The 144,179-nt window shown below is 44.4% G+C and overlaps 1 long non-coding RNA gene across 1 annotated transcript; it reads right to left on the bottom strand.

The window, feature by feature from the left end:
• Positions 1-8,316: 8,316 nt before the first annotated feature.
• Positions 8,317-77,289, bottom strand: LOC126213375 (uncharacterized). Its single transcript, XR_007541154.1, has 6 exons — positions 76,791-77,289; positions 50,149-50,487; positions 45,398-45,466; positions 27,950-28,018; positions 19,693-19,749; positions 8,317-8,429 (listed from the first exon to the last, which is right to left on the bottom strand). It is a non-coding gene; the product is annotated as an uncharacterized LOC126213375 (long non-coding RNA).
• Positions 77,290-144,179: the final 66,890 nt, after the last annotated feature.

Consider the following 144,179-nt stretch of genomic DNA (forward strand, 5'->3'; position numbering starts at 1 on the left):
TTCCTATAATAACCCCGATAGCCATGGAGGGCGGGGGTTCGCATTGCTGGAAACCAAGTTTCCTCAGAGCAATGCAAAGGAAAGGATGAAGGCTGATAAGTTGGCGGAGCTCAGCTAGATGGTGGAAGAAACCGCTGCAGTTCCACTGGAGGATGGTATTGGCCATGGATGGGAAAGGCGTGAAGGGACTGGGGAGGCAGATTACGCCTCTGGGGCCCCTGCTGCTACTGAGTCACCACCTGTACAACAGCCATCCATTGCGTCCGAGGGACTGGCGAGATACAGGTCCTCTGCGGACGCCAGAATCTCCACCTCATCTACGGACGCAGATTGAGAAGGTTGCGGTGGGACAGGTGCCACCGCAATGTCAGTATGCTTGGGAGCCTTTTTCTTGGTCTGCTTTGCGCGCTGTGCCTTAGGTGGTTCTGGCTGGGAGGGCCGCACCGGGTCAGTCTCAGGGACTGAAGACGACCGCGACACCCTACGACCAGCGACCGGTGGTTGTTTCAGATACTTGCGGGTGTCTACTGTGCCGCTGGTCGGAACTTGTGTATGGAGGTCCCCAAGGGACCCCTTCCTTGCGAGAGTAGCCGAAGAAGTCTTACGCTTCTCTGGCTGGGAAGGGGGAACTGATGTCCCCGATGGTTGGGGGGGTGTTGCTCCTGAAGTAGATGGAGCAGGAGCAACAGTGGGTTTAGTGCCCCCCACCATCAAGGGGGCAGGTGTGGGACTGCGACTCTGAGAGCTGACTGGAGCGGATGGAACTGTAGCAGGAGTGACAGTTGCGGCATAAGAAGCTGTCATGCGCACTGGATGAAGCCGATCATATTTCCGCTTCGCCTCAGTGTACGTCAGGCGGTCGAGAGTCTTGATTTCCATGATCTTCCGCTCCTTCTGCAGAATCGGACAGTCTGGCGAGCAAGGCGGATGGTGCGCACCACAGTTCACACAGATTGGAGGCGGGGCACAGGGATGATCAGGATGGGATGGCCGACCGCAATCGCGACAGACGAGGTCGGAAGCACAGCGGGAAGACATATGGCTGAACTTCCATCACTTGAAGCACCGCATCGGGGGAGGGATATATGGCTTGACAACACAACGGTACACCATCACCTTGACCTTCTCAGGTAACGTGTCACCCTCGAAGGCCAAGATGAAGGCACCGGTGGCAACTTGACGATCCCTCGGACCCCGGTGGACGCGCCGGACGAAATGGACACCCCGGCACTCCATGTTGGCGCGCAGCTCGTCATCGGACTGTAAAAGGAGATCCCTGTGGAAGATAATGCCCTGGACCATATTCAGACTTTTATGGGGCGTGATAATGACGGAGACATACCCCAGCTTAGTACAAGCGAGCAAGGCCCGTGACTGGGCGGAAGATGCCGTTTTTATCAACACCGATCCAGACCGCATCTTGGACAAGCCCTCCACCTCCCCAAACTTGTCCTCTAAATGCTCTGCAAAGAACTGAGACTTCACAGATATATAAGATTCCCCATCAGCTCTGGTGCAGACAAGATATCTGGGCGAATACGTCTCACTTTCATTCAATGCCTTTCGTTCCTCCCATAGTTTGGCGAGGGAGGGGAACGATTTGGGGTCATAAACGTTACCTTTAAAATGGGACCTCGAACGCTTAGAGACTGCTGGTGGCTGGCCACCAGCAAGAGAAGATGTGCCACGCTTCATTGCGTGTCATCCACCCTGATGCCACCTACTCCGACCAAGGGCCCTCCCCACGAGCGCCACCCAGCCGCAGCAATAGCCACCTGGCAGGACGGCCATTGCCGGGAGTCCCGATGCCCCAGGGAGATGGGCATCTACTCCTTGGCATACGTGGGGAGTTAACGGCGCAGGCATCAGTAGAGCGATCCCTGTGTTGTCAGGGGGCTACAACCAAGAGGGTACATGGCGGCCCCACCACAATGGACTGGCTACCGTGCTGGATCTTAGGTGCAAAAATGTCCAAGGTCGTCGTCGCAGTTAAAAGCAACACTGCAGAGTGCAGCGTGGTAATCGCACCCAGGGACGTATCCTCGCCCAAGAGATGGAAAACGAGCGGGACACCATTGCAACGGCGAAAAAGCCGGCTAAAGGTCTCAATGCGTGACGGATACAGTGCACCATGTAAGGCACCCTTCCCCAATTGGCTCGCTCTTCGGAATAATTTAGAAAGATGGAGATCAAACCCGAGAGGGGACCATCATATAAGGCCGAAACATTTGAGACTCCTTTTAGTCGCCTCTTACGACAGGCAGGAATACCGCGGGCCTATTCTAACCCCCGAACCCGCAGGAGGATGGGCAGACTGTGGCGGAATGAACATCGGAATTTAATGCTGGGCTGTGTGTGTGTGTGTGTGTGTGTGTGTGTGTGTGTGTGTGTGTGTGTGTGTGTGTGTGTTTGTGTGTGAACACACAGTGCACAGAACACTTCTAATGATGGGATGCAGCAGCTGACAATCCGGGCATATGCCAATCTTGACACCACGACATTGGCAAGTGTGACTGCAATGGGCGCGAATCTGTTGTCCTCCAGGGTAACAGCTCTTCGATACCTGTACTGCAGAATCCAACAAGTTGGCTGCACCTCCATTATGCTATGGGCATCCACAGGTACAGTGGAGCTCGTGCGAGGCACCACGATGGCCGAGGTGTGTCGTACACTGGTTGCACATGTACACTCCTTCAGGACAATCGTGCAGAGTGTAATGGTACTTGAATTATGTAACCATTACGGCAGCTCACCTGAACCTCTCGATACCAGCATTATTCTACTGTGTTTCTGTAAAGTAGTTAACATATTTCTGAGACAACATTCAGATTCGATTTCATTAATGTAGAGGTACTTTGATACATTGATATGTTTATGTTGCAATGATATTATTCTTATGTGTATTCTTTCTTTTGCACTATGATCTTTGACGTACTTGTAACTCTTGATTTTTGGGCGCGTAAGCGATTATCAGTCAGTTAGAGTCGGACCTTGAGAAAGTCAAATCTTGGACGTCATGTTGAAAAGACGTATATTGTAGTCAGCTTATAAAATGTGAACAGTGAGGAAGATGTTTTCAAGTATGTTTTGTATTGCGAAGTGATGTTTTGTGTGTTAGAGATATTGCAACAAAAGCAATAAAAAGGAAGTGTAACTTAAATTCAGAGTGCTGATTATTTTTTACATCATCATTGTGCTAACTTTCAAAGGTTTAATCTTCAAAGAATGGTTTGTGAAACACATCTATAAAACTTTTGAATATAGCAGAATAAAACCTAGGCCTCTTTGCATCCGAGCTTGGAATCACCACCACCTAGATTTTCGACAATTGAGCCACGATTTTACAATGAGACCAGCGTGGGAAATACGAAAAGATAAGTGCCTAGTTTATTCATTATTACATGAAATGACTTTATTAACTGTGCTCCAATGACACCTGCCACATAATAACTTTGTTGTTGCCCGAAAATGCAGTATTTAGCAGGGTGAGCAACACCACAATCATTATTAAATTTTGACCTTTGTTGTGGTAGGGTTGTTAGAAGAGCCATATTTCAACAAGATAATGTGCCATGTTACAACACCAGGAGTGTGATGGTGTGGTTCAAGGAACACAGTGGCGAGTTCCAATTGGCATGCTGGCTCCCTAAATAGCCAAACATGAACTCGACTGAACACATCTGGGAAGTGATTGGAAGTGGCATCAGAGCTCATTGCACTTCTCCCCAGAATTTACAGGAATTAGTGACCTGTGTGTCCATATGGGTTGTCAGCTCCCTTCATAGACCTACCAATGCCGCACTGCTTCCGTGCCGTGATGCGTCACTGCTGTTATCCGTGCCCGAGCTGATCCTACAGGGTATTTGGTAGGTGGCTATAACGTTCTGGCTGATCAGTGTACAAATTTATAACAGTTAATATCCCAGCTTTAGGGTATTGAACACAGCACGAGTCTCTTAGTTCTGCACCACAAATTATTCTTACAGCCTTCTACTCCAACTTTAAAAGCTTATGAAGATTTGCTCGTGTTTGGCATCCCACACTTCTAATCGATACTTTATACTAGAATACATTGACATATGATAAGCAGACAATACGTGGGTATTGTTTCGGTATTTGCTCTACATATTTATCGCAAATACATTTTAAGCCAGTTTACTTCCCAGTGAGTGAACATATGTATCCCAGTGTTGTTACTCCCATGATTTTGATATATATTGCTTTGATGGCAATATCAGTTCCACAGCACAGCTGAATTTCAAAATATGTCTTGTGGGATTAAAATCCATTACTGCTGTTATCTTGTGTTGACAATGAGAGTACTTTCATTTAAATACTGAACTATATAATTTGTAATACAGTTTCATAGTGATCTTTATGCCTGCACACAATGGATGTAGCATCAGTATACAGAACTAGTTTTGAATTTGGGCAGCAGTATTTTGTCATTTACATTAAAAAAAATCAACAAATGAAGGCAGCAAAGTACAAAGCCGAGGGTACCCTGTATTACATATCAGTGCAGACAGATCTGTGTGTGCCACTCATCATTCTTAAGAGTGAAAACTGATTTTTGTGAGATCAGATTTTCTAAGACTAAAAAGAAGATATAAGATGTAGACTGGCAATGGCAAGGAAAGCGTTTCTGAAGAAGAGAAATTTGTTAACATCCAGTATAGATTTAAATGTCAGGAAGTCGTTTCTGAAAGTATTTGTATGGAGTGTAGCCATGTATGGAAGTGAAACGTGGACGATAAATAGTTTGGACAAGAAGAGATAGAAGCTTTCGAAATGTGGTGCTACAGAAGAATGCTGAAGATTAGGTGGGTAGATCACATAACTAATGAGGAGGTATCAAATAGAATTGGAGAGAAGAGAAATTTGTGGCACAACTTGACTAGGAGAAGGGATCAGTTGGTAGGACACATTCTGAGGCATCAAGGGATCATCAATTTAGTATTGGAGGGCAGCATGGAGCGTAAAAATTGTAGAGGGAGACCAAGAGATGAATGCACTAAACAGATTCAGAAGGATGAAGGTTGCAGTAGGTACTGGGAGGCGATGAAGATAGCACAGGATAGAGTAGCATGGAGAGCTGCATCAAACAATTCTCAAGACTGAAGACCACAACAACAACAACAACAACAACAAGACTGAACAATTATCAACATAATTACCCAGCAATTTTCCCTGAGTGTTTACTATCTCTCTCTATAAGCAACTGATGGAGATTAGCTAAAACATTATCTGTACTTGCAGATGGAGGTCTGTCTATATCCAAAATTGTGTGTCCTTTGACAACTACAGTTAACTGCAGAAAGTTCAGTGTCACCTTCAACACTTAAAGAACTTACGTCTTTGGGGCCCTAATTTTTGCCACTTTTGCAACATCACCTTAGGGCTTGATCTCCCTGCTAAATGATGAGCAGAAATGCTTTGTTAATGGGTGCATAATAAGGTTCTTTTTTGGTATACCTGTGCTCTGTAATACCTGAAACATCTGGCTTATTAACACATGCTATGATGTCCAAATCTTTGTGCTTACTTCCTCAGCTTGTAAAGTTTTGGAGGATAATCTGGAAAGTGTATTTGGATTGGTGGATCATATCTGCAGATTTAATTCCAACTTGTGTGTTATCTAAATTTGCATAGTCACCACATTTTTTAATTTTTAATTTTTTGTTTGTAGCCGTAAATATCCTCATTAAGCTTATCAGATGTACATGTCAAACTGGGAAGAGGACACAAAACGGCCACACACAATAATAATAAAAAGAAAGATTTCAAAGGAGTTCCTGACAGCTAAATGTAAAAGTCGTTGGTTTTTGGATATATTACATCCAAAAGCTTAAGAAGGCTGTTAGTTTAGTATCTTCAAGGCATAATGCTGCTCCACTGAGCATCACAACAAACAGCCTGAGATAGTAGAGTACTGTGATACTACCTAAGAAGAAATTTATGCACCTGGATGTGAAGTGCACAATTTACTCCACACAGCAGGTGCTCCAGAGGATGGACTCTCACTGTTCTGTGCCATCATGTACATTTCTCTGGTAAATACATAAGTGGTATATTCTACACTGACAGAAAATTGAATAATCACATTTTTGCTTAAAGTTCCTTAAATGGCAATTGATGAGACCATATCTGAAAAGACAGCTATCAACCCCACTTTCCACAGGAGGTAGGAGTACAAATTACCAAAATTCTGAAATGTGAAACTTGTAAACCTGGAGTTGATCTAGCAAAACAAGTAAGGTCTGACACGTGTCCCAGATCAGACGAGAAAACAAAAGGTTACTGTCTTAGCTATAGCACACAAATATGCAGTGACTAAGAAGTGGGTGTGATGACTATGTACATTTGTTTAACTCCAGGTTTAAGTAATTTACATCATTTCATTGCTGTGGTTCTTACTGTTATCCATTAATATCAGAATGTCAACAACTACTTTGTTACTTTAAAATCTTCAATATGTTAGCTGTGGCCGGCACTTATAAATGTCAACATAAACCACTAACCCTGTGCTTGTAAGTGTCAGCTGCACTTAATGTGCAAAACAAGAAAATTTTTGCAATTTATTTGAAAGTTCTAATTAAGCTTCCATTTTCTTGCATGTTTATTTTTAAATATTAAAACTGATGAGAGTTTCATTTCTAGGCCCCTAATTTTCAAAGCTGGATGGCATCATCCTTGCAGTGCAACTAAAAGTGCACCATGCACGACAGGTTCAATGTAATCTCTCCTGTCCACAAATTTGCACCTCACACGTTGCTATCACAGGAAACTGCACCAAATATGTCAATATAATACTACAGTTAATTTTCCATATATCTAAGCAAAACCAATTCATGCCCATCCAAGTGTATCTCATCTGTGCACTGCATATTTCCCTTAACTTTAGTGTGCTTTACAATAAAATTCATACAGTAAGTTTTCTGAGTAAATTACCCATTCCATACCTACAGCTAATGCTTGTGTAACCCAGTGTGTTTACTTGTGTGTCAATACAAATATCAGGTTTGGTTCTAAAGTGTGTCTTGAAATACATACCCCACATCAATTTTTAAGTACTTAGTCTCAGTTGCAAAATATGTTATGCACTATCAGTGCCATTTCACTGCAAAAATTTTAAATCATGCTGGGGATATATGGATAACAAAGTTTCCACATTTCTCAGAAATTTAATTTTAGTTGCTTCAGCCAATGAGAACTAGGTAACAAAGTCTAACACTGCCCTGTTTTGTGTGCAGTGGTCTCAAGGCAATAACCAGATAGCAGCATTTTTACACTTTATTCTTACTGAGCAAAAATACTTACTTGTATCTGATATTCCTTACCATTTCCAGGCGATTTTTGGGTTGGTTGGTTGGTTGGTTGGTTTGGAGAAGGAGACCAGACAGCGTGGTCATCGGTCTCATCGGATTAGGGAAGGATTGGGAAGGAAGTCGGCCGTGCCCTTTCAGAGGAACCATCCCGGCATTTGCCTGGAGTGATTTAAGGAAATCACGGAAAACCTAAATCAGGATGGCCGGACGCGGGATTGAACCATCGTCCTCCCGAATGCGAGTCCAGTGTCTAGATTTTTGGGTCTGCAGTATTTTTATTTCAATTTCTACAAAGCCAAACGATTAAATGACTAGAAAGTTGTTTACGAATTCAGTTTTAATACATATTTAGCATAAGATATTAACTGTCTAAAGGATAATTGCTCAAACAGTAATTAGCATTCTAGCTATATCTTTTTAGCCAAGACTATTATAGATGCATATACTTTACTTTCAATGTTCCTAAGTCCCCCCTTAACACATTTACTACCATGCTGCTGCCACCAGCGAGAACAGCACAGCATGCTTAATGCTGTATACTTTACCTGGTGGTGAAACGTGTCATTAACCATATCAGTAAACTTGTTAAATATAGAAAAACCACACCCAAGAAAGGCAGCAAGATAAACTCTCAGAGAATACTATAATCTAAAAATGTAAAATTACAACTAAATAAGCAATTTCCAATTATGTGTACCAAGCAAATTATGCTTTGAGTCAGTGATTTCTTTTGCCACAATTGATTAAGAAACATGCAAACTGAAGGACTAGTGAATAATCATACTTTACCTGTGAAAAGCAGCAAAGCCATTAGAGACAGCTATGTGCATAGTCCAATTTATGTTGAAATTATTAACTTGGTATTTCAATTAAATTTTGTGAACTATAGGCAACACGATAAAGGAATCAAACGAAGAAAACACAAAATTAATTTCTTTATTAACAATGCTCGGATTTCCACATCACCATAGAGGTACCAAGCTTGATGCGTTACTCATTTTTTTTACATGGCAAGTTTCCCCAGTAGGTCTATAAACCATGAAAAACACAAATAGCTACTTCTTGCTGTCTTCCCTTCTTTGGACTTTCACTTCAGAAACTCTGAAACATCCATTACAAAAATAGGTAACACCACTCACAAATCTGGATTCTGTCACTGCAATTCATAGCAATTTTACTGTAAAAATACTGACTATGGTCACTGATGTCATTTTGAACATTCAGGAATTTTCAAGTGTGAAGGAACATGTTACTGAAACAAAATATTAGAGTGATACTGAAGTTAGAATACAGTTACTACACAAATTATCACCAACAAAAGTTACAAAGATTGCAACTTAAATACCGAAGCCATTTCTTATGATAATATGCTGTTACCACAAATAATCCTCATAGTTGTACTGAAAGAAACTTTACAGGGTAACACAATGCATCAGAATACTATAGGCACAAAGAAGGAAATTCTGTAGATTTACCAGACACTTTACTTTTCTTGCACATCATAAAATTATTATACGAAGTTACTTACCATCCATTGTCTGGAATATAAACTTTCCTTTCTCCTCTGCAAGCATGTGCTTTTGCAGCATGTGTTCTCAAATTTGCCAAGGAGTTAAAAAAATTGCAGTCATCCTGCAGGTACTTCACAGTAACTTCCATATTTGGCTCTATATGCATACACAAGGAAAATGAAGGATACAAAGTTTTCCATAATTGAAATGCTTTATCGCACATGCAACACAAAATCTGGCATTGTACATACACCCACACGGCATCACAAAGAATGGCTTGGCTCAAAGAATATCTGGGGTTCAAAAACTACCAGCGATACTGGCTAGCGTGAGAGATGACCTCATGTCATGATATAACGTCATGATTCCTGAGGGCCTGCGAGCTGCTTCTGCAAAGGATGGCTAGGTTCAAAGAAATCCGTGGTTTGAAAACTGCCAGCGATATTGACTAGCGGGAGAGATGACGTCATGATCCTAGGATTACAGAAGTGTCAGATTCCAGCCGTCTGCTTTGACCCATGACATCATCAATATGGCAGAAATGGCTAGTCTAAGCATCTCCAATATGGCACCTGTGATGTTACTACATACACATGGCAACAAACATGAAAATATGTATAAATAAGACAATAACATCTCCATCCAAAACTTCCATCAAATTAATGAGACAACTGCGGGAAATTGTGGGTTTTAGGGAGAGGTCAAGCTAAATATAAGAGGTTTTTTTAAAAAACCAAACAAACAAACACACACACACGGGAGGGCACCATGAAACAGAACAAGACAACATCTACAAACACAACCAACTCATAAACACCGTGGCGTAATGACATCACCCATGACAACACCCATACGTCAATGCAGACAGGTGGAATCGGACGCTTCTGTTGACCCCATGATTCCTCAGGGCTTGCGAGCCGCTTGTCATTACACTTTCTACAGCCACAAGGCATTATACATAGCTATTTCAACTGGCACCGATGTCTCATTGGTTGGCCGTAAGAGCCAGTTAGTTGTAGCTACCGGTATGTAGATCTTTGAACGCTTCGTTATTATGATTTTCCCAGGAGCTATCTTGGTGTGTGTGTATGTGTTGTGCTTTTCTTAATTTCTCGCCGTACGTTCACCATGGCTGATGTTGCACAGACTGGTGGTGTAGCAGGCTTGTGTGACGTATGTGGGTGAAGCATCGCAAGAATATACAAGTAGAGCCTAGGAAAGAAATATTACATATTTATGATAAGCTGGTGACAGATGTAAACAAACACATGAAGAGACACAGTTCTGCTTCTGGAAAGGTAGGAGAAGTGTTGGTTACCTCTCAGTCACCATTTAAATGCTGCGTGAACCTTAATGCAATAATGTAACACAACTGCCGTAACCAGATGGCTGGTTTATAGTCAAGTGTGCTATATTAGCAAAAATGTTATGGAGATATCACCAGTGTGAACGTCTGTCGTAGCCTCTCTGCATTGCAGACTGAGCAGAAGCGTTCACGTATCACAAAAAGCCCACAAATGGGTCCAAGCTAAGGCTATAAAAGAAAGGGTTGAGAGGGTTAATTACTAGGCAAGTCATGGGAGGCGAATGCCAGAACTGCTGTAAAACTCTTTGACAATTGACAGGTAACTAGTACACTTAAGCAAAGTAAAGTGTCACTTGTGGTGTAGGCCCTCTGGATAGATCGTTTACGAAGAGTTGGAGGTGCGGCCTTTCCCCTGAATTTTTAAAGTAGTTTCATGAAGCACAAATAACTTATTTTAGATATTTAAGTAATGCAGGCCCTAGTTTCTCACTGCACCTTCACTGTGTTGTTCCACATCCCTGAAGACTCTGCTTCATAATTGGCAGCATTAAACATGATGGATGAATAAGTGCATTAATTCTGTTTACACGTTCTTTTTCCATCACAGTATGATATTAAGATATTAAGCAAAAACCCATTTTCTTTGTTATTTAGATGACATGTACTGAGTACAATACGTTTTGATGCTCTCAGAGGGAAGAACTGATATACCACTTGGAGAGTGTTCACAACAAAAAATGGAGTTCAAAGAAATGACATTTAATTCTGTGGAAGGTGACGAAACTAAAGTGTACTGTATTGTATGTGCATATTTGCCAGATAACTAATGTTGTACATTGTTTGTATGTGTAGGTCTTTCCAATGAGTTAATGATATGGTGCAGTAATCGTTATCAGGAGAAAGAAAACTGGCATTCTACGGATCAGAGCATAGAATGTCTGATCCCTTAATCGGGCAGGTAGGTTAGAAAATTTAAAAAGAGAAATGGATAGGTTAAAGTTAGATATAGTGGGAATTAGTGAAGTTCAGTGGCAGGAGGAACAAGACTTCTGGTCAGGTGAATACAGGGTTATAAATACAAAATCAAACAGGGGTAATGCAGGAGTAGGTTTAATAATGAATAAAAAAATAGGCGTGCAGGTAAGCTACTACAAACAGCATAGTGAACATATTATAGTGGCCAAGATAGACACGAAGCCCATGCCTAATAAAGTAGCACAAGTTTATATGCCAACTAGCTCTGCAGATGACGAAGAAATTGAAGAAATGTATGATGAGATAAAAGAAATTATCCAGGTAGTGAAGGGAGACGAAAATTTAATAGTCATGGGTGACTGGAATTTGACAGTAGGAAAAGGGAGAGAAGGAAACATAGTAGGTGAATACGGATTGGGGCTAAGAAATGAAAGAGGAAGCCGTCTGGTAGAATTTTGTGCAGAGCATAACTTAATCATAGCTAACACTAAGTTCAAGAATCATACAAGAAGGTTGCATACATGGAATAATCCTGGAGATACTAAAAGGTATCAGATAGATTATATAATGGTAAGACAGAGATTTAGGAACCAGGTTTTAAATTGTAAGACATTTCCAGGGGCAGATGTGGACTCTGACCACAATCTATTGGTTATGAACTGTAGATTAAAACTGAAGAAATTGCAAAAAGGTGGGAATTTAAGGAGATGGATAAACTGACTAAACCAGAGGTTGTACAGAGTTACAGGGACAGCATAAGGGAACAAGTGACAGGAATGGGGGAAAGAAATACAGTAGAAGACGAATGGGTAGCTTTGAGAGATGAAGTAGTGAAGGCAGCAAAGGATCAAGTAGGTAAAAAGATGAGGGCTAGTAGAAACCATTGGGTAACAGAAGAAATATTGAATTTAATTGATGAAAGGAGAAAATACAAAAATGCAGTAAATGAAGCAGGCAAAAAGGAATACAAACGTCTCAAAAATGAGATCGACAGGAAGTGCAAAATGGCTAAGCAGGGATGGCTAGAGGACAAATGTAATGATGTAGAGGCTTATCTCACTAGGGGTAAGATAGATACTGCATACAGGAGAATTAAAGAGACCTCTGGAGAAAAGAGAGCCACTTGTATGAATATCAAGAGCTCAGATGGAAACCCACTTCTAAGCAAAGAAAGGAAAGCAGAAAGGTAGAAAGAGTATTTAGAGGGCCTATACAAGGGCGATGTACTTGAGGACAATATTATGGAAATTGAAGAGGATGAAGATGAAATGGGAGATACGATACTGGGTGAAGAGTTTGACAGAGCACTGAAAGACCTGAGTCGAAACAAGGCCCCGGGAATAGACAACATTCCATTAGAACTACTGACGGCCTTGGGAGAGCCAGTCCTGACAAAACTCTACCATCTGGTGAGCAAGATGTACGAGACAGGCGAAATACCCTCAGACTTCAAGAAGAATATAATAATTCTAATCCCAAAGAAAGCAGGTGTTGAGAGATGTGAAAATTACCAAACGATCAGTTTAATAAGCCACAGCTGCAAAATACTAATGCGGATTATTTACAGACGAATGGAAAAACTGGTAGAAGCCGACCTCGGGGAACATCAGTTTGGATTCTGTAGAAATGTTGGAACACGTGAGGCAATACTGACCTTACGACTTATCTTAGAAGAAAGATTAAGGAAAGGCAAACCTACGTTTCTAGCATTTGTAGACTTAGAGAAAGCTTTTTACAATGTTGACTGGAATACTCTCTTTCAAATTCTAAAGGTGGAAGGGGTAAAATACAGGGAGCGACTGGCTATATACAATTTGTACAGAAACCAGGTGGCAGTTATAAGAGTCGAGGGGCATGAAAGGGAATCAGTGGTTGGGAAGGGAGTGAGACAGGGTTGTAGCCTCTCCCCGATGTTATTCAATCTGTATATTGAGCAAGCAGTAAAGGAAACGAAATAAAAATTTGGAGTTGGTATTAAAATCCAGGGAGAAGAAATAAAAACTTTGAGGTTCGCCGATGATATTGTAATTCTCTGAGACAGCAAAGGACTTGGAAGAACAGTTGAACAGAATCGACAGTGTCTTGAAAGGAGGCTATAAGATGAACATCAACAAAATTAAAACGAGGATAATGGAATGTAGTCGAATTAAGTCGGGTGATGTTGAGGGAATTAGATTAGGAAATGAGTCACTTAAAGTAGTAAAGGAGTTTTGCTATTTGGGGAGCAAAATAACTGATGATGGTCGAAGTAGAGAGGATATAAAATGTAGACTGGCAATGGCAAGGAAAGCGTTTCTGAAGAAGAGAAATTTGTTAACATCGAGTATAGATTTAAGTGTGAGGAAGTCGTTTCTGAGAGTATTTGTATGGAGTTAAACATGGACAATATATAGTTTGGACAAGAAGAGAATAGAAGCTTTCGAAATGTGGTGCTACAGAAGAATGTTGAAGATTAGATGGGTATATCACGTAACTAATGAGGAGTTATTGAATAGGATTGGGGAGAAGAGAAGTTCGTGGCACAACTTGACTAGAAGGAGGGATCGGTTGGTAGGACATGTCCTGAGGCATCAAGGGATCACAAATTTAGCATTGGAGGGCAGCGTGGAGGGTAAAAATCGTAGAGGGAGACCAAGAGATGAATACACTAAGCAGATTCAGAAGAATGTAGGTTGCAGTAGGTACTGGGAGATGAAGGGGCTTGCACAGGATAGATTAGCATGGAGAGCTGCATTCAAACTAGTCTCAGGACTGAAGACCACAACAACAACAACAACAACAGTAATCATTAGTGTTTATGTTGAGTATTATTAATCTAAATACAGATAAGAAAGTATTTAGGGTAATCCATGACTGGCAATATATTTTCAGGATATAACTTTAAACAACTCTACAGTGTCAAATAGACTTATTAAATTGTTAATCTGGATTTGCCCCAGCATGCTACATGTTTCTAAATTTCGTTGTGGTGACAGGCTGATCTGTGGTATAGCCCTAGGCTTAGGTTAGGTTAGGTTGGAAGTATGGCATAAAGCATTCTGACATGGATTGTATTTACATACCACAACCATTTTTAGATTATACAACACATGAATGGGGCATACTGTCTCCATTACCACAATTTCTCCTGCACCTTGCTTATAATAATTATTAGAGAGCGGGTAATACTTAATCAGTGTTATCTTGTGTGTGTTGTTGTGGTCTTCAGTCCTGAGACTGGTTTGATGCAGCTCTCCATGCTACTCTATCCTGTGCAAGCTTCTTCATCTCCCAGTACCTACTGCAACCTATATCCTTCTGAATCAGTTTAGTGCATTCATCTCTTGGTCTCCCTCTACGATTTTTACCCTCCACGCTGCCCTCTAATACTAAATTGGTGATCCCTTGATGCCTCAGAACGTGTCCTACCAACCGATTCCATCTTCTAGTCAAGTTGTGCCACAAACTTCTCCCCAATCCTATTCAATACCTCCTCATTAGTTACGTGATATACCCATCTAATCTTCAACATTCTTCTGTAGAACCACATTTCGAAAGCTTCTATTCTCTTCTTGTCTAAACTATATATTGTCCATGTTTCACTCCATACAAATACTCTCAGAAACGACTTCCTCACACTAAATCTATACTCGATGTTAACAAATTTCTCTTCTTCAGAAACGCTTTCCTTGCCATTGCCAGTCTACATTTTATATCCTTTCTACTTCGACCATCATCAGTTATTTTGCTCCCCAAATAGCAAAACTCCTTTACTACTTTAAGTGACTCATTTCCTAATCTAATTCCCTCAGCATCACCCGACTTAATTCAACTACATTCCATTATCCTCGTTTTAATTTTGTTGATGTTCATCTTATAGCCTCCTTTCAAGACACTGTCCATTCTGTTCAACTGTTCTTCCAAGTCCTTTGCTGTCTCAGAGAATTACAATATCATCGGCGAACCTCAAAGTTTTTATTTCTTCTCCCTGGATTTTAATACCAACTCCAAATTTTTATTTCGTTTCCTTTACTGCTTGCTCAATATACAGATTGAATAACATCGGGGAGAGGCTACAACCCTGTCTCACTCCCTTCCCAACCACTGCTTCCCTTTCATGTCCCTCAACTCTTGTAACTGCCACCTGGTTTCTGTACAAATTGTAAATAGCCTGTCGCTCCCTGTATTTTACCCCTTCCACCTTTAGAATTTGAAAGAGAGTATTCCAGTCAACATTGTCAAAAGCTTTCCCTAAGTCTACAAATGCTAGAAACATAGCTTTGCCTTTCCTTAATCTTTCTTCTAAGATAAGTCATAAGGTCAGTATTGCCTCATGTGTTCCAACATTTCTACGGAATCCAAACTGATCTTCCCCGAGGTCCGCTTCTACCAGTTTTTCCATTCGTCTGTAAATAGTTCGCATTAGTATTTTGCAGCTGTGGCTTATTAAACTGATAGTTCAGTAATTTTTACATCTGTCAACATCTGCTTTCTTTGGGATTAGAATTATTATATTCTTCTTGAAGTCTGAGGGTATTTCGCCTGTCTCATACATCTTGCTCACCAGATGGTAGAGTTTTGTCAGGACTGGCTCTCCCAAGGCCGTCAGTAGTTCTAATGGAATGTTTTCTACTCCCGGGGTCTTGTTTCGACTCAGGTCTTTCAGTGCTCTGTCAAACTCTTCACGCAGTATCGTATCTCCCATTTCATCTTCATCTACATCCTCTTCCATTTCCATAATATTGTCCTCAAGTACATCGCCCTTGTATAGACCCTCTATATACTCCTTCCACCTTTCTGCTTTCCTTTCTTTGCTTAGAACTGGGTTTCCATCTGAGCTCTTGATATTCATACAAGTGGTTCTCTTTTCTCCAGAGGTCTCTTTAATTTTCCTGTAGGCAGCCTATCTATCTTAACCCTAGTGAGATAAGCCTCTACATCCTTACATTTGACCTCTAGCCATCCCTGCTTAGCCATTTTGCACTTCCTGTCGATCTCATTTTTGAGACGTTTGTATTCCTTTTTGCCTGCTTCATTTACTGCATTTTTGTATTTTCTCCTTTCATCAATTAAATTCAATATTTCTTCTGTTACCCAAGGATTTCTACTAGCCCTCGTCTTTTTACCTACTAGATCCTCTCCTGCCTTCACTACTTCATCTCTCAAAGCTACCCATTCTTTTTCTAATGTAGTTCTTTCCTCCATTCCTGTCAATTATTCCCTTATGCTCTTCCTGAAACTCTGTACAACCTCTGGTTTAGTCAGTTTATCCAGGTCCCATCTCCTTAAATTCCCACTTTTTTGCAGTTTCAGTTTTAATCTACAGTTCATAACCAATAGATTGTGGTCAGAGTCCACATCTGCCCCTGGAAATGTCTTACAATTTAAAACCTGGTTCCTAAATCTCTGTCTTACCATTATATAATCTATCTGAAACTTGTCAGTATCTCCAGGCTTCTTCCATGTATACAACCTTCTTTTATGATTCTTGAACCAAGTGTTAGCTATGATTAAGTTGTGCTCTGTGCAAAATTCTATCAGGCAGCTTCCTCTTTCATTTCTTAGCCCCAATCCATATTCACCTACTACGTTATCTTATGTATTTCAACTAAATTATTTTCTCAGAATAACACATAAATGCTGCACTTATGTTTGCGCTACTTATGCAGTGTAATTTTATTTTCGGAGTTCTTTCTGTGGAAGGAACAGATAGAAGCTGAAGAGAGCTTTCATTCTTAAGACCAAGGGAAAAACAGAAATGTGATTACCTCTGAAGATCTCATAGAGTTAATTGCAAATGAAACAAATTACTGTTGGCTTCAGCAAGATAATAGTAACAAACAATTCAGAAGGAACTGGAGTAGCCAAACTATGTTTTTTTGCCATATCATTTTGAATGACGTGGAACAAGAAATTATATTTAGTAGAGTACCGGAGTAAAAACAAACTTCTGCGAAGCAATATTTTTGGAGAAGTAATGGCTAGAGACCACTATTCCAAATTACTATGAATGCTGCATTTCAACCATGATGTCGGTTCTACCAATGATTGTTATACAAAATACAGAACATCATCACTGATTTATTACAAAAAAAATTTTGTCAGTCATTTCAGCCATTCCAAAAGCTGTGCATAGACGAAAGTTTACTTTTTTTTTTTTAAGGGTGGCTGTCTTTCAAACAATACATCCCGTCAAAAAGAAACATATTTGGAATAAAATCTTTTTTTCTCTGTGACTGTGAGACAGGATTTGTACAAGATTTAATTGTTTACATGGGATCATCTGCCCTGGTGGATACCAAAAATAAGGATACTGGAAAGTCAGGAGCGATAGTTGAAGCACTTGTAAAGCCCTATTTAGGAAAGGGCCATACCGTTCACATAGGTAATTGGTATTTCAGTGCAGCTTTATTTAGAAAGCTACACAATAATTGCACAAATGTGTGCGGGACCATAAGAAAGAGAAGGAAAGGAATGCCTAAAACTGGTGAACGATTAAAATGAGGACAGGCAACCTGCCAATCGTGCAAAAATTTAATATTCAAAAAGTGGATGGATAAAAAAGAAGTCTATAAGCTTTCTACCATGCATTCAGATGAATTTGATACAGTAAAAGTTATCCAAAAACCTGTATGAATATTGGATTATAATAATTCAATGGGTGCAGTTGATAAAGCTGACACGGTTATAAGCACTGTGGAATCAACACTCAAATCTCTGCAATGGCATCGCAAACATTTCTTTCACTTGCTGGACATTTGTGTGTGGAATGCCTATTGTCTTTATAAACACAAAAGGAAAGAACTGGTATCCATGGCAAAACTTCAATTGCAGTTAATTAGGGAGATACTGGAAGAGTATCATCGAAGCATAAAATATCAACACTGAACAGGCAATAATCATCCACTGAGCTTAACAGAAAGACACTTTTCTTCGGTTTACAAACCAGTAGGAAAAAACTGAAATAGAAGGTGTGTTGTTTGAAGTGCAAATGACAGAAAATGAGAATCTAAGAACAAGTGTAAAAATTGTAATGTGGGTTTGTGCGTTGAACCTTGTTTTCAAATTTATCATACTGAATTACATTATTAAGAATCTTTCAAATGATCCTAAATGGCTTTTCTTATAATACTTATAAAATCTCCAAATATATTGTTAAGTAACACTTAAATACAGTAACCTGCACATCATCTTACTGACGTGCAACGTGCACAATTCGCGGCACGCTGCACCGATCAGTGGCACCAGCTCAGCGAAGCAGACTGCTGTAACAAAAGGGTTAATCGAACAACATGTAACAACCCAAATTATGCTATTGTGAGTTAGCGCTTTCTTCCACCAGTCCCTTCAATTAGAAGTGATGCTGGCCCAGATGGAACCACACTCAGTTTTTCTTATAACATGGAAATTAATGAAGCTAAAAAAAAGATCTTTGTGGTGAGTAAGAAAAAAATCACTGCTCAAAGCTCAGTGAGCAACTGTAAACCACCGAGTCCTTCACCTACTGATGGAGTAAAATTACATCAAATGGAAGATCAAAGAAGAATATTGCAAGCCAAATCTATCACACAAAGACTGATTTTAACAAGAGAAGAAACTTTCTAATATTGTCCATTTTAAACACCAAAGGTAGCTATTTTTAAGGCAATCTTTATACATATTTTAGCATACAACCACTAATTTTAGGAACATAATCCACAGCAACATGTTTTTGGGGTCAAGCTGCCATCATCCGGCTTCAAAATTAATCTTACATAAAATGCACTTCAAAAACATTCAAAGTAAAAATAGAAAAACAAATAAAATTACTAAGCTACGAAGTCCTTGTCTTACTTGAAAAGTGGTAGCATCAGATTCCCTGCTTCCTTATCCATGTTAACACACATCCTTCGAAGTGCTGCTTTTAAGGCACCACTTATTTATAAACAGGTGTGCAGCTCTGATGTGCACTGAGAGGCAGCTGGTGTGACTGATGTTTACTGCCTTACATAAACAATGTTTTGAAGAATATGCAGATAAGGATGCAGGGAATCTGGTGCTTCCAGTTTTAAAGTAAGATGATAGTCTCCATGTCTGAATAATCTTATATTTTGACCTCCAGTGCTTCTGAAGTGCATTTTATGTAGGGTTAACTTAGACAGCCTGATGATGAGAGCTCGACTCTCGAAACACATTGCTCTGGACTTGTTCCTAATATTAGTGACTGTATGCTAAAATATTTATAAACTGCGGAACCTTTTCACACCCAGCTGCATAGACAGACATTTCAGGAAAGACCTCATAAAGGCATTTGTTTGGAGTGTTTCACTGTACAGAATGAGATAAGAACACAAGCGGCAGACCGAGACTGGAATACTTTGCCTAGATCATGGACAGTAACCACATACCACTCTTAAGATGAAGGCCCAAGAAAGAAAAGCTTTGTGCACTGCCGACAACCAACCTGACGATTGAAGAACTAAGAAGAAGGAGACAAACAACAGAACCACAATTTCATTGAGAAAATGAGTTGCAGTCAGGCCTTCTTACTGAGCTTATTGCAACTTGTATTCTAGTCGTAAGTACTGAAATATTATAAAACTCAGTGACTCACCAGATTTATTAGCAATGGGTGACTGCCAACTTCAAAGTCCTCCGGCGATTCATCAAGCTGAAAAAATTTACAACAGATGTCAGATTTATAATGTTTTCGTGGTGTATGAAATTTACATGATGGAAATTATGTTTAAAAGGTTTAATTCTCTGTTTCCTTGTGGTACATTACTGAATACTTTTGACACTTCACTTTTCACTTCAAGTAATCATAACAAGGGCCCACATTTTTATGACAAGTCATATTTTTTCCTGAACTTCATGGTGAATTTAACAACAATTTTTGCATAAATTCAGGTGTTATAGTATAGATAAATGTACTTCTATTATGCATCCAAAGTCATATTTACATCTTTTTTTTCAGTAACAGGTTATATTTCCGCCAACGTTTGCAAAACTTTATATATTTGTTGTATCTTATATGGACACACGAATAAAAACATGAAAATGTTGCTCACATGACAATGTTTCAGATTATAATGCCACAAATAAACACAACAATTACTACAAAGCTTTATTTATCACGACTTTAGTAGACTGGTAGAAGCCGACCTTGGGGAGAATCAGTTTGGATTCTGTAGAAATGTTGGAACATGTGAGGCATACTGACCTACGACTTACGACTTATCTTAACATAGATTAAGGAAAGGTAAACTTATGTTTCTAGCATCTGTAGACTTAGAGAAGGCTTCTGACAATGTTGACTGGAATAGTCTCTTTCAAATTCTGAAGGTGCCAGGGGCCAAATGGCTATTTACAATTTTTACAGAAACCAGACGGCAGTTATATGAGTCAAGGAACATGAAAGAGAAGCAGTGGTTGGAAAGGGAGTGAGACAGGGTTGTAGCCTATCCTCAATGTTATTCAGTCTGTATACTGAGCAAGCACTAAAGGAAACAAAAGAAAGATTTGGAGAAGGAATTAAAATCCACAGAGAAGAAATAAAAACTTTGAGGTTTACCGATGACATACCAGTTCTGTCAGAGACAGCAAAGGACCTGGAAGAGAAGTTGAATTGAATAAACAGTGTCTTGAAAGGGGGATGTAAGATGAACATCGACAAAAGCAAAACAAGAGGATAATGGAATGTAGTCGAATTAAATCAGGTGATGCTGAGGGAATTAGATTAGGAAATGAGACACTTAAAGTAGTAAAGGAGTTTAACTATTTGGGGATAAAAATAACTGATGATGGTCGGGGCTATAAAATGTAGACTGGCAATGGTAAGGAAAGTGTTTCTGAAGCAGAGAACTTTGTTAACATTAAGTATAAGTTTAAGGGTCAGAAAGTCTTTTCTGAAAGTATTCGTATGGAGTGTAGCCACGTGTGGAAGTGAAACAAGTACGATAATTAGTTTAGACAAGAAGAGAATAGAAGCTTTTGAAATGTGGTGCTACAGAAGAATGCTGAAGATCAGATGGGTAAATCATGTAACTAATGAGGAGGTACTGAGTAGAATTGAGGAGAAGAGGAATTTGTGGCACAACTTGACAAGAAGAAGGGATCGGTTGGTAGGACATGTTCTGAGGCATCAACGGATCACCAATTTAATATTGGAGGGCAGTGTGGAGGGTAAAAATCGTAGAGGGAGACCAAGAGATGAATACACTAAGCAGATTCAGAAGGATTTAAGTTGCAGTAGTTACTTGGAGATGAAGAAGCTTGCGCAGGATGGAGTAGCATGGAGGGCTGCGTCAAACCAGTCTCTGTACCGAAGATCACAACAACAGTAGACAAGTAGCATTACACACTAGTCAGTTTGCTGATGTAAGACACTGTTGGGTGGGGCTAACAAAACATTCTCAAAACTAACAAATGCACCTCCCGACATGATAAACATCGCACACGTGGTCACACTATTCAGTCAGAATATAAACGCAAGTGGTTCAACAAAAGCCATCCATCAGCATGGAGTTGCAAGGTTTCGTTTGTGAGTTTGATGATAAGTTCTTCAGCACTGGTGGGGAAATGTTATTTTGTTAATTAAGTGAAGTCAAAGTTAGTGCAGAACAGCACTTTAATGTGCAACAGCACTGTAATACCACCAAATACAGCAGCTGTCTGAAGAGAAATGCTGAAAATGGCAGCAGACAAATGCTGTTAGTTGAGCAGACAGGTTCATCTTCAATTGTACAAACATTTAAAGACAGGTGAAATGATGGTGTCTTGCAACATCCCATCTGAGAAGCTGAAGAATCCACATTTCAGACAGTTCTTGAGAAGTACACAAAACATCCTGTTCCAGGTTAATCTATATTGAGAAAGAACTATTTATCAGTGTGCTATGAAGAGAAGCTCAAAAAAAAATCAATAAATAAATAAATAAAATAAAATAAAAAAAAATTGTGTTGCTGAACTAAAGATCAACGTCCCTACACAAAGGTACCAATGTGGGTGGACATTATGTTGCAGATGTTATGGGGTGTTCTGAAAGTTGACAGGCCTGGAAAAATGTTCCTCCTAATGCGTGAAGCTCTTGAGAAAGAGTACAAACAGTTGCCATTTTGTTTCACAACTCTGTGAAGCTACTGTGACAAGATGTTGTGAGCAGAGAAAATGTTTTGCTTCTAGCAACAGATGGTGCTTCATACACGGCTAAAGCAGCTGAGGGCTTCAAATTCTCTACCGCAGTATGGTTTATGTCATTTGACTCGTGCATGCGTTACGCAGAGTTGCAGAAGAGGTGGGATCAAATTGCTCCGATGTAGGAAAATTAATTACTTGTGGCACAACAATTAATGTGAACGTCCCGCTACAGGTGCAGAAATCCAAGGAACGAGCACCTTCACTGCCCCTCCTTCCCCCACCTTGTGCTTAGATGATTGGATTCCTGGCTTAATGCTGCTGAATATTACTGGATGATCCACACTAAAAGAAAGGTAACTATCACCTTACTTAAAGAGGAGTTTAACAATGGTGTATTTCAGTTTCTTTGGAAAAATGTCTTGACTCAGTTGATGCATTACATATTTCCAATAATACGAGGCTTATTTTATGAGAATAAATCTTTAGTACTCTACTGGAACACCATCAAAACCAGATAAGTTTTTATTGATGAATAAGTTCAAAATGGAATGAAATTTTAATCACGAAATAACTGTTACATGATAAACATCACCGTGAAGGTTGACAAGTATCAGACTGGTGCTTCACGATATGACACTTGTTGTTTCTGTGAGTGCATTTAGTTGATTACACTGTCAGTTTTAAAAGAAAACAGCTGCAGATCCTAAGAACAAAATCTGTAACTGTGTGCTACCGGCCGTTCTGCGAAGTTGTCAGTTACATTTTATGCACAATATTTCGACATCTCACAGCCGTCTTCCACGGATGCTACGAGTTTTGCTGTTACTCACTTCCCAGACTCCAACCAGACTGTGTGGAGTGGAGTCCACCCAGCAAGTGCACAAAACAGTAAAACTCACAGCACCTAAAGAAGAAGGCTCGTCCAGTTGTTGAAATATTGTGCACGAGATGGAAACGACAACTCAGCAAAACACCAGAGTGTACACCTATGATCAGTCACCCTGAGATAACCAGAGAGGTCACAACAGTGCTGTTTAAAACACAAAATTGTTTGTCATGCAACATTCCATACTCCTAGATTTCTGTAAAGCATCTGACACGGCACCACACTGCCGACTGTTAATGAAGGTACGAGCATACGGAATAGGTCCCCAGATTTTGTGAGTGGTTCACAGACTTCTTGAGTAACAGAACCCAGTACATTGTGCCTGATGATGTGTGTTCATCAGAGACAGGAGTGTCCCGGGAAAGTGTGACAGGAAAGTTGTTGTTTTCCTACATATGTAAATGATTTGGTGGACAGTAGTCTGCGGTTGTTAGCTAATGTTGCTGTAGTGTACAGTAAGGTGCCATCGTTGAGTGACTGTAGGAGGATAGTTGATGACTCAGACAAAATTTCGAGTTGGTGTGGTGAATGGCTGCTACCTCTAAATGTAGAAAAATGTAAGTTAATGCAGATGAGTAGGAAAAACAAACCCACAGTTTACAAATAATGAGATGCTTGACACACTCATGTCAGTTAAATATCTAGGCGTAATGCAAAGCGATATGAAATTGAATGAGCATATAAGGACTGCAGTGGGGAAGGCGAATGGTCCACTTTGGTTTATTTTAGGAAAGTGAGGTTCATCTGTAAAGGAGACTACATGTAGGACACTAGTGCAACCTCTTCTCGAGCTCTGCTCGAATGTTTGGGATCCGCAATAGGTCGGACTAAACGAAGACATCGATGCAATTCAGAAGCAGGCTGCTAGATTTGTTACTAATATGTTTCAACAATAATCAAGTATTATGGAGATGCATCAAGAACTCAAATGGAATCACCGGAGGGAAGACAGCATTCTTTTTTAGGAGCACTATCCAGAAAATTTAGAGAGCCACCATTTGTGGCTGACTGCAGAGCGATTCTACTGCCGCCAATGTACAGTTCTTGTAAGATAAGCTCAGAGAGATTAGGGGCCACATGGAGCCATATAGACAGTTGTTTTTCCCTCGCTCTATTTGCAGCTAGAACAGGAAAGGAAATGACTAGTAGTAGTAGAGCATGCCTTCCAACATGCACCATACAGTGGCTTGCGGAATCTGGATGTAGATGTAGATTCCTATGAACATTGTTATTTGTCATGTAGCTAATATGAATTTTCAATTCTTAAATCTACAGATTCAGATAATTTTAGAAGGAATGGCCAACAAGGAATGTTTTCCATTTTCTTATCAACTGCCAAATGTTCCTGCCCAAATATCTTTGCTTTCTGTTTGTAGTATATGTTGAAATCCTTTGCACCAGAGTACGTAACTTAACTCCGAATACTAGACCCAAAGGAACCTGTGCAAATCACTTTTCAGTTGAAGGAAATTTTTATTATAAGCAACAAAAATTGTTGTGACATAAATGTACCAAGAAGTGAGTGTAAGAATTTCGAGATCCGTAAAGCAGCCTCTGCAAGGGGCACCACCATCTCTCTACTTTACATAATATTCTTGCTGCTCATTTCTCCTGAATAAAAACATTATTTATTTTAACAATATTGTGAAAAGCCATACAGAGGACTAGAGGATGGACGGACGGACTGACTCTCTCTCTCTCTCTCTCTCTCTCTCTCTCTCTCTCTCTCTCTCTCTCTCTCCCTCACTCTCTCTCTCTCTGCCACCTGTGGCCACTGTGGCTGAGCTGAGTCGTATATGCGCCGGACAGGAGCAGCTATCCAGTTGTGATGGTAAGGAGGCGACATGGGGTGCAGAGTGGGGTGGGGGAAGGTGTCGTGCTGCTTGTGGGAGCTTGCAAGGGGGCAGTGGGGATAGGGTAGGGCATTTAGGTTTGGGAGGTTTGTGTGTGTGGGGAGTGGGGGGGGGGAGGATGGGAGGGGAGGCGATTGGGAAAGGAGGAGAGAAGAAGAGATGGGGAAAAAGACTAGTGACTAATGGGTGTGTTAGTCGAATAGAAGACCGTGTATTGCTGGAGTGAGAGCAGGGAAGGGGATAGGTAAGTGGAGGACAGGGACTAATGAAGGCTGAGGCCAGGGGGGTTACGGTAATAGGATTGATTGCAGGCAGAGTTCCCACCTGCACAGTTCAGAAAAACTGCTTCCACAGGTAGTCCTACCTCTGATGGGGTAGAAGATGTCTGACCGGAGTATGTGGTTGGGAGAATGTACGAGATAGGTCTTACCTCCAGGTCTATTTCAGGGCACACTGAGAGGTAGTGAAAACCGTTACTCCAGTCGTACGTGGTGCCGAGGCACGAGATGAATGCTGCTCTGTAGCCAGATGGTGAGTAAGTAGGAGGTGGTAGATGGCTGGAGAGACAAGGTATGCGAGATCTGCTTCTGTAAAAGGTTGGGACGGTAATTTCGGTCTGCGAAGGTCTCGGTGGGATACTCGGTGTATTTGCTCTGGCACTGCTCGTCTCTGCAGATGGGATGACCACGGGTGGTTAGTCTGTACGCAGGCCATTTCTCGGTACGGAATGGGTGGCAGCTGTCAAAGTGGAGGTACTGTCAGTGTTTGGAAGGTTTGGTATGGACAGAGGTACTGATGAAGCTATCCTTGAGGTGGAGGTTAGCATTGAGGAAGGTGTTGAGGTTTTGGGGGAATGTGGCTAGGGTGACCTCACCCTCAGTCCAGATCATGAGGGTGTCACCAATGAATCTGAAATGGTGAGCGGTTGGACTCTGGGCAGTTAGAAAATATTGCTCTAGATGGCCCATGAATAGTTTGGCATAGAATGACCCCATGTGGGTGCCCATAGCTATTTATTTTACGTGCTTTCTCCCAGAGGACAACTCCTTATGAACACTATTGGGGGGGGGGGGGGGGGGGGGGTAAGCCAACATCAAACAATGTAAAATTCAGAACGAATGATATATTACAAATAAGTGTGGCTTCAGCTGCCAAAGTCCGCAGTCGTGTGTGTGTGTGTGTGTGTTTCTGACAAAGGCCTTGTAGGTCAAAAGCTTATTTGTGACAGTCTTTTTGTTGTGCCTACCTTCGACTCAGCATCTCCGCTATATGGTGAGTAGCAACTATCATTTTCATAAAACAAGCCAACAGTTTGTTTTACATTTACACAGTGGAAGATGCTACAAACAGTGTTACCTTTACTGTGTGACCATTAATGTGTACTTCTGTTGCCACCATGTTTGAGTGCAGTACCCATTTCCAGCATTAAGTGCGGCACTATATACCGTATGGCCTAAACACTTCTTGAAACAGTTCACACATTCTAAGCAGCCACTAATTACAGTATAGCTTGGAACATTATGGCGAACTCACTCAATTTGACCTTTCATACAAAATTACGGTTTCAACACTGCTGTGGTCTTCAGCACAAAGACTGGTTTGAGGCAGCTCTCCGTGAAGTCTATCTTTGGCAAGCCTCTTTCCTGATCACAGTATAGGTACAACAACCTGCATCCACTTCAGTTTGCTTAGTGTATTCAAACCTTGTTCTTCCTCTACAATTTTAACCCTATCCCCTCCATCACCAAACTGACAATCCCTTGATGCCCCAGCATACATCATCTTTTAGCCAAGATGTGACAAATTTCTTTTCTTTCTAATTTGATCCAGAACTACTTCACTAATTATCCACTACCACTTATCTTCAGCAGCCTTCTGTAGTATGACATTTCAAAAGCTCTTCTCCTCTTGCCTGAAATGATGACCGTCCAAATTTCTCTTCCATACAAGGCTATACTTCATATAAAGACGTTCACAAAAGACTCCCAAAGATTTAAATTAATATTCAATATTAAAAATTTCTGTTTTTCAGAAACAATTTGCTCGCAACTGTGGCAACACATTTGATATGCCAAGCTGGCGGAGACCGTTCCTAGGGCGTGCGACATCTCAGTTGCGAGTGGCAGTGGACGGCAAACTGAACGGCAGCGGCTGTGGTGAATTCGACAGTTCCGGACTGGCAATGTCACTGCCTTCTGCTACCATAGCACGAACTTAAATCTTCAGTGTGCAGAGTACTACAGCTTTTCGACTGGCTGCCCGGCCGGGTCACAGAAGCGGAACACAGCCTCAATCGCCTAACGCCAATGCTAACAGCGTGCAGCAAGTGTCGTTTTGGTGCGGCCACTGGCAATGCCCTCTTAACACAATCTACTTGCCGACTTCTCGGTCCTGCCGTGGTTTGTGCAGCTGGCAGACACTGGGCTGCCAGCAGTCCGTGATAGGTGCGCTGCAGCAATTTGACTCTTACAGCTGCAGTCTTGTTTCTGTACAAGACATTTCTTTTCGCTCCCTGTATTTTATGCGTGACAACTTAAGAATTCCAAATAGTGCATTCCGAGCAGTGGCAGCAGGAGAAAAATATAAACGTATTAAAATCCGCAGGCTTTTGGAATCAGTGTCTTCTCCTCTCTGGTGCCTAAAGCTCACCAGACCTTTTCCTTCACCCCTTTTTCCATCCCCTTCAACTCTTCTGTCAGAAGAATGAGCCACTGGCTCTGAAAGCTTGCAGATTTCAATATCTTTGTACATGTTTCCTCCTGCAGCCACTTGGTGAGTAGATTTTTTACCTATTCAATTACATTATATTTTCAAAAATTGATTAATTTTTTTGATATATTAAATAGTGTATTCCAGTCCACAGTGTCAGAGATTTAACACATCTATCTAAAATGTATGCTTCAATCTATCTTCTAAGATACATCATGGGTCATTATTGTCTCCACTTAAGCCAATTCATTACCAAATGCAAATGTCTTAATAACAAAACTTACCACATGTTCTTCTTTGAGAAGCACTGGTACGAGTGAGACCAGCACAGGCTCTTCTGCCTTACAATACGCCTGAAAAAAGAATTAAACCTGTATCTCTGTACACTAGATATTAAAAGTGACTAGTTAACATTAACTTTAATCAAAACAAAAGGGAGCTCAATCACAACTAAAATAAAAAATGCAAAGTTAGGCAACATACGCAACTACACATTGAGCAACACCCTCAGTCCTACCTATGAACAATTGGTACTAACTGTACACAATTTTGACAGGAGAGTGTGTGACCGTGCTGCTAAGCAGACCCCATTTGTGGTTTGGCAACCAGTCCAAGTCCACAACAGAGTCATATGAACTTACCCTACATTATGTCTTGTAGCATTACAATGGCTGTCTGTAACAGAATTACTTTCTCTGTGTCAACCAGCTCTGATTCCAGAAGGATCAGCAGTGCAGAACCCAACTTTCATTCTTCTCTTATGACATTGTGAGAGCCACAGATTGGGCCAAACAGCTGAACAGATTATTTCTAAACTTTCAAAAAGCATTTGAGTTGGTATGATGGCAATGCTTATGGACAACAGTACAACTGTATGTGATATCAAACAATATTTATGACTTCATTATCCACAATAGGCAGCACGCAAATACGGGCTGTACCTATAAGTATGACACATTCTCCTGGTGAAAAGCAAATATCGAATGTAGCCTGCATTACAAAATTTTTGGGAAAGTTCAATTAGACAGTACTTTTAGTTCTATATCTCTCTCTTCCCTTCTTCAAATCCCACATAACTAAGGGTGACCCCCCCCTCCCCCCGTCCCTCCCAATTTCTCTCTCTCTCTCTCTCTCTCTCTCTCTCTCTCTCACTCACACACACACACAAACTCACTACTCACACACTTAACTGCACCTATTGATAGTTGTGTTTGATTCTAGTAATCGAGCAGTTTACAATTTACATTACATCATTTGTCAGTCCTTGAACGATGTGCAAATCATCTTCAAGACTCACTACATTTAACAATAATTTCCTAACAATATGAAATCCCTGTACACAATGGCAACATTTGCAAAGAGCTTCACAGAGCTAGCAAGCTAGCCTACTTGTACACTTATGCGCAGTAGGTTGGTTGGTTGTTTCGGGGAAGGAGACCTTTGAAAGGAACCATCCCGGCATTTGCCTGGAGTGATTTAGGGAAATCACGGAAAATGTAAATCAGGATGGCCGGATGCGGGATTGAACTGTCGTGCTCCCGAATGCGAGTCCAGTGTCTAACCACTGCACCACCGCGCTCGGTTGTTGCACAGTACAATTTTGACTCAATACAATGTGTATTTTCCAATTCACTCACTATCAACTGTAGTAGATAAGAAATTGCATCCACACGCTTTCTCTGCTACAGCTAAAGCACATTCAATTAATAGGTATCTCATTGGTTCAGTCAACAGGGGGGGGGGGGGGGGTAGAAATCAGTCAATAATCTGCCACTGATTAGAAAACAGATTAGAACACCGTGGTCTAATGAAAGAAAGAGACTTCATTCTGAAACAAATTTGGGCACAAAGAAAGGCCAACCATCAAACGTGACCTTGATGGATTGTACCTCGCGTGGTCCTACTGGGCCCATACGTGAATAATAATTATTATAACTTCATCAATTTCAACTGCATGTTGCTGTGGTCTTCATTCAAAAGACTTTTGTTTTACGCTGCACCCCAATGGTACTGAGTATGTTACACCATGAGTGGTCAAATGTCTGGTATTTTTACCACAACGCATTTATCAAGTGCTATAAAACAAGGAAACCCACCAATAAATTACAACACTCTACCTACTGACCTATACTGAAATATTTATGTTGGCCCACAGTGTAATGTACCTCAAAGCTCTTGTGCCATTAGGCGTCCTCATCAATAGCAAAAGGCAACAGCAAACACGCACTGTCAAACATAAAACTCTTCCTCGAACATCTCATGTTAGTATGTTATACTCTCAAGGCACAGTTGTTAAACTAAAGCTGCTGCTGTCACCTACCAAAAATAGCACTCGACTGCAAAGCATATGTCAGAGCCCTCAACAATGTTACTTTCTACTGTAAAATTTATGAAAATCAAAAGTTCTAAAACTTCTAAAAACAATTACTACACCTGTGTTTCACTGTGTGCATCCATATGGAAGACAACTGAAAACATTAAACCTAATGCCGCTAATTCGAATAAATCTGTTGCTGTTCCCTGAGGAGATATCGCTAAAGTGACACTAGTGTCGTCCAACTTAACACGCAAACTGTGCCTCGAGAGTGTAACGTGCCAATATGAGATGTTCTGAGAAGAGTTTTATGTATGACAATGCACATTTGCTGCTGGATTTTACTGCTGATGATGCCTAATGGCACAGAAGCTTTATGGTATGTTACATTAAAGGGAGATACAAATATTTTTATATGGGTCAGTATGTGTAGTATTGTGATTTCTTCACTGGTTTCTTTATTTTATAGCACTCAATAATGAGGTAACATAGTCCCAAACATGTTGTGGTAAAAGTATCACCCATCTGACAACTGCTGGCATAACATCCCCAGTACCGATTCACATGCCTGCTGTACAATGGCTCTGCAACAGATAAGCAGCTTCCCACATCGGTGTATCCCGATCAGACCTCTTCTTCACGCACAACTACCACAATCTATATCTTTTGGGACCTGCTTCCCGTAGTTACACCTACGTTTCCCTCTACAATTCTTACCCTCCACACTTACTTACCGAGTGGAACAACACGGCACTGAAAACGGGCTACTTCTGTTCTCAGAGAGCTGGCAATGACGTACCACATTTTCCTCTGACACGGTCCACTGCGTGGAGCACTAGAACCCCCTTCTGAGGCTCAAATCCATTCCCAGGACACAACACTAGCACACTCACTCTCCACATTAAAGGGGTAGACACAGCACTGTCCACGTCCTGGTGCAAGCCAGCCTACCTCAATGCAGGCTACCACTAGACACAGAGCTCCTGCCACATTGCAGCCCTCAACATTGCAAGTCTTCCAAAACAGTGCGGCCCTCGTGCAAACTGATGAGCCACCACACTCCCAGATGCGGCAGTCATTTAGCGGCACCACTCGACCCACCGTCATCCGGCCACGACAGAAACACACACACCGAATGAGGTGGCGCAGTGGTTAGGACACTGGACTGGCATTCGGGAGGACGACGGTTCGATCCCATGTCCGGCCGTCCCGGTTTAGGTTTTCCGTGATTTCTCTAAATCGTTCCAGGCAAATGCCAGGACGGTTCCTCTGAAAGCCGACTTCCTTCCCTAATCCGATGAGACCGATGACTTCACTGTTTGGTCTCCTCCCTTAAAACAACAGAAACACATTACAGAAGGAAACTGTGTTTCCATTTCGACCCAGCAGGTATTAATAGCTCAAGTCAGTAAAAACTTTTTTACTGTCTAGATCCCGTGCACTATAAAACATTAAAATGTGAAGACTAATTTCAGTTGACCACACAATCATCTTCAGATCACTCATAGTGAAATATGTATCAGCAGATAACATATTGAAAACCCTGTCATCTAGAGTATTTACATAATTATAAGACGAGGTTTCTTTCCAAATGTTCCATTCAAAAGCTACAGGGTTGTCTTAAATTGGCTGATTGAACTACTTTTCTGAGGTCACCATTATCACATTGTTTAGTAATGTGCACAGTAGTAGGATTACATTTACAGTGGTCATCATCAAGTGGTCATGCAATTTTATTTTAAATAATTCTGAAGGGCAGGGCTCGGCAAATGATACATTCCGACAAGCTCGAGAGTTCCCGATACACCGAAGTGCTCGGTACAGTATCGACGTTACTCGAACGATCACGTGACACTGACTACTGCAAGAGATACACGAGAAATAATGAACTAGCCACAACGTCTATTGCACTGATTGACATTTGACAGTTTGGTGAAACACTGGAGGAAATAGAATTAAAGTCTATCAACTTACAAGCTTTTGTTGTATTTTAACAGGTTTCCAATAAACATTCTCATACATGTATAAATATTCTATACAAACATTAATGCAATTTTTTAAGTAAAGGTAACATTCAAATATAGAAATTTTTGTCCTTCAAAGAACATTAGTTGATTCAGAAACCAGATCAAAATTTTATTTGGTTATGAGACACTGTAATGATTTACTACGTAGATTGCAAATGAGAAATTTGACCACTGTTCATGTATTACAATACCATGTAAAAACATTACCTGATTTTACTCAGCTGTATACCACGTTGGTGAAATTCAGTTGAAACAAGAAGGAAAATTAATATAGAATGACGTGGCTAACAAAGGAAGTAGATCATATTAAACAGACTGTAATTGTCAAAGCAAAAATAAATTACAGTCGCAAGACCCGTTGTGGAGATAGACGTCAGTAGATCGCGGGATGAGCAAAACTTCGAGAGTGGAACGGAATCTTAAATGCAATCTTTTATTTACATGTTAGTTGGTGTTGTTACATATGACCTGCATACTAGCAGATATTGCAGTCTGTTTTTGACAGTTACTCAAGCTTGGAAGGAGAACAGTGACACCAGCTTGGCTGAGAGCTATAATGATTGCATGGAGGGAAGCACTGAGCCCACAGCAAATTTCATCATGTTGTTATGCGTGGTAATCTATACCAACTACTTTTGCTTTCTACACTCAAGAGCCAAAGAAACTGGTACACCTGCCGAATATTACGTAGGGCCCCTGCGAGCACGCAGAAGTGCCGCAACACGACGTGGCATGGACTCTACTAATGCCTGAAGTAATGCTGGAGGGAACTGACAACAGGAATCCTGAAGGCCTGTCCACAAATCCCTAAGAGTGTGAGGAGATGGAACTCTTGAGAATAGCACGTTGCAAGGCATCCCAGATACGTTCAATAATGATCGGGAGTTTGGTGGCCAGCAAAAGTGTTTAAACTCAGAATAGTGTTCCTGGAGCAACTCTGTAGCAATTCTGGGTGTGTGGGGTGTCGCATTGTCCTGCTGTAATTGCCCCGTATTGTCCTACTGGAATTGCCCAAGTCTGTCGGAATGCACAATGAACATGAATGGATGCAGGTGATCAGACAGCATGCTTACGTATGTGTCACCAGTCAGAGTCATATCTAGACTTATCAGGGGTCCCATATCACTCAAACTGCACATGCCCCACACCATTAAGAGCCTCCACCAGCTTGAACAGTCAACTGCTGGCATCCAGGGTCCATGGATTCATGAGGTTGTCTCCATAACTGTATATAATTTGAAACAAAACTCGTCCGACCAGGCAAATGTTTCCAGTGATCATAAGTCCAATGTTGGTGTTGACCGGGCCCAGGCAAGGCCTAAAGCTTTGTGTCATGCTGTCATCAAGGGTACACGAGTGGGTTTTCGGTTCCGAAATCCTGTATCGGTGATGTTTCGTTGAATGGTTCACACACTGACACTTGTTGATAACCCAGTATTGAAATCTGCAGCAATTTGCATAAGGGTTGCAGTTCTGTCACATTGAACAATTGTCTTCAGTTGTCGTCGCTCCCGTTCTCGCAGGACTGTTTTCCAGCCATTGTGATGTCTCAGATTTGCTGTTTTACCAGATCCCTGATAGTCACAGTACACTCATGAATTGGTCGTACAGGAAAATCTGCATTTCATTGCTAGCTCAGGGATGCTGTGTCCCATCACTCATGCACTGGCTGTAACACCACATTCAAACTCATTTAAATCTTGGGAACCTACCATTGTAGCAGCAGTAACTGATCTAAGAACTGCCCCAGACATTTGTTGTCTTGTAAAGGCAATGCCGACCGCAGCGCCGTATTCTGCCTGTTTACAAATCTCTGTGTTATAATAAACATGCTTATACCAGTTTCTTCAGCACTTCAGTGTATGAACATCTACTGTGTTTAAACTGCAGTTTGCCCGAATGCATTTGTAGTCGGAATTGAACTGACTTTAAAATTGGACAAATACTCAACAATAGTATTCATAACTGCACAAGACAATAAAAGCCTAGATCTAGGCAAGTGATGTACTTCTGTGTTTCTTGCTGCAATGTTGTCAACACTCTCCGTGACGTATGACAAGAATGAAAGGGGGTATATCAGGTGGTTCTACACAGAGTGGGGGGAGGTGACATGTTTGGAAGTGAGATTATAACATACTCATCTCAGCATAGAGGTGAAATCTGGTATGTATACAGGAAAAAATAGGTGTGTTCTCAAATTCCAACATAACAACCACCCCAGAAATAGCCACATATTCTGAAGAAACAGCCATATGTTTGTGACAATGAAGGTATAAATTTCACGGCTGTGCCATTAGGTTGATGATGGTGATGACCCAAGATAGTGGTAGCACACACTACATGGATTGCAAGCATAAAAGGCAGAAAAGAAAACAGTCCAAAAATTCATGTGAACAATTTCTTGTTGTTTATTTTATTTCTCCAAGTGTTATCAAAATTTAGACAATCAATAAATGGCAAAAGTTTAGAATAGTTATAAGGTTACCTTTTTGGCAGATACTTTATGTGTATAAAACAGTTTGTAATTCTAGTAAATCAGAATCTGTTAAAAATAAATTTCTCTCAAGGAGCCTCTCATTAAAAAAATGAATAAATAAAAAAATTTTTAAAATTGGGCCATTTTATATTCAGGGGCGTCTTACACTCAAGTAAATACAGTATGAAGCTGGCAGCGTGCCAGTATGAGTAACACCTTTGCAGCTAATCAAACACTACACTTTGAGATAATAATGTTTTATTAGTCAGCACAATAATAAGACAAGCAACTGATAACACACGTAATATCATAATCCCGCTTGCTACTTTAAGTAACACACATCCATTATCTGCACACACACACTGATGCTCGCGCCATGGCAGGTAGCGAGGTACTGACTGGAGCACACCATCTTTCCACCGTCGGTCGTTCACGACATCGCTGACAGACAGGTGAAGAGTGGTGTACGAGCTGAGGTAGCTACACGTTTTTATTTGTCGTTAATCACTTCCTTAACCTCCTGATGGATCTGTTATTGTGAAAAACGGCAAGTTCCACCACAGTTTGGAGTTGACAAACTGTACATGAATGAGTTCAAAGGTCAGAGGAGGGAAATGGTGTATGGCCTTGAGTAGGACTGTCCCTAGTAGAGCACTGTGCTGCTCAAAACCACCTTCAGGTTGATGAAAGCTTACAATTTTTTCAAAACTGCTCTAAAATGCTATTCTTGTGGGTGTGTCATCACTGGATTATATGCATCATAAAAATCTTAAAATATGCATGAAAAATGCTTAAAATGCACAAAAAGTGCAGAAATCTACAAGATTAAATAATAAAAAAAACATAGGAGTTACTGCGTGCATCACATCTCAAAGTCGAACCTGTGCATATCAATTACGAGGAAGAGTGCCAGCCATGCTAAAGATCGGTTCATTTAGAATGTTGATGTCACTTTCTGAATAATTTCTGGTAGAGCTTAGGAAGGGGGGGGGGGGGAGGCTTTCTGGGATTATTTTCTAAAAATTTGCAAAATGGGGACTCATACTGTATTTCAAGAGTTGTTCCTTCTTCACTATTGTTGTCGGTAACAAACAGACGCGATGTGAGTTGAGTCACGACAAAACAATCGATACGTACAGGACCAACTTCGAGATATACTGCATGCAGGGGGGGCACACTCAAAAACCCAGTAATATTTTATTTAAAAAACAACACACAATCATGAAATTTTTAACATCATTAACTTTTAATTAATACTATTGGACCAAAGCATCATTTACAATTTATTTTAGATTTTTCTACTATTGTAAATACATACAAACAAGTACTGTTCCAAAAGTTTGACGGTAAGATTGTGTCTTCGATCACTCAAAACATTGTTATAAGTAGAAAAGGACCGTTCTACATCAACTGAGGTGACTGGGCAGTATTTGAATTTGGGTGCTATGTTGGCACTTACCGTTTCTGGTAAAAGTTCACCCATCCCATTAATAAAACTATCAATATGGTACAAGGGTTCAAAGCCTGGGTTATTTTATAAAATGTTTTCAAACTTTTCTATAAGTTTTCTCGGGAATACCTCCGAAAATGAGCAGCTAACTAGAATAATTTCATTCATTAACTGAATAGATTCATTCAATGCCAAACCTTGAGTTTCAAGCTTTTTAATACTTGCAGGCATATGGGAAAAGTAGTGCTAATCACAGCAATGTCTTTTTTAATACCGGAATAATTAAAAGCTTCCTTGGATTGGCAAACTGCCAAAGCCTCTGCACTATTAAAGTCATTTACTACCCCTCTAATGGCCTTGAAATTTTCATTGTAAAATGACACAGCTTCAACCTATGTACCCCAATGAGTTACGACTGGAATAATTCAATGATTATTAAGAATCTACCTCAATTGCAAATAGAAACCAGATGTTGACCAAGGTTTCGGCGCGGATAACCGTGCCTTCTTCGGAACACACTAAAACTACTAACTGTATTAATGCTGGGCGATGCCTATTTACGCAGTTTGTAGTTTTAGTGTGTTCCGAAGAAGGCGTGGTTATCTGCACCGAATCCTAGGCGAACATCCGGTTTCTATTTGCAATCGAGGCGGACTCTTTATAATCATTGCACATTTGGTAGTTTTTCTTTGTAGGTCTTGATGCGAGCAGGAGCCTTTAGAAACACTTTCTATGTGGGTGATATCAGTTTACTTACATTCAGCAAGGTGATGTGCTCAGTGAACAAAGCACATCACACGAATCAAATTACGATAAAATACTCTGAGGGCTTTTCCTGCTTTGATCATATAGGGAGCAGCATCTCAAACACAAACACACTTTCATCTGCAGAAGATTCTGGATATATTTTTCTAATACCCTCAATCACAAATCTAGTGGTCGTAGAATGATTTACTTTTTAAGTTCTTTGCATAACACTAAATAGGAAGAAGAAGGCTCTTCTTTTAAAACACCAACAATTAAATTTGCAAAGTACAGGTCACAACTGTCTGCAGTTTCATCAACTGAAATCCAGATCATGTTGCCCTCGAGTTCATTGCGTATTTCATCCAGAACATTTACGCACATTGTCGGTATGTAACTTTTACACAATGTCGATTCATCTGGTATATTTTGATTTAAGCAATATTTCTGCAGGAAGCCTTAGAGGATAGAGTTTATAAGATTGTGAGGAGGAATATTGCTTGCAATGAATGCTCTGCACAGATCCATGTTAAACAGACTTTTTTGGTTACCTCTGGACAAGTGCCTGCTACTGCAACTTGCTGTTATCAGAAATTTTTGTCATCACCTTTTCTTCTGCATTCCTGTGATAGGAAGATTTGTCTCGGCATGCTGATCTACTTGAAACTTTTTTTTTTTGCACAAAACATTTTTTTTCACAGACTTGAAAACATAAAATAATTCCGTCATATGTAAATGTTCAACTGTGTACAAGTAAGCAGAAAGCTAAACTGAAACAGCGGATGTGCGACTAAAAGCTCGCGTAATTTAATTTGTGAAATCTTCTCGGGTGATCAGCCGAGTAAAGGCGTCGTCTTCTCGCAACGTTTCGAAGGGTTTTGTACCCATCATCTTCAAGCGAAGTGTCGAGATGCTGTGTTGCGCGGTCCTATAAAGGCTCCTGGACCAGTGACTGATTCCGGGCGCCGACCAATCAGGTACCTGCGGAATCGGCCGCCGCGCCAGTGGTGGGGGGTTCGCGGCGTGGACCGGGCGTCGAGTCCCTGCTGGTTCCTACTACGTCTGTGACCGCTACCGTCTTCGTGCCAGAGCGTTCTCTTCTAATTTTAGTTATTGCGGGATTCCAAGCTGTACTAAGTTGGAAACCAGTGTCTCGATTGATCAGGTTGCTGTTCAACCGAATTTCTACAGCCTCTTTGAAAACTGAATCCCAAAATCCTTTAGCGTCACACAGCTTCTTCGTACCCTCAAAGAGGAAGGTGTGTCCTTCGTTAAGGCTATGTTCCGCTACCGCCGATTTTTCTGTCTGACCAAGGCATACATGTCTAATGTGTTCCGAGCGCCTCTGCGTGATGCAGCGCTGCGTTTGTCCGATGTATTTCGTACCACATTCACATTCAATACTGTATACGCCCGGAGTCTGCAGTCCTAGGTGGTCTTTGACTGAGCCAAGTATGTCCTTAATTTTACTTGGGGCATGAAAAATTGTCTTGATGTTGTGTTTCTCCAGAATGCGGGCAATCTTGGCTGTTGGCGGTCCCGCGTATGGTAGAAATGCCAGGCATCTGGTCTCATCTTCTTCTTCTGGTGTGTCTACCTTCCTGCTCTTGTGTAGGGCGCGCGAGATTTGCGTCTCATTATAACCGTTGCTGCGGAAGGTCTTCCTTAGGTGTTGTATCTCTGCAGGTAGGCTGTCATCATCACAGATAGACTTGGCCCTGTGCACAAGTGTGTTAAGCACTGAGTTGCGTTGTGCTGGGTGGTGGCAACTCTGTGCATGAAGGTATAAATCCGTATGTGTCTTCTTCCTATACACAGCGTGACCCAAGGTGCCATCAGGGTGCCTCTTGATTAGAATGTCAAGGAAGGGCAAGCTTCCGTTTTCTTCCACCTCCATGGTGAATTGTATGTTGCTGTGTATGCTGTTGAGATGTCGCAGGAAGTCTTGCTGGTTCTCTCTGCCATGTGGCCACACGACAAGTGTGTCATCCACATATCTGTAGAAGGCTTTAGGTTTTTTAGGTTTTTTTAGGTTTCAAAGAGGCTGTAGAAATTCGATTGAACAGCAACCTGATCAATCGAGACACTGGTTTCCAACTTAGTACAGCTTGGAATCCCGCAATAACTAAAATTAGAAGAGAACGCTCCGGCACGAAGACGGTAGCGGTCACAGACGTAGTAGGAACCGGCAGGGACTCGACGCCCGGTCCGCGCCGCGAACCCCCCACCACTGGCGCGGCGGCCGATTCCGCAGGTACCTGATTGGTCGGCGCCCGGAATCAGTCACTGGTCCAGGAGCCTTTATAGGACCGCACAACACAGCATCTCGACACTTCGCTTGAAGATGATGGGTACGAAACCCTTCGAAACGTTGCGAGAAGACGACGCCTTTACTCGGCTGATCACCCGAGAAGATTTCACGAATGGAATACGCCGAGAAAGTCTCAAATCACATTTGTAATTTAATTTATTTGTTGCGAACGCATACGGCGGGACAGTGGGGGGGATTAACCGGGGGGCACAGGCGCAGGAGCACTGACTCTGTACGCCTCTTCCTGTTCCTATTCTGTAATGATTTCGCCATGCAGTGGGCTTTCGGTTAGCTATTACACGCAGTTTTAGGTGCGGTGAATGTGTGAGACATTAAAACTAGATAGAGCTAGAGACTACCCGTCTCAATTTTTAAAATATTGTAAACAGAGTGAAATATGTATCGTCACCAGTTTTCATTAAAATATGCAATAACTGGTGAAAATGAGCGAAATATGCAAATGGATATGCAGCATGCAAATGCGTATAATACGGTCCCTAGTCTTCACCAAACATCCCTCGGTTGGGATCGCGCCACAGCTTCAGCGTACGGTCTATAGAGACTCGCGCATAATCCTCGAGGATGACATCGTTTTGAAATTTTGTCAACATTTAACTCGTAACAAGTATTAAGTTTGACGTCTGTACTTCCTACAAAAAGTACATAAAAATTCTCTAAGTTCACTGCGATGTAGACCTCCGTAGTGCTGTTAATTGTCATTAGGGCCAGGGTTACATTTTTTCTTCATTTAGACAACATTTTCGCATTAAAATACATTTGCTACTTGAGTACCAGCAAGAACAATGATTTGCATAGTGGAACTGCCAACAGGGTTGGAGCCTGCAAAACCAGCACAGGTCCCATTCGTGTATTGCTGGAGGGAGCTGTCAACTGACAACTAATTTATATACAATAGTATAATGTTGTGAAAAAGTTCGCATATTACAAATATGCACCAACGAGAGGCTAAAATGATAATATAACACTATTCTCTCCCTGCACGAGAATCGCAAATTGTGTGGGCATACGGGATAAGACTACACGATGTATAGAAGTCTGGATCAGTCCCGGGGGAACATTCAGATCGCTGAAGCAGTTAAGGTGAACACTCGTAACGAGTGGAAAATTTGAGTTCGAGTCTCGGTCCGGCACAAACTTTCGTGTGTAACAAAATGCTGACATCGATGCAGATATGAAATAAGTAGATTTACACTCCTGGAAATTGAAATAAGAACACCGTGAATTCATTGTCCCAGGAAGGGGAAACTTTATTGACACATTCCTGGGGTCAGATACATCACATGATCACACTGACAGAACCACAGGCACATAGACACAGGCAACAGAGCATGCACAATGTCGGCACTAGTACAGTGTATATCCACCTTTCGCAGCAATGCAGGCTGCTATTCTCCCATGGAGACGATCGTAGAGATGCTGGATGTAGTCCTGTGGAACGGCTTGCCATGCCATTTCCACCTGGCGCCTCAGTTGGACCAGCGTTCGTGCTGGACGTGCAGACCGCGTGAGACGACGCTTCATCCAGTCCCAAACATGCTCGATGGGGGACAGATCCGGAGATCTTGCTGGCCAGGGTAGTTGACTTACACCTTCTAGAGCACGTTGGGTGGCACGGGATACATGCGGACGTGCATTGTTCTGTTGGAACACCCCGTTCCCTTGCCGGTCTAGGAATGGTAGAACGATGGGTTCGATGACAGTTTGGATGTACCGTGCACTATTCAGTGTCCCCTCGACGATCACCAGTGGTGTACGGCCAGTGTAGGAGATCGCTCCCCACACCATGATGCCGGGTGTTGGCCCTGTGTGCCTCGGTCGTATGCAGTCCTGATTGTGGCGCTCACCTGCACGGCGCCAAACACGCATACGACCATCATTGGCAGCAAGGCAGAAGCGACTCTCATCGCTGAAGACGACACATCTCCATTCGTCCCTCCATTCATGCCTGTCGCGACACCACTGGAGGCGGGCTGCACGATGTTGGGGCGTGAGTGGAAGACGGCCTAACGGTGTGCGGGACCGTAGCCCAGCTTCATGGAGACGGTTGCGAATGGTCCTCGCCGATACCCCAGGAGCAACAGTGTCCCTAATTTGCTGGGAAGTGGCGGTGCGGTCCCCTACGGCACTGCGTAGGATCCTACGGTCTTGCCGTGCATCCGTGCGTCGCTGCGGTCCGGTCCCAGGTCGACGGGCACGTGCACCTTCCGCCGACCACTGGCGACAACATCGATGTACTGTGGAGACCTCACGCCCCACGTGTTGAGCAATTCGGCGGTACGTCCACCCGGCCTCCCGCATGCCCACTATACGCCCTCACTCAAAGTCCGTCAACTGCACATACGGTTCACGTCCACACTGTCGCGGCATGCTACCAGTGTTAAAGACTGCGATGGAGCTCCGTATGCCACGGCAAACTGGCTGACACTGACGGCGGCGGTGCACAAATGCTGCGCAGCTAGCGCCATTCGACGGCCAACACCGCGGTTCCTGGTGTGTCCGCTGTGCCGTGCGTGTGATCATTGCTTGTACAGCCCTCTCGCAGTGTCCGGAGCAAGTATGGTGGGTCTGACACACCGGTGTCAATGTGTTCTTTTTTCCATTTCCAGGAGTGTATTTCATAATGTTCATCCACAGCTTTTAGGCATGCGTGTCTGAAGAGCATTATATTGTGACGATGCAGACACTGTATAAACACAGACATTTTATGATATTGCAGGGCCTGTGTTGTTAAAAGTATGATGCAATGTTCCTTTGGACATACATGCATGCCCAAAAGAACAAGCACTGTGCTGACCACAGCCCACATGGAATACACAAAACGTATTTGCAGTTGCAAATACGGACAACCATCAGCTGTATAATGGAATGAAAACAACTAAAATTTGTGCCATACTGGAACTCTAACCTAGGATTCCCGCTTTACACGAGCGGTCACCTTAACTGTTTCAGCTGTCTGTGCACAACTCTTTGCCAGGCCCAAACTTCTATATGTACCCCACGTACTGGAATCTCTCTCTCTCTCTCTCTCTCTCTCTCTCTCTCTCTCTCTCTCTGTCTCTCTCTCTCTTTGGCAAAATTTGCATCTATTTTTGTTGAGATTCATATTTCTTTTAATGATTAGATGCACCTGCCTCAAAGGTAGTAACATGAGTGAAAATAAACAAAGCCTTATTTCTTTGAAACTGACTGCTAAAGAAAGGTGCTGATTGGGAACTTTGTGACAGTAATGTTTGCTTTTGCAAAAACTTCCAAAACCTTTTTCTTCCAAAGTGTTAGTCCCACAGGTTTTGAATGAGAAGTTTGGAAGAAAGGAGATATACTGGCAGAGGTAAAGCTCTGAGAATGGCAAAGATCTCTGGTTTGAGCCCTGGTGCAGCACACAGTTTTGATCTGCCAGGAAGTTTCATGAGTTATTAAACTGATAGTCTGTCTGTCTCATATATCTTGCACAGCACATGCAATAATTATATAATGGTTGGCGCTCTCAAACATATCAGTAATACTGGGCCAATGTTGTCTCAAGGTATATACGCTGACAAGGAAGGAGGCGGGGAGGGGGGGGGGGGGCATGGATTTTTTCCCAAATTTCCCAGTTAAAAATAAACTTTCCCTGTGTTAAGTGACAATATACTTTTCCTTGGCGCTGCCGAACTGACAAATCCTTTGAATTGTAAAGGTATTGTATACAAGCGTAGAAATTCCCGGTACTTCAGCAAAAAATAACTTGTTTTGGAAAAATATTTGATGCGGAGCATCATGTACAGCGCATATTTTCAAATTACAAAAGTATAAATACGAATTCCACCAATTAAAGCACGGTATCTTTCGAAGCACCGAAAACGAGATTGCGATGAGCCATTGCCACCAATCATAGCTCAACTTACAGTACTCCCCAACCAATGACAGCAGATATTCAGAGCACAGGACTTGTGTTGTAGTCGGCCGATAGCAACATCACTGTTAAGTAGAGCGAATATGCAAATAGGAAAAGTTAATGGTTTAAATTAATATACATTCAGTATAGCTACATGAAAAGATACGCTATCACCTACAATATACCAGTCATCGAAAGCTTTTTGCCTTTTTTTTAGGATACGATGGATCCTTTGACAAGCACTCCAACTTTTCCATAGAAAAGCCAGTTACATGGAAAATTGCTCAAGATTTCACCTCGAACTGCTTTTGAAGGATAATTTTACTTTTTGCCACCATTATTGCATAATTTGTAATCTATGACAGAAATAAAACAGATATGAAAAACTAAGCTTGTCCTTTTTTAGTGTGTTACCTTTCAAGATATATCAAACACAAATACGCTGATTGGTTGGTTGGTTGGCTGGTTAGGGGGAAGGGACCAAACAACGAGATCATCAGGCCCATCGGATAGGTGAAGGGTGGGGAAGTCGGCCATCCCCTTTTATAAGGAACCATCCCAGCATCTGCCTGAAGCGATTTAGGGAAATCATGGGAAACCTAGCCGATGGCCTGGCTGCTGTCGTTAACACCGGTTACTGTCAGGTCACCGAAGTTAAGCACTTTCGGGCTTGGCTAGTACTCGGATGGGTGACCATCTGGTCTGCCAAGCCCTGTGGGCAAGCGAGGCGCACTCAGCCCTTGTGAGGCAAACTGAGGAGCTACTCGTAAACTGATATACGGCCGGCAGAGCGAAGTGCTGACCATGTGCCCCTCCATATCCGCATCCAGTGACGCCTGTGGGCTGAGGATGGCACGGCGGCCGTTCGGTACCGTTGAGCCTTCTGAGGCCTGTTCGGAGAGTTTTTTTATGGAAAACCTAAATCAGAATGGCCAGACGCAGGCCTGAACTGTCGTCCTGCCGATTGGGAGACCAGTGTGCTAACCACTGTAAGGTGTTACTCAGTCTAATATGCTGGAAATATTTAAATAATGGCATAAATGGCTGGTCTTCTAGATTCAAAATTTTTCTACACGGCTCTCCCTCAAAGTGTTAAGTTTTGAGTGACAGTCAAACGTTCTGTGATTTAAGAAATTAATCACAGATTCTCACATGCGACGTAAGTCATCTTGCATAATAGGAAATTTACTTCGTAAATAATGCTTCTCAAACCACCATCCTCAATATTTTCCCATGACCTGTTATAAAAGTAAACTTTTGTGACATCATACTCATTGAAAGCAGTTTGTTGTTACAAAATATAACACAGTCTTCATCCTAAAGCCTTCAACACATTTTGCTGTTGGCAGACACTTGTGTGTGCACTTTGTTTTGTAGTAAATGGCACACTTTCTTTGCAACTAAAATTTCATTTTGGTGTTATTCTCTCATTTATGTTTTTTTTTCTGCAATATTATCCTGCTGTAGTGGGCCAAAGTAAAATTTTTGTTACGAATATCAGTTCTTACTCGTCAAAATTACAAAAATTTAACTGGAAACTAAAACAATGAAAAATTATCAGAAATCTTAAAGATTCCTGTGTTCTCCCCAGATTTCCCAGTTAGCCTGGGGTATATACACCCTGTGTCTATCCAGCAGCCTTGTTTCAACTTCAGTCTTTCACTGTAGCAGACATGATATGAAACTACATCCATACAGCTTCTCTGTGATAGCTATAAGGAACAGAAGTAATATTTATTCCTTGAGAAAAACTTTCAATACCCAATATTGCATAAATTAGTCTTTATTGTGGACAACCGGTTTTGACAGTTCTAACTGTCATCCTCTGGTCTTCAAAAAATGTTTGTTATGAAACATGTTCCACTGTTGCTTGTACCTTATGCCACACTGTCACTGCACTGCTTAAAATGCTGGACATTATACATAATTTAGTCAAAAATAAAACCATTTACAGTTAAAAAGCACCTTGTGCACACGAGCACGTTTGCATAAGTAGTGCTCGCGGAGGCTTGTTAATTCTTGAAGCACATGATATACAGCAAAATGCACATCTGTTTATGTTTGCAGAAATGTTCCACACATTGTGGATCCACACCTCAGCCAAAGTATGTGGTGCAACTACAGTTTAATGTATATTGTACATTTTAAGACATAACGAGCCTCTGCGAGTGCTATGTATGTGAACATGCTCGTGTGCACAAGCTGCTTTTTTAACTGTAAATGGTTTTGTTTTTGAAAAACCTATGTATAATGTGTTGGGTTTTATCCATAAGCTACAAATTCACAATGGCACGTGTTTCATCACAGAAATTTCTTAAGACCAGAAAACGACAGCTCCAACTGTTGAAATCGACTGTCAACAATACAGACTAACTTCTGTCATCTTTGCGAATGAAACCTTTTTCTCCCTCACGAAACACAGACTGTGTCATCCAAGTTCTCAACATGACAGAATTCAGTCAATATTCACATTACTGCAGTGAATACTCGACAGTCAATGTTTCAGAATACTTACAAATTGCACTTCTTTGACAAATGTCTGGACTGATGGAAGTGGTACAACTTCATCTCATTTGCCAGGTATCTGAAAGCGGAAAAAAAAGGTCAATCAATTATCTGTCCTCTTTTCTTTATTTCCTCTTTTTTTTTCTTTAAATTGGTTTTATTCGTACAGCCATCTTACAAACGGTTTTGTTGTTCTTTTTTTCCCCCTTTCTTTTTTTTAAAAAAAAAAAATCAACATTACACAATATTATAAGGGCATTTAGATATGAAGTTACAAATTCTCATACACAGTGTTCAATGGGTACAGTGGATAAGAATGACTGTTGTTATTGTCAAAAGTATGATCATATGGTGTATAAAGTGAAACTTGAGACTGGATTGAGGACTTTTTGTTAGGGAGAACATAGCGTATGATCTCGGATGGAGAGTCATCGTCAGATGTAAAGTAACTTCGGGTATGCCCCAGGGAAGTTTGTAGGGACCCTTGCTATATGTGTTGTACATTAATGACCTTTTAGACAATATTAATATAACAATGGAAATAATCAATTATTGATAATACAATGTAATGCCACTGGCTCTGAAAGCTTGCAAAAGTCAAATCCTTTTGTGCGTGTGTTCCCCTGCCACCGCTTGGTGAGTAGGCAATATTAATAGTAACATCAGACTTTTTGCAGATGCTGCAGTTACCTATGTTGGAGTACTGTCTGAAAGAAGCTGCATAAATATTCAGTGAGATCTTGACGAGATTTCAAAGAGGTGCAAAGATTGGAAACTTGCTTTAAAGGTTCAGAAGTGTAAAATTTTACACTTCACAAAATGAAAAAAAAATGTAGAATCCTACGACTATAACATCAGTGATTCACTGTTGGGAATCAGCCAGCTCATACAAATACCTGGGTGCAACACTTTGTACGGATATGAAATGGAATGATCACAAAGGTTCTGTCACAGCTAAAGCAGATGGCAGGATCCTGTGGAAGTTAATCAGTCTACAAAGGAGATTGCTTGCAAATCACTCGTGCAACTGGTTCTAGAATATTGATCAAGTGTGTGGGGCCCGTACCAGAAAGGACTAATGAGGGATAATGAATGTGTACAGAGAAGGGCAGCAGAAATGGTCACAGATTTGTTTGATCTATGGGAGTGTGTCACAGGAACTGAAATGGCAGACTCTTGAGGATATACATAAACTATCCCAAGAAAATCTATTAAGAATGCTTCAAGAACCAGCTTTAAATGATAACTCTAGGGATATACTACAACCCGCTATGTATTGCTCACACAGGGATCGTGAGGATAAGATTAGAATAATTACTGCGTGCACAGAGGCATTCAAACAGCCATTCTTCCCATGCTACTTATGTGAATGGAACAGGAAGAAGCCCCAATAACTGATACAATGGGACATGCCCTCTGTCATGCACCTCACAGTGGTATGCGGAGTGTAGATGTTGATGTAGATGTCGATGACAAATACGACACCCAGTAGTCTGATTGGCAGCATTTAATTGTTGAAATATTCTTCTTATATTGCATAGGTTTCTTCCATCTCATTTTACACTAAAAATCCTGAACTTACACGACTGAATATTTTAGTTGCTCTGATAAAGGCACTGGCATATCTAAGGCAAGGCTTATCATTCTCATAACAAGCCAGCTGATTACTCACCACTGCACAGTTATTTATTTATGCAAGTCCTCTATTGAACAAATTTTGAAATGTACAAGTACTGTCTACCAATTATAAAGCAACATATTTTACACGCTCAATGCACTGTAACATAAAACTTGACTATAAACAATATTTTTAGCTTCCTCTGTGGGAGAAGAATACATAAATTTTTGGGCAAATTTAATTTTACAGAAGCAACACGTTGCTGTCGGGGTCATCAATCTCGACACTGGTCTGATGGACATCTCCATGCTACTTTATCCTGTGCAAGCCTCTTCATCTCATACTAACTACTGCAGCCTACATCTTTCTGAACCTGCTTACTGTATTCCTCTCTTGGTCTCCCTCTACGATTTTTACCCACCACACTTTAGTGATCCCTTGATGTATCAGAATGAGTCCCCTCAACTGATCCCTTCTTTCAGTCAAATTGTGCCTTTCAGTCAAGTTGTGCCGCAAACTTCTTTTCTCCCCAACTCTGTCCAGTACCTCCTCATTAGTTACGCATCTAATCTTAAGCATTCATGTGTAGCACCACATTTCAAAAACTTCTATTCTTGTCTAAACTTTTTACAGTTCATTTTTCACTGCCCTACATGGCTACACTTGAGACAAATATTTTCAGAAAATATTTCCTAACACTTAAATCTGTATTCGATGTTAACAAATTTCTCTTTTTCAGAAAATGCAACAATGGAAAATCCAGGATGGAATGTAACAATATTATGAAAAGCAAAGTTGCTACTCACCATATATTAGATTTTTTTTTTTTTTTTTTTTTTTTTTTTTTTGCCTATTTGTGGCTCAGCATTTCCACTGTGTGGTGAGTAGCAACTTTCCTTTTCATAATCTTCTACAGAAAAGCTTTTCTTGCCATTGCCAGCCAACATTTTATATCCCCTCTACTATGACAGTCTTCAGTCATTTTTCTGCCCAAATAGCAAAACTTATCTACTACTTTCAGTGTCCTGCTTCCTAATCTAATTTTCTCACCATCACCTGATTTAATTTGACTACATTTAATTTCCTCACAATTGCCTGGTTTAATTTGATCATATTCCACTATCCTTGTTTTGCTTTTGTTGCTGTTCATTGTATATTCCACTCATTTCATTAAACTCCTCTTCCAAGTACTTTCCTGTTTCTGACAGAATTGCAATCTCATTGACAAAGTTCAAGGTCTTTACTTCTTCTCCTTGGACTTTAATTCCTACTCCTAATTTTTCTATGGTTTTCTTTACTGCTTGTTCAACGTACGGACTAAATAACATCAGGGGTAGGCTACAACATTGTCTCACTCCCTTCCCAACTACTCCTTCCCTTTGATGCCCCTAGACTTTTATAATTGCTCTCTGGTTTTCTGTACAAGTTGTAAATAGCCCTTTGCTCCCTGTATTTTATCACCACTACCTTCAGAATTTCAAAGGGAGTATTCCAGTCAACACTGTCTAAGTCTACAAATGCTATAAATGTATGTCTGACTTTCCTTAACCTATCTTCTAAGATAAGTTATAGGCCTCGTGTGTGCCTACATTTCTCCGAAATCCAAACTGATCCTCCGCGACGTTGGCTTCTGCCAGTTTCCCCATTCTACTGCAAATAATTCCTGTTAGTATTTTACAACTATTACTTATTAAATGATATTTTGATAATTTTCGCTCCTGTCAGCAGCTACATTCTTTGGAACTGCAATTATTACATTCTAATTGGAGTCTGAGGTTATTTCGCCTGTTGCATACATCTTGCACTCCAGATAGAGTTTTGTCAGGTGTGGCTCCCCCAAGGCTACCAGTAGTTGGATCTAATCTACTCCCAGGACCTTGTTTCGAATTAGGTCTTTCAGTGCTCTCGAATTTGGCTCCCCCAAGGCTACCAGTAGTTGGATCTCATCTACTCCCAGGACCTTGTTTCGAATTAGGTCTTTCAGTGCTCTGTCGAATTCTTCTCATAGTATAGTATCTCCCATCTCATCTGATCTACGTCATTTTCTATTTCTGTAATATTGCCTTCAAGTTCACCTCTCTTGTAGAGACCTTATACATACTCCTCCACCTTTCAGCTTTCCCTTCTTTGCTTACGACTGGTTTTCCATCTGAGGACACACCATATAGTTTTTCAAATAAACCAACTTCCCCACTTGATTATAGTTTCTTGTTTAACACAGACCCTGTATCAACTAGATGCAGTATAAATGTAGGTTTACCTGTGCCTCTTTGTGTTTAGGAAGATGAACAATTTCTCAGAAAATACCACAATAGAAAAAAAGAAAGAAAGAAAAAAGCTTCTACATTTCAACACTTCTAGAACATTCTCCATAACTGTAACTAAAAGTGCAATACATCAGCCCCCAAATACTAACAGACAATAATCAGGGTTGCCACAAATTTCCAAGATATTTCCCTGATTTCCGGACAAGTTTTAGCACTTTTCCATGACAAATTTTGAGATCTCAAAGGTAAGTTAAGACGTAAGTTGACAATCTGTCTTTGCAGCTGTGGTACAATAGTGCAAATGAGGAAATATTTTAAAAAGCTAGCAATCAGATGGGGTTTCCTGACGTGAGCAAAAATCTTAAGTACTAACATCAAACTCTTTTGTAATGAACTGTTTTTAGATGGAGAAACCAAGCCAAATGGTATGTGTGTTTCATTCAGACCACTGATATTATTTTACTTCAATAAAATGAAACACATATTGTGATAAAAATGCATATTTCCTTGGAGTTGCAAGACAGATTTAAAATACCTTCACTGATTTCAGAAATAACCTCAGGAAAAAGCTGGCCTCTTGAAAGAAGTGTGTAAGGTGGGAAAGAATTGTGTAAAGCAACACTGCAGGGGACCCCCAATGAAATATCGGTTCTACAATGTTCGTTATTGTCGGTTATTACCCACTGTGCTATATCTATTATTTTACAGGTATTCAGGGATTTTTCTTTCGAGAAATATACAAGCACAAACCGCCAGCAACTGGCATAATCTTTTTCTTCTTATTTTCCACGCTTTCTAACATATACAGTACTTTTAAGTGCCAAAATGAACTATAACAAATAAAATGTCTATAAAATGCCACACTGTACAACATACTTATGACGAGACAGTTGTAATTCCTGAAGTCCATCGCCCACGGCCTCTGGCCTGCCGGGGAACACCAGTCCTGGGCCCACGGATAAACCGTGAAAATCTGCTGCATTACGTCACACACAAACAGACCCTGCCTGCGGGCAGGTCGGTGAGACTAGATCCGACAGGCAGGGCCTGCACCTCAGTGGGAACCAAATGGCTTTAGGTCGGCAGGCCCGATCCACTACAGATACCCACAGGAGCAGCCTGCACTTTTGGCCCACCTCGGAAATCCCGCGCACGGCCAGCTCTTCACGAGCAACAGACAGCTAGTTGAAGAAACGAGACCCTGGTGATCAATCCCTGCAACAGGTAACTTGCTCAAATACTCTGATAATCAATAATAATGAGGATAGGTAGTACGGTAACTCACCATAAAGATGATTGCTGAGGCTCAGACAGACATGTAGAAAAAACAATCACACTCTCACAACTAAATGTTCATCCTAAGTATTTGTCACAAAATGAGAGTGCGCGCGCGCACGCACACACACACACACACACACCAACACACACACACACACACACACACACACAATCTCTCTCTCTCTCTCTCTCTCTCTCTCTCTCTCTCTCTCTCTCTCTCTCTCCCCCCACTCAGACACAACTCAGTCACACATAACCTCTGTCTCCGGCTACTGCATCTACAGTTTCTGAGAATCAGGCCCAAATAAACTATTACTCTTGCCTCCCTGGCTCTCATTGGCAGCTGCTAGGCTAGGGGCAAGAAGTGGTGGCAGCACTGACTGCAAGCTGAGGGGAGTGGTAGGAAGGGAAGAAGCAGTGGGAATGAGGAAGTAAGGAAGCGGCGCACACACTCGGCTGCTCCCAGCCGCGATGATGCACGACACCTCAGTAAACACCAACCATTCCATTTTCTGAGACAAAAACCAAATATTTCCAGTGTTTTTTTTTTTTTTCAGATTTCCCTCATGTGTTTGAAATTCCCTGATATTCCCTGATTTCCATAATCTGTGTCAACCCTGATAATATCGGAATTTTCAATGATGTTTACCCAGCCCCCCATTTGCGATCCTCCTAGTGATGGTCATAGTAGCCTCTACACCCATTCACAAACTCACAGCCTGTGAGTTCCCTCCGTGCTCTTAAAGCTCACTGAAAATCGAGTGCTGTTTGTCACATCCTTTTTAAAAACTTCAGAGAACACAGATAGCATAGGAATGGGTCTAAAATTCCCTACATTATCCTTTTCTCATAGAGCAGTTCACACAACTGGCCATTCGCAAAGCAAAAATTACAAATGTGGCTAATTACTGGGCTAACATATGTGCCACATCATTTACATATTCTGCTACACATCCCATTATAATCCACGAGAATCCTCAGTCTTCGGCAATTTAATTAGTGACTCGATCTCCCCATTGTCAGTACCACAGAGCTGTAATTCGTGTAGCAGTCATGGAAAGTCATTTTCTAAGAGTTGAATTACTCCCTACAGAAACTAAGTTTTAATTTAATTCAATAGCTGTTTTCAGAAAGTTACTCTGTAAGTGTAACAAAATAGCGAAGCTATCATAGTTGTGGCACTGCTGTCCACTGACCCTGTGTAATGTGTGTGAATTTTACTGAGAATTTTCCGAGAAGAGAAGAGGAAACTGATTTCGAAATTTAAGTGCCGAGACAAGTCATCCACCAAGAAACAGTTGCGGTTCTGCATTAATCCTGACAAGATTTGACTGTATGTTTATTGAACAAAAATTTGGAAATTGGTATGATAAAGATAAAGATAATATTTGAATAACACAGTTTGGAAATGGTAGGAGTAAACTTAGTAAAGACTTCTAGAAATTTTTGAGAACAATTCTCATGGAGAAACATCAGACTGGCTAACAGTACTTCAAGAATGGATAAAAAACTGTCTCAACCACAATAAAACATTTATTTAAAAGTGTTACCGGTTTCAGCCAGATTGTGACCATCTTCAGACCATTTATATGACGACGGTAGGCGGGGGTGCAGTGCTAAACGGGACAGGTGTTATGACTCCACAAAGTGAGTTTTTGACATTCATGGCGTAATAACACCAGCTCCATTCACTGCCACTACCTAGCATCGTGGTATAAATCTTTTGAAGATGGTCACATTGCAACCGAAACTGATAAACATTGTAAACAAATGTTTTATTGCAGTCGAAACTGTTTTTAATTCATTTTTAAAGTAAGAGTTTTGTATACTGTGTGTATTCCAGTGAAGTAATGATATAAAAAAATAAGAGAGTTTTATAACAATTAAGCATGAAATGAAAGGATGTTTCAATATTTGTAATTAATAATTTTCAATAGTCTATAATTTAAATGTTAAGCATAAATGACTTTTTGCAACCAAATGTGGTTGACCACAGTGGACTTCTGACTAGGGCAGTTTGCTCAGGTGACTTGCTGAGCCGAGAGCATGTGAGGTGTTTTGGGGTCTCTTGTCAGTGGACGCCAATCTGGTAATGTTGTTTAGGCAGCAAAATGCTACTCGTGCATGAGTGTTGAGTAAAGAATTTTGGAAGTTAATGTTTTAATGTTCAAACTGAAACATATCAGTGTTTCGTTCAGTGGTTCTGAGGTATCAGTAGATGGCATCCTTTTGTGCACGACTTAAATTTTTTTTTAGATTCACATATATAGTTTATCCAAAGACTGTAAGTCATTTGGCCTATTTCATTTGTTCTTGTTATAATATTGAACAAGTTCCAGCATCTTGATATCGTAAGATCTCATCTTTCATTTTATATTTGGTGTCAACGAATCCTGTGTCGAGGTGTTAGAGCTCGAAATCTGAAACATTGTAAATAAATCAAGTGTTTCAAAAGTCTTGTTTACATTCATCAGAATTGCCCTGATTCCAGCTGTTTAAATATATCACTCAATGTATTTTTTAAAAATTCACTGACTTCATTTCATTGGCTACTTGTTTAAAATTAAAATGTGCACTTAAGGACGTAACTGCAATGGTGGACAACCACTCCCCTCCGTAGATTAACTGTCTGCTACTCATTAGGTTGTTCAGTCACCCATTTGGTGGGGAAGTAAAGTTGGATCATTTGGTATGCACATGGGGTACTTATTAGTGCATGCTACTACTGCTTATGTTGCAACTTAAGCACTGTACATATACCTGACTTAACAGTAACAAAATCAGCAGATATGTAGATGGCACATTCATAACATATAATCAAATTGAAGAGCAAATAGAAATGTTGTTATGTAGATTCAACAGCTTTCATAAGAACAGCCATTTCACACAGAGAGAACACCAAAAAAATAACAATATAAACTTATTTCACATGACAATAACAAATACAAAGCAGACACTGAACATCAATGTGCACAGAAACCCACACAAACAATCACTGTCACTGCAAATCCCCCCACCACACACACACACACACACACACACACACACCAACACATGCAAAACAATCTGCATTCACTGCTTTCTTAAACAGAATACAGAAATTCCCAATTCGTGCTGGCGACAATGACCCACAAACACACACAATCAAATAGATTTCACAAAACAATGGCTATGATGAATATGAACTAGGTGCGCTATCACAACACATACCAGAAAACAAACTGACAGGGCCATCAGCCAACATACAAAAACCCAACTGTATAACTATACCACAATTCAGAGCCATTTTATACAAAACAGCCAACCTGTTCGAAAGCAGAGGTATCAGGATCACTTCTGCCAACAACAACTTAACTGGTTCATGACATCTCACAATCAACAGAAGAACTGAGCAAATTACAAACTTACAGAGCTATATGCAGTCATTGCAACTACTGTAATACTACAGTGATCAAATGGGCAGAAATTTTAAAACCCATTTTAAAGAACTTGTTGACTGTTTCAGACTTGATGAACCTAAGAAGTCAGCCACAGCAAAACACATGGACAAAACAGGCCACAGTGTTTGTTGCAACAGCATAATTTCTAAAAGAGCTGGAAAATGGCCATCTCGGAGGAAATGGATGAGTCATCCACATTAAAAGTTGAAAAACAAGATCGTAAATGAAACAGTGGAGTTTAAGAACCCACATTTCTTGACCAACTTCAATTCAATAGAAAACATATACACATTAAGATCATATACAAACCTAGGTCCCAGCAACATCTTTGAAATTCTTTAAAATAAAATTTTATAGTGTCATTTCTAAACTAAAATTGTCACAGTCTCCCATTCTGTAATATATGTTGTCGAGCAATATCAGTGATGTGACAGTATAATATGTAGAATGCATCGCAAGTGACTGCCAACAGCCAGGTAGACATACTGATAGGTAGATCAAAACACAGTTTGTTCTGACTGCCATGTTGGTTTGCTCCACAGTCAAGTTCTTTTGCGATATCGTGTTTCAAGTTACCTTCAGGAATTTGTCAACGATGGCTAACAAATTCATAGAAATGGAGGTTGCTGAACACATCGTAAGAAGACAGCCACTTCAGATGAACAAAGTGAGTTGTTATTTAAAATTTTTCCATGTGAACAGCAGACCAACAAACAAAGAGGCATCGCCTCTTATTAAGCTATCCTTCTGTTTCTCTGCAGGATGCCCACAGCAGCTGCCAAGACTACACACATAAACTTTTAACATCTACGCACCCTTGCGCTAAATATTTTTCTACTGCCACTGCAGCTCAATGATGATGCCCAACTTCAAAGTATGTTGCTAATTAAATAATTTCAGTAGTCAACACATTTTGTGACTGGTAGCAGTATTCCAAAAACCTTCTCATATTTAAGAAACACACAGTAGCAAAAAGCCTTGTTGCACATCATTTCCTGGCCACATACATGTCCTTGTCGTGTTCGCCATTGTGGGTGCTACACTAGGTTTCTGGTATTCTGGCGATGGGGGATACGGTTCTGCAGGGAGAGGGCTGAGATATCCATAACACTTCTACATGTACAAGCAGAGCGAGGGAAAAATGACTGTCCACATGCCTCCTTAAGGGTCCTAATTTCTCTTATCTTCGTGGTCCTTACATGAAATGTACATTTGTGGCAGTAGGATCAATCTGCAATCAGCTTCAGATGCTGGTCCTCTAAATATTCTCAACAGTGTTCCTCGAAAAGCGTGTCACCTTCCCTCCAGGGATTCCCATTTGAGTTCGAGTTCCCGAAACATCTCCATAATACTTGCAGGCTGATCGAACCTACTAGTAACAAATCTAGCAGCCCACACCTGCATTGCTCCAATGTATTCATTTAATTCTCCCTGGTGCACATCCCTGGCACTCTAGAATAGGTTACTCAAGAACAGGTCGCACTAGCACCCTATATGCTGTCGCCTTTACAGATGAACCACACTTCCCCAAAATTCTCTATATAAACTCGAGTCAAGCATTTGCCTTTCCTACTACAATCCTTACATGCTCATTCTATTTCAGATCACTTTGCAATGTTACACCTCGATATTTAAACAACATGACTGTCAAGCAATGCACTACTAATGCTATAATCAAACATTACAGGTTTGTTTTTCTTGCTCATTTACATTAACTCATATATTTCTACTTTTAGAGGTAGCTGCTTTTCATCACACCAACTAGAAATATAGTCTAAGTCATACTGTATCCTCCTACAGTCACTCAGTGATGATACTATCCCATACACTACAGCATCATCTGCTAACAGCCACAGATTGCTGCTCACCCTATCTCCCAGATCATTTTTGTATACAGAAAATAACATAGCTCCTATTACACTTCCCTGGGTCACTCCCGATGACACGCTCACCATCGAGAACAACATACTGTGTTCCGTTACTTATGAGCCTCTCATGAGAACCTATTCCATATGCTCGTATCTCCATTAACAGTCTGTAGTGAGGCACTGTGTCAAATGTTTTTTTAGAAATCTAGGAATATGGAATCTACACCCTGCCCTTCATCCACAGTTCAAAGAATATCATATGGGAAAAGGAAAAGCCAAGTTTCACATGACATATGAGTGATGCTTTCTAAAACTGTGCTGACCGAAGGACAGAAGCATTTCAGTATTCAAGAAATTTATTACATTTGAATTGAAAATACATTCAGGAACTCTGTAGCAAATCAATGTTAAAGATATTAGTATGTAATTTTGTGGATCGGTTCTTCAACCTTTCTTACATACAGGAGCCACTTACGCTTTTTTCCACTCACTTTAGACTTTGAGTTGGGCAGGAGATTCACGATAAATGCAAGCTAAGTACAGGACCAATGCCGTAGAGTACTCTTTGAAACCAACCTGTTGACACTTGTTTTCAGCTGTTTCCCTTGTTTCTCTATGCCAGACGTACACTACCGCTCATTTTCGAGACATCCTGCTATTTCATATTTACAACACAAATCGAACATTATTTCTCACAAAATATTATTATATTAACTTCCACATACATAATACAATCGCAATCATTATATTTTACTTTCATTAAAGTACCATCCTTTGGATTTAATGAATGTCTCACAAAGTTGAAGCATGTGGTCAATCAGATTTTGTAGGTATCGTGGATCTATATGATTCCACACATCCTTGACAATACTTCAGAGATATCCTTTGCTGGATATATTAACTTCCATGATATATCTGTACACTTCATCCCAGACTATTTCAATGGGATTACAATCAGGGCTTTGAGACAGCCATACCATATCATTCAGTACTTTCTGTTCTTCCTTTGATGAAATGCAGTTCTACAGTATGCTGACCAATGTTTTGGGTCATTATCCTGTTTTACAGTGAACCCCTTCCCTATTAAGTGCAATCCACTTCATATTGCCCGATACTGAAGTATGCGGTGGTACTGCTTCTGATCCATACACCCCTCCATTTTCACTATGTCACCAACTCTATCCCCAGTAAAACATCCCCAAACCATAATAGAACCTCCACCGTGTTTAACTGTAGGTAGAACACACTTCTGGGCTACCGTTTGCCCTACAAATTGGCGAACAAATATTATCCTTCTGGTTCCAAAAATCTCTAACTCTGATTCATCGGTGAATAACACCTTCATCCACTCTTCCAGTGTCCAACTATGGTGTTTTCTAGCCCATTCAAATCTCTTCTGTTTATCTATGGGCCTTAGAAGGGGTTTCCTTACTGTGACATATCCTTTCAACCCGATTTCAGTCAGTCTCCTTTTTACTATTGCAACAGATATTGTTGTCGTGTTCACTTCTACCAATTCTGCACGAATTTGGGGCGCTGTTTTGAATCTGTTTCTCTTACTGGTAATTCTGATATATTTATCTCACTTTTGGTTGTTTTATGAGGTCGTCCTGGTCATGGTATGTCCTTATTGCTACCTATTGTCTCCTGGCAGTGAAAGGTGTATTGCACTCCCCCTACAGACACACTACACTGTTTCACAATTTGGCGAATAGAGAAACCTGCTTGGCTAAGTGCTACAATACCAGCCAGTTTTTCTACGGACATCTCCACTCGTGAAGCCATACTAGCATACTTCAATGTCACGAAGGAACTGAAATGCAGGAACCACAGGTTACGTATCTTAGCCCCGCTTGTCATTCACTGCGGACATCACATCACTACAGGGAAAATGCAGGTCCACTAAATGCGGCGTTTGCCGCCAAATAGGTAAACAAACATATCAGATAGGTACATAATATTTATGTATACAACATTGTTTGTTGGATACTGTTGTATCTCTATGACCACAAACAAAAGTCATGACACGTGTACAACTGTTGTACTATTCCTTTGCTTAGTCAACCGTACCCACGGTATTAGACCTTATCTACAGAATCCAGATGTCATATATTGGGTGTACTGAAATTAATTAACAGTACTGTATCTGTTATTGTATCTTCCATATGAGGGTCCGTGCAGTGGTCAAACTATCTTCAGATGACTCTAAAACTGTCCTTATACAGGACCAGACAACTTCACCATCACACTCTAATTAAAACTCAATAGAGAAAATATTCTTATCAATGTCTCTTCGATATATACGTCCCACGAATTACTGAGCAGTACGTGTTGTTAGTAGGTGTCAATAACAGGCAATGGAAATGCCTGAATTCTGTTGCTTAAATCGATCGGGTGAAAGCAGTTCGGAATTCTTGAAACCGAGGAGTCGGCCAATAGCATTTGTAGGGTTTGCAGGAGGAGGCTAGTGCTGTCTGGGGTGGAGCTGGTGTTCCAAAGTATTCACCATCAACAGTTACCTTCAAATCCTGGAAAGACTACAACAATAGGAGGTGTATTTCTGAGTGTGGGTGTGAATTCTGTCCTGTCATTTTGCGAACACACATACACTACATATGCGCATGCCTTATATCACATAGCAGATCCATAAATTCCAACTGTTTTCATGGAAACTGAGTGTGGTATTTTTGTGCAACTTTTTCCTTTGTGACTCTAAACTGTTCACCATTTTTGTCTTTGTGTATATTTTTGACACAAGTTGGTATGAACCAGCTGGAGTTGGAGTCATAAGTGTATGCTATGTACACAATCCAGTCCCACTGTTGAATCTCAGATTTATTCCCGACTGTAGTTAGATATGGGGCTTTCTGGAGACTTCTCACATTGTTGGGAGGTGAAGGCTATTTTAAAATGAAGACTGAAAAAGCCATTATTCAACTGAGATTCAATCCCACACCTCTTGGTTTTTAGGCATGCACTTTACCATTAAACCACCAGGTCCAACATGTACTTGCATAGTTCACCTACAGATAGCATATATATATATATATATATATATATATATATATATATATATATATATATAACAGAGGGAAACATTCCACGTGGAAAAATATATCTAAAAAGAAAGATGATGAGACTTACCAAACAAAAGCACTGGCAGGTCGATAGACACACAAACAAACACAAATATACACACAAAATTCAAGCTTTCGCAACAAACTGTTGCCTCATCAGGAAAGAGGGAAGGAGAGGGAAAGACGAAAGGATGTGGGTTTTAAGGGAGAGGGTAAGGAGTCATTCCAATCCTGGGAGCGGAAAGACTTACCTTAGGGGGAAAAAAGGACAGGTATACAGTGTATACCTGTATACAGTGTATACCTGTCCTTTTTTCCCCCTAAGGTAAGTCTTTCCGCTCCCAGGATTGGAATGACTCCTTACCCTCTCCCTTAAAACCCACATCCTTTCGTCTTTCCCTCTCCTTCCCTCTTTCCTGATGAGGCAACAGTTTGTTGCGAAAGCTTGAATTTTGTGTGTATATTTGTGTTTGTTTGTGTGTCTATCGACCTGCCAGCGCTTTTGTTTGGTAAGTCTCATCATCTTTCTTTATATATATATATATATATATATATAAATGTGTCATATATGGTGATATCTTTTGATTGCAATTAATTAGAAACTTAAATTATTTACACAGTCAAGGAACCATAGAGCTTAGTACTTGACATAACTTTCATTGTCATACCTATACCTGCTCCTGAGGAAAAGGTGTCTTGACAGGCAGGCGAACAGCATACTGAGGCCAATAAATAGCAAAAAAATATTGCTTTATGTGACATAGTAAGAACTCAACAGTTTCTGGATTTTATTCCTTTACTTGTACTGTGAAACCGTGCTTCTTGCCAAATTTTACTATTGTACGTCAATGTAAAGCACGCTATAGGATTTGACGAGTGGATTTGTGGGTGTCAAATATGCGAAATAAGTGGCCATACTGCACTGACTTCGAGAAGCTTAAATATTTTACATTGCCAAGGAACCATAGTAGCTGACAAAAAATTTCAACTTGGCACACTTGATACCTGTACCCATTCCCGGAAAAAAGGAGTCTCAACAGATGGACCAATGTTGGGGCCACTCCTGTTCCTTATTTATATAAATGATATGCCCTCTAGTATTACGGGTAACTGGAATTGTAAACCCTGACCTTGGTCAGACACTTAATCATTGATCAGATAATCAAACAAATATAAGGAGTCTTCTATTAAAAGAATCCACTGGTTTGGACAGTCACGTAGAGATTATCCAGGCGAAGACACCATTCGGATATGGTGGGGTGTCACGTTGAGTACAAAGGCAAGTCTGAGCACCTAGCGATGCACTGAATGAACAAACAAGCAACATATTCCACATAAGAAGGTGCTAAAATTAATTCTTTAAGGAAAGTTGGTAAATTGAAACATTTAACAGATGTCTTAGATCAACAGAACATAGTTATCACGGCCCTTCAAGAGTTAACCGGGACACTATTGAATCAGGGGGATATCGAATTTATAAGGGACCACCAGGAGAAAGGGTAATAGAAAATCTTCCCCAATTTGGTGTGGGTTTCTTGGTACACAATAGAATATTTGATTCCATTGACGATCTTTCATCCAATTCCTCAAGAATGGCATTATTAAGGTGGAAAACAAAAGATACACACTGATAAATATTCATGCTCCAACTAATGTTGAAAATAGAACTGACAAGGATGGAACAGAAAAATTCTGGGATGAACTTGATCAACTAGTAAGGACCATACTAGAAACTAACATTAAAATTCTGCTTGGAGACTGTAATGCGAAGACAAGACGAGAGAAGGAATTTCGAGGTGTGGTGGGGCGATGGCCAGCTCATAAACTTATGAACAGGAATGAGGAACGGTTAATTGAATTTTATACTACAAATGGATTGCTGTTTAAGACAACAAGGTTTAAGAGAAGATCACATAAGTTAATGACATGGAAATGTCCTAACGTCAAGCTAGTAGAGTTCCAGATAGATGTGGCCATGGATCAGAAATACCATAAGGAAGTCTATTATAAGTGCTGCGTGGCGTTGATGTTTATTCAGACCACCACATTTCTAAAATTAAAATCTAACTGAAACCTAAAAGAAAAAGCAAACCTCAAAAGTTAGATACAATGAGAACATATGATCCTAGTTATAATATTAATAATCAAATATATTACGAGAGATCAAGAATACCTTTAAGTGACAATCTAGAAGCCACTGTCAATTGATTAAAAGCCTTAGCTGAAGAAGTAGCTCCTGTATGGAAACGCAAGAAACATGCTTGGTGGAATGAGGAATGCGATGTAGTGATTCAATGTAAACATAAGACCTGGTTAAATTACCAACAAAAGAGAACTGAAAGCTCCAGGGAGGAATTATTAAATGCTAGATGATCAACTGCCAAAGAAATCAGTTGGGTCAAAAGGCAATTCCATAAGGAATCGCTAAAAATCTATTGAGGATGCTTTCAATCACCACAAAACCAGACATTACTAACAGACATTCAAACAGTACCAGTCGAAATACACTCCACCTACTCTTATGATGAAGGATACAAACAGAAAGGTAGCACACAACAATAATGACAATTCAATGATATTGGCTAAATATTTCAAACAGTTACTAAATAGTGTGGAACCTGAACATCATTTTGAATCTGACCCCTATCCAAGAAACAAAACACATTTAGAAAGACTTATACCACCACTTTCAGATGAAGTACAAGCAGCGATTAACTCACTTCGGAATTATAAAGCAGCAGGTGAGAACCAACTAGTGGCAGAACTTTGGAAATATGCAAATGAACAAATTATTCTGAACTTACACAAATGTCTTTCTGACATTTGGAATACTGAGAATTTACCAGAGGAATGGAATGTTGCGATAATCCATTCACTACACAAAAAAGGAGATAGATTGGATCCAAATAATTATAGGGGTATATCCCGGCTGGATATTACTTATAAAATTTCTTCCAAGGTTCGGTATTTCAGAATTCATGAACAGCTTGATGGTGAACTAGGCGAATATCAAGGAGGCTTTCGTCCAGGACGAAGCTGTCCTGATCAAATTATTAGTCTCATATGGATAATGAAACATCGAAGGGTCAGGGACAAGAAACTAGTGATCACATTTGTCGATTTTAAAAAGGCCTACGATAGTATCCATCGTGAATCTCTACTGTCAATTCTTAAAGAATTTGGTTTACATCAGAAACGTGTCAACCTCGTTGCAGTCACCCTTCAAAATACTAAAGCTAGAGTAAGGTTCAGAAATGAATTCTCTAAACCTTTTGAGATCAATACTGGCCTATGAAAAGGCAATGGATTGTCTCCATTATTGTTCTATTGGGTGCTGGAGAAAATCATGTGTAAATGGAACAAGATGTGCCCACCACCTGTTAAGACTGGATGAAAGATTCGACTTACTGCCTTGCATTTGCATATGATTTGGCGCTATTAGCAAACAATATTAATGAAGCAAAGGTTCAGACAGAACAAATAGAACGACTAGCGGCAAAGATCGGATTACAAATTTCATTTGAGAAAACAGAAATGATGCCCAGCTTTCTCGGTTGACACATCCCATATCATGCTCCATAATGATCAAAAAATTAAAATAAAGTTTAATAACTTGGTGAGATTATTACCTGGAATGTTAATGAAAGAGCATCAGTAGATAGTAGAACATAAGAACTTCAGTGAGTGCAGAGAACAATGTGGCCAACCTACAAAAAAAAAAATCTCTCTCAATAAATGCTATATTTCGACGTTACTCCTCCGTCGTTAAACTGGAAGCGACATATGCAAGTGAAACACTATTCCAACTAAATACTCAAGCAACAACTGACAAATTGCAGAAAGTTGAGATAAGAATACTCCTAATAATTATCAGTAAGAAACATCAAGTTAATGGGCAGAGGAGACTTTTGCCAAATTCAGTAGTGTATAAAGAAAGTGAATCCATTTTTTATAAAATGCAGAAAATAAGGATTGCATTTTTCGGCCACATATCTCACCTTCCAAATACTAGAATCCTGAAGCAACTTTTAGACTACTTCTGGAACAGTAAAACCAAAATCATCTGGTTTAAAGAAGTACAAAGTGATCTGGATGAACTGAACATCACCACACACCAAATTCAACAAAGTGAAGAGAAACTGCTTCTGGAGAACAAATACACACGGCTGAGATTCAAACCATCAGTATGGAAGAAATATGTCATATCTGCAGAAGAACGAGCAGACAGATCACTGCGAATGAAGAAGTTTTGGAAAACGAAGAAATTGCTGACTGCTAAGACCTAAATTTAATCATTGTAGACTCTGTTGTATTATGTTTGATTTTAGTGCTGCAATGTGGGCATAAACTATGTAAATAAATAAATAATTACGGGTAACTCTAAAATATTTCTGTTCCTGATAACACTAGCTTGGTAGTGAAGGATGTTGCGCACAACACTGGCTTGGTTTCAAATAGTGCAGTTCACGACATAAGTTCGTCGCCTGTAGCAAATAAACTAACGCTAAATCACAGTAAGACTCAGTTTTAACAGTTTCTAACACAATTCCACAAAACCTGACATTTTAGTTTCACAGAATAGGTGTATGATTAGTGAAACTGAACAGTTCAGATTTCTAGGTGTTCAGATAGATAGTAAACTGTTGATGTAAAGCGCACGCTCAGGATCTTGTTCGAAGACTTAATGTTGCCATTTTTACGATTCGAATGCAATCTGAATTGAGTGATCGCCCGGCATGAAAATTAGTCTACTCTGCTTATTTTTATTCACTTATGTCATTTGGTATTATGTTTTTGGGGTAACTATTCCCATTCTAAAAGGATAGTTTTGGCCCAGAAACAGGTGGTTCGGGCAATAAGTCGTGTAAGTTAACCTCTTGTAGACCCTTGTTCACAGGTCTGGGTATTTTGACATTAGCCTCTCAATATATATATTCCTTACTGTCATTTCTTGTTAACAATATTAGCTTATTTTCAAGAATAAGCAGCTTTCACTCAGTTAATACTCGGCAGAAATCAAACCCGCATTTGGATTGGACTCCGTTAACTCTTGTGCACAAAGGTGTGAAGTATACTGCTGCAACCATTTTCAAGAAGTTACCACTAGAATTCAAAAATCTAGCAGTAATCCATGCGCTTTCAAATCTAAACTAAAGAGTTTCCTCATGGGTCACTCCTCCTATTCTGTTGAGGAGTTTCTTAAAAATTAAGCTGATTCTTACGTTATATTGCTGACTGGGTTTACTGAAACTTATGGTTTGACGTTTTTCAGGCTTATACACATTTTATTTTTATCTGTTATTACTTTTATGTTGTAATGTCATGTACTGACACATTCCAGGACCTTGGAGATTTGCTCCTCAATTTGATTTTACAGAACTTGATGCGTAAATAAATAAAATAAAAATGGCCGCACGGGTAGGCAGACAAACGGATGGATAACATACTGATCCTGTATGGGTTCCATTTTTATCAGCTGAGATACGGAACTCTAAAAATGAGGAATTGTGCAGTTTATTAATAATGTAAGGCACATAGGCCCACATTTTGCATGTATTGTTACATATTAGTACACATATTTTGTTTGTGTTGTATTATTGTTTATTTGAGGTATTCCTTGGGCGACATGTGGCATTAGAAATTTGTCAGCAAATGCCTTTATGTCACACCAAGTACACGACAGAGCTTCCAACTCTACATGGATGTCTTAAGGAGCGCCTCAGAGTAAGAGATATCTGACACTGTCAATGAAAGCTACAAGCAAAAATGCTTCTGTAAAAACTTGTACAGAAAAGCTGACAGTGAGTACTAAAAGTTGCTCTGATGTATATACAGAGGTAGCATATAACAAGGTACTCTGTTATCTAATTCTGTCGATAACTATTTCCCAGTATGAAGGAGTAAATAATAATGATAAATAATAGTAAAGAATATAGTGAAAAGGAAAATACTTTAAGAGTAACAAAATTTTAATGGATTTTACATACAGCAGACTCTCTCACATGGCAGTCCTGGAGTGTAACATGAATCTGGAATGGAAGAAATTTGGTTTGACAGTTGAAATAGAAAATAATTACTGACAACTTGCTACACATATTTGTAATCAAAATTTACTATATTTTTGTCATCACATGCCTTGGAGTTAGATATCTGGACTGTATTGAAACTTATAATACATGAGGAGGCTAAGTATTTGCATCAAGAAATTACTACAGGAATTTATTACCCTTTTCTGTTTGGACTTTGATCATGTAGCAAATTTATCAAGACTGAAGATTATTTTATTACACCACTGGCCATTAAAATTGCTACATCACGAAGATGACGTGCTACAGGCGCAAAATTTAATCAACTGGAAGAAGATGCTGTGATACGCAAATGATTAGCTATTCAGAGCATTCACACAAGGTTGACGATGGTGGCGACACCTACGACGTGCTGACATGAGGAAAGTTGCCAACCGATTTCTCATACACAAACAGCAGTTGACCGGTGTTGCCTGGTAAAACATTGTTGTGGTGCCTCGTGTAAGGAGGAGAATTATGTACCATCACGTTTCCGACTTTGATAAAGGTCGGATTGTAGCCTATCGCGATTGCGGTTTATCGTAACACGACACTGCTGCTCGCGTTGGTCGAGATCCAATTACTGTTAGCAGAATATGGAATCGGTGGGTTCAGGAGGGTAATACGGAATGCCGTGCTGGATCCCAACGGCCTCGTATCACTAGCAGTCGACATGACAGGCATCTTATCCGCATGGCTGTAGCGGATCGTACAGCCACGTCTCAATCCCCAAGTCAACAGGTGGTGATTTTTGCAAGACAACAACCATCTGCACAAACAGTTCGACGCAGCAGCATGGACTATCAGCTCGGAGACCACAGCTCCGGTTACCCTTGACGCTGCATCACAGACTGGAGCGCCTGTGATGGTGTACTCAATGACGAACCTGGGTGCACGAATGGCAAAACGTCGTTTTTTCGGATGCATCCAGGTTCTGTTTACAGCATCATGATGGTCACGTCCGTGTTTGGCGACATCACAGTGAACACACATTGGAAGCGTGTATTCGTCATTGCCATACTGGCGTATCACCCGGCATGATGGTATAGGGTGCCATTGGTTACAAGTCTTGTTCACACTGACGGCACTTTGAACAGTGGACGTCACATTTCAGATGTGTTACGACCCGTGGCTCTACCCTTCATTCGATCCCTGCGAATCGCTACATTTCAGCAGGATAATGCACGACCGCATGTTGCAGGTCCTGTACGGGCCTTTCTGGATACAGAAAATGTTCGACTGCTGCCCTGGCCAGCACATTCTCCAGATCTCTCACCAACTGAAAACGTCTGGTCAATGTTGGCCGAGCAACTGGCTCGTCACAATGCGCCAGTCACTACTCTTAATGAATTGTGGTATCGTGTTGAAGCTGCATGGGCAGCTGTACCTGTACAAGCCATCCATGCTCTGTTTGACTCGATGCCCAGGCGTATCAAGGCCGTTATTACGGCCAGAGGTGGTTGTTCTGGGTACTGATTTCTCAGGATCTATGCACCCAAATTGCGTGAAAATGTAATCACGTCAGTTCTAGTATAATATATTTGTACAATGAATACCCATTTATCATCTTCATTTCTTCTTGGTGTAGCAATTTTAATGGCCAGTAGTGTACATGTGGAAGACAAATAAGGAATAAAATAACATCACTGTTTGTGGGAGCACCTTCCTACAAAGAGCAAGGGTAAGCTATTATCATGGAAAACCTGACAGTCTTATCAACTGACCAACACATAGTTCCAAAATTCAGGGTATCTGAGTAACTACTGGCTCTTCAGACTAGGTTAAGGCACTTGGCAGATAAAACATCTGGCACTGCAATGATTTAAGATTATATTTATTTTGGAAGTTTCATAGATGACAATACATTTGTCTCATTAACTGTAAGAGTCTGCTACAAGATGAGAAGTAGTTAGATTATCACAATGGGAACAAGATGAGTAACTGGTAGAAAGTTAAGGAGAAGTATTTTAGGCATATACGAACAGACATACAAGATGTAATTGGTATAAGCTGCCAAAAAAAAAAAAAAAAAATCATGTTAGTAAATCACAACCAAATGATTTAAAACATCTAGTAAAATGTTTGTCCATTTCCTACAAATGTTCCAGGAAAAAAAAAAAAAAAGGAGTTCGACTCGGGACAATGTTTTTGGAAAAGTTGACACTGGACAGCACACACGGATTAGATGTGACTTGTGGAAACATTATGCATAGTAGACTGGAAGAATCCATTAAAGAGAATCAAAAGCTAAGGGAGCCTGTCCCACGCGTCCTCCAACACAGGTACGCTTATGTAAGCAATCGGTTCGCATTATTTACTGCTGCGCAGGGGCGGTGGCAAGGGGTTAGCTATGGGGCTATGTATTTCAAACACATTTCAACAAAACAATAAGAGCAGCAAATTGCTTACTATCTAAACCAATAAATATCATTTAACTTAAAAAGGGCATCTTATTATTTATTAATATACACTGGATGATTATTGATGTACGAATACCACTTACAATAATCAAGGAAGCTAAATAGGCCTATGCTGGGTATGCCTACCAACACAAACTGCTGACCCCCAGACAAAAAACTTCGAAATTGCCGGACATCTGGGACAAATCGTGTTATTTTCACGAGCACACACATTCTGTAGACATGTTACCAAAAACTATTACCAAAAACAACTTTAAGCAACACCAAATTTTAACAATTTGTCAGTGGAGGACCCCAACTCTCGTTTAGTTAAGCGATATTCCATTCCCCCAAAACCCCCCTTGACCGACTTCTAGGATCACCACTGCCCCTGCGCATAAAGATATAGCGAGAGTGAATTGGAAACAGGTAGGCAACAACAGATCGCATGGTAAACAAAATACTCATCACAGATTGAACCGTGTTTGACTCACGACAGAATAACTAATTTTCATAACGTGCACACGAGGAATGAACACAGTCCATGCCAAGTAGTAGCAAGACATTTTCAGTACCACTTTTCTGTAAATGTACGGGCAGGTATAATCGATGATTTAATTATTAGACCTTACGTTTTACCTGCATGATGGATTCCTAACAATTACCGAAACTATCTAGAGGAGACATTGCTAACAACTTCATTGGAAAATGTTCCATTAGCCATATGTCACAACACATGGTTCCTCCATGGTGGTGCTCCACCCCACACTGGTCACACAGTATGGAGGTTTTGAATGGACGATTGCTAGGACAATGGATAGGATGTTTTTGTGCACATTGATGGCCAGCATGCAGTCCTGATTTAAATCCACTGGATTTTTTTACTTTTCGGGCCCTATGAAGGGAATTACTTATGTCCAGAAAGTAAATAGTGTGGATGAACTTACACAGAGGATATTCGATGCTGCCAATACCGTGAAGGCAAATGAGCACACGTGTGAATGAGTGTGACAAGACTGGGTTCGCCATCATGAAGCATGTGTTGAAATGAATGGCGGGCGTTTTGAACACTGGTGTAACACTAAACAATGTAATGTGGGTTTCATTACAGTACTTTTGTAGCAAAGGGAAACAACCTCAATTTAATTTTCATTGCAGTTTTATTGTAAAAAGAGAAAACAGTTGATTGTAATTAATGCACAACAAATTATAATTGGTTCATTTTGTACTATTAGTACCATTGTAGTATTTTAATACCTAGACACCACGCAGCATTCTTGTACACGTCCAATGCTCTGGTTCATCCATTACCTTTCTCTGACTACTGTGTCAATGTCTGTAATAGACAAGAAACGCTGTATGCCGTCAGATGACAATGTAAACAGAAGTGCATCAACTATCAAACCCACAAATATCTGCCTTTTAGGAGTACAAAAATAAAGAATGTGATACAGTGATATCTCAATAGATTTTTTTTTGTCAAGTACAATGACATGTACGTGCTGTATAATTATGGCAACTTCTATCATTTACACCCTGTATAAGTGTGACTGGATGGTGGCCTGAGGACTTTGTGCCCTGGTTAGGAGGTACCATTTGTTAGGGTCTATTATGATGAACCAAATGATGTAAAAATTCATAATGAATGTTAAAATTAGTATTGAGGTCAAGTAATGTTTCTTCTTCCTTCTTTTCATTAAAAAAAAGAGGGAGGGGGTGATCACCTACATGGTGTAGATTAATGTAGTGCGAAATCTTTCTCCCCTTGCTACAAGGAAGAACCTACGAGGGTAAGTCAATTATTATACACAAAGTAGTTATAAAATTTTATTGTAATGAAACAGGAAACTTAACAAGAACATCATTTTTCGACATAGCCTCCTTGCGTTTCAACACACTTGGTCCATCGTTGTATAAGCCTCCTGATTCCCTCATAAAAGAAGGTTCTCAGTTGAGCTGTGAACCGGGAATGAACCGCTTCTTTCACTGCTTAATCCGAGGCAAATCGACAGCCCCTTAATGCCTGTTAGATTGGACCAAACAAGTGATAGTCAGAACGGGCAAGATCAGGATTATATGGAGGATGATCCAGTACTTCAAATTTGAGTTTCTGGAGCGTTTCAGCAGTGTGGGCAGCAGTATTCAGAAGGGTTTTGTCGTGCAACAACACAACACCTTTTGACAGCAATCCTCAGCATTTGGGCATTTGCTTCGAACTGCAGGCTTTAGCCTGGCAGTAAACATCTCACTATAATGTACATTGTTTATTGTTGTGCCCCTTTCCCCATAATGTTCCAGTATTGGGCCTTGCGCGTCGAAAAAAACAGTAAGCATCAGTTTTCCTGCAGACGGTTGTCTCTTGAACTTTTTCTTGCATGGCGAATTTGGTTGTTTCCATTCCACACTCTGCTGTTTACTTTCTGGCTTGTAATGATGGATCCATGTTTCGTCACCAATAATGATCTTGTCTAAGAAGTTGTTCCCTTCATTACCATAGCAATCCAAATATTTTTTGCAGGTGTCCAACCGCATTTGTTTAGGCAACTGTGTGAGTTAATTTGGGACCCATCTTGCACAAACTTTATGAAACACAAGTCTGTTGTGGATGATTACATAGGCAGAACTGTGACTAATTTGCAGACGATGTGCCACTTCATCAATAGTTAATCGTCTATCTAAAAGAATCATTTCACATGAATGCTCAGTGGTTTCTTCATTTGTGGCGGTAAACGGTAGTTCGGCTCCTTCATCGTGTGTAACACTTGTGCGACCATTTCAGAATTTTTTCAATCCATTCCTAGACACTCCGTTGTGGCAAAACACTATTCCTGTACTGTACTGAAAGTCTTCAATGAATTTCGGCCCGATATGCCTTCTGACCACAATAAAAGCATCACTGAACGTTGCTCTTCTTTGGTGCAAATAGACAGCAGAGCATCCAATGAACAAAGTATGCGTCATCAACGTAAAATGACAGTACTACCAAAATAAACCAAAATATAACTAAATTGTGGATAACAATTGATTTACCCATGTATCTAATAGTAATTAAACCCTTTTCTCTCTGCAGAGACACAATTCTTTTCCTTTTTCCCCTGCTACAGACACTGGCTAGTTTTTGGCTGGAATTGCTCAGAAGGGAGAGTCCTCCAGAAATGGTAATGCTAACAGTAATCAAAATGCTTGAAGAAAAGGAACATCCTCTAAGTCTTCTATGAGAGGTAAGTTATTATTTACTGATGTTGGTGCCTTAACAAGTGTAGATTAAGGTTTTTATGTGAATAAATGATTAGGTCTCTCCAACAACAAATTACATAAGAAGTTCTTATGTTGTATAAGTTAAAATGGGTTTTGTATATTTCATCTGCTACGTGACAAAACTGGGTTTATACTGTTTTATACTGGGTGGCAGTAATATTAATTGGTATGGATTTTCAGGGGAGGTTAATTTAACTTACTTCACGTAGTTACATTAATTGCTTAACCTGGTTTAACTAAAAGATTAATGATTAAGCAAGACATGCTAACAGCTAATTGGCTCTCTTTGCAGTGTAGTCCACAGAAGTAGTGAAACAATGTCAGTACAAATAGTCTATGATCAGGCTTATTACAGTTTTACCACACTTACTGAAGTCAAGGAAAATAATCAGTTTCTGACCTTAAACATATTTTCTTCAATTCCTTTTACTTAAACTTTCATGTTAATTATGTCTGCTTTTTAAAAGGCACACGTTCCTGATACATAAGGTAAACATATGCATTTTTTTTCTTGCTATTATCATTTCTTATTATTTTCATCATCATTACTATCATTTTCATTTTATTTTCAAAATTCACATAACCACTCGAATCTTACGGAGAGCGTGTTGTTTGTGAGCTGTTTGCATCATTATAGCTGTTTCCGCTATGTTCTTGACAAGTAACGGAAACAGATGTGATGATTAAAACAACGCACAAACAACATGCTCTCAGTAAAACTCAAGTGTACAAACAATTTTCTCAGTTCAAAATCAGAGAAATGGCCACTGAAGATCTGCCTCATTCCAATCGCCCTTCGACTGCTCGAAGCGAGGACAATGTCAGCAAAATGCGTGATCTGATTAACAAAGATCTATGCAGGCAACTGACCAATTTGAGGACATACCAGGGTTGTCCTGGAGCTCAATTCAGTGCATTTTGACTGTTGATTTGGGGAGGTGTAAAGAGGCAGCAAAGTTTGTGCTGAAAATTATCACCACAGATCAAAAGGATCATCACGTTTGAGCCTGTCACAAACTGAAGGATACATTCAAAGACGATCTAAACTTTTTCAACAAAATCATCACAGGTGATGAGAAACAGTGCTATCGATATGATCCAGATAGTACGCAATAGTCAATTCTATGGAAGTTAACTGGCCCACATTGTCCAGAAAAAGCTCGGCTAGTGAAATCGAACGTGAAGACACTGTCAATTTTTTTTTTTTTTTTTACATCGAACGGATTGCACACTCATAATTTGTCCCTCAAGACCATACAGTGAACACCAATTCTATATGGAAGTTATGAAAAGTCTGCACAGGAGTTTGGTGTGAAAACGTCCAACTTTGTGGGATTCCAGTAATTGGTCCCTGCATCTTGTCAACACTAACACACACACACAGCTCTCAGTGTTCACCAGTTTTTGTCCTCAGCAAAGACGACTACCTTGACCCCGTGCCTTATTCGCCAGATTTACCACCCTCTGACTTCTTCCTGTTCCTGAGGATAAAAAGAGACTCGAAAGGGAAGTTTTCTGCCGATATCAAAGACGTACGACGCAGTGTCACGAAGGTATTAGCACTTCACAAAGAGGACGAGTTTAAAAGGTACTGCCAACACTGGAATGAACATTTGAACAAGTGCATTAATGCTAATGGAGTGTACTTAGAAGGAGGTCAAGGTTGTGTTTGAAAAACAATAAAGTAAATGCTTTCTACAAAGAAATTCCAGTGATTTTGGGGTCCCCCCCCCCCCCCCCTTTTATATTCACTAGTCCCACCCACCCCCACCGTGTCACATAGAACTCCTAGAAACAGCTTCCTGAAAATGTTTATGCACCCTTCTAAATGTGAGTTATTACTGCCAACACTAAGGCACTGTTTCTCACCTGAAATCTTGGTTGCGGTGGGAGATTGCTACGCAATACGGCTAGGGATATAAGTCAGGTCAAATGGCAACAACGTGGTTGAAGATAAGTTGGGAGACACTACAAATGTGGATACCACACTAAGAATGTTCACAATTTGAGCATGAAAAACTTTGTGTTTACTGAAAATAACAGACCGCTTCCCATATACTCCATTCTACATTACACAAAATATAATTAATGTGTGTGTGTGTGTGTGTGTGTGTGTGTTTGGGGCTGACAGGTGAAAATGTAATTTCACTGATTAGCAAGGACACTGCAATGGGGTTTGTCACTGAGTGAACACTATTTGATCATGTGGTGCAATACAGTGCTATTTTTCCCCATTCTGTTTTGTCAGCTTTTTGGAACAGCAGATCTAGTGCTGTCCATTGCTTCATTGTGATCTTGTCCCCTTGTGACTATTTAATACAAAATGTCAATTCCTCTTCTTAGTACTATCGAGGCTTAGGACTATTATTATATATCTTATCGTAATCATTATTAAACGTGATATATGATACCAATATGGATAATGTGGAAATTATCATCTGTGCTTCTGGTACCTGTGGGCTAGTTTATATCAAATAGCCAAAAGATTTTGACATCAAAGTGTCAGGTATTTATTATTTTTTATTTAAAGTATATACCCACAGAGTAAACAAAAAGTAGGCCTAATAAATGTAATATTCTGTTGAAGCACAGGTTATTTGTTTTTCAAATAACAAGAGAAGCATTTTTTGAGATTGCCATGAAACTTCAAAACTACTGTTGCTAGAAATCTGAAACTGAAAATGACTTAGATCGAAATAAATTCACCAAATCCAAGCAACTTGACATCAGTTGTTACAATACGGATGTCCTACCAGATGGTCACGTGATAATTTGTGCCGGACGGAGACTCGAACCCAGTTTTTCCCACTTATCACATGTGCTCACCTCAGGATTAGGCTGTCTGTACTTGCCTCCCAGACCGACCAGCACCTATGGTGTCGGGATGAGGACAACGTAACGTATAGAAGTTTGTGTCGATCCAAGAGGTGTGCACAGATAGCTCCATTCTAAGGCAACCGCTCACGATAAGCAAGGTATCTGGGTTCGAGTCCCAGTCCGGTGCAAATTTTCAAATGTTACCCACAGGTAAAACATTAGTACCTAAAATAGCTGACACCAAGTAATTCACATTCAGTTAATTTATTTTGATCTGAATTCAAGCGGCTGTTAATCATTATTAACGTAATACTCCATACTGGTGCAGCCCCTAGATTATAATGAATAGCTATACAGTCTTAGTCCCACTAATGCAGGCATACAGAATTAAGCTGCAGGCATTCAGTGATGAAAGTAAGACTACAGTATAGGAACGCAGTGTTTGGATCGGTCCAGGAGGTGTGAACAGATAGCCTAATGGTAAGAGGACCCCTTGCGATAAGCGGGAAATCCGGGTTCGAGTCCCAGTCTGGCACATATTTTCATATAACACCAGAAGGTACAACATCTGTACCTAATACAATGGTACCAAGTTATTACTATTTAGCGAATTAATTTCAAACAGTTGTCAATCACCATCAACATAAATAATGTAAATGTCTAGGTTTCATTGAGCTTTGATTAGAAATCTAAAGTGATTCTCAATTTTTTCTTTTTTTTAAAAATATTTGGTAAGTGTCAAAAACAGTCCTTTTGGTTACATACAATGTGTTAAATTTCAAGATAAAGAAAGCAAGGGTATTTGAGATACAATGTTAAGACCATTCTATTATGTACATTTTAAGTTGTTTAAGTAACAAGCCGGGAAATGATGACTTTTCTTCAGGACTGATAACCTCACTGTTTGGTCCCCTCTCCCAAATCGACCAACCAACAACTTTCCTCCAGAAGCAAAGCTATGGTATTAGTCTTACTAAGAACTGAACTACATGTTTATCAATCCTATATATAGTATGAATATGATGATGTATTTAAGTAATAAAAGTTACCCACCGTAGAAACAAAGGCTAACAATGACTTTAATGAACATCATTTGCATTTTGTTTGGAAAGGTTTAAGCAATCCTTTAATCCCACAAGAGAATAAAAATGAATAAAATAAGATTACACAAAGCAGTCACTTGAGCTATGTTACCTGAAGTCTCATTTGTAAGATGCCTTTTGTTTGGATTTTACAACAAATTGTAAACACGAACAAACAAAGTGGTTATTATGATACTTTATCAAAAATCAAAGTACAGACTCTCCCAGTGGCCGTACTGGGCTCGGCTTACCCTAGAATACAACCAGTTTAGATGTGTAAGAGACTTCAAGATATAGATAAGGAAAAGCAATGAAGCAGTTGATCCTTTTGGGCACAGAACACTAACTTTTAATTTCTTTGAATGTTGGCAAGCAACATACCATTAACTTTGAAAAATGGTAGGCTCATCTTGGTTCAAGCAGATGCAATCAATCGAGGTTCAATGACACATTTTCTGTAGAAGTCTTCTGTTTAGGAATGGTCTATGGTCTGTGCACCTGATTTATTATTCACAGCATATGGCTTAATTGCAACCTAAAATTCACACATTGGAATAAGAGAGGGAAGTCCCTCGGATGATTTCTGAATCGCTTGGTTCCGACGGTATTCCTTTGTTCAAAACAGATTCCGACAATGGTTTCTTGAGCTATTATTGCACAGCTGTTTGTGTGTCATAATTTCATTTTCAAATCGACATCGCATTAGCAGAAAGTCTGTTGTCACTGGCCCATAAATATGCTATAAGCACTTTTACGATTTGTTATGAGAAGACAGTGAATTCTGCTTCATTATTGTTGAAGTCTTGTGAATGCTGCCATTTTAAGATAGGCTGTTGAATGAAAAACATTAAATATCACTGTGTTGCATTTTACGCATTCTAAAATGTCTATGTGTAATACATGTATCCGAGTTCAGTATTATCCTCATTGCAGTATGCAACTGAAGGACGCATTGTGGATTGGCCGACGGTCCACCGGTAACACTGAATTTCATACATCAAAGCACAGATGAGTAATTTGCAGCAAAATTATAGGTTATGAGAACTTGTGAGTCATCTTGTATCATAAGAAAACTGATTGCCCCTTAATAACATGACCTCAGCAGTTTGGTCTCATGCCCCTTAATAACATGACCTCAGCAGTTTGGTCTCATAAGACCTTACCACAAATTTCCAAAAAATTTCTCCAATAACATAACAGCGTAACTATCATCTAAAAGTAGAATAGAAGCTACACCAAAACTTCCACTCCTCATTATTGATGATCCCTTGTAACTTAAGAAAAATCAATGTAGTGCAGTAGACTTGTACACTTAAAAATCAATTCCCCTTTCTACTCATCCTCTCCTCACCTTCAAATTTTATCAAAGGCAAACAGAAATACGGCAGCAATACATTTTTCTTAGAAAAATAAAAAATGTGTTTTTGAGATTTTCAAATAGATTTTTTCATCAATTTTTGCAAGGAAAATTTAATCTCACAGTAATTAACGCATAGTTCAGGTGCTTTCAATTGACAAGAGTATAGTTATAGAGCTATATGCAGAAATATTTTCCAAAAGGTTTGGAAAATCACGCAGTTTCTCACGATTTTAAAGAAAAAAGTCTAGCATTGGGAAACGCTGTTGGAATTCGCGGTGTTTGTTAACTACCTGGGTATTGTCAGATGTTCAAAAAATCTGACACAACTGAGACATCAAGGTCCAAAACTTAATCAAATTTGTCTGATCTAGGTACAAAATTACGCTGGGTACAAAATTAAGGCAGTGGAAGAAGCGTTAGAATAGTGGTATGAATGAGATGAAGTTCAAATGTATATTATGAGCTTCAATTACGGCAAAACTGAAAGCACCTGTCTGTCTGCCAATGCTTACTCATTTTTCAATGTAACGTGACGTACCTAACGTAGTTTCAAAAATAAACGAATAACAAGGATTATAAATACTTGCATCGCATTACATGCTCATTCTTCAAGTTACTGTACTATTTGTTCACAGGCCTTGATTAACAGCAAAATTGGTTCACTAGTGATGTAAAACAACTTACAGCCATAAATTAAAATGTACAAAAACTGCAGATCTTTGGTAACGTTTTTTGAATTCAAATCGTGCATGACTCAACACAGTAATCCCGTTACCACACTATTATTAATTTGTTTTTGTTTGTAACCAATAACAAACATATCGCTCCACATATTATTACGGAATAACTGTAAAACAAATGAACAGAGACTTACCCAACAGCTGCAGGCAGATCAAAATCGCGAAAGTATCACTACTCCCTCCTCAATATCACAATTTTTTTAATTGTTTCAAACATTAATTCTATTTCTAAAGGCGTTTAAATTACGTGAACCTGTTGTATCTTCATTTTAGTTCATCGAAAATCACTCTCACTGACATGGAAGTGAAAATTTTTTTATATCCAGACTGCTTTTTCAAATTCTTTCGATCGCCCATTTGCTATATCAGTCACTGCTAGAATCTGGAACGAAAAACTAATCTAATCTGGGTGAAGCCGTGGGTTTTACGACGACACGATAAAAGCATTCAACAAAACTTGTTACGTGAGCTTACAGTGGAAGACGTCAAGTCGTACATCAATGACTTAAGAATGGATGAGCATACATTTCTATATGTGCTCAGTGAAGTGTATCCTCAATTCACAAAGCACAATATTCACTTAAGAACTGCTACATCTTCAGAAGACAGGCTCACTGTAACACTCCGATTCCTTGCTGCAAGAGAGGGTTATGTTAGGTTAGGTCAGGTCAGGTCTAGTCTCCAATCTTCTTAATCTATTTTTGTATTCAGGGTGCCTCGCGTTGTAAAGCGCTTCATCAGCTTCATACATCTCTATTAATTTTGTAGTTGTCAGCACACAGCAATTGTATTTATCGGCAATGTTTATAAAAACACTACAGACGACAGAACGCTGCAGCGATGCTAGCGCTCAATGTGGTGGTAACCAGGTAACGTGCCACATTGCAGCGAACAGAAGACAAGCGATTTCTTTGATCAAATCTACAGCGAGGCCCTAGATTTGATCAAATATTGGACGACATTTGACAAAGTCCCTATTACACCATCAAAAATCTTTGACAAAGATATTGGACAAAGAAATTTGATAGTGTAATACCGGCCTTAGTGAAATGAGGGATGCTCAACTACCGGACCTACCGATAGATGGCTCTAGCGCGTGCCGGCCAAATATCATATCATTGAGTGTCCGCCAGAGGTCACTGGCGTCCGCCATATGTGAATTTGGCAAAAAAACTAAGTGTCAAAACACGGATGAAAATGTTTTTCGTTCTGCACCCTCATAAGTCTTTTATATTGGATGTTCTAGATATCTAAACATCAACATAATGATGTGTTTCTAATCTAGCGAGAAAAAACAGTGACACTTCTGCTATGAAATTCCTAAATTCGAGTGTGTTTTGGAAGTTTGACAAGCTGACCTATAAATCGTTTACTATTATTTTTATGAGTGCTTTACTTATTTGCCCGTTTTAAAACCCTATTTAAGATTCAATGGAGGTCAACGAATTAGCTTACTTGCCAAAGCTTTTAACTACAGGTATAATTCGGAAAATCAAGTGTGGAAAACTGTGAAGACGTCTCTTGAAAAAAAATGTTGACATAGTTTGCTTAGGGGTATAATTACTGACAACAGAAATTACAACAGAACTATTACAGTATTACTTACGGAAACAATGATTAATTTTCATTATCTGTAGTGATGCATTACCGATCTGCATATATGCTGACACTTTAATTGCAACATGCACTTACGAATTTGGCTCTGTCTTTGATCAGAAATTTAAATGCCATGATTTTATTAACGCATGGTGTATTTTAACTGAGTGATAAGGTAGAAGCACCAGTTTTTGACAGTGCTTCAGCCTTTGATAGAAGACAATAAATACTTTTAAATGAGACAAACACAAAGGCCAACGTTAAGGCTCCTCCTAAATGCATGACTTGTATCATTTGGAAGTTAAGTCTGGTAATAATATTATATTGGACTGATCCATAATGATGTAGGAAGTGAAGGAACTTGTTGAAAATAACATCAATCACAGTTGTTAATTTTAAGGTTGGGGTGTCTTAAAACTGTAATTTTCCAGTCTGACACCCAAACAATTACTGGTACCATGGTTTTATTTTAAAACCAAAATCAATTACACTATGAATTACAACCATGGAATTTTATTTCTGTGAATCTTGGTTCCAGTCTTTGACATGGTGTCAATCACTGGAATGACTGGTTGTCATTATAGGGCCCAAGCAGAAAACAAACCTGAAAGCGAAAGCTGTAGAAGCTGGCCAGACAGGCACCCCAATGGCTGCTACAATCTGTGTGAGACAAGGGTGACATTATATTGCAAATTTAGTGTAAAAAGTTCCATATTGTCTGAATTTGTCCTATGCTGACAGGACATTAAAGTCCAGTCGATTTTGTTATCTGCAAAAGTACACTAGCCAATACCAGTGGCACAAAGGTAGTGCCAAATTACAAACTATCCTGTAACAACAGAAGTATTGCTGGACAATGTACAGTAAATAATATGTAATAACCTGAGAAATTCAGAATTGGTTTGAAGAAATAGAACAGTATTTGGAAAGAGAGTAACATTTTGAAAATAACAAATTATGCAAGTAGAGTTTTCAGTTCTTATGAAAGCTCGCAAAATTTTTCCCCCCCTCTCCTCCATTCTCAAGGGAAAAATGTGATAACATAAAAGTGCATGAAAGTTGTGTACAATGTTGGAAATGATGAAAAGGAAAATCTCACTATGCTTTTTACAGCATATGCTGCTGTAAAGCTTGCTGCTCCTAAGAACATGCTTTTCTCCCTCCCCCCCCTCCCCCCCCCTCCCCCCCCCTCCCCCCTCCCCCCCCCCCCCTCTCTCTCTCTCTCTCTCTCTCTCTCTCTCTCTCTCTCTCTCTCTCTCTCTCTCTCTCTCTCTCCTTGGAAGAGTATTCTTGTAATAATAGCTAATAGCATACCAAGAACATGAGGGTGACACAGTGGAGATTTGTTTTCTGGTACAGATGTCTGATACAACTATTCCACAGCAAAGCTTACTTTCAATAGGTGTGGTACCAGTCCCATAGGATAACAGAATATTATGTCCTCCAGGAGTCACATTGGGTACACCACATAAACTGTACAGCAACTACAATGTTTTGTGAGCAAGTAATACCAGTCAGTATCTTTAATTTTAACATAATTCTTGACTCCCATAATTACCTGCTTATATGTGTGCATGTAGTACAGGTTATTGGTAAAGCAAATACTAATTGGATAGGTCTTCACAATTTTAATACTTAGCAGAAATTCTGGAAAAAAAGTAAATAGTTTTATTACTGTATCACCTCTATGGTGAATTAAGAGGTACTGACTGGTTTCTTTGAACATTTAATAGAAGCCTTCTTTGTGCCTGCTATTGATTAAGAGCCATTCCAAGTTCTGTACAGAACAATCTTTCGCATTTTTCATGACGTTTGTTATTCTGTACACTAATATTTCTTCTTCTAAATGGTGAATAATGCATTCAGACATTGTTGGTATTAAAGGTAATTCATGAAATAAATTATATTTAAACCAGAAAATTAAAGGTTCCACATGGCACATGAAAAGTAACTGACTACACCCATGTATGTACAGATTCCAAATTGTCTGTGAATTTGAGTTACAAACTTTTTTAAATAGAAATATGAAGAGCACAATACTTTGGGTCTACAATAACTCAAATGTAAAATACTTTAGTTTCCTATGGGAAACTTTGTTCTTTACAAGACTTGTGCAACTGCTTTCACTCTTAATGGAAAACTAAATGGTTTATGTTAAAGTTAACTAGCAGAAAGTGTAACCATTGTTACATAAGTAAGATTCCTTAATGTTAATTCCTTCCTTTGGCATCATAACTTGATAATTTCAGTTCCGTATGGGACATATGAACTAACAAAATGAAATGCTTTTATTACTATGACCAAACAAAATCTTTTTAACATGTACTACACAGTTCAAATCAGCAAAAAGTGTAACCGTGTAATTAAGTTAAATGTTCATGAAACTTAGGCATGTAACATGAATACTGAAATTTCCTAGATTTCCAAGTGTAACTGTAATCACTGTATTCTGTACTTTGTAGTGCTAGAAAGATAATTACATATGATTATTTGCATTCTCCCCGCCCCCCCCCCCCCTCAACACAGGAAAATATAACAGAAAGACCCCCTAGCAAAATAAAGACAAAATTCACAATATTAGGTTTTGCCTGACTCAGGCCCCCTTATTCTAGAATGGTTCTAAAGTAATAAGAATGCTTACGATCAATTGGAACATTGTGTTCATTCTAGGAAGTATTAAAACAAAAATTAACAGAGTAACAATTTTATTGCTCTTATGTTGCAGAGTATCCACAAACATTACTTTTTGAAATATAGGGCCACTGCATACTCCATTAGATCACACCCATCCTATGATTAAACTGTTTTCTTAAAGTGATAAATTCAAGTTGACGTAGTTATTGAGGGAAATATTTTCTCACACTGAAAGCCATCTGTCAAATAAGTCCCAGAACATAATTCTTTCATTAATTTCACACAAATCACCTTTTTTTAAATGCAAGTGCATATTTTGTAACACCAAACATCTTAAAATAAGCTTATAAAATAAACAATTATAATTTTGTTACAATATCTACACGGGATGTAAAGAGTTAATTTTACTTCAATGTGATTCATCCTTTCAAGTTCATCATTGCACAACCACAAATCTATGTACAAAATAGTTTTAAGAAATCTGTCAAAATGTCACACCCATCTGCATGGAATGTCCCATTACACAATCTTTTCCAATTTGAGCACTATACATGATTAAACAATATGAGTTTATTTAACTTCTGCCTTATACTTGATTTGTTGTTTAAAATTTTCTCAGCAGACATTTTTTTCCATATGTTTTTAAGCATATGCAGGAGTACAGGGATGCAATCTTACAAACAAGTTGAGTCTGATGTAATCCTCAATCCCAATTTCATAATGGTAATCATGACCAAGAGCAGCAGATGGCTAATCTACAATTTTATTTTTAACACAATGCAAAATCTTGGCCTGAATATACTTCTGTCGCATATCCCCAGCAATCACAAACATCTGAAACAGTTTCTCTGAATATTCTACAACAGAGTACACACAGTCACTTGTTTCAACCAGATTTCCCCAGTTAACAAAATTTTACAAATGCATTTTTATTGGCCATATTGGCAAAAGCATAGACAGCATCACATTCTAAGGCAGATTTAACTACTGGTGGCTTCCGTATGTGAAGACAGTCTTTGTATGTGATCTGCCTTGACAGGTGCAATGACACATACCCTGCAATATAATCGAATATTTTTTGCTTGTAAAATGAGAACTTAATGTTATCATCAAGAAGTGCACACCACTTCTCTACTTCATTTTCTGCAGCACTTTCATCACTTTCTACTACATGCTTTCTTGCATGAAAATCATGAACAGGTGGCAAATAACACAAATTAAAATTTGAGCAATTCCCATTCATTGCAGTGACACTGTTACCTAAGAGCAACTTTCTCATGGCACATTTGAACTGGTATGCATTTGGATTGTTGTTCCAATCACCTCTGGACAGAATGCAGGAAAAAAAAAGCCCTTTGTGGTCTTGTGACAGTTTATATGTTAGCAAATACCTAAGAGGAGATTCAACACGAAGCATACTTGCCAGACCTATGTGCCTGACTGATTGCATATTGAAAATTATCCCAAAAGCAAAAGTATTTCTTGCATGGAGCAGCAATGGAACACCAATGATTTTTAAGCTTTGGATATAATTTTCAGTGTCTCTGAAAATACCAAGCCAATAAGATTTGTTGTCAAGTCTCAGGGGACTCTTATACCCTTTTCCTAATGGATTTCTGGAGTTCAGAATATCAAAATTCCTGTCAATATAATAAAAAAATTCTACTGTTGCTTCACTTCCTTTAAGATTTGTATCACGAAACCTCCTCAAAAACTCTATACTATCTGCCACACTAGAACTCATAGTCTGTGCAGCTAATGAAACATTCATTTTTCTATTTACATAACTTACATGAACCATGGACCTTGCTGTTGGTGGGGAGGCTTGCGTGCCTCAGCGATACAGATGGCCGTACCGTAGGTGCAACCACAACGGAGGGGTATCTGTTGAGAGGCCAGACAAACATGTGGTTCCTGAAGAGGGGCAGCAGCCTTTTCAGTAGTTGCAGGGGCAACAGTCTGGATGATTGACTGATCTGGCCTTGTAACATTAACCAAAACGGCCTTGCTGTGCTGGTACTGCGAACGGCTGAAAGCAAGGGGAAACTACAGCCGTAATTTTTCCCGAGGACATGCAGCTTTCCTGTATGGTTAAATGATGATGGCGTCCTCTTGGGTAAAATATTCCGGAGGTAAAATAGTCCCCCATTCAGATCTCCGGGCGGGGACTACTTAAGAGGACATCGTTATCAGGAGAAAGAAAACTGGCGTTCTACGGATCGGAGCGTGGAATGTCAGATCCCTTAATCGGGCAGGTAGGTTAGAAAATTTAAAAAGGGAAATGGATAGGTTAAAGTTAGATATAGTGGGAATTAGTGAAGTTCGGTGGCAGGAGGAACAAGACTTTTGGTCAGGTGATTACAGGGTTATAAATACAAAATCAAATAGGGGTAATGCAGGAGTAGGTTTAATAATGAATAAAAAAATAGGAGTGCGGGTTAGCTACTACAAACAGCATAGTGAACGCATTATTGTGGCCAAGATAGACACAAAGCCCATGCCTACTACAGTAGTACAAGTTTATATGCCAACTAGCTCTGCAGATGATGAAGAAATAGATGAAATGTATGACGAGATAAAAGAAATTATTCAGGTAGTGAAAGGAGACGAAAATTTAATAGTCATGGGTGACTGGAATTCGAGTGTAGGAAAAGGGAGAAAAGGAAACATAGTAGGTGAATATGGATGGGGGGGAAGAAATGAAAGAGGAAACCGCCTTGTAGAATTTTGCACAGAGCATAACTTAATCATAGCTAACACTTGGTTCAAGAATCATAAAAGAAGGTTGTATACCTGGAAGAATCCTGGAGATACTAAAAGGTATCAGATAGATTATATAATGGTAAGACAGAGATTTAGGAACCAGGTTTTAAATTGTAAGACATTTCCAGGGGCAGATGTGGATTCTGACCACAATCTATTGGTTATGAACTGCACATTGAAACTGAAGAAGCTGCAAAAAGGTGGGAATTTAAGGAGATGGGACCTGGATAAACTGAAAGAATCAGAGGTTGTAGAGAGTTTCAGGGAGAGCATAAGGGAACAATTGACAGGAATGGGGGAAAGAAATACAGTAGAAGAAGAATGGGTAGCTCTGAGGGATGAAGTAGTGAAGGCAGCAGACGATCGAGTAGGTAAAAAGACGAGGGCTAATAGAAATCGTTGGGTAACAGAAGAAGTATTGAATTTATATGATGAAAGGAGAAAACATAAAAATGCAGTAAATGAAGCAGGCAAAAAGGAATACAAACGTCTGAAAAATGAGATCGACAGGAAGTGCAAAGTGGCTAAGCAGGGATGGCTAGAGGACAAATGTACGGATGTAGAGGCTTGTCTCACTAGGGGTAAGATAGATACTGCCTACAGGAAGATTAAAGAGACCTTTGGAGAGAAGAGAACCACTTGTATGAATATCAAGAGCTCAGATGGCAACCCAGTTCTAAGCAAAGAAGGGAAGGCAGAAAGGTGGAAGGAGTATATAGAGGGTTTATACAAGGGCGATGTACTTGAGGACAATATTATGGAAATGGAAGAGGATGTAGATGAAGATGAAATGGGAGATAAGATACTGCGTGAAGAGTTTGACAGAGCACTGAAAGACCTGAGTCGAAACAAGGCCCCCGGAGTGGACAACATTCCATTAGAACTACTGATGGCCTCGGGAGAGCCAGTCCTAAAAAAAACTCTACCATCTGGTGAGCAAGATGTATGAGACAGGCGAAATACCCTCAGACTTCAAGAAGAATATAATAATTCCAATCCCAAAGAAAGCAGGTGTTGACAGATGTGAAAATTACCGAACTATCAGTTTAATAAGTCACAGCTGCAAAATACTAACACGAATTCTTTACAGACGAATGGAAAAACTGATAGAAGCCGACCTCGGCGAAGATCAGTTTGGATTCCGTAGAAATGTTGGAACACGTGAGGCAATACTGAGCCTACGACTTATCTTAGAAGAAAGATTAAGGAAAGGCAAACCTACGTTTCAAGCATTTGTAGACTTAGAGAAAGTTTTTGACAATGTTGATTGGAATACTCTCTTTCTAATTCTGAAGGTGGCAGGGGTAAAATACAGGGAGCGAAAGGCTATTTACAATTTGTACAGAAACCAGATGGCAGTTATAAGAGTCGAGGGGCATGAAAGGGAAGCAGTGGTTGGGAAAGGAGTGAGACAGGGTTGTAGCCTCTCCCCGATGTTATTCAATCTGTATATTGAGCAAGCAATAAAGGAAACAAAAGAAAAATTCGGAGTAGGTATTAAAATTCATGGAGAAGAAGTAAAAACTTTGAGGTTCGCCGATGACATTGTAATTCTGTCAGAGACAGCAAAGGACTTGGAAGAGCAGTTGAACGGAATGGTCAGTGTCTTGAAAGGAGGATATAAGATGAACATCAACAAAAGCAAAACGAGGATAATGGAATGTAGTCAAATTAAGTCGGGTGATGCTGAGGGAATTAGATTAGGAAATGAGACACTTAAAGTAGTAAAGGAGTTTTGCTATTTAGGGAGTAAAATAGCTGAGGATGGTCGAAGTAGAGAGGATAGAAAGTGTAGACTGGCAATGGTAAGGAAATCGTTTCTGAAGAAGAGAAATTTGTTAACATCAAGTATAGATTTAAGTGTCAGGAAGTCGTTTCTGAAAGTATTTGTATGGAGCGTAGCCATGTATGGAAGTGAAACATGGACGATAACTAGTTTGGACAAGAGGAGAATAGAAGCTTTCGAAATGTGGTGCTACAGAAGAATGCTGAAGATTAGGTGGGTAGATCACGTAACTAATGAGGAGGTATTGAATAGGATTGGGGAGAAGTTTGTGGCACAACTTGACTAGAAGAAGGGATCGGTTGGTAGGACATGTTTTGAGGCATCAAGGGATCACAAATTTAGCATTGGAGGGCAGCGTGGAGGGTAAAAATCGTAGAGGGAGACCAAGAGATGAATACACTAAGCAGATTCAGAAGGATGTAGGTTGCAGTAGGTACTGGGAGATGAAGAAGCTTGCACAGGATAGAGTAGCATGGAGAGCTGCATCACACCAGTCTCAGGACTGAAGACCACAACAACAACAACAACATGTTGTCCTGATAGTTTGTTGGCAAATGTCATACCTTCTTGTTGTACCTTGTTCAATTGCTCAATGAAATGCCATCTAATAATGGCAGTTGGAGACTCAATAGCAGATACTTCTGCTAGAGCATTTCTGGCTAACTTAATCATATGACATGTCCAAGATACAATAAACATTGTATTTTTCCACGGGATGAGGAATGTGGCTTCTAAAATCACCCTTGTAAAAGTTTAAAGTGCAGCCATGTGAATGTAAAGTGCTTACATTTACCTTGCAGCCATCACATGTAACACCAAACCCTAATGCCAGAACGATGCAGCCTCTCTAAAGCAGATTTTATCAGTGTGGCCTGATTATTTGCCTGTGCACTATTGATAAAGACATATGCAATCGGGCATTTAAATTTGCCTTTAATAGAGACAAGCATGAAAACCAGAGCCTCAGATGCCTCTATTACTTCTTTTGACTGAGGCGCTTCCCCACCAAAGTCTAAAAAATCTGTGTATAGCTTAGTTCCTTGGTCCCAAACTACTTGCTTCCTAATTGCCATACTGTCTACAGTTAGACATGAATCACTGAACTGGTCCTTACAATTGGGTTCAAATCAATGGACTTAAAAACACTTGCCACCCATTTGGAAATCAATGATTTATGGGGCAGAGGCATTAATTTTTGCAGGTATTCATATGCTGCTGGTGAATAAAAGTACACAGCCATAACAAACATTTTTCACATTAGTTGTGTATCTATTACCCTTTGACGAGAGAGAATTGTTCACTAAATTGCACACTGATTCCACTTGTGTTCCTTTCTGATGATTGAGGAAGTTATGTAACTTCTCAGGATGATGCCCCTTCTCCTTCAATGAACTTATGATGTCATCCATGGAAAACACTATCTTCTCTCTTCTTCGAAGTTTTTCACGGACGCACTTCAGTTTACGTTTTAATTCGTGCACAATGTCTGAGAAAAAATTGCAAGTTTCGGTCACCTTGTCTTACATTTCTACTTTCGACTGTATACCACAATCAGTTATTGAAGAACCAACTGCACTCTGAAATAAAGAATTTTTTTTCTTTATTGTTATTTTAAACCTGTACAACAGGCAGGCTGTCAGCAGCATTCTACGCCGCTCTTCACCCAGAGAATACACAAAGAGAAGAACACTGAGAAGACACATAAGTGACAGAACGGTGGGCAATAAAACAGTAGACACATAAAGACAAACACAGAGCCGTTCACACTCGACGATAATCCACACTACAAACTGTTGATACGACGCACTAACACTGAAGAAGACGATTGCACTGGTGAACGATGGAGTGTGACGGTGAACACTGAACACTAAACATGACAGCACACACGAAACACTGATGGCGGTGATCTCCGGCGCGCGAATGTCCACTTAGCGTGTGCGAGTCCGGGGACCTGCCAAGAGGGGAACAGGGGTGAGGTGGGGGAGAGGGGAGAAAAAGGATGCCAATGGCGGAGGAGACGGGGGCAGGAGGAGAGGGACAGGGGAGGGGAGGCCCGGGGGAGGAGGGGGGAGAAAAGGAGGAGGGAGGGAAAAAGGGAGAGAAGGGAGGGAGGGTGCCCAGAGGAGCAAGCACAGGAGGAGGGCGGGAGGATCAAAGTTGGTAGGAGGGGTAGATGGAGGGGAGGAGGGCATCATCAGGGAGGGGGAGCTGGCGGAAGCCACCTTGGGAGAGGGTAAGGAGGGTGGAAAGATGGAGACCGGGTGGGACGTGCGAATACAGGCGTGGCAGCGGGCGGGGGTGGGAGAGGATCGGGGAGACGAGCGGGTGAGGAGGATCGAGTTTGCGGGAAGAGTACAGGATCCGAATCCTTTCAAGGAAAAGGAGGAGGTGGGGGAAGGGGATGAGATTGTACAGGATCCGCGTGGGGGAGGGGAGACGGATGCGATAGGCGAGGCGGAGAGCATGACGTTCAAGGATTTGGAGCGATTTATAAAAGGTAGGGGGGGCGGAGATCCAAGCCGGATGGGCATAACAAAGGATAGGGCGGATGAGGGACTTATAGGTGTGGAGGATGGTGGAGGGGTCCAGACCCCACGTACGGCCAGAGAGGAGCTTGAGGAGACTGAGTCGGGAGCGTGCCTTGGCTTGGAGTGTCCGGAGGTGGGGAGTCCAGGAGACGCGACGGCCGAGGGGGACGCCAAGGTACTTAAGGGTGGGAGTGAGGGCGATAGGACGGCCATAGATGGTGAGATAGAAATCAAGGAGGCGGAGGGAAGGGGTGGTTTTGCCTACAATGATCACCTGGGTTTTGGAGGGATTGACCTTGAGCAACCACTGGTTGCACCAAGCCGTGAACCGGTCAAGATGGGATTGGAGAAGGTGTTGGGAGCGCTGTAGGGTGGGGGCAAGGGCAAGGAAGGCGGTGTCATCGGCAAACTGGAGAAGGTGGACAGGGGCTGACGGCGGCGGCATGTCTGCCGTGTACAAAAGGTACAGAAGGGGTGAGAGGACGGAGCCTTGGGGCACACCGGCACAGGGGAAAAAGGTGTAGGAACCTGTGTTATGGATGGTGACATAGCAAGGACGGCGGGAGAGAAAGGAGCCGATCAGACGGACTTGGTTAATGGGAAGGGCGAAGGTATGGAGCTTGAAGTGGAGACCGGAATGCCATACGCAGTCATATGCACGTTCGAGGTCCAGGCAGAGGAAGATTGCGGAGCGACGGGAATTAAGCTGTTCGGCAAGGAGATGAGTGAGGTGAAGGAGTAGGTCGTCGGAAGAGAAGGACGGCCAAAAGCCACACTGGGTAACGGGAAGGAGGTGGTGCTGGCGGAGATGCTGGTGAATGCGTCGGGTGAGGATAGACTCCAGGACCTTGCTGAAGACCGAGGTAAGGCTGATGGGACGGTAGGAGGAGACAGCGGACAGCGGATTTCCAGGTTTAAGGAACATCAGGATACGGGAGGTTTTCCGCAAGTCGGGGTAGTAACCGGTGGAAAGGACTATGTTGTAGAGCCTAGCCAGAGTGGAGAGGAAAGCGACAGGAGCTTCATGAAGGTGACGGTAGGTGACACGATCGTGACCAGGAGCGGTGTTGCGTTTTGTGCGGAGTGTAGTAATGAGATCCTGTGTAGTGATAGGGGCAGAGTTCCGTGTGTGCAATGTTGTCCAAGTACTGGAAACCAGGTGCGAGGGGAGGGACAGAGGTGTCAGTTCGATCGCGGACATCCGGGAAGAGGGAGTAATCAAACGGGGGATAATCGGGGATGGAAAACACATCGGAGAGGTTAGAGGCAAAGTGATTGGCCTTACTAAGGGAGTCTGGGAAGGGGTGATCATCATGGAGAAGAGGATAGTAGAGGGAGGGTTTAGTTCCGGTAAGGCGACGGAAGGCTGACCAGAACTTGGACGAGATGATAGGGTAGCATTTAAACGGGTGCATGTCTGTCGCCAGTCCCGGCGTTTCTTAGCCGCGAGCAAATTACGAATGTGTCGCTGGAGTTGCCGGTGGCGTCGTAGTGTGTCCGGGTCACGCGTGCGGAGGAAGGCACAGTAGAGACGACGGGATTCACGGAGGAGAAGGACGGCCTGTGGGGGTAAGGTAGGACGGTGGGGGAGGATGGCGACAGTAGGGACGTTGGCCTCCACGGCCTCAGACAAGGTCTGCTGGAGAAAGGAGGCGGCATGGGTGACATCGTCAGGGTGGTGGTAGGTGAAGGGGTGGCTATCGACCTGGGTGGAAAGGGTATCCCGGTAGGCATTCCAGTCGGCACGGGAATAGTCATGGACATACTTAGGGGGAGGGTCAGTACGAGGGTCGGGGCGGGGGCGACGACCGTCTGAAACGGTGAGGAGGACAGGGAGATGGTCGCTACCAATAGGCTCCAGGACATCCACCGTTATGCGGCCAAGGAGGTTGGGGGAGGAGAGGATAACATCAGGAGTGGAATTGGATTCTGGATGGGTGTTCTAGGGGATGGGGATTAGGACGCCTTGAAGGGAGGAGAGGAACCGATGCCACCGTCGTAACTGGGCGGCGGAACGACTACGGATGTTGAGGTCGGCGGCGATCACGTAAGAGGAGAAGGTACGGTCGATGTGGGAGAGAAAGTCGAAGGGAGTAGGAGCGTTGGGGCGGACATAGATAGTGGCGCAGGTAACGGTAAGGCCGGGGAAGAAGAGACTAAGGATCAGGTGTTCGGTGGGGTCGGGAAGGAGAGGTTGGAGCCGAACGGGGATCTGGCGGTGGTGACCAATGGCAACTCCACCACGCGCAATTGGGAGGGGATTATCGGAGCGGTGGAGGAGATAGGGCGAAGTGTGGATGGTGTGGTGGGGTTGGAGGAAGGTTTCATTAAGGAGGAAGGCATCCATGCGGTGGGTGGCAAGGGTGTGCAGGAAGAGGTTCTTGTTGGCGGGAAGGGAGCAGATGTTGTTGAAAAGGATAAGTTGCTGTCGCGCCATGACAGGGATTTAGACGAGGGTGTCAAGGCGGGAGAAGGTGAAATGGGCCTGGTTGCTGGAGTAGGTGGTGTACATTTTGAGGTGGAAAATGGAACAGGCGGCGAGGGATACCTGTTGGAGGGTGTGGGGGCGCTGAAAGGGATGGACATTCTGGAGGATGATGGTGAGGAACCGGATGATGTCCTCAGCGGTGGGGGGGGGACGAAGGGAATTTCCAGGAGGGGTGGGGGCGTCCAGAGGATGGACAGGGACGGTGAGTTCAGGAGTGGTCGGAGGGGGTCGGACTTTACACTTTTGGGAGTAGGTGGGATGGGGGAGATTGCAGGTATTGCAGGAAGTAGGGGATTGGAGGTTAGGGCACTGCCTGAGGAAGTGCGCTTGCCTACAATGCAGGCAGGTGGGGGCCTCGCGGCACTCAGCTGTGTGGTGCGCGTTATAGTGCAGACACCTCTGGCAGCGCTGGGATTGAGGAGGGGAACGGGAGGGATCGACCTTGTAACGCTGGTTGAAGAGGAGGGCACCCTCCTTCAGGAGACGGTCAATGGAAGGGGCGTCCTTGGAGAAAATCCGCATAAGGCGGGTGGGGCCGGCCGAGTTGAAAATGCGGCGGACCGCCTACACCTCCAGCATGGGATGCGCCTTGAGCTCTGCCAACACCTCCTCCTCCGTGATCGATGGACTGAGCCGAGTGATCACGGCGGTGTGGGTCGGTGGGCGACGCGGGGGTTGGGGTTGGCGGGTAGGAGATGGAGAAAGGAGCAGGGGTGAGGGAGGCGTTGGGGCTACAACGGGTGATGGGGAAGCGGGAGAGGATGTCAGTATGGAGGGTGGGGCTGGGGGAGGAGATGAGAACGGAATCCCGTCTGGGAGTGAGGAGAGAGATAGGTGCACCAGGGAAGTGTTGGCGGAGGAGGAGGGAGAGATTCCGGGCCTCAAGAAGGGAAGGATCGGGACGGGAGAGGAGGTATTTGTAGAAAGAGGGGGGGAGGAGGAGGAGGAAGAGGCGGAGGGAGCAGAGCCAGGTGGGGAGACATCCATGGCACCCTGCGGGGGGGGGAAGGAGGATGGGGCGGGGCCTTTTTGGGGGCGGAGGAGGTTGTGGTGCCACTAGGGCGCTTAACGGCGGCAGAAGGGTGGGTGGTGACAAGAGGGACGGGAGCTATAGGGAGGTGGTGGGAAGGGACAGGTCCCGGCGTGGACGCAGCAGTCGGCGCCGGAGACGGTGACGGTGACGGTGACGGCGGTGATGGCGAAGGCGACGGGGAGAGCTGGGGATGGACAGTGGCTCGACGGGCCACCACCCTAGCCGGAGCTGCAGTGACAGGCTGGGGGAGTGGGGGGAAAGGATCAGATCGAGAGGAGCGGGAGGAAGAAGCTGGAGAGGGGGCGTCAAAGAGCGAGGGCGAAGGGAGAGTGAGAAGAGGTGGGATGGAAGGAGGGGGGTGGGACTGGGCACACCACGTGATAGTGGTGGAGGCGGCGGACGGGGAAGTGTAAACTATGGCGGTGGTGGTGGTGGTGGTGGGGGTGGACATGACGTCAGGGAGAAACAATAACGCACAGAACGAAAAGGAAAGGACACAAACTGGGGACAGACGAAGATAAAGACGGAGAAAGACGAGGACGGAGGAAGACGAAGACGGCCAAAGACCTGGGTCGGACGGCGACCAGGCGGCGGCGGCGGCGACCAGGCGGCGGCGGCGGCGGCGAGCACCGGCTGGCGGCGACCAGGCTGCGGCGGCGGCGGCGGCGGCGGCGGCGAACAGACGGACGGACGGCGGACGGACAGCAGGCAGCAGCGGTAGTGGCGGTGACGGACAGCGAGCAGGCAGGCGGACGGACGGACGGACGGACGGACGGACGAACGAACGAACAGCTACAGCAGTAAGCGGCGGGCAGACGGGCAGACAGACAGACAGACAGACAGACGGACACAATCTTCGAAGACGGAGATTCCAACCTGAGAGTAGCCCAGGCTTTGCAATCTGACGCTTTCGAATGAGGGGATCCAACCCTCTGATGAAGTAAAGAAATAATTTCTTTATATATGAAATAACTCAAGGCTTGATGAAAAAATATAAGAAAGCTTTGGGGGTGTGAAAACATCATAATAACGTTTTCGACACAATTCGCAGCTTCTGCATTGGATAAATGGGACATGCTTTCCACGGAAGAATTCTCATTGACAACATTCTCCACGAAATCAGTAGCTTCTGCAGGTGGCAAATCGAGCACGGATTCCATGACAGAACGCTAAAAACAAAAATATGGACCTGGATTACAACATTGCTTAGACCTATGTAGCCCATTTGTGTCCGTACGAAATAAATTCACAAATGTAAAAAGCACACACATAGCAAGGAAATTAATTAGCTACCTCAAATGGAGAAGCATCGTTGTCACTCAAAACTCAAAATCCTAACAACATGTCATCGTGGCTGTTTATTTGGTGGCATCAAATGTGTCGGAAAGTCAAATACTGATGGTACTGCTTCGGGTTTGAGACGTTTCTTCCACGTTCCAGGGCTCAGTACATAATCATCTTGTCAGAAATGGATTCTGCAAAGAAAACTGCAAGACGTAGGATTAAAACCTTTCCGCTTCACGGAAGTAATCCACTTCTTTAGCAGCTCTGGGTGCTTTGGAGGAAACCTGTTCAAAAACATCGAATTAGCAAACGCACTAAGTCTGTTTTTTTATCGTATTGTATCGGTAGACCTATTACCTGTGAAATGGTAAGCCACTTTCCTTATTCCATCGCTTCGTACAGTTGAAATCGGAACAAGAAATCACCATTTCGATATTCCTTATACACCGTACAGACCGAGAAAAACTTCTTGTCAAATTCGAATATGGCGGACAATACAGACGACTGTAATCAGCTGGTAGAGCCATCTATCGGTAGGTCCGGTAGTTGAGCATCCCTCATTTCGCCATCTTTAGACGCCTGTGATCAGGAGCGTCAAAGTAATTCTGCTGTGGCAGAATTGCTTGCTGTAGAAACATCATTTTCAGAAGGCGAAATGTTTAGTTCAAGTTGCGTCGATCGCGGTGTCACCAGCAATCCACTTTTTCTGTTTGTCTGTCCACTCGGTCATGCGTAAATAAATTCATAGAAAAAGTGAACAGCGAGATGAATGAAGTGCACAGAAATCTAATATAGGTGAACTTGAAAGACGTAATCCATCTCCGGCGGTACTCCGCCATTCCAGCACTAATCGAAGTGCTAGGTTTTTCAGGTGCCAGCCTGCCAGCCAGCCAGCCAGCCAGCCAGTCGAGCAGCAGCAGCGGTCCCGGTCCCGTTCCCGGCCAGCAGCAACGGTCCCGGCCAGCAGCAGCGGTCCAGCCGGCAGCAGCCAGCCAGTCCTCCTGCAGCAGCAGCGGCGGCGGCGGCGGTCCAGCCAGCCAGCCAGCCAGCCCAGGAGCAGCAGCAGCAGCAGCAGCCCCGGCCCCGTCCGTGGCAGCAGCAGCAGCAGCTGCGGCGTTCCTGCCACCCGTTGTCGCCGTCGCCGACAGTGCCAGCGCCAGCAGCGTGGGACTCTGGTCTTCGTCCATCTTCATCTTCCTCTGTCTTCGTCTTCCTCCGTCTTCAACTTCATCCGTCTTCGTCTTCATTTGTCCCCAGATCTTGTCCTTTCTTTTTCGTCCTGTGCGTTTTTGTTTCTCCCTGTCGTCATGTCAGCCCCCACCACCACTACCACCACAGCCATAGTTTATACTTCCCCCTCCGCCGCCACCACCACCATAACATGGTATGCCCAGTCACACCCCCCCTTTCCATCCCGCCTCTTCTCACTCTGCCTTCGCCCTCGCTCTTTGTCGCCCCCTCTCCAGCTTCTTCCTCCCGCTCCTCTCCCTCTGATCCTTTCCCCCCACTCCCCCGGCCAGTCACTGCAGCTCCAGCTAAGGTGGTGGCCCGTCGGGCCACTGCCCATACCCAACTATCCTCATCGCCCTCGCCATCACCGCCACCGTCGCCGTCGCCGTCGCCGTCGCCGTCGCCTTCACCGTCACCATCTCCAGCTGCATCCACACCGGGACCTGCCCCTTCCCGTCACCTTCCTATAGCTCCCGTCCCTCATATCACCACCCACCCTTCTGCCGCCGTTAAATGCCCTAGTGGCACCACCACTTCCTCCGCTCCCAAAAAGGCCCCGCCCAATCTTCCTTCGCTGCGGTCGCAGGTTCGAATCCTGCCTCGGGCATGGATGTGTGTGATGTCCTTGGGTTAGTTAGGTTTAAGTAGTTCTAAGTTCTAGGGGACGGATGACCATTGGTGTTAAGTCCCATAGTGCTCAGAGCCATTTGAACCATTTGAACCAATCTTCCTTCCACCCCAGGATGCCATGGATGTCTCCCCACCAGGCCCTGTTCCCTCCTCCTCCTCCTCCTCCTCCTCCTCCTCCTCCCCCCCTCTTTTTACAAATACCTCCTCTCCCGTCCCAATCCTTCCCTTCTCGAGGCCCGGAATCTCTCCCTCCTCCTCCGCGAACACTTCCCTGGTCCCCATCTCTCTCCTCACTCCCAGATGGGATTCCATTCTCTTCTCCTACCCTAGCGCAACCCTCTATACTGACATCCTCTCCCACCTCCCAATCACCCGTTTTGGCCCCAACGCCTCCCTCACCCCTGCTCCTTCTCCAACTCCTACCCACCAACCCCAACCCCCGCGTCGCCCGCCGACCCTCACCGCCGTGATCACTCGGCTAAGCCCGCCGATCACGGAGGAGAAGGTGTTGGTGGAGCTCAAGACGCATCCCACAATGGAGGTGTGGGCCGTCCGCTGCATTTTCAACTCGACCAGCCCCACCTGCCTTACGCGGGTTTTCTCCGAGGACGCCCCCTCCATTGACCATCTCCTGATGGAGGGTGCCCTCCTCTTCAACCAGCATTACAAGGTCGACCCCTCCAGTTCCCCTCCTCAATTCCTGCGCTGCCAGAGGTGTCTGCACTATAACACACACCCAACAGCCGAGTGCTGCGAGGCCCCCACCTGCCCACATTGTAGGCAACCGCACTTCCTCCGGCAGTGCCCTAACCTTCAATCCCCTCCCTCCTGCAATATCTGCAATCTCCCCCATCCCACCTACTCCCAAAATTGTAAAGCCCGACCCCCTCCGACCACTCCTGAACTCACCGTCCCTGTCCATCCTCTGGACGCCCCTACCCCTCCCGGCAATTCCCTTCACCCGCCCCCTACCGCTGAGGACATCATCAGATTCCTCACTATTGTCCTTCCGAATGTTCATCCATTTCAGCGCCCCCCCCCCCCCCCCCCCCACTCTTCAACAGATATCCCTCACCGCCCGTTCCATTTTCCAACTCAAAATGAACGCCACCTACTCCAACAACCAGGCCCATTTCACCTTCTCCCGTCTCGACACCCTTGTCTAAATCCCTGACATGGTGCGACAGCACCGTATCCTTTTCAACAATATCCGCTCCCTTCCCGCCAACAAGAACCTCTTCCTGCACACCCTTGCCACCCACCGCATGGATGCCTTCCTCGTCAATGAAACCTTTCTCCAATCCCACCACACCATCCACACTTCGCCCTACCTCCTCCACCGCTCCGATAATCCCCTCACGATTGCGCGTGGCGGTGTTGCCATTGGTCACCACCGCCAGATCCCTGTTCGGCTCCAACCTCTCCTTCCCGACCCCACCGAACACCTGATCCTTAGTCTCTTCTTCCCTGGCGTTACCGTTACCTGCGCCACCATCTATGTCCGCCCTAACGCCCCTATTCCCTTCGACTTCCTCTCCCACATTGACCGTACCTTCTCCTCCTATGTGATCGCCGCCGACCTCAACATCCATAGTCATTCCGCCGGCCAGTTACGGCGGTGGCATCAGTTCCTCTCCTCCCTTCAAGACGAGCTCATCCCCATCCACCAGCACACCCGTCCCAAATCCAACTCCACTCCCGATGTTATCCTTTCCTCCCCCAACCTCCTTGGCCACATAACGATGGATGTCCTGGAGCCTATTGGTAGCGACCATCTCCCTGTCCTCCTCACTGTTTCAGACGGTCGTCGCCCCTGCCCAGACCCTCGCAATGACCCTCCCCCTGAGTACATCCATGAATATTCCCATGCCAACTGGAATGCCTACCGGGATACCCTTTCCACCCAGGCCGACAGCCACCCCTTCACCTAGCACCACCCTGACGATGTAACCCATGCCACCTCCTTTCTCCAGCAGACCTTGTCTGAGGCCGTGGAGGCCCACGTCCCTACTGTCGCCATCCACCCCCACCGTCCTACCTTACCCCCACAGGCCGTCCTCCTCCTCCGTGAATCCCGCCGTCTCTACCATGCCTTCCTCTGCACATGTGACCCGGACACACTACGACGCCACTGGCAACTCCAGCGACAGATTCGTAATTTGCTCGCGGCTAAGAAACGCCGGGACTGGCGACAGACATGCACCCGTTTAAATGCTACCCTATCATCTCGTCCAAGTTCTGGTCAGCCTTCCGTCGCCTTACCGGAACTAAACCCTCCCTCTACTATCCTCTTCTCCATGATGATCACCCCTTCCCAGACTCCCTTAGTAAGGCCAATCACTTTGCCTCTAACCTCTCCGATGTGTTTTCCATCCCTGATTATCCCCCGTTCGATTACTCCCTCTTCCCGGATGTCCGCGATCGAACTGACACCTCTGTCCCTCCCCTCGCACCTGGTTTCCAGTACTTGGACAACATTGCACACACGGAACTCTGCCCCTATCACTACACAGGATCTAATTACTACACTCCGTACAAAACGCAACACCGCTCCTGGTCACGATCGTGTCACCTACCGTCACCTTCGTGAAGCTCCTGTTGCTTTCCTTTCCACTCTGGCTAGGCTCTACAATGTAGTCCTTTCCACCGGTTACTACCCCGACCTGTGGAAAACCTCCCGTATCCTGATGTTCCTTAAACCTGGAAATCCGCTGTCCGCTGTCTTCTCCTACCGTCCCATCAGCCTTACTCAGTGTTCAGCGATGTCCTGGAATCTATCCTCACCCGACGCATCCACCAGCATCTCCGCCAGCACCACCTCCTTCCTGTTACCCATTGTGGCTTTCGGCCGTCCTTCTCTTCTGACGACCTTCTCCTTCACCTCACTCATCTCCTTTCAGACCAGCTTACTTCCCGTCGCTCCGCGATCTTCCTCTCCCTGGACCTCGAACGTTCTTATGACCGCGTATGGCATTATGGTCTCCTCTTCAAGCTCCAAACCTTCGCCCTTCCCATTAACTACATCCGTCTGATCGTCTCCTTTCTCTCCCACGGTCCTTCCTATGTCACCATCCATAACATAGATTCCTACACCTGTTTCCCTTCTGCTGGTGTGCCCCAAGGCTCCGTCCTCTCCCCCGTTCTGTACCTTTTGTAAACGGCGGACATGCCGCCGCCGTCAGCCCCGATGACACTGCCTTCCTTGCTCTTGCCCCCACCCTACAGCGCTCCCAACACCTTCTCCAATCCCATCTTGACCGGTTCACCGCTTGGTGCAACCAGTGGTTGCTCAAGGTCAATCCCTCCAAAACCCAGGCGATCATTGTAGGCAAAACCACCCCTTCCTTCCGCCTCCTTGATTTCTATCTGACCATCTATGGCCATCCTATCGCCCTCACTCCCACCCTTAAGTGCCTTGGCGTCACCCTCGACCGTCGCCTCTCTTGGACTCCCCATTTCCGGACAATCCAAGCCAAGGCACACTCCCGACTCCGTCTCCTCAAGCTCCTTTCCAGCCGTACGTGGGGTCTGGACCCCTCCACCATCCTCTACACCTATAAATCCCTCATCCGCCCTATTCTTTGTTACGCCCATCTGGCCTGGATCTCCGCCCCCCTACCTTTTATAAATCCCTACAAATCCTTGAATGCCATGCTCTCCGCCTCGCCTATCGCATCCGTCTCCCCTCCCCCACGTGGCTCCTGTATGATCTCATCCCCTTCCCCCACCTCCTCCTTTTCCTTGAAAGGATACGGATCCTGTACACCTCCCGCAAACTCGATCCTCCTCATCCGCTTGTCTCACCCATCCTCTCCCAACCCCACCTGCTGCCGCACCTGTATTCCCACGTCCAACCCGGACTCAATCTCTCCACCCTCCTTACCCTCTCCCAAGGTGGCTTCCGCCAGCTCCCCCTCCCTGATGATGTCCTCCTCCCCTCCATCTACCCCTCCTACCAACTTTGATCCTCCCTCCCTGTTCCTGTGTCTGTTCCTTGGGCACCCTCCGTCCCTCCTCCCTTTCTCCCCACTCCTCCCCCGGGTCTCCCCTCCCCTGTCCCTCTACTCCGCCTCCCTTCTCCTCAGCCATTGGCATCTTTTTCTCTCCACCCTCTCCACCGCCCCTCACCCTTCTTCCCCTCTTGGCAGATCCCCGGACTCGCACACGCTACGTGGACTTTCGCGTGCTGGAGATCATCGCCATCAGTGTCTCGTGTGTGTGATGTCGTTTTGTGTTTTTAGTTCCGCCGTCACGCTTCTACGTTCACTTGTGCCGTCGGATTCAACAGTGTTATGTGCGCCGTGTCAACGTGTTTTCAGTGTCGTTATTGTCGAGTGTGAACAGCTCCATGTTTTTGGTGTATCTGCGACCACTGTTTTTTGCCCGTCACTATGTTCATTTTAATACTCCATTATTGTACTGTTATTGTCAACACTATGGCTGAAGAGCGATGTAGCATGCCGCTGTCAGCCTACCTGATTGTTCAATTATTAAAATAACAATAAAGGAAAAAGAAAGACGTAATCATGTTAGATAAATCCTTGCATACTGACCATGGCTTTCATGTAAGTTACAACGGTAAATAGTTATTGACTAAAAGAAGTCTGTCACTTAGTTAACATGGGTTGGAGGCATAGCATGAAAGTATTTTGGACTATTGGGTTATTAAGAAAACTTCGAGTCCTTACTAAACGGTTGAACAATATTTTGGGGGATGAAGATTGTACCATAAAAAAAATGATACAGAACTAAACTATCGACCTACTATAAATGTAAATCCGTCCAGGCGATAGCAGTGTCACCTGCTGAGGAATAACGTAGTCCAGCACATGCACGGTATATGTTGTATCGGTGAGCATGCTGTCTGTGTGTACAATGAGGAAGGTACATGATCTATCTGAGATTGGGCGAGGGCAGACTGTAACGGCCCGGAGGCTTAGCACGAGCATTTCGGAAACAGCACAACTTGTCAGGTGTTCAAGGAGTGCTGTGATTAGTGTCTTCAACATGTGGCGAAACTGAGGTGGAACCAAGTACAGATGTCAGAGGGTTGGGTGGCCACCCCTCATTACAGATGTTGGACATTGTAGGCTGAGTAGACGCGTAAAACAGGACAGGTAGCAACCTGTGCCATCGGACGTTAATCTGAGAAGAGTACAAGTGTGTCTGAACACACAGAAGACGGAACGCTCCTAACGAAGGGCCTCTGCAGCTAACGACCCTGGCAAGTGCCAATGTTAACATTATAATGTCGGTAACTACGACTGAAATGGACTCGTGGCCATCGGCACTGGACATTGGGGTAGTGGAAGAGCATTGCACAGTGTGATGAATCCCTGTCTTTCAGGGAACAGTCCCTTGACACCCATACTTCAGGATGGATACAAGCTGGAGGCAACTACATTGTGCTCTGGGGAACTTTCATGTAAACATCCATGGGTCCAGTGGAGCTTGTGGAAGGCACCATGAGGGCCAAGGAGTATTGTACACTCGTTGCAGACCACATAGTTCATGATGTTCATGTTTCCTGATGGCAGTGGCATTTTTCAGCAAGATAATGCACCATGTCACAATGAAAAGAGTGTGATACAGTGTTTCAAGGAATACAGTGGCGAGTCCCAATTGATGTGCTGACCCCCCAACTCTCGAGATGTGAACCCGATCAAACCCATCTGGGATGTGACTGAAACTGGCTTCAGAGCTCATCACCCCCCTTATAGGAATTAGGTGACTTGTGTGTGCAGATGAGGTACCAACCAGCCATTCGGCAGGTGGTCATAATGGTCTGGCTGATCAGTGTTTGTAGGTTAGAAACAAGAGCAGGCCTAGTACCAATCATTGTGGCACTCCATGTGTTATGTTCCTCCATTCTGAAGTTATTTTCAAGCCTGAGGTACAGTCTGTTCCTGTCATGAAGGTAAGGTCCCATCCATGCAAGAGAGACACCATTAATGCTGTAATGCTTTATTTTGAAAAGTATAACTTTGCGTTCCACACAATCAAAGGGTTTGGTTGGGTCACCGAATATGACAATAAGATTTTTTCTTGTTTAGCTCCGCTAGCTAAGACTTTATTTCCGAGGCCTTGTATTGCTTTGTGTGTGGATATACCTTTATAAACGCCAAACTGGGAGGCAGTTAACAAGTTCTCTTCAGTTAATTGAGTCCGTATTCTATCACATGCCACTTTCTCAATCACTTTTGAAAAGCGTGGAAGGAGTGATATAGTTCTGTAATTAAAAGTGATTTTCTGTGTTTGTCCAGTTTCTAGATTGGTGTGACAGCATATTTAGGTCCATCAGGAAATATGCTCTGAGTGATTTACTGATTGTTCATAAAGATAATGCTCTCAAACTCAGCACAAGATGTCAAAACTGTTCTAGAAACACTACAGCAAAATTACTCCTTTTTATGGCCTGATTAATTCCACAATCAAGTGATAATTAAATGGAAACCCTAGCTGCAACCAGGCGTTGATATACTTCAATGGGGACATGTTGAAAATGTGTGCCCCAACTGGACCTCGAACCCGGGATCTCCTGCTTACACGGCAGATGCTCTATCCATCTGAGCCACCGACGGCACAGAGAATAGTGCGCCTGCAGGCACTTATCCCTTGCATGCTCCCCGCGAGACGCTCATTCCCAACATGCTTAACCTTTGTTTCTGTTCCCAAAGGCCAAGACCCATCTTTGGATGTGACACTTTATTCTACCATTCCCTCCTTAAATTCCAGACTGAAAAATCTGTACTCCTTACCCACCTTGCCCTTGACAAATGAACTGCCTTCCAAACTGCCATTCCCGACAGCTGTTTTCTCTCTTGAAAATCCTACCTCTCAGCCCCTTAATGTGCTAACACACTCACTGTGGTTCTCCTTGAAGCCAGCCATGAACTTGAACAAAACCTCTCACCATCTTAAGAACCTGTGTAGCCAATTGCTCAAATACTGCAATAGTTGTGTCCAACTCCTCCACCAATCACCACCTGGAATGTGTCCAATTTAATTCCAATGCTCTCCCATAGGGTGCTATCCTTGTTATGTACCATCAACACAACTTTGCTTTACACTGATACCCATATACACATGGTCTCTCTGTCCTAGAATGCCACCTCTTCCAACAGTTGCCTGAAAGTCTTTCTAAAACTTCCTTTACTGTCACACAAGCCAGCTCCGGCCGTACCCATAACTACTTAACGTCTGAGGACCAGACCTGCAAACAAATCAGAGGCAAAGCCATGGGGACCAGGGCACCCCATTCCTATGACAACCTTTTCATGGGTGCATGAAAGAGGCATTCACCAAGACCTATAAGCTCCCCCCCCCACCCCCCCCCCCCAACCCCCGGTTTGATACAGATTCACCGACAACATCTTTGTGGTCTGGACTCGTGGTGAAGAACAATTTCTCCTCCTCTTCCTGCAAAAACTTAACTAATTTTCCCAAATCAAATTCACCTGGTCTTTTTTCAAACCCAAATCAAATTCCTTTCATGCTGACTTCTGCCTCACTGAAGCTCACATCCAAACCTCAGTCCATATAAAACCAACAATACCTACACTTTATGAAAGCTACCACCCCGTCTACATCAAATGCTTCCTTCCCTACAACCCAGGCATCTGCATCTACATCTAGAGAGATACTCCACAAGCCACCATATGGTGTGTGGTGGAGGGTACACTGTACCACTGCCAATCATTTTGTTTCCTGTTTCACTCACAAATAGAGCAAGGAAAAACGACTGTCTGTACGCCTTTGTAGGAGCCCTAATTTCTCATATCTTATCTCTTTGGTCCTAACACGCAATGTATGTTGCTGGCAGTAGAACCATTCGGCACTCAGTCTCAAATACAAGTTCTCTAAATTTTCACAATAGTATTTCTCGAAAAGAATGCTGCCTTCCCTCCAGGGATTCCCATTTGAGTTCCCAAAGCATCACTGTAGCACTTACGTGTTGTTCCAACCTACCAGTAACAAATCCAGAAGACCATCTCTGAATTTCTTCAATGTCTTCCTTCAATCTGACCTGGTACATGTCCCAAACACTTGAATAATACTCAAGAATAGGTCACACCAGCATCCTGTATGTGATTTCCTTCACAGGTGAATCACTCTTTCCTAAAATTTTCCCAATAAACTGAAGTTGACCATTCGCCTTCCCTACCACAAACCTTATATGCCCATTCCATTTCATATTGCTTTGCAACATTATGACCAGATATTTAACTGACTGGAGTGTATCAAGCAGGTCACTAGTAATACTGTATCTGACCATTACAGGTTTGTTCTTCCTACTCATCCTCATTAACTTACATTTTTCCACATTTAGAGCTAGCCGCCATTCATCACACCAAATTGAAATTTCGTCTAAGTCATCTTGAAGCTTCATGCAGTCATTCAGCTTTTACACTTTACTATACACTGCAGCATCATCAGCAGACAACAGCAGATTGATGCCCCTCCTGTCCGCCACATCATTTATGTATATAGAAAACAACAGCAGTCTGATTACACTTCCCTGGGGCACTTGTGGCAATACTCTCATCTCTGATAAACACTCACATCTGCAGCAAAAATATCTGCTCCACCACAAAATTGGATTCCGTAGAAATGTTTGAACACGTGAGGCAATACTGACCCTATGACTTATATTAGAAGAAAGATTAAGGAAATGCAAACCTACGTTTCTAGCATTTGCAGACTTAGAGGAACTTTTGACAATGTTGATTGGAATACTTTCTTTCAAATTCTGAAGGTGGCAGGTGTAAAATACAGGGAGCAAAAGGCTATTTACAATTTGTACAGAAAGCAGATGGCAGTTATAAGAGTCGAGGGGTATGAAAGGGATGCAGTGGTTGAGAAGGGAGTGAGACAGGGTTGTAGCCTATCCCCGATGTTATTCAATCTGTATATTGAGCAAGCAGTAAAGGAAACAAAAGAAAAGTTTGGAGTATGTATCAAAATCCAAGGAGAAGAAATAAAAACTTCGAGGTTCGCTGATGACATTGTAATTCTGTCAGAGACAGAAAGGGACTTGGAAGAGCAGGTGAACGGAATGGGCAGTGTCTTGAAAGGAGGGTATAAGATGAACACCAACAAAAGCAAAACGAGGATAATGGAATGTAATTGAATTAAGTAGGGTGATGCTGAGGGAATTAGATTAGCAAATGAGACACTTAAAGTAGTAAAGGAGTTTTGCTATTTGGGGAGCAAAATAACTGATGAAGGTCGAAGTAGAGAGGATATAAAATGTAGACTGGCAATGGCAAGGAAACCGATCCTGAAGAAGAAAAATTTGTTAACATCGAGTATAGATTTAAATGTCAGGAAGTCATTTCTTAAAGTATTTGTGTGGAGTGTAGCCATGTATGGAAGTGAAACGTGTCCACCACAAAGCCACTACCCCTTTCTATACGGCGCGGCCCACTGGACTCACGTGGGGACCTCACATGCACTGGCGCTCAAGGCGGACTAGTCATCTTGTGTCTCAGTGTGTGACCAACCAATCGACTGATCCAACCACCAATAACTGTTGCCCAAGCAACTCGAGCAGACCGGTGGCCTAACACGCAGACTCAGATGCAGGAACACAGCCCCGACCGGGTGACCACTAGCTGAGTTGTGTTACTGACGGAGTGTCAAGACTCATTTTCTGGCTTTAAAGTTTGATCCAAAATGCAGCCATACTAGTACTCTGACGACAGACAGACACTGACTGCCCCTCACTGACCCGGCTGACCAACTCCAGACTCCTGAGACTGACAGGCTGACCGACTGCCGAGCTCATAGCACCCCTTAAATGCACGTGAACAGGCAACCTTTCCCACCAGAGGGAGACACCAAAGCAGTGATTGCCACAGCGGCGCCACCACCAGAAATGGAGGACGACTGCTTCACACTACGCGCTGCGGCATGCTATTCAAAGCAGCAAATTTTACCACAGCTCACAGGTGTTGTTGGAAGGAGGAGAGGCGAGGCTGGGATACTGTTTAAGTAAGTGGCAGGCCTTACAATGGGGACAGGTGGGGGTGGGGGTTCTTGCAGTTTTTGGTGAGGTGGTCATTGTACAGGAGAGAGCATTGGAAGTGGTAGGATTGAGGAGGGGAACGGGACAGGTCAATGGGGTGGTAGTGATGAAAAGCAGGGCTCCCTGTGTGAGGAGGTGGTTGATGGAGGAGGCGGACCCAGTACAGATATGCCTACGGAAGTTACTGCCAGAGAAGTTGTTAATAGAACAGGCTGAGCGGATTTCCAGGGCGAGATGGGTCTTTAGTTCCGCTAACACCTCCGCCTCGGTGATCACAGGACTACTGAGTTTTGTGATCACAGTGGTGAGGGTTGGCGGATGACGAGGGGGTTGGGGGTGCTGAGGAGAAGAGGATGTAAGAAATGGGGTGAGGGATGTATGGGGGCAAAGGTGATATGGGGAAGGTGCCAGAGGAGATCAGTATGGAAAGAGGAAGAGGAGGATTTGATGAGAACAGAGTCTCTGTGTGGGATAAGTTGAGTAATTGGGGCACTGGGGATGTATTTTCAGATTTCAAGGGTGGGGGTGTGGGCATCTACGGATTTCGGATCTCAGTTGGCAAGGATGAAGGTATGCAGGGTGGAGGCTCGGGAGGCAGGAGGAGGGGTGGCATCCACGAATGGATCAGAGGGAAGTGGGGCGGGCAGTGGTTTTTTGGAGGAGGGGGTGGAGATGAGGTCACCACTTGGGTGCTTGGGAGGTTTTTTGCCGGGTGTGGGCTGGAAGGTGAGGTGAGGGACTGGATGGATGGGGTGGTGGGAGGCAGGCCCCTCTTGTGAGGTGACAGCACTGGGAATGGAGGTGGGGCACTATGTCGTGGCGACTGTGGTGCTGCAGGTGGTGACTCAGGTAGGGGAAGCATGGGTAGTTGTAGCAGGGCAGGTGGGGGGAGGAAGTCGTTTCGGTTGGCGATAGAAGTTGGGTGGGGGGGGGCAGGAGCAGGAGCAACATACTGATGGTGTTACAGGAATGAGGAGGAGATAGAAGGGGAGGAGACTGAAGAGGGGTGCTAGAGTAGAAGGGTTTGGCCCACGAGGTTACAGTGAGTGCAGGCGAAGGGGAGGTGTAGATGATGATGGTAGTGGGGGTGTCCATGATTGAAGGCAGTGTCCACTGGCGACAGGAGTCGCCAAAGTGGGAAAAGAACTAAGACAGGGGCCAATGGTGGCGAGCACAGAGCGGCGGCAAGCGTCAGGTGGCAGGTGATGGTTAGCAGCGATGGTGAGCGGACGGACAGATGGCAGTGGCCAGCAGACAGATGGGAATGGCAGGGGCTCTTCCAAAGCGACGATTAGACCCTGACTGTAGCCCAAACAGCGTAATTCTACTCTTTGCAACTGAGGGGATCCAACCCTCGTATCCAGTAAGGGATGTTTTTTCATATGTGATATATTACAATACAGCATCATCGGTCTTTCGAGGTCTAACTGTGTTGGTGAGGCAGTAAATTTATCCACACGGCAGTGATGCTGCATCACTGCAATACACTTTGGAGATGTGATGGTGGGACTTACTGTACCACCCTCCAATGGTGACAGTACTACATCAGTCAGGCAGAAAAACATAGCCCGTCATTGGTGGGTAGGGTGGGAAAGCATTGGGTTTAGAATTGGGGCTTGTACCACCAAAGAATGTAGCTGCAGTGGGTGTGCCAGGTCTATCATTAACCAAGTTCAGTATCCGATTCCTCAAGGATGGTTAGAGGAACCAGATATCGATGCCAGCGGTGTATAAGTGTGGTCCGAACATGGCATAGCCCATGAACAGCGTACCGCAGGGCATTCACTTTCTCATAGAGTCACTGTGCATTGTTGCATATGGTTGTCTTGAGGGGGACAATATCTGCTTCCTCATGGAGAGTCACAATTCTCTTGAGTGGTGGGGCATGCATGCTGCATCTGAGAACCTTGTTCTACAAGTGCTGCAACGACCGCACCCTGGTGACACTAACTGTGGCCTATACAGCGGAGCCATAGGTGTGGGCAGGCAGGATAACTGCTCAGTAGATGCGGAGTTTGGTTTGCAAGTTAAGTTCCCTAATGCGAAAGAGGAGGTACAAAGCCCTGGTCAAATTTTGCCCCTTGTTGGTTACATACACCACATGTCAGCGGAATAGTAACTTGTGGTCGATCCAGACCCCTAGATAGGGACCAGTGCACCTGCCCGCCTGCAACCAAAAGATTGAAGTGGAGGACTGTTTCATGTAATAGACAGCCATAGTTTTGGTGACATTAAGATCTACTCTGTTTGTCCGGCACCAGGTGATAGTGGCATCTATCTGTCACTGGAGGCGGGCGGTGACGGCATCAATGATACGGCCAGTGGCATATGGTGCTATGTCGTGAGCATATTGTGTCAGGTGGCACTCAAGGGTGACTGGCATATCATTCACATGGATATTAGAAAGAATGGGAGACAGCACAGATCCTTGTGGAGTGCCTACCGACAATTGGCGAATGCTGGAACGCATTCCCTGTTGAGCCACTAGGGAAGACCTACTGCAGAGGAAGTCATCTACAATCTTGACATAGATACCCGGTGTAGGGGTCTGCGTCAGCATCTTGTGCACTTGGTTGTCATGCCATTGAGCGAGGTGGCGCAAGGGGTTAGCACACTGGACTCGCATTTGGGAGGATGACAGTTGATTACCACGTCCAGCCATCCTGATTCAGGTTTTCTGTGATTTCCCTAAATCGCTTCAGGCAAATACTGGGATGGTTCCTTTCACAGGGTAAGGCCAACTTCCTTCCCCATCCTTCCCTAATCCGACGAGACCGATGACCTCACTGTTTGGTCTCTTCCCCCAAATCAATGAAAATTGTCATGCCAGAACTTGTTGTAGGAGTTCTTCAAGTCGAGAAAAATGGCAGCTGTCGACTTGATGGTGTTCAAACCTTTGGTGACTTGTTCAGTGATTCGCAGGACCTGAAGTTCGGCAGAGAGGTGCAAAGTAAATTCGAACTGTTCAGGTCGGATTGTCCCAAACGCCGCGTGAGATTGGGAAAATCGATGGGGGATCACAGATTGATGGACCTTCGCCCTGGTATTTAAGAGGCTGACAGGCCTTTTGTTAGTGGGGACCACAGGGTCCTTGAACCACTTGGGGATCGCAATCAGCTGGGCATGCTTCCACTGAGGGGAGAAAAGCCAGACGTGAGACAACCATTTAAAATCTTGGTGAACAAGATGAGAGGTGTATGCGGAAGGCGGCAATGATGTTCATTGAAAATTCCGTCCAATACAGGGGCTCACCAGCCACATTTCCGTCGTAGGATGCGCTGCCATGGGCGTCAGGGGGCAGACAGAGGTGGACGGTTGTGGAAAGCGGCTACAGCTATCAGGACATTGTATTCGTCGTGTAGTTCGTCTGGGGAAAGGTCGGAGCAAGTGGGTTGTTTTTGAGGGGATCCAACCCTCGAATGTGTGGTAAATGTCTGCTGTGTAAAGCATTATAATTCTCGTAAATTGTATTTAGGTATTGCAACTGTCAATACTAAAAGTTGTTATAGGGGTCACAGCAAGTGGCCATTAGTTTTCTAAATGTTATCGACTACATAATGAAACAGGGACCAATCATGAGCTATATTTCATCCAGTCTCTTTACGGTGAAAAAAGTGAACATGAATCATGAAACACATGGAAGGATATGTCACAAGCAAAGTGGCCATTGGCTGCCGCTAGCGTCTGCCACATCCAGGTGGGAACACAATTACTCCAGAAGATGCGTCACCACAAAAAACGGTTGCTGCTGTCGTTGCTGGGAACTGGCCTTAATACATACGACGCTAGTCTGTCATCTTTACCTATCGGACACGTTGAAGTCCCTAATTCACACATTCAGCTCGCTTTTTTTTCCTTTTTAAACTAACATTAAAAACTTCACTCCCACGAACAAACACTGCAGTAACTGCAAGAGCAGCTACCGCGCTGCCATCTGTTGGTGGTGCCCAGAAAAAGTGCCGTGGCCGTTCCACTGTTCGATAATAGCCTATTGTGGCAGTCGAGTTTTTTCCGCAGTTCAACGTTTCAAGGGAGAATAGTTGAATTAAAGCTCGGTCCAATAGGTATATATTTTTAATTATTTGATTACCTTCGTATGAATCATCTTGCGCTTGAGCGATTTACGACAAGAATATATCACACTCGGTGATGCATTCTCTGACGAATGCTGTATACAATCAGTAGTGGTTGACCAATGTTTGGACAACATTCCACACACGGAACTTAATGCCCCCATCACTACACAGGATCTCATTACTACACTCCGCACCAAACGCAACACCGCTCCTGGTCACGATCGTGTCACCTACCGTCACCTTCGTGAAGCTCCTGTCTCTTTCCTCTCCACCCTGGCCAGGCTCTACAATGTAGTCCTGTCCACTGGTTACTACCCCGACCTGTGGAAAACCTCTCGTATCCTCATGTTCCTCAAACCTGGCAAACCGCCGTCCGCTGTCTCCTCCTACCGTCCCATCAGCCTTACCTCGGTCTTCAGCAAGGTCCTGGAATCTATCCTCACCCGCCGCATCCACCAGCATCTCCGCCAGCACCGCCTCCTCCCCGTTACCCAGTGTGGCTTTCGGCCGTCCTTCTCTTCCGACGATCTTCTCCTTCACCTCACTCATCTTCTTTCCAAACAGCTCAATTCCCGTCGCTCCGCAATCTTCCTCTCTCTTGACCTCGAACGCGCATATGACCGCGTATGGCATTCCGGTCTCCTCTTCAAGCTCCAAACCTTCGCCCTTCCCATTACCTACGTTCGTCTGATCGGTTCATTTCTCTCCCGCCGTCCTTCCCATGTCACCATCCATAACGCCGATTCCTACACCTTCTTCCCCTCCGCCGGTGTGCCCCAAGGCTCCGTCCTCTCCCCCCTTCTGTACTTGTTGTACACGGCGGACATGCCGCCGCCGCCACCCCCCGTCCACCTTCTCCAGTTTGCCGATGACACCGCCTTCCTTGCCCTTGCCCCCACCCTGCAACGCTCCCAACACCTTCTCCAATCCCATCTTGACCGGTTCACCGCTTGGTGCGACCAGTGGTTGCTCACGGTCAATCCTTCCAAAACCCAGGCGATCATTGTAGGCAAAACCACCCCTTCCTTCCGCCTCCTTGATTTCTATCTCACCGTTTATGGCCGTCCCATCGCTCTCACCCCCACCCTTAAGTACCTTGGCGTCACCCTCGACCGTCGCCTCTCCTGGACTCCCAATCTCCAGACAATCCAAGCCAAGGCACGTTCCCGACTCCGTCTCCTCAAGCTCCTTTCCGGCCGTACGTGGGGTCTGGACCCCTCCACCATCCTCCACACCTATAAGCCCCTCATCCGCCCTATCCTCTGTTACGCCCATCCCGCCTGGATCTCCGCCCCCCCTTCCTTTTATAAATCCCTCCAAATCCTTGAACGCCATGCTCTCCGCCTTGCCTATCGCATCCGTCTCCCCTCCCCCACGCGGATCCTGTATGATCTTATCCCCTTCCCCCACCTCCTCCTCTTCCTCGAACGAATACGCATCCTCTACACCTCCCGTAAACTCGATCCTCCTCACCCGCTCGTCTCTCCGATCCTCTCCCATCCCCGCCCGCTGCCGCGCCTGTACTCCCATGTCCCACCCGGTCTCCATCTCTCCACCCTCCTTACCCTCTCCCAAGGTGGCTTCCGCCAGCTCCCCCTCCCTGATGCTGTCCTCCTCCCCTCCATCTACTCCTCCTACCAACTTTGATCCTTCCACCCTCCTCCTGTGCATGCTCCTCAGGGCACCCTCCCTCCCTTCTCTCCCTTTTTCCCTCCCCCCTCCTTTTCTCTCCCCTCCTCCCCCGGGCCTCCCCTCCCCTGTCCCTCTCCCTCCTGCCCCCGTCTCCTCCGCCATTGGCGTCCTTTTCTCCCTTCTCCCCCACCTCGACCCCGTTCCCCTCTTGGCAGGTCCCCGGACTCGCACACGCTACGTGGACTTTCGCGCGCCGGAGATCGCCGCCATCAGTGTCTTATGTGTGCCGTCGTGTTTAGTGTTCAGTGTTCACCGTCACACTCCATTGTTCACCAGTGCCATCGTCTTCTTCAGTGTTTGTGCGTCGTCTCAACAGTTTGCAGTGTGGTTTATCGTCGAGTGTGAACGGCTCCGTGTTTGTCTCTCTGTGTCTCCTGTTTTATCGCCCACCATTTTGTGACTTTTATGTTTTTCTCCTGTTTTTTTATGCTTATGTCTTCTTTGGCTGAAGAGCAGCGTAGTGTGCTGCTGCCAGCCTGCCTATTGTATAGGTTTTAAAATGACAATAAAGTAAAAAAAAAAAAAAAATTGACCAATGTGGCACATCAGAGGGTTGGATTCCCTCATTCGAAGGCGCCGGATTCCAAAGCCTGGGCTACTCTCTGGTTGGAATCTTCGCTTTCGAAGATTGTGTCTGTCTGTCTGTCAGCCCGCCGCTTACTGTTGTAGCTGTTCGTCCGTCCGTCCGTGTGCCTGCCTGCCTGCCTGCCTGCCTGCCTGCCTGCTCGCTGTCCGTCTCGCCTGCTGTCCGTCCGTCTGTTCGCCGCCGCCGCCGCCGCCGCCGCCGCCGCCGCCGCTCCGCCAGCCGGTGCTCGCCGCCGCCGCCGCCGCCGCCGCCCCCGTCGCCGCCGCCGTCCGCCCTGGTCTGCGTCCGTCTGCGTCTTCGCCGGTCTTCGTTCCTCTGCGTCCGTCTGCGTCTTCGCCGGTCTTCGTCCCTCTGCGTCCGTCTGCGTCTTCGCCGGTCTTCGTCCCTCTGCGTCCCTCTGCGTCTTCGCCGGTCTTCGTCCATCTGCGTCGTCGCCGTTTCCCAGTTTGTGTCCTTTCCTTTTCGTGCTGTGCGTTTTTTCTTCCTGTCGTCATGTCCGCCCCCACCACCACCGTCACTACTCCCACCACCGCCATCGTCTATACATCCCCTTCCGCCGCCTCCACCACTATCACTTGGTGTGCCCAGTCCCACCCCCCTCTTTCCATCCCTCCCCTCCTCTCTATCCCTTCGCCCTCGCTCTTTGTCGCCCCCTCTCCCGCTTCTTCCTCTCGTTCTGATCCCTTCCCCCCACTCCCCCAGCCTGTCACTGCAGCTCTGGCTCGGGTGGTGGCCCGTCGGGCCACTGCCCACGCCCAGCTCTCCCCGTCGCCATCGCCATCACCGCCGCCACCACCACCACCACCGCCATCATCGTCGCCGTCACCATCACTGACACCTTCGCCTGCACCGTCACAGTCATTCTCTCCGGCGCCGACTGTTGTGTCCGTGCCGGGACCTGCCCCTTCCCGCCACCTCCCCGTCGTTCCCGTCCCTCTTATCACCACCCGCCCATCTGCCGCTGTCAAACGCCCTACTGGCGCCCCCACTTCCTCTGCTCCTAAAAAGGCTCCACCCCGCCCCCCATCCCCACCCCAAAATGCCATGGACGTCTCCCCACCAGGCCCCGCTCCCTCCTCCTCCTCTTCCTCCTCCTCCCCACCCGGTCTCTACAAATATCTCCTGTCCTGTCCCGATCCTTCCTTCCTCGAGGCCCGGAATCTCTCCCTCCTCCTCCGCCAACATTTCCCTGGCGCCCCCATATCTCTCCTTACTCCCAGACGGGACTCTGTTCTTATCTCCTCCCCCAGCCCAACCCTCCATACTGACATCCTCTCCCGCCTCCCCATCACCCGTTTTGGTCCTAACGCCTCCCTCACCCCTGCTCCCTCCCCATCTCCTACCCGCCAACCCCAACCCCCGCGTCGCCCGCCGACCCTCACCGCCGTGATCACTCGGCTTAGTCCGTCGATCACGGAGGAGGAGGTGTTGGCGGAGCTGAAGACCCATCCCAACCTGGAGGTGCGGGCAGTCCGCCGCATTTTTAACGCGACCGGCCCCACCCGCCTTATGCGGGTGTTCTCTGAGGACGCCCCCTCCATTGACCGCCTCCTGAAGGAGGGTGCCCTCCTCTTCAATCAGCGGTACAAGGTAGAACCCTCCCGTTCCCCCCCTCAATCCCTGCGCTGCCAGAGATGTCTGCGCTACAATGCACATACAACAGCCGAGTGCCGCGAGGCCCCCGCCTGCCCGCATTGTCGACAAGCGCACTTCCTCCGGCAGTGCCCCAACCTCCAATCCCCTCCCTCCTGTAATACCTGCAGCCTCCCCCACCCTACCTACTCCCAAAAGTGTAAAGCCCGACCCCCTCCCACCACCCCTGAACTCACCGTACCTGTCCGTCCCCTGGACGCCCCCACCCCTCCTGGCAATTCCCTTCATCCCCCCCCCCCCCCACTGCTGAGGACATCATCAGGTTCCTCACGATTGTCCTCCAAAACGTCCATCCCTTTCAGCGCCCCCACACCCTCCAACAGATCTCCCTCGCCGCCCGTTCCATATTCCACCTTAAAATGTACGCCACCTATTCCAATAACCAGGCCCATTTCACCTTCTCCCGCCTTGACACCCTCGTCTAAATCCTTATCATGGCGCAACAGCATCATATCCTTTTCAACAATATCCGCTCCCTTCCCGCCAACAAGAACCTCTTCCTGCACACCCTTGCTACCCACCGTGTGGATGCCTTCCTCCTCAATGAAACCTTCCTCCGACCCCACCACTCCATCCACACCTGCCCCTATCTCCTCCGCCACTCCGATAATCCCCTCCCAGTTGCGCGTGGCGGAGTTGCCATTGGCCACCACCGCCAGATCCCCGTTCGGCTCCAACCTCTCCTTCCCGACCCCACCGAACACCTGATCCTTAGTCTCTTCTTCCCCGGCCTTACCATTACCTGTGCCACCATCTATGTCCGCCCCAACGCCCCTCTTTCTTTCGACTTCCTCTCCCACATCGACCGTACCTTCTCCTCCTATGTGATCGCCGCCGACCTCAACATCCATAGTCGCTCCGCTGCCCAGTTACGGCGGTGGCATCGGTTCCTCTCCTCCCTTCAAGGCGACCTCATCCCCATCCCCCAGCACACCCGCCCCGAATCCAATTCCACTCCCGATGTTATTCTTTCCTCCCCCAACCTCCTTGGTCGCATTACGGTGGATGTCCTGGAGCCTATTGGTAGTGACCATCTCCCTGTCCTCCTCACCGTTTCAGACGGTCGTCGCCCCCGCCCCGACCCTCGTCATGGCCCTCCCCCCAAGTACATCCATGACTATTCCCGTGCCAACTGGAATGCCTACCGGGATACCCTCTCCACTCAGGTCGACAGCCACCCTCTCGCCTAGCCGTCCCGATGATGTCTCCCATGCCGCCTCCTTTCTCCAGCAGACCTTGTCTGAGGCCGTGGAGGCCCACGTCCCTACTGTTGCCATCCACCCCCACCGTCCTACCTTGCCACCACAGGCCGTCCTCCTCCTCCGTGAATCCCGTCGTCTCTACCGTGCCATCCTCCACACGCGTGACCCGGACACCCTACGACGCCACCGGCAACTACAGCGACACTTTCGAAATTTGCTCGCGGCTAAGAAACGCCGGGACTGGCGACAGACATGCACCCGTTTAACTGCTACCCTCCCTATAAACTCGTCCAAGTTCTGGACCGCCATCCGTCGCCTTACCGGAACTAAGCCCTCCCCCTACTATCCTCTTCTCCACGATGATCACCCCTTCCCTGACGCCCTTAGTAAGGCTAATCACTTTGCCTCCTACCTGTCCGATGTGTTTTCCATCCCTGATGATCCCCAGTTCGATTACTCCCTCTTCCCAGATATCCGCGATCGAACTGACACCTCTGTCCCTCCCCTTGCTCCTGGTTTCCAGTACTTGGACAACATTCCACACACGGAACTTAATGCCCCCATCACTACACAGGATCTCATTACTACACTCCGCACCAAACGCAACACCGCTCCTGGTCACGATCGTGTCACCTACCGTCACCTTCGTGAAGCTCCTGTCTCTTTTCTCTCCACCCTGGCCAGGCTCTACAATGTAGTCCTGTCCACCGGTTACTACCCCGACCTGTGGAAAACCTCCCGTATCCTCATGTTCCTCAAACCTGGCAAACCGCCGTCCGCCGTCTCCTCCTACCGTCCCATCAGCCTTACCTCGGTCTTCAGCAAGGTCCTGGAATCTATCCTCACCCGCCGCATCCACCAGCATCTCCGCCAGCACCGCCTCTTCCCTATTACCCAGTGTGGCTTTCGGCCGTCCTTCTCTTCCGACGATCTCCTCCTTCACCTCACTCATCTCCTTTCCGACCAGCTCAATTCCCGTCGCTCCGCAATCTTCCTCTCTCTTGACCTCGAACGCGCATATGACCGCGTATGGCATTCCGGTCTCCTCTTCAAGCTCCAAACCTTCGCCCTTCCCATTACCTACGTTCGTCTGATCGGTTCCTTCCTCTCCCGCCGTCCTTCCCATGTCACCATCCATAACACCGATTCCTACACCTTTTTCCCCTCCGCCGGTGTGCCCCAAGGCTCCGTCCTCTCCCCCCTTCTGTACTTGTTGTACACGGGGACATGCCGCCGCCGTCACCCCCCGTCCTCCTTCTCCAGTTTGCCGATGACACCGCCTTCCTTGCCCTTGCCCCCACCCTGCAACGCTCCCAACGCCTTCTCCAATCCCATCTTGACCGGTTCATCGCTTGGTGCAACCAGTGGTTGCTCAAGGTCAATCCTTCCAAAACCCAGGCGATCATTGTAGGCAAAACCACCCCTTCCTTCCGCCTCCTTGATTTCTATCTCACCGTTTATGGCCATCCCCTCGCTCTCACCCCCACCCTTACGTACCTTGGCGTCACCCTCGACCGTCGCCTCTCCTGGACTCCCAATCTCCAGACAATCCAAGCCAAGGCACGTTCCCGACTACGTCTCCTCAAGCTCCTATCCGGCCGCACGTGGGGTCTGGACCCCTCCACCATCCTCCACACCTATAAGTCCCTCATCCGCCCTATCCTCTGTTACGCTCATCCAGCCTGGATCTCCGTCCCCCCTTCCTTTTATAAATCCCTCCAAATCCTCGAACGCCATGCTCTCCGCCTTGCCTATCGCATCCGTCTCCCCTCCCCCACGCGGATCCTGTATGATCTTATCCCCTTCCCCCACCTCCTCCTCTTCCTCGAAAGGATATGAATCCTATACACCTCCCGTAAACTCGATCCTCCTCACCCACTCGTCTCCCCGATCATCTCCCACCCCCGCCCGCTGCCGCGCCTGTACTCCCATGTCCCACCCGGTCTCCATCTCTCCACCCTCCTCACCTTCTCCCAAGGTGGCTTCCGCCAGCTCCCCCTTCCTGATGATGCCCTCCTCCCCTCCATCTACAACTCCTACCAACTTTGATCCTCCCGCCCTCCTCCTGTGCTTGCTCCTCAGGGCACCCTCCCTCCCTTCTCTCCCTTTTTTCCCTCCCTCCTCCTTTTCTCTCCCCTCCTCCCCCGGGCCTCCCCTCCCCTGTCCCTCTCCTTCCTGCCCCCGTCCCCTCCGCCATTGGCATCCTTTTCTCCCCTCTCCCCCACCTCACCCCTGTTCCCCTCTTGGCAGGTCCCCGGACTCGCACACGCTACGTGGACTTTCGCGCGCCGGAGATCGCCGCCATCAGTGTCTCGTGTGTGCCATCGTGTTTAGTGTTCAGTGTTCACCGTCACACTCCATTGTTCACCAGTGCCATCGTCTTCTTCGGTGTTTGTGCGTCGTCTCAACAGTTTGCAGTGTGGTTTTTCTCGTCGAGTGTGAACGGCTCCGTGTTTGTCTCTCTGTGTCTCCTGTTTTATCGCCCACCATTTTGTAACTTTTATGTTTTTCTCATGTTTTTGCTGCTTATGTCTTCTTTGGCTGAAGAGCAGCGTAGTGTGCTGCTGCCAGCCTGCCTATTGTATAGGCTTTAAAATGACAATAAAGTAAAAAAAAAATGACCAATGTGGCCATCCCCCCACTCCTCACTCTCCCATCTCCCTCACTATTTGTCACCCCATCCCCGGCTCCCCCCTCCCGTGCATCCTCTGATCCCTTCCCTCCACTCCCTCCCTCTGCTCCTTCCGTTTCCGCGGCCCCCACTACGGTGGTCGCCCGCAGGGCCACGGCCCATGCTCAGCTCTCCCCTTCCCCTTCATCATCACCGTCGACTTCGCCATCGCCCTCACCATCTCCAGCGCCGACTCTAGCACCAGGACCTGCCACTCCCTGCCACATTCCAGTTGTTCCCATCCCCCACACCTCCTCCGCCGCCGTCAAACGCCCCAGTGGCACCCCTGAATCCTCTACTCCTAAAAAGGCTCCACCTCGTCCCCCTTCCCCAGCCCATAATGCCATGGATGTCTCCCCACCTGTCCCTGCCCCTCCCCCTCCTCCTCCCCCTCCTCCTACCGCTACCTCCTCTCCCCTCCGGATCCCTCCCTTCTTGAGGCCTGGAACCTCACCCTCTTCATTTGCCAGCATTTTCCCAGTGCCCCTATCTCCCTCCTCACTCGTCACCGTGATTCGGTCCTCATCTCCTCCACCAGCCCTACCCTTCACACAGATCTCCTTTCCCACATCCCTGTCACCCGCTTTGGCCCTAATGCCTCCCTCACCCCTGCCCCTTCCCCCCTCCTTCCCGCCAACCCCAACCCCCGCATCGCCCGCCGACCCCTCACCACCAAGATCACTCGGCTTAGTCCGACGATCACAGAGGAGGAGGTGTTGGCGGAGCTCAAGGCGCATCCCCATCTGGAGGTGCGTGCAGTTCGCCGTATACACCACTCCGCTGGCCCCACCCACGTTATGCGGGTCTTTACTGAACACGCCCCTCCCATAGACCGTCTCCTGAAGGAGGGTGCCCTTCTCTTTCACCAACGCTACCAAGTTGACCCTTCCCGTTCCCCTCCTCAAACCGTCCGCTGCCAGAGATGCTTACGGTATAATGCACACACGACATCTGAGTGCCGAGAGGCCCCAACCTGCCCGCACTGTAAGCAAGCGCACTTCTTACACCAGCGCCCCAATCTCAAGTCCCCCCTCCTGTAATACCTGTAACCTCCCTCATCTTACTTACTCCCAGAAATGTAAGGCCCGAGCCCGTCCTGCCACAGGTCACCACCGCCAGATCCCAGTTCAGCTCTAACCTCTCCTTCCCGACCCCACCGAACACCTGATCCTTAGTCTCTTCTTCCCCGGCCTTACTGTCACCTGCACCACCATCTATGTCCGCCCTAACGCCCCTATTCCCTTCGACTTCCTCTCCCACATTAACCGTACCTTCGCCACCTACCTGATCGCCGCCGACCTTTACATCCATAGTCGTTCCACCGCCCAGTTACGGCAGTGGCATCGGTTCCTCTCCTCCCTTCAAGGCGACCTCATCCCCATACCCCAGCACACCCGTCCCAAATCCAACTCCACTCCCGATGTTATCCTTTCCTCCCCTAACCTCCTTGGCCGCATAATGGTGGATGTCCTGGAGCTTGTTGGTAGCGACCATCTCCCTGTCCTACTCAAAGTTTCAGACGGTGGTCGCCCCCACCCCGACCCTCGTACTGACCCTCCCCCTAAGTACGTCCATGACTATTCTCATGCCAACTGGAATGCCTACCGGGGTACCCTCTCCACCCAGGTCGATAGCCACCCCTTCACCTACCACCACCCTGACGATGTTACCCATGCCGCCTCCTTTCTCCAGCACACCTTGTCTGAGGCCATGGAGGCCCACGTCCCTACTGTCGCCATCCATCCCCACCATCCTACCTTACCCCCACAGGCCGTCCTCCTCCTCGGTGAATCCCGCCACCTCTACCGTGCCTTCCTCCACACGCGTGACCCGGACACACTATGACACCACCGGCAACTCCAGTGACACGTTCGAAATTTGTCGCGGCTAAGAAACGCCGGGACTGGCGACAGACATGCACACGTTTAAATGCTACCCTACCTATCAACTCGTCCAAGTTCTGGTCTGCCTTCCATCGCCTTATCAGAACTAAACCCTCCCCCTACTATCCTCTTCTCCATGCTGATCACCCCTCCCGTGACACCCTTAGTAAGGCCAATCACTTTGCCTCCTACCTCTCCGATATATTTTCCATCCCTGATGATCCCCAGTTCAATTACGTGCGATCGAACAGACACCTCTGTCCCTTCCCTTGCACCTGGTTTCCAGTACTTAACAACATTGCACACACGGGACTCAATGCCCCTATCACTACACAGGATCTCATAGCCACACTCTGCAGTCCTGTCCACCGGCTACTACCCTGACCTGTGAAAAACTTCCCATATCCTGATGTTCCTTAAACCTGGTAAACCGCCATCGGCCGTCTCCTCCTACCGTCCCATCAGTCTTACCTCAGTCTTCAGCAAGGTCCTAGAATCCATCCTCACCCGGCGCATCCACCAGCATGTCAGGCAGCACCGCCTCCTTCCCGTTACCCAATGTGGCTCTCAGCCGTCCTTCTCTTCCGATGACCTTCTCCTTCACCTCACTCATCTTCTTTCCGAACAGCTTAATTCCCGTCGCTCCGCATTCTTCCTCTCCCTGGACCTCGAATTTGCCAATGACCGCATATGGCATTCCGGTCTCCTCCTCAAGCTCCAAACCTACGCCCTTCCCATTAACTACGTCTGTCTGCTCGGCTCCTTTCTCTCCCTCCGTCCTTCCTATGTCACAATCCATAACACAGATTCCTACACTTTTTTCCCTCTGCCGGTGTGCCGCAAGGCTCCGTCCTTTCCCCCCTTCTGTACCTTTTGAATAAGGCGGACATGCCGCCGCTGTCACCCCCCATCCACCTTCTCCACTTTGCCGATGACACCGGCTTCCTTGCCCTTGCCCCAACCCTGCAGCGCTCCCAACACCTTCTCCAGTCCCATCTTGGCCGGTTCACCACTTGGTGCAACCAGTGGTTGCTCAAGGTCAATCCCTCCAAAACCCAGGCGATCATTGTAGGCAAAACCACCCCTTCCTTACGCCTCCTCAAATTCTATCTAACCGTCTATGGCCGTCCTATGGCCCTCACCCCCACCCTTAAGTACCTTGGCGTCACCCTCGACCGTCGCCTCTCCTGGACCCCCCATGTCTGGACAATCAAATCCAAGGCATGCTCCCGACTCTGTCTCCTCAAGCTCCTTTCTGGCCATACATGGGGTCTGGACCCCTCCACCATACTCCACACTTATAAATCCCACATCTACCCTATCCTTTGTTACGCCCATCCGGCCTGGATCTCCGCCCCCATTACCTTTTATAAATCCCTTCAGATCCTTGATCGCCATGCTCTCCACCTCGCCTATCGCATCCGTCTCCCCTCCCCCACGCAGATCCTGTAGGACCTCATTCCGTTCCCCCACCTCCTCCTTTTCCCTGAGAGGATACAGATCCTGTACACCTCCCATAAACTCGATCATCGTCACCCGCTTGTCTCACCCATCCTCTCCCACCCCTGCCCGCTGCTGCGCCTGTATTCCCAGTGTTCGTTGCCACCCCCCCCCCCCCCCCGTTTTAATTCCCTTTGTACTTCGGTGTCTCCTGTCAACCGTGAGGAGTGCCTGCAATCATGGACACCCAAACTACCACCATCATCTACACCTCCTCTTCACCTGCCCCCACTGTGACATCATGGAGTGCTTCCTCTGGGATTAACCCGCCTCATCCACCTCCCCTACACACAGTCTCCTCCTCATCTATCTCCTCCTCATGACTGTATCCCCACCTGTATGTCACTCTTGCTCCTACCCCTGCTCCTACACCTGCTGCTGCTCCTGCCCATGCCCCTGCTCCGACCCCACCTTCTGCTCATGTCGCAGACCAAGACGACTTTCCCCCTCTCCCCCCTGCAACTACTTTTGCTTCCCCTGCTCGAGTCACCGCCCGCCACGCCACAGTCGGAGCCACAGAGCGCCCTACCCTCTCATCCGGTGCTACTGCCTCACAGGAGTGCCCTGCCTCCCACCACCTCCCCATCCAACCAGTCCCTCATCCCTCCTTCCAGGCAACACCCGTAAAAAAATCTTCCAAGCGGCCCAGTGGCGACATCTCCTCTACCCCCTCATTCAAAGAGCCACTGCCCGCCCCACCTGACGCTGACCCCCGCTATGGATACCACCCCACCTCCCTCCTTCAGCCCCCTCCCTGTATACCTTCGTCCTAGCCACCCCTGATCCGAAATGCTTGTATGCCCCCACCCTCACCCTTGAAATCCGGAAGTACATCCCCAGAACACCCATCACCCAACTTATCCCTCGAAGAGACTCTGTTCTCATCAAGTCTCCCTCTCCATCTTTCCAAACTGATCTCCTCCGGCGCATTCCCCGCATCAACTTTGGGCCCCATGCATCCCTCACCCCATTCCTTACATCCTCCTCTCCTCGTCAGCCCCAACCGCCTCATTGTCTACCGACCCTCACCGTCGTCATCACAAAACTCAGCCCTGTGGTCACGGAGGCTGAGGTGTTGGCGGAACTGAACGCCCACCCCACCCTGGAAGTCCGTTCTGCCTGCCATATTTACAACTCCTCTTGCCCTACTTTCCTCATGCGTATATTTACAGAGTCCGCCTCCTCTGCCGACCACCTCCTCACGCAGGGTGCCCTGATTTTCAACTGCCACCACCCTGTTGACCTGCCCCATTCCCCTCCTCAATCCTACTGCAGCGAGCACTGTCTTCTGTACAAAGACCACCTCACCCAAAACTGCAAGAACCCACCCACCTGCCCCCATTGTAAAACCTCCTACTTCCTTAAACAGTGTCCCAACCTCGCCTCCCCCCCTTCCTGCAACACTTGAAATGAACCTCACCCCACCTATTCCTCCAAATGCAAAGCCAAGCCCCCTCCCACCAATCCTGAACTCAGTGTCTCAGTTCGCCCCATCGACCCACCCACCCACCCTAACAATTCCCTCTGCCCTCCCCCTACAGCAGAAGACATAATTCAGTTCCTCACCATCGTCCTGCAGAATATCCATCCCTTCCAGCGCCCCCACACACTCCAGCAGATTTCCCTTGCTGCCCCCTCTATTTACCACTTAAACACCTAAGCCACCTACTCCCACAACCAGGCCCACTTTACCTTCACCCGCCTCGACACCCTCGTTTAATCCCCTCTCTCCCCTTCCCGCACCCTTCCCACCTCCAACCTCCTGGCACGTCAACAGTATCAACTCCTCTACCTCAACATTCACTCCCTCCCTGCAAACAAATACTTCATGCATACCCTCTCCCACATTGACTCTTTCATCCTTAATGAAACCTTCCTCCAACCCCACCAAGTTGTTTGCACCTCTCCCTATCTCCTTCACCGCACTGAAAATCCCCTTCCCCTAGCCTGAGGTGCGGTCGCTATACGTCACCTCAGGCATCTCCCTGTCCAGCCCTTACCCAATGTGGCTTCCGGCCTTCCTTCTCCGCCGACGACCAGCTCCTTAACCTTACCAATCTTCTCTCCGCCTAACTGAACTCCCATCGCTCCGCTATCTTTGTTTCCCTTCATCTCCAGAACGCCTATGACTGGCATCCCGGGCTCGTCTTCAAACTTCAGACCTATGCTCTCCCCATCAACTTCGTCCGTCTCGTTGCATCCTTACTCTTCCATCATCCCTCCTATGTGACTATCCACAATTCCAACTCCCGCACTTTCTATCCTTCTGCTGTCGTGTCCCAAGGTTCTGTCCTTTCCCCTCTCCTCTATCTCCTGTACACTGCTCATATGCCAAAATCTCCCCCACCTGTTCATCGTCTCCAGTTTGCTGATGACACCGCCTTCCTAGCCCTTTATCCTACCCTTCAACGGTCCCAACGTACCCTCCAAACCAACCTTGACCAATTCACTGCTTGGTGCAACCAGTGGTTCTTCCGTATCAATCCCTCCAAGACCCAGGCGCACCACCCGCTCCTTCTGCCTCCATGATTTCTACCTTACAATTTATGGTCGTCCTATCCACCTCACACCTACCCTCTAATACTTTGGCCTCACACTCGACCGCCACCTCACCTGGACTTCCCATCTCCTTACCATCTAAAACAAAGATCACAACCACCTCCGCCTCCTGAAACTCTTGTCAGGCTGGATGTGAGGTCTGCATCCTTCCACCATCCTTCACACCTACAAATCCTTGATCCGCCCCATCCACTGTAATAGCGTAGCTTGGATTTCCGCCCCTCCCCAGTTCTATGAAGCCCTCCAAATCCTCGAAAGCCATTCACTCCGCCTCGCGTTCCGCATCCGTCTTCCATCCCCTACGTGCATCCCCTACGACCTCATCCTCTTCCTCCACCTTCTCCTTTTCCTTGAACACATCCACACACTATATATTGTCTGTCGCCTTGATCCCCCTCACCCCCTGGTGTCGCCGTTCCTCTGCACCCCCAACCAGTTTCCGCACCTTTACTGTTGTGTCCCATCCTCTCTTCATCTCCACACCCTCTATCTCCTTTCCCCAACACAACTTCCACCGTCTACCCCTCCCGGATGATCTTCTCCCTGTCATCTACCCTTCCTACCAACTCTAACCCCATCTTCCTGCCTCCTCCTCAGGGAGGAGGCGAGGGACTCCTCCCCCTCTCTCCTCCTGTGTGGCTTCCCCCTCCTGCTCCCCCTCCCTCTCTTGTGTCCCCTTTCAGTGTATCTGCACTCCCTCCTGCCCTGTCTTCCCTCTTCATCTCCCAACCCACATGTCTCCTGCCTCTCCGTGTACCCGCTGATGCCCCTACTCTCTTCATCTCGCCTTCCCCTGCTGCCCTTTGCCCTCCCCTCCTTTTCCACCCTCTCTGCCCTTACCTCGGCAGGTCTCATCTGGCAGTTTTATTCTTCATTGTGTGAGCTACAAGTGGGTTTTAAGCGTGTTGTTCTGGAGTGTTTTTAATACTGTGGCCGACTTTTAACCTGTGCATGTCCATTCAGTGTCTTCCCTGTGTTTTAAGAATAGCCAGCAGTGTTTACCTTTCTGGTGACTTTTTTAACTATCCCCCATGAACGTCTCCATGTCAGTCTATTTTTACCTCCATTTTCCCCCTTTACTCCGTTTTATGTTCCCCTTTTTTTATCGCCTTATGTATGTAACATTTTATTCTTATTTTAGTTGCCATGTCACTTGGCTGAAGAGTGGCGGATTGTGCCGCTACAGCCCTCCCCTGCCCATACGGGGCAGGGGAATGAAATCACAATAAAGAAAAAAAAATAGTTTTGCACAATCCATAACACGGATTCCTACACATTCTACCCCTCCGCCAGTGTTTCCCAAAGTTCCATCCTCTCCCCTCTTCTCTACATTCTGTACACGCCGGACATGCCGCCGCCTACACCCCCCTGTCCACCTTCTTCAGTACGCTGATGACACCGCCTTCCTCGCCCTCCCCCCCAGCCAGCAACGCTCCCAACACCTTCTCCAATCCCATCTTGACTGGTTCATCACTTGGTGTAACCAGTGGTTGCTCAAGGCCAATCCTTCTAAAACCCAGGTGATTATTGTAGGCAAAAGCACCCCTTCCTTCCATCTCCTTGATTTCTGTCTCACCATTTGTGGCCGTCCTATCGCCCTCACCCCATCCTTGACTGTTGCCTCTCCTGGACCCCCCCCCCCCCCCGTCTCTGGACAATCCAAGCCAAGGCACGCTCCTGACTCCGTCTCCTCAAGCTCATTTCTGGTTGCACATGAGGTCTGGATCCCTACACCAACCTCCATACCAATAAATCCCTCATCCGCCCTATCCTCTGCTACACCCACTCTGCCTGGAGCTCCGCCCCTCCTACCTTTTACAAATACCTTCAAATCCAAGAACACCATGCTCTCGGCCCCGCCTATCACATCCGTCTCCCCTCCCCCATGTGGATCCTGTATGACCTTATTCCGTTCCCACACCTCCTCCTTTTCCTCGAACGGATACAGATCCTCTACACCTCCCATAAACTCGATCATCGTCACCCACTTGTCTCACCCATTCTCTCCCACCCCTGCCCGCTGCTGCGCCTGTATTCCCATTTCCCACCTGCTCTCCATCTCTCCACTCTCCATACCCTCTCCCAAGGTGGCTTCCACCAGCTCCCCCTCCCTGATGATGCCCTCATCCCCTACATCCACCCCTCCTATCAACTTTGATCCTCCTCTTCCACTTCCTGTGTTTTTTGCTTAGGGCACCCTCTCTCCCTTCTCTCCCTCCTCCCTTCCTCCCCCCTCCTGCCTGGGCTTCACCTACACCCCCTGTACCTTCTTTCTTCCCCCCTTCTCCTCTGCCCCTGGTATCTACACTCTCCCCTCTCCCTGCTCCCCCACTTTTCCCCTTTTGGCAGGTCCCCGGACTCGCACACATCAAGTGAACATTTGCGCACTGGAGATCATCGCCATCGGTTCTGTGTGTGTGTTTTCGTGTTAGTGCTTCAGTGTTTTCACCGCCCACGCTCCATCAATTCATGTGTGTCATCTCAATCGTCAGTGTCCGTGTACAGTGCTGACATTTTTTTTTATTTTTCTACACCTGTGAACGGCTTTGTGTTGTTTTGCTCCTGTGTCTACTGTTTTTGTGCACCATTATGTTTTGTGTTTCTATGTCCTCCTTGATTCTATTTGTACTGTCTGTGACCGAAGAGCGACGTACTATTGCCGCCGCCAGCCCACCTTTATATGTAAGGTGTGAAAATAACAATAAAGAAAAAAAATTAGTTCTACCTAGTCTAGGGTCCCTGCTAAGGTGCAACAGCAGCAATGTATTCTGTTCAACAACATCTGCTCCCTCCCCACCAACAAACATCTCCTACTCCACACCCTCCCCCACCACCACGTGGATGCCTTCATCCTCAATGAAACCTTTCTCCAGCCTACTCACACAATTAACATCTCTCCGTATACCTTTCACCGCACCAACAATCCCCTTCCTGTTCTGCATGGTGGAGTTGCCATTGGCCACCTCTGCCATCTCCCTGTTCGACGTCAACCTCTCTTCAATGACCCTACTGAACACCTGATCCTCGGTCTCGTTTTCCCTGGCCTTACCGTCACCTATGCCACCATTTATATCTCCCCTAATACCCTGATCCCATATGATTTCCTCACCAACATAGACTGCACCTTCTCCTCCTACATGATTGCCGCCGACCTCAGCATCCACAGCCGCACATCCACACAGTTATGGCGGTGGCATTGGTTTATTGCCACCCTCCAAGGTGACCTCCCCCCTTTCCTTCAACATACCTGCCCAGAATCCAATACCACTCCCAACGTAGTCCTTGCCTCCCGAAACCTCCTTGGGCGTAATACTGCAGACATCTTTGACCCTATAGGTAGCAATCACCTTCCCATCCTGCTCACCCTATCAGGCAGACCTCGCCCTCACTCAGCCCATGACCCAGACTCGCCCCCGAGACTTGTCTATGATTACTCCCATGCCAACTGGGATGCCTACCGGGATAACATAGATACCCAGGTCGGACGCCACCCTCTCACCTACCAGCACCCTGATGACATCACCCATGCCGCTTCCTTTCTCCACTGTACTTTGTTGGAGACCATTGCGGTGCACATCCCCACCAAAACTATCTACCCTCACTGTCCTACCTTACCATCACAGTTCGTCTCCTCCACGAATCCCATCGCTTTTACTGCTCCTTTCTCCATACCCGGAACTGGGACACACTCCTCCACCTCCGGCAACTCCAGCACCATATTAGAAACATGCTCACGGCCAAAAAACGCCAGGCCTCGTGACAGACATGCACCAGTCTTAATGCTTCACTGCTAATTAACTCCTCGAAGTACTTGTCAGCTGTCAACCACCTTACTGGCACAAAACCTTCTCCTCACTATCCTCTCATACACGATGACCACCCTTTCCTGGACAATACCAGTAAGACCAATCATTTTGCCTCCCACCTGTCTGATGTCCTTTCCATCCCTGATGTTCCATAATTTGATTATTCCCTCTTCCCTGACATCCAGGACTGCACTGACACTTCTCTCCGCCCACTTGCTCCAGGCTTCCAGTACTAGGGGGCCACACCATCAACCGACCTCATACCAATATCATCACAAAAGACATCGTCACCACACTACATACCAAATGCAACACAGCTCCCGGTCACAATCCTATTACATACCACCACCTCCACTGGCTTCCACCCCGACCTGTGGAAGACTTCCCGGATCCTTATGTTTCCTAAACCTGACAGACCCCCTTCCAACACCACCTCCTACCACTCTATCAGTTTGACATCATTCTTCAGCAAAGTCCTGGAATCCATCCTTACCCGCTGCATCCACCACCCCTCCTCCAGCACTGTCTCCTTCCATTGACGCTATGTGGATTTTGACCTTCCTTCTCTGCCGATGATCTCCTCCTCCACCTGACACACTTCCACTCCACTGACCTCAATTACTGTCGCTCCACCATCTTTGTATCCCTTGACCTTGAATGTAGCCTCCTTCCGCTCTCACTGCCTCTCCTATGTTACCATCCACAACTCCACCTCTTATACCGTCTACCCCTTGGCACATGTGCCCCAAGGCTCCATCCTTTCCCCTCTCCTCTACCTCTTATATGTGGCAGACATGCTGCAGTCCCCACCACCTGTGCATCCTCTGCAATATGCCAGTGACACCACCTTCCTTGTTCTTGCCCCCTCCTTCCTACATTCCCAGCGCCTTCTCCAGTCACACCTTCACCTTTTCACCACCCGGTGCAACCAATGGCTCCTTAAGATTAATCCCTCCAAGACCAAGGCAATCATCATAGGCCATACCACCCCCTCCTTCCACCTTCTATATTTCTACCTCATCATCTATTTCCACCCCACTGCCCTCACTCCCACCCTCAAGTACCTTGGCATCATCCTCGACTGCTGCCTTTCCTGGACCCCCCCCCCCCAATCTCACATTCCAAGCCAAGGTATGTAACTTTATGTCTCCTCAAACTCCTCTCTGGTCGAACATGCGGATTAGACCCTTCCACTATCCTACATACCTATATGTCCCTCATCTGCCCCATCCTATGCTGTGCCCACCCAACTTGGATCTCTGCCCCCACATCTGCTTGAAATCCCTCCAAGTCCTTGAGCACTAAGCTCACTTACTGCATCCGTCTCCTGCCCCCACATGGATACTTTATGATCTGATTCCCTTCCCCCATCTCCTCCTGTTCCTAGAACAAATACAGATCCTATATGTCTGCTGCAAACTGGATCCCCCCATCCTTTGGTTTCACCCATCCTCTCCCACCCTAGCCCACTGCCCTGCCTGTACCACAGTGTCCCGCCTGGTCTCCATCTCCACATGCTCCATACCCTCGCCCAAGGTGGCTTCCACCAACTCCCCCTCCAAAATGATGTCCTTGTGCCTTCCATCTACCCCTCCTACCAGGTCTAAACCCTCCTTCTTCCCCCTCCTCAGGGCTTCCTCTCTCCCTCCCTCTCCCCCTTCCCTTCTTCCTCCTTTTCCCCAGCCAAACACCTTCTTTTTCCTTTTCACCTCCCAGGATTCGCTCCTTTCCTTCTCCCCTCCACTGCCCCCTCCTACCTCCCTCACCGTCTCTCCCCTCTTTTCTTCTCCCATCCTCCCTTCACCCGGTGGTAGGTCCCCTTAAGTACCATGATTTTTAACGTTTTCGTTGTGGTGTCAGTGTTACTGCAGTGCTGTGTGCAGTGTTATGTTTCACCAGCACCAACAGTGTCACCAGCATCATTCATTTGTGTTCCCACAGAGTGGTGTTTCTTTGTTTTTGTGTTGACACTGTGTTGATTCTCTGTATGTGTGTGTGGCTCTCATCTATTTTGTTTCTAAATCTACCGTTTATACTCATCTATTTTTGTTCATGTTTATTCATCACTTTGTACCATTCTATGCTATGTGTTATTTTCTCATTTGACTATGTTTTTTCTGTAACTCTCTTGGCTGAAGAGCGGCATATTGTGCTGCTGCCAGCCCACCCCATTATGGGGAGTGAAGTAACAATAAAGAAAAAACAAGTTTAGTTTTAGGAGTAGTAAATGGCTAGTGAATAGCAGATGAGAAGATCCTATGAAGAAAGACCCTGTCTACCTTTATAATAATGTTGAGTTTTGTCCGCTCGACGTCGAACAAAACCAATTCATGAATAAAAAACTCTTGTGGAATGCAGTTAACCACACTGTTTGACATTTCAAATACGCCATCTCAACTGATGATGAAGAGGAGACTGCCACAAATGTTCGACAATCCGTCTAAAGCTGTGAAACACTCCAATGGCACATGAGCAATCGGTTCAACTCTCCATATATCAGTACCAGATTCATCTGAATCGACATCACAGATCTGTGTTGACGATGAAATGGTAAAATTAAGTGCAGTTATTCGTGTTTATAAAAAGTGTGTGGAGAATGAGATTGTGCAGATAGCTAGACTTCGCACAAAACTGTTATGGTACAAGGACAGTGCCTATCATTTTAAGTGCAGACAGCAACAGAAACTGTATAAAAAGGATCAAGTGAAGGGGAAACAAATTTTGAAGACTATAGGATCCCGGTGTTTAAAAATAGATGCCATTGGCTTGTTGTTAAAATAGATTAGCATGCCATCTGCAAGATGGAAAGGCAAAACTAAGTTGTTCGCTCCAAATTTATTATATTACAGCACTCAGGCATACAGGTTTTGTCAAAATGTTTTCTCTTTCCATGAGTGTGCACGTTACACAGGTATATGGAAGGCATACAAATAAAATGTGGGATAAGTGACAATATGTTCCATCTTTTAAAGCAGATACTGATAAACTAGTGCATATGTCATTGGATGAAAGGTCTTTAGAGGCAAATTTAATGTATGACAGCACTTCTGACAGTGTTTTTGGCTTTCAGGGCTTGGAGTTTACATTCACAGTATATTTATCCCACTATTTGGCAGTTGATTTCCCCACTTAGAATAATATAAAGCTGAAGGTCGTACTAGTGGCAACAGAAGACAATGACTAAGACACAGTAGACCTACGGAATGACAAATTGGGCGTTGATCCCTTTTGCATGTAGAGGTAGGCGTCTGTGCTTCTTAAGTGTGAATCTATGTGTTTATATTCCGTGAATATAAAGGAGGTAAGCTGCAGTTCTATGCAACGTCAAAAGCGTTTCTTCATGAGTGTGCGTAGCTTGCCACTGGATTCATGAGTTTTATCCCAACTTGCGCTTATTTTAAAATCATTTTTATAAACATATACGCGGTGTGGCTAGAAAAAAACCGGACTAGTACTGGTGAAACAATAAAACGAATGCAATAAGGCTGAAAGTCGCGTGGCCTGTCACGTGACTCTCGCTCCGCCTACTGCTCGAGTTTCATCTGCCTCCTGCACTCAGTCTGCCCGTGGCGTCTGTTTTAAGTAGTTGACGTTTTGTCTGTACGTCGGAAAATGTTGAGTGTACAGAAAGAACAGCGTGTCAACATCAAATTTTGTTTCAAACTAGGAAAATCTGCAAGTGAAACGTTTGTAATGTTACAACAAGTGTACGGCGATGATTGTTTATCGCGAACACAAGTGTTTGAGTGGTTTAAACGATTTAAAGATGGCCGCGAAGACACCAGTGATGACACTCGCACTGGCAGACCATTGTCAGCAAAAACTGATGCAAACATTGAAAAAATCGGTAAACTTGTTCGACAAGATCGCCGTTTAACAATCAGAGCAGTGTCTGAGTTAACAGGAGTTGACAAGGAAACTTGTCGAACATGTTTACCGATTTTTTCAATGTTTGCATCAGTTTTTGCTGACAATGGTCTGCCAGTGCGAGTGTCATCACTGGTGTCTTCGCGGCCATCTTTAAATCGTTTAAACCACTCAAACACTTGTGTTCGCGATAAACAATCATTGCCGTACACTTGTTGTAACATTACAAACGTTTCACTTGCAGATTTTCCTAGTTTGAAACAAAATTTGATGTTGACACGCTGTTCTTTCTGTACACTCAACATTTTCCGACGTACAGACAAAACGTCAACTATTTAAAACAGACGCCACGGGCAGACTGAGTGCAGGAGGCAGATGAAACTCGAGCAGTAGGCGGAGCGAGAGTCACGTGACAGGCCACGCGACTTTCAGCCTTATTGCATTCGTTTTATTGTTTCACCAGTACTAGTCCGGTTTTTTTCTAGCCACACCTCGTATGTCTTCTGATGTTACACAAACTCTTGGAAGTAAAAAAAAAATAATTCAAATATTTCTTAAATCATGTAGCAAGGGGATGCAAAAGAAGATTATGCTTACGACACATCTTAAGTTCTGCTTCTTCGCCGCTTTGAGTGCTAGTGTCGCTCCACTTGTCAAACGGTAATAACGTTTACAGCAGTGAGTGTTCCGACTGTTATGTTAGACTGTGATAAAGCCCTGAATAAAAAAAGTCTCCTTCTTTATTGAGATTTCAACTCCTCTCAAAGTGGGCCCGCTGACAGCAGATTAAAACCGCACTTCAGCCAGAAGTTACATAAACTGTATTTGAAAGGTAGTTAAAATATGTAAAATGTTCTAAACAAAGTCATCCCCTCTGCTGGCTTCTGCCCCAACCTGTCGACAACTTCCCGCACCCAACAAACCCCCATCTGTCACCTCTTCCTATAATCCCATGTGCCTCAACACCGTTTTCAGTAAGGTCTTTGAATCCATCCTCTCCCGTTGTCTCCATCACCACCTCCATCAACACCACCTCCTCCCCATTACCCAGTGTGGCTTCCGACCCTCATTCTCCACTGAAGACTAACTCCTTAACCTCATCCACCTTCTCTCCCTCCAGGTTAACTCCCAACCAACTCCTTAACCTCGTCCACCTTCTCTCCCTCCAGCTTAACTCCCATCGCCCGGACATTTTTGTTTCCCTCATCCTCCGAAATGCCTACGACAGCATGTGGCATCCCAATCTACTCTTTAAACGCCAAACCTACGCCCTGCCAATCGATTTTGTCTGGTCGGTTTCTTCTCCTCATGCTGTCCTTCCTATTTCACTCTCCAAGCCACCAAATCCTATCTCTTTTATCCCACTGCTGGCGTCCCCCAGACCTCCATCCTCTACATACTCCTCTGTCTCCTGCACACTGCCAATATGCCCAAATCACCTCCTCCTGTCCACCTCCTCCAATACGCTGATGTCACCACGTTCCTGCCTCTCTATCCTACCCTTCAATGGCCCTAGCACACTCTCCAAACCCACTGTTTTCTTTTCTACCTCACCATTTATGGTCAGCCCATCCAGATCACCCCCACCCTGAGATACCCTGCCCTCACCTTCGACCATCACCTCATCTGGACCCCTCACCACCTGACTATCCAGCAGAAAGCCCATTCCCACCTCTGCCTCCTGAAACACCTGTCTGGCCAGACATTTGGACTGCAACCTTCCACCATCCTTCACACCTACAAATCCCTCATACATTCCATCCTCTGCTATGCTAGTAGTGCCTGGCTCTCCACCCCCTCCCCCACTTCTATAAGGCTCTCCAAGTGCTAGAATGCCATGCACTTTGCCTTGCCTTCTGTATCTGCCTTCCTTCCCCTACATGACTCCTGTATGGCCTCATCACCTTCCCCCACTTCCTCTTATTCCCCCAATATCTTCACATCCTTTACACTGTCCACAGGCTTGGTCCCCCCAACCCCTGGTTTTCTCCTTCATCTCCCCCACACACCTGTTGCTGCAACTCTATTGCTGTATCCCTCCTTCTCTCCATGGCATGGACCTGGGCGCTGGTGTTTACTGGAGGAACAGAGCGAGCTGAATTTCGCAAAGTCCCTGTTTGTGGAATCCGTGTGCATTTTTACAGAAGATATTTACGTTACACAGAAATGGATTAATACGTGCATGCAGAATATGTCCCATAACAGATTGACATCAACAACACAATATAACTATGTGCATCTTTCATAAGACCCATCTTGGAACTGGAATGACATGTGCTTTTCTCCAACACTACATACCCTTCGTTGCTCCAGCGATCTGCAAAGATAGACTACTTCTAGAAAGGAGACAAGGCAGATGCCAGACTGAGATTTATTGGAAGAATCCTCAGGAAATGTAATCCATCAACAAAGGCAGTAGTGTACAAGACAATCGTTTGACCAATATTTGAGTACTGCTCATCAGTATGGGATCCGTATCTCTGAAAGAAAATAGGCACTATAAAATAATAATCTCTCATGGAAACCACACCATGTGATAAAAAGTATGAATATATAACTTAATGCGTTCTTCAAAAATTTTTAATTACGATTTTAAAACGTAATATTACAAATAGCAGCCATGAAATAAAAGTCCACTGATGATGCTGCAATTGTAGTGAAACACGTTTCGGATATGAAACAAAATAGTGTTTTGCTAAAGGCGGACCCCATCCAAAACCATTTGTACGTTCAGTTTCTAAATATTCACATTTTTCTCTATGAATCGGCAAGCGATTACATCACACCCGGTGGTGAGAATACATCAACGTCGTCCAGATTCTAAAACGCATAGGGAGACATAATAGTGAACTTTGGAAATGTGCCGTATATTTCCTTTGATGGCTGCATGTCTCACGCGATTTTACACAATTGTGCCATTAAATCGCCCACTTATGAGACGTATTTACAAGCACCAAATTCACCGTCACATCTACATTTCCGTACTACGCTGAAAACCACTGTGAAGTACATGGCAGAGTACTTGGCACAGTAACAAGTTTCGAAATTTTTTCCCGTTCCGTTAGCGTACGGAGTGCGTTAAGGACGAGTGCTGAGACGTCTCGGTGTTGTGGCTGGACTGCCTCTGCCTTCAGCCTCCTTACGGCAGCGACGAGAAGTGGCTGGAGAGCGCCTCTGGACTCCTCGCTTAACAGTCGCCTGCGAAATATCGTAAGCGGCCTCTCGTGGGGTAACTTGCGCTCTCTTCAAGTGTCTGCCGATTCTGTTGTTTTAACACTTGCGTGGCACTCTCACGTGGGTCAACCACACCTGTGATTATTTGTGCTGCCCTTCTCTGTATACGGTCAGTAGCCGCTGTCGGTGCTATCTCGTGTGGGAGTCACACACTTGAGTATCATACTATGACAGGACGCACAAGTAACCAATACAGACTGCAGTTGGCTCCACTGTCCGAGCAACCTGCCAGAGGTCCGGAGCCATCGTCACTACATGTCACCCCAGCTGACTAGTTTACAGTTCGTCAGGATCGGATAGCGGAACAACTAAGATGGCATGTAACAAAAAAAAGGGTGCCCCCAAAACAACTCCGGGTTAAAATTTTGTTACAAATGGGAACGGAATTACGGACACTCACGCTCACGGTATGTCTGCTGCGTCAAATCTGAGTAAAAATGCGAGATCAGGAAGGATACCTCCATTGGCTTCTGCCGCAACATCTGACTGCAATCCTACTGTCGATGTCTGCGATTCACTTTCCGCACAGTGAGACATAAATATTTCGAATTCCTGTATAGTCTCTTAACGCTGAGACTTATCCCGCCCAGACAGTTAAAATTATTGCTGACCTTACCCCAAATTATTACTCCCTATGACATCAGAGAGTGACAGTATGCAAACTATGATAGCTTACTAATTTGTATATCCTCAAAATGGGCAATTATTCTGACTGCAAAAGTTGCAGAACCTAGTCGCCTTAGAAAATCTAAAATACTTTCCAATTAAGATTGCGATCTATATGTACACCCAAAAATTTAGTATGCTCCACCCTGTCTACTGACTTCTGTTGGTGAGTTATATTACTGAAGCAACTGTAATTTTTACAGAAGAAAACTAGGTGTATTGGTTTTTTTTCAAAGTTTAAAGTAAGCCCATTTGCAGGAAACCAATTAATGTCTTTTCCAGCGACTTTATTTCTATTATTTTGAATTGGATATTCTTTTACTGGAGTAATAATGATGCTTGTATCGTTAACAAAGAGTGTCAGTTCAGCTTCAGGTTTCAGATAAGAAAGAAGGTCGTTCACATATATCAAAAACAATAGGCGCCCAAGATTGAACCCCATGGAACACCTAATGTAATTTTACCCCAGTTACATGAAGTCGGACAATTCCATAAATCACTTGACCCATACAAAGAAACTTTTTGTTTGCTGTTCTGTAGGTATCACTTAAACCACTCTTATGCTATTGCATTTACACCATAGTATTGTCTTTCTGTAACATAATGTCATGATTCACACAATCAGATGCTTTGGCAAGTCACAGAAATTCCTAATGGTGACATTTTACTATTTAAAAACTATTATGTGGACAGTGAAATAGTATATTGCTGTCTCAGTGGAACAGAATTTTCGAAATCCGAACTGTGATTTACTAAGTATCCCATCCACGTTCAGATGGCTAACCACTCTTGATTACATTACTTCCTGTTAGATTTTTGAAAATTCTGTAAGCAAGGATACTGGCCAATAATTATTGACATCTGTGGTGTCCCCCTTTCTGCAGAGAGGCCTGAAAAGTGTATATTTTCACCTGTCTGGGAAAATACCTTGAGTTAGTAATGCATTACATATGTGACTCAGGACATCAGTTATAATTGCTCCACATTGCTTCAATATCTTATTTGAGATGTCATCTACTCCAACAGAACATTTATTTTTCAAAAGTTAATAACTTTAGTTATTTCAGAAGAGGTTGTTAGGTGAAACTCAATCTGACTAAAATTTTTCAAAACTGACTCTTCTATGTGCTTTAATAGTAATATTACTTCCCCCAGTGGTTACTTTTCCTGTCTCCCTTCTAACAATATTCCATATTGATTTGATTTTATTGCCAGAGTTGTTAATTTCTTCTCTGACATACATATTTCTTGATTTACTTACAACTTTTCTCAGAGTGTTACAATAATTTTTATAGTGTAAAACTACTTCTGGATATTTACTAGTTCTTGCTGTCTCATACGGTTTTCTTTTTCTTTCTGAAGACATTGTAATACCTGTAATAAACCAAGGTTTCTTTCAAAAGTTTGTGGTGTTACATTTAGTAATTTTCTTTGTTAAACAATGTTCAAAAATGGATAAAATTTATTAAGAAATATGTTGCATTAATCATTACCATTTGGCTCATTATATACATCTCCCCAGTTAACATTTCTTAAACTTTCTCTGAAGTGCTCTATAGATACCACGTTGAGCAACCTAACACTTTTACTTAATGGCTTCTCAACTGGACACGCTGTTAGGTTTTGTAAGTTAATCGGTTGTGCATCATGGTCTGACATTCCATTTACCACAGGGAAATCATGTGTTTGTTTTATATCCTCTTTCTGTACAAATACATTATCTATTAGAGTGCTGTACTTGTAGGGAAATTGACCACTGATTCTAAGTTATGTGTTGTTAATAACACTTCTACTTCACTTTTCCTATCAGAATTACTCGGAAACTGTAGTTTGAAATCACCAGGGATTAATAAATTCTCCTTTTTGTCTGACAGACAGCAAAATAGGGAGTCAAACTTTATAATGAATAGCTCCCGGTCTCCTAATGGGGACCTGTACACTGTTGCTACTATCAATACTACATTATCTAGGTGAAGTTCACATGCAGAAACCTCAAAGTGCTAATCAACACAAAATTTGCTTACTTCTATAGTTTTGTATATAATGGCTCAAATGGCTCTGAGCACTTCTGAGGTCATCAGCCCCTAGATCTTAGAACTACTTAAACCTAACTAACCTAAGGACATCACACACATCCATGCCCACTACAGGATTCGAACCTGCGACCGTAACTGTCGCGCGGTTCAAGACTGTAGCGCCTAGAACTGCTCGGCCACTTCGGCCGGCGTTTTGTATTCATACCCTTGTTTTATGAAAGTGGCAACTCCTCCTTTATCCATCCTAGATCTACAAGTCTATAATGCTAAATTATACCCATTTATACTGTTCACTATCCATCCCCACTGTTACATGGTGTTCAGACAGACAGAGTATATCAATCACATTCTTATTTTAGAGACCAGCTAAACACGTTAATAGCTCATCTACTTTATTTTTTATTCCCCTGATATTTTGATGAAGTAACTTGATACTGCCCTTAGCTTTGCCCCTATTTACTGTAGATGAAGTTTCTTTTATTCTATGTATCTTGATTGTTGTCTGTCCGGACTTTGGCTTTAAGCTAAAAAACCTGTCTGCCTGGACCAATTAACCACAGGTATCACCTCTTGTGCGACTGCCCCCCCCCTCCTCCCCCACACTTACGGTTTCTGCTAATAGAGAAGCCAACTTATTTTCCCCCTTCCTATTCAGGTGCAGGCCGTATGTAGTGTATCCCCACCTACCAATAGCATTAACTGGAACAACACATACGTGAGATTTTGTCGGTGTCTGGAGCAGCACATTCAACTCACTGTTAACATACCTTAAAGCAGTGTTTACCCAGGGCTGATCATGGCGCTGAAAGACCTCCACAGACACCACATTTGTGTGCCCAGTTTCTGCTCCTATTTTATCCAGGTCACTTCTAATACTGTATCTTGGATTCATAGCCAGGGTGTTTCCTGCTCCCACAACTATAATTACATGATCTTCCTTCTCAAAGTCATTGCATAACTGATCTTTCTGTCCCCTTCCTAAGGCTAGCACTTCGTTTCACAAAACTTGTTTCCTGGTACCCTGCACCTAATTTCTCACACTTCTCCCATGAGAGCTGCCTATAAGCAGACTTCTTCTTTTCCTATTCTGGTTTGATCCTGACTTGTCTTTCTTCGTTAAGCTAATATTCTGCTTCAACCTACTTTCAACTACATCTGGATGAGTCCCTTCCTCCACTTCAGATAGCAACCCAAACTGATTTACTATTTGAATTTCTGGAGTCTTTTCAAGTGTTTCCCTTTTTCGCCCTTTGCTTTCTACTTTTTCCCAGTTCCCAGTCTCTTTTTCCTCCCTTAAATTACATAATTCCTAGTTCGCGTTTTCTAGTTCAGCCTTAAGGGCACAAATTTTTGCCTCATGTTCTGCAATTTTTCTGTCCTTTCTACATAACTTACACTGCCATCGAAGAGCCTCATTTTATTCCCTCCACGAAACCATAACTTACAGTCTACACAGAAGACCCCTCTCTTTCAAATTTCTATGGCAAACAACACATTTGTCAAATATGGTTTGATAGACAAACTTAACACAATAGCAGACAATAAGTTGGCACAAGACCTGTACTAATCCGTAAATAAACACTAACGTATACAAACTTTTAAACTTATTTCCGAAAGTTTTAACTAGATGAACACTGTATGAGAGAAACGAATTAGTTAGGATTTGAAAGGATAACTCTAGTCAAAAACGAAAATCTACACTCGTGCCATATTTACGGCTAAAAAACGTAAACAAACTAGCGACTAACGGCCTTTACGAATTACTTCATTTAAGATCGAAATACAGTCAGGAAACCGATACCTTCAATAGATAGACTACAGGAGAAGTAAGTACATTAATCTAAAATTTAATATTAACAAAATTACCTCTTATTTCAATATTAATCACTTAATCTAGTGAGAGCTTTGTTATAATAAATACTGACCAGAATATGCAGTTGGTAAAAGTGAAACCACAAAAGTTGGTACAAGGAGTTTCCCAGTAACTGTAAACCATTTAAAAGACTTGCTTGACTTTATTGATAACTTGGGAAATTTCACCAGAAAGAATGATGATAGTTCACAACAGACCACTCGCTATTCATAACAAAATATTTGAAAATATGGTAAATTGTTTTGAAGAAACTGAAAGTAGCAACATTAATTTCTTATGTGAGGAAGTGAATGTAATGGGTGAACAAAAGAAACATTTCAGATATTAGCTAGATTTTATTATATTTTGTAGGATTTTATTTTCAATATCACCAGTGTCTTGTGCTACCCTGTCCTAATACACCGCATAAGATTAGTCCATATTTTGAAACACACCAAACATGTGAGTATCTAGGTGGCAATTTTCTGTTGTACAAAACAGAAGATACAGTTCCTTTGTGAATCAGATTATGTTGTTTCACTAATGGTTGACAAAATTCACTTGAAACACTATTTGGACTACACAGGAGGTAACATTTTGGAAACTGGATTCAGTTCTAAAATTGTGGCAACTAGTGCTCAGGTTTTTATATCTCCAGTTAGGAACGTAAATGGTGAAGAACTCTTCACTAATTAAGAAAATATTTTATATACTACACGCAATTTGTTTTAATTAGCCTGTGTTGTTGGTGATAAGATTTCAATTAACACATGTGCCACATCATTCCCCTTCTCAACTGTCAAATTTTTACAAACACCCCTGTGATGACACAAAACCCATCTTTGTGATTTATGTTCTGTTCACATATTAAAATGTGTCAGAAACAACTGAATCAGTAAGAAAGATACTGATGAGAAAATAAAGTACCCACAGTTTGAAACAATTTCAGAAAGTATACAACTGCTAGTGACCAAGTTCTCTGCAGTTAAAAAGCTACATGATGGAGTGCATACAGAGATAATAAAATCTCTTTATAAAAGCAACATTGAGCAACAAAATGCCAAACCTGTGCTTAATAGTTTCAGTGAGATCGCTTATCAAGGTTTGTTAGCCTTGGAGGAACATTATCTTGCTGAAAGTTTTGAGAGCACTGCTAAATTCATCAAAATTAATTTGTACATGGTGGAATATTCTAAATGTTTGATGTCCTGGTAGATTATCCCTTTCAAGGATGCACTGCAGAAACCACTTTCCGGAACAAGCGACAAAAATATCAGGTATTTAGAAAGTTTTTCATCGTGGTTGGATATATGGAAATGTCGTCCTGAACACACATTTGAATTATCCAATAGCACACATTTGGCCATAACAGATACCATTCGGCATTCACAGTCTAGAGATGACCAAGTACTGCAGCGAGGACACGAATTTTAAATATGTTTTGCCATGAAATGTTCAGACAGATGCTGTAGAAGCGAGATTTGGGAAATAGCGAACAGTGGAAGGATCTCAATGATTGGTATCTTGAGACAGATTTTGACATTCAATTCAAGGTTAGGATTCAGACGCTGCTGTCCCTGAAAATTCCATCATCTGCTCTTGGAGAAGTTGGAATAGATTCAGGTTCTTTTATAACTGACTGTGAAGATGATGTGACTTTACCTCCAACAAACATTTATGGTATAATCTATTTCAGTGAGGAACAAATTCAGTCTGTTCAGGAATACTTGCCTGTTTTCACATACTCATGAGGGTATTATGCCAGATCTGTTCTTAAGAAGCTGAGATGTGAGACATCTAAAACATATTTAGAGCTAGATAAAAGTCTTTTAGTAATTGAAAATGATGGACATATAAGAAACACGGACAGAAATACGTCGTATTGTCATAATAATGAGGTTATTAATGCTGTTATTTTTACTTATTTGGCAGCTAAAAACTTGATGTCTAAAGAACATGAACACAGCTTCATGAGATGCTCTTCCCAGAGAAATTTCCTGGTGATGCAATTGAAAGAGACTGCTACCTAAGGGAGTTGTCTTGTAGTAAGGTAGATCACACAGACTACAGAATTATTTAGTGTGTACCGGTAGTAAAAGTAGGGTGTTATGTTTCTCCATAACGGTACTAACAGTAAAAAGAGAAAGTTTTCAACTGTAAAGTAGTTTGGAATAAATTTTGTGACAGTATAACGAACATTTACATTTGTCATTTTCCCCTCAGTCCTAATTTTCTCTTCTCGATATGCGTAATTGCAGTTTTAACACTGAGTGTGTATAATACTAAGTCTCTATTTTACTTACAATGAATCTGTAAAGAGGTCGACATCTTGAATACAGGTGTTAATACTACAAAGTTAACAAACACGTACTGCCGTGAGCAAAACATTGACTACCGCGCTGCCATCTGTTGGCGACGACAGGCAACAGCTGTGTGGCCGCCTTTCGCCATCCAGTAGCAACCGAAAGCTGGCAGTCACGTTTATTTCGCATTTTGACGTCAAGTCGGGAAGTATTTGAAGTAGAGCTCAAATTAACTACTGTATTGTTCTTTAAAGACCTTTATATAAGCGAACGATGGTTGACACTACTTATTCCAAGAATATTTAATACTCGTTCCCATGGTTCGTGACAAATGCATATAGTTTTAAATATCAAATGCTATAGTATTGTTACATCAACATCCATAGTCGTTCCGCCGCCCAGTTACGGCGGTGGCATCGGTTCCTCTCCTCCCTTCAAGGTGACCTCATTCCCATCCCCCAGCACACCCGTCCCGAATCCAACTCCACTCCTGATGTTATCCTCTCCTCCCCCAACCTCCTTGGCCGCATAACGGTGGATGTCCTGGAGCCTATTGGTAGCGACCACCTCCCTGTCCTCCTCACCGTTTCAGACGGTCGTCGCCCTCGCCCCGACCCTCGTACTGACCCTCCCCCTAAGTATGTCCACGACTATTCTCGCGCCGACTGGAATGCCTACCGGGATACCCTTTCCACCCAGGTCGATAGCCACCCTCTCACCTACCACCACCTGGACGATGTCACCCAAGCCGCCTCCTTTCTCCAGCAGACCTTGTCTGAGGCCGTGGAGGCCCACGTCCCTACTGTCGCCATCCACCCCCACCGTCCTACCTTGCCCCACAGGCCGTTCTCCTCCTCCGTGAATCCCGTCGTCTCTACCGTGCCTTCCTCCGCACGCGTGACCCGGACACCCTACGACGCCACCGGCAACTCCAGCGACACATTCGTAATTTGCTCGCGGCTAAGAAACGCCGGGACTGGCGGCAGACATGCACCCGTTTAAATGCTACCCTACCAATCAACTCGTCCAAGTTCTGGTCGGCCTTCCGTCGCCTTACCGGAACTAAACCCTCCCCCTATTATCCTCTTCTCCATGATGATCACCCTTTCCCTGACTCCCTTAGTAAGGCCAATCACTTTGCCTCCTACCTCTCCGATGTATTTTCCATCCCCGATGATCCCCAGTTCGATTACTCCCTCTTCCCGGATATCCGCGATCGAACTGACACCTCTTCCCCTCCCCTCGCTCCTGGTTTCCAGTACTTGGACAACATTGCACACACGGAACTCAATGCCCCTATCACTACACAGGATCTCATTGCTACACTCCGCACGAAACGCAACACCGCTCCTGGTCACGATCGTGTCACCTACCGCCACCTTCGTGAAGCTCCTATCTCTTTCCTCTCCACCCTGGCCAGGCTCTACAATGTAGTCCTGTCCACCGGTTACTACCCCGACCTGTGGAAAACCTCCCGTATCCTCATGTTCCTTAAACCCGACAAACCACCGTCCGCCGTCTCCTCCTACCGCCCCATCAGCCTTACCTCGGTCTTCAGCAAGGTCCTGGAATCTATCCTCAACCGCCGCATCCACCAGCATCTCTGCCAGCACCGCCTTCTTCCCGTTACCCAGTGTGGCTTTCGGCCGTCCTTCTCTTCCAACGACCTTCTCCTTCACCTCACTCATCTCCTTTCCGAACAGCTTAATTCCCGTCGCTCCGCAATCTTCCTCTCCCTGGACCTCGAACGTGCCTATGACCGCGTATGGCATTCCGGTCTCCTCTTCAAGCTCCAAACCTTCGCCCTTCCCATTAACTACGTCCGTCTGATCGGCTCCTTTCTCTCCCGCCGTCCTTCCTATGTCACCATCCATAACGCAGATTCCTACACCTTTTTCCCCTCTGCCGGTGTGCCCCAAGGCTCCGTCCTCTCCCCCCTTCTGTACCTCTTGTACACGGCCGACATGCCGCCGCCGCCAGCCCCCGTCCACCTTCTCCAGTTTGCCGATGACACCGCCTTCCTTGCCCTTGCCCCCACCCTGCAACGCTCCCAACACCTTCTCCAATCCCATCTTGACCGGTTCACCGCTTGGTGCAACCAGTGGTTGCTCAAGGTCAATCCTTCCAAAACCCAGGCGATCATTGTAGGCAAAACCACCCCTTCCTTCCGCCTCCTTGATTTCTATCTCACCGTTTATGGCCGTCCCATCGCTCTCACCCCCACCCTTAAGTACCTTGGCGTCACCCTCGACCGTCGCCTCTCCTGGACTCCCCATCTCCAGACAATCCAAGCCAAGGCACGTTCCCGACTCCGTCTCCTCAAGCTCCTTTCCGGCCGTACGTGGGGTCTGGACCCCTCCACCATCCTCCACACCTATAAGTCCCTCATCCGCCCTATCCTCTGCTACGCCCATCCAGCCTGGATCTCCGCCCCCCCTTCCTTTTATAAATCCCTCCAAATCCTTGAACACCATGCTCTCCGCCTTGCCTATCGCATCCGTCTCCCCTCCCCCACGTGGATCCTGTATGATCTTATCCCCTTCCCCCACCTCCTCCTCTTCCTCGAAAGGATACGAATCCTATACACCTCCCGTAAACTCGATCCTCCTCACCCACTCGTCTCCCCGATCCTCTCCCACCCCCGCCCGCTGCCGCGCCTATACTCCCATATCCCACCCGGTCTCCATCTCTCCACCCTCCTTACCCTCTCCCAAGGTGGCTTCCGCCAGCTCCCCCTCCCTGATGATGTCCTCCTTCCCTGCATCTACCCCTCCTATCAACTTTGATCCACCCCCCCACCTCCTGTGTCCTATCCTTTAGGCACCCTCCCTCCCCCCCTTCCCTTCCCTTCTCTTTCCTTTCCCCCTTCCCTCCTCCCCTCTCCCCCGGGCTTCCCCTCCCCCTTCCTCCCTCCTCCTCTCTCCTTTGCCCATGGCATCTCTGCTCTCCCCTCTCCCATTCCCCTTCCCCTTCCTCCTCCTCCACCTCCTCTCTTGGCAGGTCCCCGGACTCGTACACGCTCAGTGAACATTCGCGCGCCGGAGATCATCGCCGTCAGTGTTTCGTGTGTGTGCCTTCGTTTGTGTGTAGTGTTGTTCGCCGTTACGCCACCACCGTTCACGTGCCGTCGCCATCATCATCCGTGTTCTGTGCATCGTGTCGCCCAGTGTTAGTGATGTTTCTCGTCCGGCGTGAACGGCTCCATGTTTTTTCGAATTTTAGTGTCTACATTTTTTGACCACCGTTTTTACTGTCTGCTCTGTGCCACCTTTCTGTACTACTTGTTGCCAAACTCACGGCTGAAGAGCGGCGTATTGTGCTGCTGACAGCCCGCCTTTGTATAAGGTGTTAAAATAACAATAAAGAAAAAAAAAAAAAAAAGTATTGTTACACGACTCGCACACGCTACGTGGACTTTCGCGCGCCAGAGATCGCCACCATCAGTGTCTCGTGTGTGCCGTCGTGTTTAGTGTTCAGTGTTCACCGTCACACTCCATTGTTCACCAGTGCCATCGTCTTCTTCGGTGTTTGTGCGTCGTCTCAACAGTTTGCAGTGTGGTTTTTATCGTCGCGTGTGAACGGCTCCGTGTTTGTCTCTCTGTGTCTCCTGTTTTATCGCCCACCATTTTGTAACTTTTATGTTTTTCTCATGTTTTTGCTGCTTATGTCTTCTTTGGCTGAAGAGCAGCATAGTGTGCTGCTGCCAGCCTGCCTATTGTATAGGCTTTAAAATGACAATAAAGTAAAAAAAAAAAAAAGTATTGTTACACCCTCCTTCTCTGCTGACGACCAACTCCTCAACCTTGTTCACCTTCTGTCCCTCCAGCTCAACTCCCGTCGCTCCGCCATTTTTGTTTCCCTTGACCTCCAAAATGCCTATGACCGTGTATGGCATCCCGGTCTCCTCTTTAAACTCCAAACCTACGCCCTGCCTATCA

The sequence above is a fragment of the Schistocerca nitens genome, chromosome 11 (assembly GCF_023898315.1).
Source record: "Schistocerca nitens isolate TAMUIC-IGC-003100 chromosome 11, iqSchNite1.1, whole genome shotgun sequence".
NCBI lineage: Eukaryota > Metazoa > Arthropoda > Insecta > Orthoptera > Acrididae > Schistocerca > Schistocerca nitens.